The sequence below is a fragment of the Myodes glareolus genome, chromosome 1, assembly GCF_982192425.1.
Source record: "Myodes glareolus chromosome 1, mMyoGla1.1, whole genome shotgun sequence".
NCBI lineage: Eukaryota > Metazoa > Chordata > Mammalia > Rodentia > Cricetidae > Myodes > Myodes glareolus.
Window position 1 is genome coordinate 78,102,937 of NC_142026.1, and position 144,179 is coordinate 78,247,115.

General features: G+C 39.5%; 3 protein-coding genes, 1 long non-coding RNA gene and 1 pseudogene across 7 annotated transcripts; 4 read left to right on the forward strand and 1 right to left on the reverse strand.

Annotated features, from left to right (window-relative positions):
- The first annotated feature begins 5,766 nt into the window (after positions 1–5,766).
- On the forward strand, positions 5,767–32,844 carry LOC125396693 (uncharacterized). 2 transcript variants are annotated; one of them, XM_085691748.2, is made up of 4 exons: positions 5,767–5,818; positions 6,276–6,363; positions 29,542–29,668; positions 31,302–32,844. In XM_085691748.2, exons 3-4 carry the CDS (start codon positions 29,635–29,637, stop codon positions 32,726–32,728), a joined length of 1,461 nt encoding a protein of 486 aa, XP_085547874.2. In that variant the 5' UTR covers positions 5,767–5,818; positions 6,276–6,363; positions 29,542–29,634; the 3' UTR covers positions 32,729–32,844. The 2 variants fall into 2 exon arrangements, with proteins under 2 accessions (XP_085547874.2, XP_087766527.1); XM_087910401.1 differs by lacking the exons at positions 5,767–5,818; positions 6,276–6,363; positions 29,542–29,668 and adding an exon at positions 19,362–19,377.
- Positions 5,775–70,412, forward strand: LOC146895932 (uncharacterized). The gene is made up of 9 exons (XM_087910340.1): positions 5,775–5,818; positions 6,276–6,363; positions 19,286–19,377; positions 54,577–54,667; positions 60,143–60,234; positions 61,277–61,567; positions 62,384–62,491; positions 66,748–66,874; positions 68,544–70,412. The coding sequence occupies exons 2-9, from the start codon at positions 6,330–6,332 to the stop codon at positions 70,187–70,189; spliced, it is 2,481 nt and encodes an 826-aa protein (XP_087766466.1). The 5' UTR covers positions 5,775–5,818; positions 6,276–6,329; the 3' UTR covers positions 70,190–70,412.
- On the reverse strand, positions 57,568–73,014 carry LOC146895931 (uncharacterized). Its single transcript, XR_015738848.1, has 4 exons — positions 72,851–73,014; positions 71,157–71,347; positions 58,652–58,827; positions 57,568–58,268 (listed from the first exon to the last, which is right to left on the reverse strand). It is a non-coding gene; the product is annotated as an uncharacterized LOC146895931 (long non-coding RNA).
- Positions 73,015–73,033: 19 nt separating this feature from the next.
- Positions 73,034–91,303, forward strand: LOC125396694 (zinc finger protein 54-like). 3 transcript variants are annotated; one of them, XM_087910430.1, is made up of 6 exons: positions 73,034–73,125; positions 74,000–74,090; positions 82,484–82,575; positions 85,304–85,394; positions 86,669–86,796; positions 89,699–91,303. In XM_087910430.1, exons 5-6 carry the CDS (start codon positions 86,763–86,765, stop codon positions 90,733–90,735), a joined length of 1,071 nt encoding a protein of 356 aa, XP_087766556.1. In that variant the 5' UTR covers positions 73,034–73,125; positions 74,000–74,090; positions 82,484–82,575; positions 85,304–85,394; positions 86,669–86,762; the 3' UTR covers positions 90,736–91,303. The 3 variants fall into 3 exon arrangements, with proteins under 3 accessions (XP_087766556.1, XP_087766554.1, XP_087766562.1); XM_087910428.1 differs by lacking the exon at positions 85,304–85,394 and having other exon boundaries at positions 86,670–86,796; XM_087910436.1 differs by lacking the exons at positions 85,304–85,394; positions 86,669–86,796.
- Positions 91,304–133,072: 41,769 nt separating this feature from the next.
- On the forward strand, positions 133,073–133,288 carry LOC148123499 (Nuclear RNase P; annotated as a pseudogene).
- Positions 133,289–144,179: the final 10,891 nt, after the last annotated feature.

Sequence of the window (144,179 nt, forward strand, 5' to 3'; positions counted from 1 at the left end):
GACTTTCCCACCTAACTTTATCCTGTTTAGCTACTGGCCAGTCAGCTTGTTTGTTAAACCAATCATACTGACATATCTACAGGATTACTACATAGCATGCAGTTTTTTTGACTGGAAGTGTGTCTGTGTACCACAAGCATAGCTGTTGCCTGGTGCTAACATATTCTTAATTATAAAGCCATTGCTGTAGCCTCTCTAGACTGCATCTCACTTAGCAATTGTCACGCTTCATCTACATCACAAAACTATCCTTAATTCCCTTATGTTCTCTCTCTCTCTCTCTCTCTCTCTCTCTCTCTCTCTCTCTCTATCTTTCTCTCTCTCTCTCTTTCTTATTTTTCTTATTTTTTGAGACAGGGTTTCCCTGTAGCTTTGGAGCCTATCCTGGAATTAGCTCTTGTAGGCCAGGCTGGCCTCGAACTCACAGAGATACACCCACCTCTGCTGCCTAAGTGCTGGGATTAAAGGCGTGTGCCACCACCACCCGGTTTCCTTTATGTTTTCCTTATCCAGGAAAGGGCTCTGCCCCACAGAGCCCTTTCCTGGGAAAAAAACTATAGCTTTTTTTTCAGGATCTGTTTGACATTCAGGGCTGTGGAGTTGTTGAAGGGTGGGAATGCCTCTGTTCAGAGGGCTTTGTACACTAATGTGATGTTGGAGAACTACAGTAACCTGCTCTCCGTGGGTAAGAATACTTTGCTTGTAGGATCCCACCTGCTTTGTAGGTTGTAAACTCTGAGACACTGTCTTAGAGACTATTGGAGATTAGGGAAATTCTGGTAGTAGAAAATAACTTCTCATGGTATTTGTATTTCCTTTATCTTTTTCCATTTTGAGATATCATGAATCTTTCCTTTTTGGTTCCATGATACATTCAGAAACTCAGTGGCATATATTCCCACTCATATTTTGATGTTCCATTTCCATTGTTGCAGTTGATATGGTTTAAATTGGAAGTAGATGTCAAGGTGTACAAACTAAAAACGAACTCCAAATATTTTTCTAATTTAGTTACTTTTATTTTATGTGTGCTAGCAAACTTGTATGTATTTTATATTTCATGCATGTGAGATGCCTGTGCACAGCCAGAAGATATTTAATCCTATAAAACTGTAGCTACAGGTGGTTGTGAGCAATCATGAGCTCTGGGAACCAAGGCAGCCTACAGGTGTTGGCACTGGCAGGCATGGCTCCCGGTGACTGCAAAGTAAAGGGCACCTGGCTATCTTGAGATTTCGTGCCCCATGTTGAGCACTGTGTGAAGCATTTATCTATTTATTCTTTAACAATAAAAAAATTGGGAGTCAGGTATTAGGGTAAGAACATGAAAGATTAGGAGAGCAGCCACCAGTGACTTCTTTCCTCTTTCATTTCTTCCTCCACAAAGGGATGATATTCCCCCCTGCCCTACCTTACTACTTCATTTTTCATATCTGACCACAGCCCTGCATACCTCTATACTTAATTGTGGTCAGCTAGTGGTTAGCTCTGCCCTCTTACTCAAAACAAGCTTTATTTTCAGAATGAAATCAAAATATCATACAACAAAAAGGCAGAAAGAAAATATTCAAATTAATAAAACCAGAAAAGAAAAGGGGACATTACACCAGACACCAAGGAAATCTAGAGATAAATTAGATCATACTTCAAAACTTGTACTCAAGAAAAATTGAAAAACTAAAGGTAATGGACAATTTTCTTTATAGAAGCCACTTACCAAAGTTAAAACAAGATAAGTTAAACATTATTGTTATTATTATTATTTGATTTTTTTGAGACAGGGTTTCTCTGTAGTTTGGATCCTATCCTGGAACTACCTCTTGTAGATCAAGTTGACCTCGAACACCTGCCTCTGCCTCCGGAGTGGTGGGATTAAAGGTGTGCAGAAACACTGCCCAGTCAGCTATACAATTTATTTATTTATTTATTTATTTATTTATTTATTTATTTATTTATTTATTTTGGTTTTTTGAGACAGGGTTTCTCTGTAGCTTTAGGGTCTGTCCTGGAACTAGATCTTGTAGCCCAGGCTGGCCTCGAACTCACAGAGATCTGCCTGCCTCTGCCTCCCGAGTGCTGGGATTAAAGGCGTGTGCCACCACTGCCCGGCTTTTTTTTTCCGATTATTAATCGATAGGGATTCGGTATTGATCACTTATCAATCACTATTAGTGCCAGGCGGGACTCAAACCCGGGTCCTCTGGCACAATAGGAGCATTAGGCACTCTTAGCCGCTGAGCCAGCGCTCAAGCTGTTCAGCTATATAATTTAAATAGACTTAGAACCCCTAAGGAAACAGAAGCAGCCATGATAAGTCTCCCAGTTAAAAAAAAAAGCCCAGAATCATATGGTTTTAGCACAGGATTCTACTGTACTTTTAAAGATGAGCTAATACAAATATTCCTCAAATTATTCCACAAAATTGAAATAGAAAAAAGCATTACCCAAATTCTTTCTATGAGGCCACAGTAATCCTGATACCTAAACCACTCAAAGACTCAATGATGAAAGAGAATTATCATACCAATCTCAGTCATGAACACTGATGCAAAAATACCCAATAAAATACAAATGGAATTCAAGAACACATAAAAAAAAAAGTCATCCAGCACAATCAAGAGGTCTTTAACCCAGAGATGCTGGGATGGTTCAACATATGAAAATCAGTCAATGTAATACACCCTATAAACAAACTGAAAGAAAAAAATAAATGATCATCTTATTAGATGCTGAAAAAGTCTTTGACCAAATTCAACACTCCTTCATGATAAAGGTCTTGGAGAGATCAGGGATATCAAGATATACCTACACAATAAAAGCAAATTCAGCAAGCCATCAGCCAACATCAAATAAAATGGAGGGAAACTCAAAGCAATTCCACTAAAATCAGGCAGTGTTTAGTCAAGCAACTTACAGAGACACCTATTTCCTTTCGAAATCCAGTGTTTCTGAAATGTCTTCCCCACCTAAAGTTGATGTGGCTAACCATGGAATTCCAGATATTTGACTGTTAATAGTGGGGAACTGTGAGGGTGGGATAAAGGTGGTTCTTAGTGTCACTTCATTTGTAGTATGGATGAAATGTTTATCCAACTTCCCAGGAATACTCTCCAAGATGACAGTTCTGCAATACAATGTAGAAGACGCAGCTGGAATTTCACTTTTACATTTTACTAGTGCTACATGCATGGAGCGTATATTTTTTAAATTTATCATTTCGTTTGACAGAGTGATGCAGATTCTCTTACCTTGTCTACAAGCCCTGACTTTCTGTCTCCTAGTTGATCTATTCCCCTGGCGAGGTTTTTCGTTGATTTACTATTATGATTATTATGTATTGTTCAGTTCTTTTTTCATTTTCATTTGAATTTTCTTTGGTGTTTCTAACTCCTTATTGAATTGAATTTTCATAGCCTGAATTGTCTTTGTTATTCCAGGACAAGCCATTTGCTTGTGTTTGCTTTTTCTTAAGTCATTTTCTTTGTTCCTGTCCCCTTTGACATCAGAGGCTTTCTTCGTCTATGTACTTTGACCTCATTGAATATACTTCCGGTGTGTCTATTCTATTTCTCATATTTCATCTACTTTGGTCTCCTTAGAGGACAAAGCTATGGAAATGGTAATTTGGGGCAGCAATATTTCATCTTAGTTTGTGTTTGGACTATGGAAGTTCAGCATAAGGATTTGGGGTGATTGTTCTATGAGTTTATAGGCCAGGAATTAACTCCCAAAATGAGGTATTAGACTGAACAATTTTAATCCGAAATGGTCAAACTCGGGATAAAATGGTGAGGTAGGGGGATGTAGCGTCCTCCTGGGCACAGTTCTGGTCTAGGCTGACAGCAAGCATGTGGGGAGGCTGTGCAGAGATAGACCAGGGAATCCTGAGGGCTGGAGCTGTGTGAAAGGCAGCCTGAGATGCAGGAAGAGAGACCAGTCAGAGTGGGGCTGGGACACTCAACCGGAAAAGGCGCTTGGAGGAAGTCATTTGCCATTGGTCAGGGGTAGGGGAAGTGCACGCCGGGCGGGGTTAGCGGAGAGATCTGATTGAAGCTGGGAAGGATTGCTGAGATCGGGTAAGTTATACGGATGAGCAAAAGACAGAAGTGACGAGTACGTATTCCCAGTTGTTGCTCGGGGATCTGCACAGTGGGGGACCGCGTGGTGCAGACCTGGGTGCGGAGTACACGACGGGGTGCCGGAGTACACGACGGGGTGCCGGAGTACACGACGGGGTGCCGCGGGGACGCGAAAACTCCCCGGAGCGGCAGTCGCCGCAGGGCAGCCTGGGAAAAGTCAACCGTCAGCACTGGGGGAAACCGCAGCCCGGCGGCCCTGGAATCTCCCAGTTCAGAGAAGCCGCTGGGCTGCGACCCAGGAGGGAAGGACCAGAGCTGCGAGCTGTTTCTCTGATGCTCATAAGGAAGCCGGCTCTGAAATTCTGCTGTGGATGTCTTACCCGTGGTGTATTTTAGATCATGTGAAATAAGCCTGTTTTTTTTTTTTAAATTGATCTTCTGATTGCCAAAATATTCTTATAAAAATAATATAGTAGAATATTTGAATTTATCTGTTGCTAGTTGAAAATGCGGGGAATTTTTGTTTTGTGTGTGGGTTTGTTTTTGTTTTTTGTTTTTGCTATTGTGGATAAGACAAAGCTCTTGAAATTCACATTCATCATGCAAACTTCCTTGTTAAACTGCTTACCTAGTCAAGAGAGCGGTACATGTACTTGGGGAATTGACATCCCCGGAGAGGTTTTAGATATTATTCATGAAAGGGATAGTTGTAGATTTGGCTGGTTCCAAGATATATATAATATCTATATCTATCTGTCTATAGATAGTTGCAAGGCCCGCAGTTATGATTGTGAACATTAACATTTAAAAGTAAATGTAAAAGTACAAGTAAAATGTTTTACCTATTATTAATTTTTCATCAGAAACCTATGCACTATGTGATGCAAATAGAGCATTCTAAAAGTGTCTTTGCCAGACCTTTTGGCACAGGCCTTGAATACCAGAGCTCTAGAGGCACAGGCAGGTGGATCTCAGTAAGTTTGAGGCCAGCCCTAGCTCCAGAACTTCCATAGCTACATGGTGACAACCTGTCTCAAAAAAGAAAACAACAACAAAAATGGAATACGTCTTCTTGTCCTGAGTTCTGAATGTTGCTAGTAGAGTCCAGAAAGCAAAGTATGCTGTTTGAGGGTATCAGCTCACACTGTTTCCACAATTAGAAAAGCCATTGTAAAGCAGATGCTGGTGGCACGTGCCCTTAATCCCAGCACTAGGGAGGGAGAGGTGGGTGGAACTCTTGATTGCATTGCCAGCCTGGTATGCAAAGCAAGTTTAAGGACAGTAATAGCTATACAAAGAAACCCTGTCTTAACCGCCCCCCCCCCAAAAAAAAGGAAAGGAAGGAACAAGCATTATAGGACAATTGTTAAAAAATCATTTTGAATAATTAATATAGTCTTTTGTCTGCTCGGATCAAGAAAAGTACTTTTTCCATGGACACATGACTAAGCTTTTTTGTTGTTGTTGTTCTTATATTGCTCTGTCTGGCCAAGAACTCACCTTATAGACCAGGCTGAACTAGAACAGATTCAGAATTCCACCCACCTCTTTCTCCCACTAACAGGATAGTTCAAACTGTTGATTTGTTTTTGTTTTGTTTTAGTTTTTTTGTGGTCTGTTGACAGTCGGTGGTGTGACTGTGAACTTCTCCAAGGAGGAGGGTCAATGCCTGGAGCCTGCTCAGAGGGCTTTGTACTGGGATTGGATGTTGCAGAATTGCAGCAGTATGGTTTCTAAGGGTGAGAATTATCTGCTTGCATCTCCCTTGATCCTCCTCAGGGTGTCTTGACAGACCAGTCTGCAAGTGTGAATGAGACTCATGGAGTAAAGTGAAATCCTTAAGAGGAACAAAGACAAATTTCATGAAGTGTTCTCTTGTCTTGTGAGTCCCTTTGGGAGGTGTGAGGCTTCCATCAGTTTTGGTTCATGATTAATTCAGAACCTTATTAGTGTATATATTCACATTCCAGTTGTTTATTCCCATTTCTACCCCTCAGATTTGACTGAGATGTGACTAAAAGTGGGATTCAAGTGGCACTAACTGAAAATGCTTTCTAAATATTCTCAGTATTCTGACACTGCAGGACAATTGGGGAATCACTTGCATAGTCATGTTTCATTTTCTCTTTATCTACTGTGTCCAGTACTGTGTTAGACATCTACGGACAGCCTGAACGATCTCTTTGTCACTTGCAGGGCTCACTGATCACCCAGACCCGATCACCTGTGGAGAACACAGAACCCTGGAAGATGGAGCAGGAGGAGGCAGTGGTTAAGGATCCAGGTATGGTGGAGGGATTGGTGAAGGGATGGCAAGGTATTCAAGTGAATGTGGATGTGGGACATGAAATCAATTTTGTCACATTCTCTTTCACTGGAAATAATTCTGGAGGCTTCCGCTGAGAAAAATCTCCTTAGGATTATCCTGTTGTAGGTGTAGAAAGAGGTTCTGAGGAAGAATTGACACTAGGAGGCAAATAAAGTTGTATTTGACGATCACGTGAGTGATGCTGTCCTTACTCCATTCACATGACTGATCATGTCATCATACCAATATTAATTGGTTTTCATGTCTGTGATTGTAATGTATTACAAAATGATCAAAATTATGACTTCTAGATTTATTCCTTTTTTTCAGAATCTTGAAACTTTTGGTGTTCTAGCACATTCTTTATCTGTTAGTGTTAATGTCTGTTCCTGAAAATGATGCCAGCAGAATTTTGATAAGAATCAGGAAGTATATTTACAGACTGTTGAACTCCATCTGTGCTCTCTTCCCATGGATATCTGCCACTGTCTGTTGTCATGACAGCTCCAAGTGGTTTCCATTGCTGTAATTGTAATATACTGTGAGATCACCTCTAAGTTTGATCCTTTTAGTATTTTTACAGCTTTTCTCTTCCTTGGCACTTCCAGGATTACTTTCTGTAAAATATGCAATAGGATTGTTATAGGAATTGCTTGGAGACTGAGAGAAGGCAGACTTCCCTGTCTTTTTGTGTTGGAAAAGAACATGAGGCAGTGTGCCAGTTTTCACCTGTTTTATGTATTCTCCTATTTTTTGTCTGCTGTTGATGTCTGCATTCTGGGTTTTGTGTCATGCACCCATGTTGATCAAAGAACTTTCTATCTAATAGTCCATTTTAACACGATTTTGAGTTGTTTTAAACAGACATAATTCACTTTATTTTTCTTGTATTAAAAACATTACGTGGTGGACCTGGTTCCTCTGAATCTCTGAGACTGTGGTGTGGATTTTCACATGTTGGTCAGTGAATTTCTAATAAGGAGACTTGGGGAACATAGTCTTTTCCCAGAGGTCAGGGGTCAGGTAGATGCAGGTCTTAGAGATGGGATCAAAGATGGAGTTGGCAAAGTTGTTCGGGGTGGCAGTGTAACTCCTGGCCAGTGTATAGCAGTCATTAGTACCAGCCATCATCAGTAGCTTCTTGGGCTTAATAAGAGCAGAGATTGCCAGCCTCTGGGGGCAGTGGTAAGAGGCACCATCACAGAGCCACAGATACCTGTCACTTTTTTACAGAATGGTGTGGGACTTGCCAGTCTTGTTCCCCTAGTACCTCTCCATATAGGGGCAATGGAAAGCTTGGCCAAGATGGTGACCCCTGGAATACCAGTGACTGTCTTTATGGAGTACTTAACACCAGGACCAGCATGACTATTATAGTCCCCAATAGTGACAAAAACTTTGAACCTGTTCCACTAGCCAGCCCATCTGCTTCTGCACTGACATGATTTTTTGAACCTCATCCTTTATTGATGTGCCCAGGATAAAGTCAGTAATCTCAGATTCCTTAATGGGCAAGGAGAACAGGTAGATCTCTTCATGGACTTGATCTTTGTGTCCTTAGCCAGGCAGCCTGGGTTGGTGACTGGTATCCACTCCTTGTCTTCAGTTTTTGCCTTGATTTTTCTGTCACTATTTTACTTATGATCATCAGTCTTCCTTACTGCTGCCCTTATTTATGACATTAAAAAAATTCCTTTTTCCTCCATATCTTAGATCTTTAGATATGAAATAAATCTTTGGTTAGACATGTAATAAATCTTTGGTGGAAAGTATGTTTTAATTTCAGCTGTCATATCTCTTTTTTTGAATGCTATAGTCTTTTTACATCATTTGTTTGAATAATATACATTTACATTTCAGGAAATTAGTGAAATACATTATAGTTTAGGAACTCGAGAATGTGGACACTAAATAGAGAATTGGAACTTCTTCATATTTAATTTACATTATTTATGACCTACAATATAGATCTTTTTAATATGTACTTTAAGGAAATTGACCATTTCAACTGCTGTTGAGCATGGTGTGTTCAATCTATTTGTTTATTTACCAGTCATATTATCATTTGCTTTCTTTGTAATTTTTTTGATTCTGGGTTTTTATCCATTGTAGTATAAATATGTAGCTAATAAACATATCTGCTGTGTAGGCTGTCTCTTCAAACTTTAATTATTACAATTTCCCTGGATGCTTTTAATTTTACACAATTCTATTTGTCAGTTCCTGCTCTTGTTTAGAGTTTGCCCTTTTGTGTTGTTCTGCAGAATTCACTGTTTCAGATTATACATGAAGGCTCTGATTTCTTGCATGGTAGGAGAGATTTGAACTCAGGTCCTTGTTTCTATATGCAGATAGATAACTTTTCCCAATACTTCTGTTTAAAGAGGCCATCTAGTCTGCTACATGTGTTTGTGGTACTTTGGTGACATTGACAGGATCATTGCTTTTGGCCATTTTATAGAACTACTGCTCTAATACATTGAAATGTGTGTCTTCTCCACTCCCATAATGCTGTTGGTTATGTGGCTTTCTGTAATGTCGTCTGGAATCACAGGGGGCTAGTTCCAGCATTGTAAAATTATCTTGGGGATGCTCTGTACCTAGGGAATTTGTGCATCAATATGAATTTTAGGTTTCTCTTAGTATTTCTGTGTTTGACTAGGGTTGAGGACGTTTAAATGTCCTGAAGTTTGAGCTGATCATATAAACCACTTCCAGAAATATTGAGAATTTCACTATTTTGTCTAGTTAGTATCTTTAGTTTTTTCAGCAAAGTTTTCAAATTGGAAGCTTTCATCTGTTTTGTAAGTTAATTCTAGGAGTCCTCTCTCTCTCTCTCTCTCGCTCACTCACTAGTTATTATTTAGTACTCATTTTTATTTCGGTTCATATACTTTATGTATACAAGTGTTTGCTTGCGTGTGTGACTGTATCATGTGCATCCTAGAATTGTAGTTATGGAGAAATGAGAGCTATTGTGTGGGGTCTGGGATTTGAACCTGGTTCTCTGCAAGAACAACAGGCGCTTGTAACCATTGAGTGTAACACGAGGGCCGGCTTGTTGGGGTTTCTGTCCCGCCCAGTACCCCAACAAGCCAGCAAGTCCCAAGGAAAATCACACGGAGTCTACATTAGGTTATAAACTGATTGGCCCATTAGGTCAGGCTTCTTGTTAACTCTTATAACTTATATTAACCCATTATTCTCATCTATGTTAGCCATAATGGCTCCATACCTTTCTCAGCTGGGCAAGTTACATGCTGCCTCTTCAGTGATCTGCTCAGGAGTGGCTGAGGGAGCTCTGCTTCCAGAATACTCCCAGTCTCTTTGTTCCACCCCTACTTCCTGTCTGGCTTTCCTGCCTATACTGCCTGCCTGGCCAATCAGCGTTTTATTAAAGTACATGATTGACAGAATACAGATAATTCTCCCGCACCAATTGAGCCTTCTTTCTAGCCTTCTATTAAGTCTAATTATGTGAGTAGTGATAATAGAGAATATTTTAATCTAAATGATACAAAATCTTCCCTTTATATAGCCATTTGTTGTTGTTTTTTTTAAAGTAAATTTTATTAAATTATAAAAGTTTCCATTTCTGCCCCTCTTCCCAACACCCTCCCGCTCCCCCCACTCCCTCTCCTCCTCCCTCTTCGTCCCTTAGGGCAGTCAGGGTTTCCTGCCCTGTGGGAAGTTCAAGTTCCTCCCCCCTCCCTCCAGGTCCAGGAAGGTGAGTATCCAAACAGACTGGATCCCCAAAATCCAGTATATGCAGAGGAAACAAGTCCCAGTGTCATAGTCAATGGCTTTTCAGAAAGACTTCGGGCCAGCCACCTTCAGAGAATCCGGCCAAATTCCGAGAATCTGGTTAGATCACGTCCTCGTTCAGTCCCAGTCCAACTGGCCTTGGTAAACTCTCATTAGATCCGTTCCCTTGTATCAGTGGGTGATAGTATCGCTCGCAGTCCTGATTTCCTTTTTCATGTTCTTCCTCCTTCTGCTCCTCATTTGGACCTAGGGGGGCTCAGTCCGGTGCTCCAATGTGGGTCTCCGTCTGTATCGCCATCCTTCGCCAGATGAAGAATCTATGGTGATAAGCAAAATATACATCAGTATGGTTATGGGCCACGGCCGATTCAGGCACCCTCTCCTCTGTCCAGAGAACAATCTGGGGGATCTCTCCTTGGACCTGGGAACCCATATGTAATCAAGTCTCCTGTAAACCCTAAAATGACTTCCTTAGTTGAAATATATTCTTCCCTGATCCCATATTCATCCTTCCTCCCCCCCCCATCCCAGGCCACCGAGCTTTCCCCATTCCTCCCCTACTCCCTTCTCTCTAACCCTCTCCCCTTCCATCCACCCTCCCACCACCCCCCCCATGCACCCAAGGTTACCTGGGACTCTTGTCTATTTCCTACCTCCTGGCGGATAGCTAAATAATCTTCATCAGGTTCATCTTCTTATTTAGCTTCTCTAGGATCACGAATAATAGGCTCAAAGACCTTTAATTATGGTTAGAATCCACTTATGAGTGAATACATACCGTGTTCCTCTTTTTGGGTCTGGCTTACCCCACTCAGTAAAGCGTTTTCTATTTCCATCCATTTGCATGCAAAATTCAAGATGTCATTGTTTTTTACCGCTGAGTAAAACTCTAATGTGTATATGTTCCACACCTTTTTTAACCATTCTTCTATTGAGGGGCACCTGGGTTGTTTCCAGGTTCTGACTATTACAAATAGTGCTGCCATGAACATCGTAGAACAAATGCTTTTGTAGTATGTTAGGGAATCTCTAGGGTATATTCCCAAGAGTGGAATTGCTGGGTCCTGAGGGAGGTTGACTCCCAGTTTCCTGAAAAACCGCCACACTGATTTCCACAGTGGCTGCACGAGTTTGCATTCCCACCAACAATGGATGAGTGTTCCCCTCACCCCACATCCTCTCCAGCATAGGCTATCATTGGTGTTTTTGACTTTAGCTATTCTGACAGGTGTAAGATGGTATCTCAAAGTGGTTTTGATTTGCATTTCCCTGATCGCTAAGGAGGTTGAGCATGACCTTAAGTGTCTTCTGGCCATTAGAAGTTCATCTGTTGTGAATTCTCTGTTAAGTTCGGTACCCCATTTTTTAATTGGGTTAATTAGAGTTTTAGTGTCTAGTTTCTTGAGTTCTTTGTATATTTTGGAGATCAGACCTTTGTCTGATGAGGAATTGGTGAAGATCTTCTCCCAGTCAGAAGGCAGCCTTTTTGTCCTACTGACAGTGTCCTTTGCTTTACAGAAGCTTCTCAGTTTCAGTAGATCCCATTTTTTCATTGTTTCTCTTATTGTCTGTGCTACTGGGGTCCTACATAGGAAGAGGCCTCCTGTGCCTATATCTTGTAGACTACTTCCCACTTTCTCTTCTATCAGGTTCAAAGTGGACGGATTAATGTTGATGTCTTTAATCCATTTGGACTTAATTTTTGTGCATGGTGATAGATATGGATCTACTTTCATTTTTTTACAGGTTGACATCCAGTTATGCCAGCACCATTTGTTAAAGATGCTTTCCTTCTTCCATTGTATACCTTTAGCTCCCTTGTCGAAAATTAGGTGTTCATAAGTTTGTGGGTTAATATCTGGGTCTTCTATTTGATTCCATAGGTCGACTTCTCTGTTCTTATGCCAATACCAAGCTGTTTTCAATACTGTAGCTCTATAATAGAGTTTGAAGTCAGGGATGGTAATGCCTCCAGAAGTTCTTTTATTGTATAAGATTGTTTTGGCTATCCTGGGTTTTTTGTTTTGCCATATAAACTTGATTATTGTTCTCTCAAGGTCTATTTAGAAGTTTGATGGGATTTTGATAGGGATTGCATTGAATCTATAGATTGCTTTTGGTAGAATTGCCATTTTTACTATGTTGATTCTCCCAATCCAAGAGCAGGGGAGGTCTTTCCATTTTCTGGTATCCTCCTCAATTTCTTTCTTCAAAGACTTAAATTTCTTGTCAAATAGGTCTTTCACTTCCTTGGCTAGAGTAACCCCAAGATATTTTATGCTATTTGTGGCTATCATGAAAGGTGATGTTTCTCTGATTTCCCTCCCTGCTTCTTTATCCTTTGTGTATAGGAGGGCAACTGATTTTTTGGAGTTGATCTTGTATCCTGCCACGTTGCTAAAGGTGTTTATCAGCTGTAGGAGTTCTTTGGTAGAGTTTTTGGGGTCACTTATGTACACTATCATATCGTCTGCAAATAACGAAAGTTTAACTTCATCCTTTCCAATACGAATCCCCTTGATCTCCTTATGTTGTCTTATTGCTATTGCTAGAACTTCAAGCACTATTTTGAAGAGGTATGGGGGGGGGGACAGCCTTGTCATGTTCCTGATTTTAGTGGGAAGGCTTTGAGTTTCTCTCCATTCAATTTGATGTTAGCTGTCGGTTTGCTGTATATTGCTTTTATTATATTTAGGTATGATCCTTGTATCCCCAGTCTCTCCAACACCTTTATCATAAATGGGTGTTGAATTTTGTCAAATGCTTTTTCAGCATCTAGTGAGATGATCATATGGTTTTTTTCTTTCAGTTTATTTATATGATGGATTACATTGATAGATTTGCATATGTTGAACCAGCCCTGCATCTCTGGAATGAAGCCGACTTGATCATAATGGATAATTTTTCTAATGTGTTCTTGGATTCGGTTTGCCTGTATTTTATTGAGAATTTTCGCATCGATGTTCATGAGTGAGATTGGCCTGTAATTCTCTTTCTTGGTTGTGTCTTTGTGTGGTTTTGGTATTAGGGTAACTGTAGCTTCATAAAAGGAGTTAGGCAATGACTCTTCTGTTTCTATATTGTGGAATACGTTAAGGAGTATAGGTATTAGCTCTTCCTGGAAGTTCTGGTAGAATTCTGCATTGAAACCATCTGGTCCTGGGCTTTTTTTGGCAGGGAGATTTCTGATAACAGCTTCTAATTCTTCACAACTAACAGGTCTATTTAGATTGTTCACCTGTTCTTGGTTCAACTTTGGTATATGGTACTTATCTAAAAAAATGTCCATTTGTTTTACATTTTCCAACTTTGTGGCATATAAACTTTCGTAGTAAGATCTAATGATTCTCTGAATTTCCTCTGTGTCTGTGGTTATGTCCCCCTTTTCATTTCTGATCTTATTAATTTGCATGTTCTCTCTCTGCCGTTTGATTAATTTGGATAGGGGTTTGTCAATCCTGTTGATTTTCTCCAAGAACCAGCTTTTTGATTCATTGATTCTTTGGATTGTTTTCTCTGTTTCTATTTTGTTGATTTCAGCCCTCAGTTTGATTATTTCCAGTCTTCTAGATCTCCTGGGTGAATCAGCTTCTTTTTTTTCTAGATCTTTCAAGTGTGCTGTTAAGTCTCCAATGTGTGCTTTCTCTGCTTTCTTTAATTGGGCACTTAGTGCTATGAACTTTCCTCTTAGCACTGCTTTCATAGTGTCCCATAGGTTTGAGTATGTTGTGTCTTTGTTTTCATTAAATTCAAGGAAGAGTTTAATTTCTTTCTTTATTTCTTCCTTGACCCAGGGGTGATTTAGTAGTTGACTGTTCAGCTTCCATGAGTTTGTTGGCTTCCTGGGGGAAGCATTGTTGTTGAATTCTAATTTTAGTCCATGGTGATCTGACAAGACACAGGTAGTTACTAATATTTTTTTGTATCTGTGGAAGTTTGCTTTGTTACCGAGTATGTGGTCAATTTTCGAAAAGGTTCCATGAGCTGCAGAGAAAAAGGTATATTCTTTCCTATTTGGGTGAAGTGTTCTATAGATGTCTGTTAAGTCCATTTGATTCAATACCTCCAATAAATCTCTCAATTCTCTGTTTGGTTTCTGTCTGATTGACCTGTCCATTGGTGAGAGAGGAGTGTTGAAGTCTCCTACTATTAGTGTGTGTGGTTTGATGACTGCCTTGAGTTCTAGAAGAGTTTCTTTTACATATGTGGGTACCTTTATATTAGAGGCATAGATATTCAGGATTGAGACTTCTTCCTGATGAATTATTCCAGTTATGAGTATGAAATGTTCATCTCCATTTCTTCTGATTGATTTTAGTTTGAAGTCGATTTTGTTAGATATTAGAATGGCCACACCCGCTTGTTTCTTAGGTCCATTTGCTTGGAAAACCTTTTCCCAACCCTTTACTCTGAGTAGGTGTCTGTCTTTGTGGTTGAGGTGTGTTTCTTGTAAACAGCAGAATGTTGGATCCTGTTTTCGTATCCAATCTCTAAGTCTGTGCCTCTTTATAGGTGAATTGAGTCCATTGATATTAAGTGATATTAATGACCAGTGGTTGTTGACTCAGGTCATTTTTTTTTTGGTAGTAGAGTGTATGTGTTTTTCTTTTTTGATTTGTGCTTGTGAATGGTTGCTAGATGTTCGAGTTATTGTAGGCCGTGTTGGGAATGTTGGATTTCTTCGGTAGTGATTTTCCTTCTAATATTCTCTGTAAGGCTGGATTAGTAGCTACGTATTGTTTAAATTTGTTTTTATCCTGGAATATTTTGTTTTCTCCGTTGATAGTGAACAATAGCTTGGCTGGGTATAGTAGTCTGGGTTTGCATCCATGGTCTCTTAGTTTCTGCAGTACCTCTATCCAGGATCTTCTGGCTTTCATGGTTTCCATAGAGAAATCCGGTGTAAGCCTGATAGGTTTACCTTTATAAGTTACTTGACCTTTTTCCTTTGCAGCTCTTAAAATTTTTTCTTTAATATGTATGTTTTGTGTTTTGATTATTATATGGCGAGGGGATTTTTTTTTTGATCCAGTCTTTTCGGCGTTCTGTATGCTTCTTGAACCTTCATAGGAATATCGTTCTTTAGATTGGGAAAGTTTTCTTCTATAATTTTGTTAAATATATTTTCTGGGCCTTTGATCTGCAGTTCTTCTCCTTCTTCAATCCCTATTATTCTTAGATTTGGTTTTTTTATTGTGTCCTAGATTTCCTGAATGTTTTGTGTAGAGAATTTGTTGGATTTGCCATTTTCTTTGACCAGAGCATTTATTTTCTCTATGGTATCTTCAGAATCTGAGATTCGTTCTTCTATCTCTTGTATTCTATTGGTTATGCTTGATTCTGTAGTCTCCGTTCGTTTACCTAGGTTTTCCATATCCAACCGGTTCTCGGTTTGTGTTTTCTTCATTGCCTCCATTTCAGTTTTCAATTCTTGGACTGTTTCCTTTACCTGTTTGATTGTTTTTTCTTGGTTTCTCAGGGTCTCATTCACGGATTTACTTATTTCTTCAAACTTTTTGTTATATTTCTCATCTAATTCTCTACTCATTTCTTCAAACTTTTTGTTATATTTCTCATCCAATTCTTTAAGGGAGTTATTCATATCCTGTTTAAGGGACTCTATTGCTTTCATAATGGCACTTTTTTCCACTTCTTCTGGGTTAAGGTGTTCAAGTCCTTCTAATGTAGGGTCCTTGGGATCTGGTGTTTTCATGTTGTTTTTCAGATTGTTGGATGAGGTCCTGCCTTGGCGTCTGCCCATCTCTTACTTCAAATGTTCTCTATTGGAACTTCTGTTACAGGGTCAGGTTCCCTTCTTGGGCAGGGACTTCACTGACAGAATGCCCACCTTTCCTCAGGCAGGCTATTGAAGCACAGGCACTCCCTCTTTCCGGGATGTGCTTACAATGCAGGCCCAGCTCACAAGGCAGCTGAGCTGGGGAAATTTTATGGCCCCAGGGCGAAGGGAGAAATATAGGAATTCGTACCTGGATGGGAGCTGGGAAGGCAGGCGGGAGGGGGTAGCCAGCACTGCAGGGCGACCTGGGCGTCTATGGGGTCGGGGAACGCCCAAGCTCCTCCTCACCGGGACCCTGCCCCAGTCCGAAGGAAACTCACCCCTCAGATGGCCCTCTGCTAGAAGTCAGGGCCCCTGCTGGTCAGGAATGTGGCTGAGCTGGCCCCTGGTCCACCTGTCCTCAGGGAGGCCTTTAAGACCCAGCAACTGCCTCCAGCCGGGATGCGCCTGCAGCCCAGGCCCAGCTTGCAAGGCAGCTGAGCCGGGGAAATTTTATGGCCCCAGGGGGAAGGGAGAAATATAGGAATTCGTACCTGGATGGGAGCTGGGAAGGCAGGCGGGAGGGGGTAGCCAGCACTGCCGCCATTTGTTGTTTTTGAAATTTTTAAGAGACAATCATTTTATTTTACATACCAATTCCAGTTCCCTCTCCCTCTTCTTCTCCTGCTCCTCTGGAGCACTTTCCTCCCACCCCACCCCCATCTACTCCTCAGAGAGTTTGAGGCCTCCCATGCTGAGTCAACAAAGTCTGTCACATCATTTGAAGCAGGACCAGGACCCTTCCCCCTGTATCTAGGTTGAACCAGGTACCCTCCATAGGGAATGGGCTCCAAAAAACTAGGTCATACACTAGGGATGAATCCTGGCTCCACTGCCAGTGGCCCTGTATACTGCCCAAGCCTGTCACCCACATCCATAGGGCCGAGTTCAATCCTGTGCAGGTTCCCCAGCTGTCAGTCTGGAGTCAGTAAACTCCCATTAGCTTGGGTCAGCTGTTTCTGTGGGTTTCTCCATCATGGTCTTGACCCCTTTGCTCTTATTATCACTCCTCCCTCTCTACGATTGGACTCCAGGAGCTCGGCTCATAGCTTAGTTGTGGGTCTATGCATCTGCTTCCTTCAGTTACTGGATGAAGATTCGGTGATACACAGGCATTTATTATTTATTAGTAACTTTTCCTTTCATTGTTGCTGTATGTTTGTGTGTATTCCCAAACATAAAAATATAACCTACTCAGTCTGTATATTTTCAAGTATGAACATTTGGTATTGGATAACCATATGGTGCACTCTTCTCTGGGGGAGACTATTTCTCCAGCTCTCAGAATTCCTTCGTGTTTGACTAGGGTTTAGGCCTAGTGAGCTTTCTCTTTCCATGTTAGCATGTCTCTTGGTGTTGTCCTTGTTCTGCTCATGTTTAGGCAGCCATGTTTGTTCAAGTTCATGCATGTAGCTTCTCTGACATTTCTAGGAGACACAATCTCACAGCAAACATCCTTTTCGTCTGACTCTTAAAATGTTCCCACCCCACTTTCTCAGTGATCCCTGAGCCTGAGGTGCAGGAATTGTGTTGGTTACTTGTCAGTGGGGAGTGAACATCACAAGTGTACATTTTGCCTGACTATTTGTCCTTGTGTTGCATAACAAACTTTCACTGATGAAGAGTGAGGACTACATTTATCTGTGGGAATAAGGATAACCGGGTGGAGGTGGTGCACACCTTTAATCCCAACAAAGGCAGAGGCAGGCGGATACCGGAGTTCAAGGCCAGCCTGGTCTACAGAATGAGTTCCAGGACTAACTCTTTAGCTACTGAGAAACCCTGTCAGTAGTAGTAGTAGTAATAATAATAATAATAATAATAATAATAATAATAAAAGGTAAATATTTAGAAAGAAATTAGTGGTTATGCTGATTTAGTAAAATTGTGGTTGTAGGTTCTCCTCCAAAATCCTTGGCTTCCCTGGCATTAGTGAAACTAGCTAGGTTTCCAGTACTAGGCATGATTTCTCCCTTGTTGAGAGGGCCTTAAGTCTAATTAGAAGCTGTTGGTTACCACTAAGGTATGTGTATTACTTGTGCATCCTTGGGGTTATCGTGCAGTGTGGTTCATAGGTGTCACAGCTGAGTAGGACTGTTGGTTGGCTCTCTATTTTGAAAGCTTGCATGTTGCCATCTGGTACCATGAAAGCCCAGGAAGGAGGTTTACAGGCTTCTCATGCCTTGTGGGGGTGGTTTTGTTAGAAAATATCTTATGGGAGCATTATCAGCCTAGATGGGAAATTTTTGTCTACACTATGAATGTATATGCCTGAACAGACTAATATTTATTATAGTCATTTTTGGGAGATGGACTTTTTCCGAAATCTTACTGTTATTTTATCCTTCTTCTTCTTTGTTAATATCTGTCCCTTCACCATAATTAAATCTGTTTTTCCATTTCCCTCTTTAGATCACTTGTTTCCTACTATTCCCCACCCCCCCACAGTTTTTGTTTATTTTTTACTGTATTCTACAGGTTATACTCACATCTGAAGATGTGGACTTAGGAACTGCCTATGGGAAAGATCGTGCAATTTCTGCCTTTCTTTGTCTGGGTTACTCCATTCAATATGTTCTTATCTAGGCTCATCCATTTACCTGCAAAGCTCATGGTTTCAATTTTTGTTATCCCTGAACAATATTCCAAAGGTTATGTGTATCACATTTCCATTACCCATTTTTCAGTTGAAGGACATTTAGGTTGTCTCCCTTTTGTAGCTACTGTGAGTAGAGCAGCAATGAAAATGGGTGAGCAAATATCTGTAGAATAGCATGTCAAGTCCTTTGAGCATATGCCAAGGAGTGGTACACCTGGGTCATGTGCTAGATTTCTCTAACTTTTTCAGGATTCTCCATATTGGTTTCCAGAGTGGCTAGATTTTTTTGTTTGTTTTTAGGGTTCTTCTTCCCTATGGTTCTGTTTTTTATGTTGTTGCTGGTTGAATTCTATTGGAAGTGATTTTCTTTCTATTTGACTCTCCTGTATATGTTTTGCCTCTAATTTATTATCTACAGTGTTGCTTTGGTAAAATGAGCTGTGTTAATCAGTGACTGTCTTAAAATGCACTCATGTCTCCATCAGTTTTGAGGTAGAGTTTTTCTTTGTGCAGCACTCTTCTTGATGGTGATTTTCTGTTCAAGCTGCAAATGTTCCATGTTCTCCTGGCTTTGGGATTCTTGACAAGACACCTGGTAGAATTCTGTTGCTTGGGTCTTTTCATGTGGTTTGACATTCTTCTCTTACAGCTTTTATTACTAATTTTTGCTTTTTGTTTTTGATCCCTTAATATGAAAGGTCAGCAAGCCATCTATTCATTGTTCCTGAAAGAGAAACTCACAGAAAATAAAGTGAAAGAAATGGCTGATTCTCCAGTTAATCTGTTCCAGGTCAGTGGTCATGTCCCCTGTTCTTGGTAGAAGTGTTATAGCATGGGACATTGAAAGCTTTTAATTTTCTGCTGCTGATTTTTCTAACTTTATTATGAAAAACATTGTGAACAAACAAAATTACATGCTGAAATTTACCAGGCTCAAAGACTTTACACATCAATGTATTTTTATATAGTTGGAGTAATTATCAGGAACAGAAGCTCTGGAGCCTCACATGGGATTTTATAGTTTCAATATTCAGTATATCTTGATCTATTTATCTACCATCAAAACCCCAAAAAACCTTGTGACATTAGAGCTAGAAAAGCACTTAGCTTTGTATCTTCTTTCCTAACTGACTTTGATTATCTGCTTTCAGTCTTACATCAATACTGGTATTTAACCTTTCTTATTCTCTATTCTCCATATTCTACTCTGCCCACGTGCATGTTGTTTCCCAAATATACATATTAATGGCTAGATTCTACATATGAAGGAAAACATGGTTTCTTTTTTCTAATACTATATGATGTCACTCCAAACATTATGAATCCATGTTTTCCTGCAAATTTTTATTATACATTTCAGCTGACTAGTATTACCATTTTCACCATCCATTCATCTGTGGATAGACAATTAGGTTGATTACAATTCTTTGGTATTGTGCATACAGCATTGACCATGGGGTGTGAATATCTCTATAGTGGGGTGTGAAGCTGGGACTTAAGTTAGTTCTATCTTTAATTTGTTAATAACCTTCAAACTGATTTGAGTGTGCTAATTTGCACCACCCTCCCACCCACACCAACAATGGATAAAACTTCCTATTGATGTGAACTAGGAGAAAAATGTCTTCTCTAAAATAAAGAAAATCAACCCAAGGGATGAATTGTTCTTTACCTAGGTTTAGTGTGTTGTAAAGAAGGTGCTAACATCCAAAGTCCTTCAAACTGGCTCACACAGGAAAGGGATTACATATGAAATTGCTCAATCTGGGTCACAGCTGGAGTCATGTCTATTATTTTAAATTCCTAAACAGTTTTGTGATATAGCTCAAGCTAACTCCTTTTCCTGTGCCTCCTTGCTCTTGCTTGTTCATAAACAAAATTTACGTAAAAGACAGATGTTCTCTGCAGATGGAGTGCATTTACCTCCAGAGTAGAAGTGCCAGAGTCCACCAGATAATAAACTGTTGAGGCTGTACCATCTGGAGGTCATTCTCTCATTGGGTTTGGGCTTGGTACTCAGTTAATTACACTCTCTGCTCATCCTCTCCAACATTTGTTGTGAGATTAGTTGATGACAGCCATTCTGTCTGGATTGAAGCAGTATTTCAAAGTAGTTTTTGTTTACTTTTCTCTGGTGGCAGTTTAGCGACCCTAGGATCATTTGTGTTTCTGTCTTTGAAAAGTGTCTATTCAGTTCGTTTCCCCATTTGTTGACTGGAAGTTTTATGTCTGTGGTATTTAATTTTTGTAATTCTTAATAAATTCTATATAGGAGCCCCTATTCAGAGTGTTGCTGGTATAGATTCTCTCCCATCCTGTGGGGTGTCTGTTGTGCTTTGCTGATTGTTTTTATTGATAAACAGAAACTATTTTCATGTAGTTCCAGCTATTGATACTTGACTTAGTTCCTGTACTCTTGGTGTTCTTCCTAATTTATAAGTCCTTGTCCAACTCAATATCCTGATTTGTATTCTCTGTTTTCTAGGATTCTTTGTGTCTGGTTTTAAATTAGGTTTTTGGTCCATTTTGAATGAATTTTTGTACAATGTGAAAGACCGAGAATCTATATACTCTCCTGCTGAATCTAGTTTTGCAAGCACCATTTGTTGGAAAGACCGTATTTTTCTAATGTATCTTTTCCTTCTTTGCCAAATATTAAATGGGCATGGATTAATGGTTTTCTTTCTGGGTTCTCGATCCCATTCTGTTATCCTCCTGTCTATGTTTATTCCCATACCAGACTCTCTTTATGACTACAGCTATACAATATAATTCCATACTTCTACATCTTCTGTAGCATTTACCTCTATTCTCCTCTCCCAAGATTCGGGGAGGGGAGTGGTGGCAAATATCCCATATACACTTATGACATGTAATTTTGAAGACATTTCCATGTAACATATGGCCATAAATAATATTGATGCCCAACTGCTATAGAGGATGGACTGTATCCTTATAGATTGCTGATTCAGGATTTATGTGTCATGTAGGCTCTATTTCTTATTTCCTTGAGTCATGGTTATAAAAATGCATAACGAAACACATGGACAAGTTGGAACAACATTTTAGAAATATGTGGAGTTAAGAGGCTTATATCTTGGATCATAATACTAAGTAAGACTTGATTCCAAATACTAAACATTTAAACACACTATAGGGTGCTGAACATGTCAGGTGTATGTATGAAATTGTTGTTCTTGTGTGTATATTTAGATGCTAGTCTACTTGTATGTGATGATGTACAGTGATGATGTGTCCTTTTGTTTGTTGATAACTTCATAACTCTTTCAGAAGAGTTGCTGTTCACATCATTCACATGCTTAGGATGCTCAGTGGTAACTTCCTGAACAGGAGAAATAAGTTTTTATTTTTTGTTTGTTTCGTTTTGTTTTGTTTTGTTTTTCTCCACAAACAGGATCCCATTTTGCAGTCCTTTTTTTTCTGGCTGGGACTCATAATGTCTTGAGAACATTGACTAATTGATGTGCATCAGCTATCACATTTGATGCAGAAAGAAGAATCCTCATAATGGCTTTGCTCTAGTCAGTTCTAGTCAGTGGCAGCCATGGCTCTACTCCCCTACCCTAAAGCTGCAGTATTTTAAAGTGGAGATTTGGGAAATGGGCTCTGACCTGCAGGTTTATACTTCTATTCCTGATTCATGGCTCAAACAGAATATGCTACAACATCTTTGTATTCTCAGAGACATAGAAGAAGAATCATTGTACTGAATGATTTTTTTTTGTATCAACCTTACACAAGCTAGAGTCATAAGAGAGATAAGAGACTCAACTGAGGAAATGCCTCCTTGAGATCCAGCTGTAAGGCATTTTGTCATTTAGTGATCAACAGGGGAGGACCCAGCTCATGGTGGGTGGTGCCATCCCTTGGCTGATGGTCCTTGGATTCTATGAGATGGTGGGCTGAGCAGGCCAGGGGAAGCAAGCCAGTAAGCAGCTCCCCTCCATGGCCTCTGCATCAGCTCTTGCCTCCAGGATCCTGCCCTGTTTGAGTTCTTGTCCTGATTTCCTTCAGTGATAAACAGCAATGCTGAGTGTAAGTTAAATAAACTCTTTTTCCCCAACTTGCTTTTTGGTCAGGATGTTTTGCCACAACAACAGGAACCCTAATTAAGACAAATTGGTACTAGCATAGTGGGGTATTGTTGTGACAGGCCATGTTTTAGGAGGGATTGTAGAACTTTGAAACTTCAGACTAGAAGAACCATTGAGTTTTAGGAGCTCTGTGGGATATTCTTTAGAAGCTTAGATGTTAAGAATGTTAAGTGCCCTCCTCCCTTCTTCCTCCCTTCTTCGGGACCATAAGATCAGCTCAGCCCGCTTGGGCACTGGGATGGGGTGGTGAGCGCAACCGGGTGGAAATTCCTTTGTTTCAATAGCCTGCCTGAAGCAAGGTAGGCCTTTTGTCTGTGAGGTCCCAGGCCAGCAAGGGGACCTGATCCTGTACCAGAAGATCCATCGGGGAGCATTTGGAGGAAGAGATGGGCAGGCGCCAATGCAAGAATTCCTCCAACATTCTGAAAAACAACATGAAAACACCATAACCCAGCGAACTTACAACAGGAGGACTTGAACACCCTAATCAAGAAGAAGTAGAAAAAATTGACTTTATGAAAGTGATAGAGTCCCTTAAACAGGAGGTGAAAAACTCCCTTAAAGAAATGGATGAGAAGAATAACAAAAAGTTTGAAGAAATGAATAAATCCGTAAATGATATCATTGGAAACCAAGAAAAAACAATCAGATAATGGAAACAGTTCAAGATTTGAAAACTGAAATGGAGGCAATGAAGAAAACACAAACTGAGGACTGACTGGATATGGAAAATCTAGGGAAACGATCAGAGACTACAGAAACATGCATAATCAACAGAATACAAGAGATAGAAGAAAATCTCAGATTCTGAAAACACCATAGAAAAAATAAACACACTGATCAAAGAAAACAGCAAATCCAGCAAATTCTCATCACAAAATATCCAGGAAATCTGGGACGCAATAAAAAGACCAAACCTAATAATAGGGGTAGATGAAGGAGAATTACAGTTCAAAGGCCCAGAAAATATATTCAATAAAATTATAGTAGAAAATTTCCCCAACCTAAAGAAAGATATTCCTATGAAGCATACAGAACACCAAATAGACTGGATCGGAAAAAAAAAAATCCCCTCACCATATAATATTCAAAACACAAAACATACAGAATAAAGAAAGAATATTAAGAACTGCAAAGGAAAAAGGTCAAGTAACTTATAAAGGTAAACCTATCAGACTTATACCTGACTTCTCTATGGAAACCATGAAAACCAGGAAGTCCGATAGATGTACAGCAGAAACTAAGAGACTTCTTTGCTCTTGATCAAGATTCATCCCTACTGCTTGTACTGACTTTTTGGAACCCATTCTCTTTGGAGGGACACCTTGCTTAGCCTAGATATAGTGGGAAGGGCCTTGGTCCTGCCTCAAAGCAATGTGCTAGACTTTGACTTTCCATGGGAAGCCTTACTCTCTCTGAGGCTTGGATGTGCAGTGGGAAGGGAATGGCAACTGGGATTGGTATGTAAAATGAGAAAAGATAGGGTTTTTTAAAAAAAAATTAATTAAAAAATGTTAAGATCAGTACAGAGGATGGAGGCCAGGCTTTTGAAATTTCAGAGGGAAATTTAAAGGCTCTATTAGGGTCTTTTGTTATTTTGAGTTAAGATCTTGTGGTTCTGGTTAGCTGGGACTGGGAAATCAACTGTGATTAACAAGATAACAGAACTACTAAAGCAAAATTTTGCTTTGCTGGAATACTTGGTGCTGGTCAGCTGGAGCTGAGAAATTACTAGTGGTTAAGAAAAGACAAGAATCACTGAGGTAAAATCTTCTGTAAAGTGTTTCCTGGGAGTACAGAGAAACTGTTCCAGAGGCAGCCATGGTTGTACCTCCTTCATGCATCAAGACTTAGTAATGTCTAAGCATCACCCAGTGGGTTTTGAAGGCCTCAAGGGGTCATGGAGAGCAGCTGAGGATTGGCACTATGAGAGGCCAGGAAGGTGCACCCTCGGTGGCAGTTGAAAGTCCAGGACTGAAAAGAGTCATGCAAAAAAGTTAAAGCTTGGCACCATGAAGAAAGCCTATGAGAGGCTTTTGGTAAACATGCAGCCCAGTTGCAGCAAGGGACCACAGCATTTTGGAGATGCCAGTATCATGAGAAGACTACTGACAATAGCAACAGTGGAGAGGAGCCAGCCAGTACCTAGAAGATAAACTGTGTGTGCTTCAGAGGGTAGAGTCAGAGAAGTGAACAATTCTTTTGGAGGACTCCAGAAGATCATGACTGGATCCCAGATATTAGACAGTTGGAAGTTTGTTTTGCTTTGATTGCGACTGTGCCCTTATTTTTCCCTCTTGAAATAAGAAAATATTTTCCTGAAGCCTACAGTTGAGAGACTTGAATTTTAAAAGACTTTGGATTTTTAGAGATCGGATATTTTAAAAGAACTGATTTTTTATTTTAATTTTTATTTGTTCATTTATTTATTTATTTATTTTGATTTTTCAAGACAGGGTTTCTCTGTGTAACAGTCTTAACTGTCCTAGAACTAGCTCTTGTAGACCGGGCTGGCCTCAAACTCACAGAATTCCATCCACCTGCCTCTGCCTCCCAAGTGCTGGCATTAAAGGCATGTGCTACCACTGCCCAACAGGAACTGAGATTTTAATGTGTTTAAATTTGTAAAGACTGTGGGACTTTTAAAGTTATTGAATATCATGCAAATGAATAAGAAAGGAAGGGTTGTGGATTACCAGTGATATCTTTTTGTGTTTATTGATAAGGGGTCAGTTGTACTGTCTGATTTTGTGTCTCAACTTGACACAAGCTGGAGTCATCAGAGAGGAAGGAGACTCAACTGAGGAAGTCCCTCCTGGAGATCCAGCTGTAAGGCATTTTGTCATTTAGTGATCAATAGGGGAGGGCCTAGCCCATGGTGGGTGGTTCCATCCCTGGGCTTGTGATCCTAGATTCTATAAGAAGGTAGCCTGTGTGGGCCAGGGGAAGCAAACCAGTAAGCAGCTCCCTTCCATGGCCTCTGCATCAGTTCCTGCCTCCAGAATCCTGCCCTGTTTGAGTTCCCATCCTTACTTCCTTCAGTGATGAACAGCAATGCTGAAGTATAAGCCAGATAAACTCTTTCCTCTTCAACTTGCTTTTTGTCGCAGCAGCAGGAACCCTAACTAAGACAGTCATAAACACTACTAACCTAAAATGTTGTTAGACAGTACAGCATAGGTACTAAGAAAAATACGCTGGAAACTGCAAAATTCAGCCACAGCAGTGCAAATTTTTCTCTTTAGCTCTTGTTTGAGCTATATCGTATTTGCAAAGCACTGAAAAGTGACTATAGTCATAGAATTTAATGTATTCATTTGCTGACAGGAAGTCTGTGTTAGTTCTGAATGCCCTGACATGTATATTAAACATTACTTTATGTGTTTTTTGAACTTTTATCAATTTTTCGTAACTCATTGCAAGAGAAAATCTTCAAAACTTCTGAAACTGTTATTTGTCTAAGTCAACTTCAAATTAGAAAATTTTGGATTATAGCAAATGTGACTTGTAGCATGAATTCTAATTAATCTTAATAATAAGTACCCAGAGTCAGATATTATGGGTGAAAGCTGAGAGATCAAAGAAGCAGAGCAGCCGGCCACTAATTCTTACCTCTATGAAATCCTCAGACCGAATGGGGTGTCCTGTCTCTTCAAGTCCTCAGACTGAATTCTGTCTCTCTGAAACCTCAGATGGAATCCTGAGCTTCTGTCTCCTCCTACCTTATGTTCCTCTCTGCCCCATCATATCACTTCCCATCTCCACCGCCCTAGTGCTGGAATTAATGATGTGAGCCACTACTGCTTGGCTCTATTTCTCCATCAGACTGATTTAATCTCGTGTGGCCCAGAGTGGCCTTGAACTCTCAGAGATTCTTCTGCCTCTATCTCCTAAGTACAAGGATTAAAGATGTGTGCCACCACTGCCTGGCGTCTATGGCTAACTAGTGTAGCTAGCTCTGCACTCTGACTATATAGTTAATCATAAATTTTGCCTTTTCTATCTACCCCTTTGCTCTTTAATGGTATGACATGGGACTTAGAGTCTATTTATACAAATGAGCTGAGCATGTTGCAATGGAATCAATTAAGGCACAAGAACAGACAGGATGATTCAGTTTTAGTATTTCAGCATGAACTTCAGAAACATTTAAAAGCGCATTATCCTTCTGAGATATGTCCACTGTGATCCTGTGCAGCATAACACAGCATCCATAACAGATAGATAACTGTGTCCTATTGTGGGAACCCTGGGGATTGTTTGACCTTTTATTAATATCAAATCTGTGCACAGTGATTACAATACAGAAGGAGGAATTACAAGAACAGAATCCTGGTTGCCTCACCACTTGCTCCATCAGTTGTGCTGGGAAACCAGCTCTCCTCCTCTGTACCATTACCAAAAAGCAAAGGGGAAGTTCCAAGCTATAGCACTGCCAGCTGCCACATCATCCAAGAGAGAGTGAGGGCCTTCGCCTTCAGTTCTTATCCAATCACATACCCCCAAAGAAGACCACACCCATAGGGCCAAGCTTCTGCAATACAACTGTTTGTCAGGTCAAATTCCCACATTTCCCTCTTTTAGTCTAAAATAAAAATGAAGGTTCTGGTCCTAACATAATAAAACCTATATCCAATAAGCAATTATCAAGTAAGAAAAACATCTTAGGTGTCCAGATTGTAGGTAAAGGGCAGTCTTTATAGAAATCACTCTAGTAGTTGTTCTTTCCTAAAGAATCTTACGTTTGTACCTAATATATCCTTAGCTAAGATTCATGAGGGTTGGAACTGTAACTATCTAGCCTATAACCCTATCAAAGACCTGAGAAGGAAAATAGTATTACCTGAGTAAGCATGAAGTGCAAACAAGCGAATTCCAAAAATTGTGAGAAATGACGGAAATAACTGGCTGCTTGGATAGTTGCCCAATATTTTTCTGTAACATTGGGGCATCTAACTTTGGCTTATAGACCAAATATCTGACACCATTTTCAGAAGCAGGAAAATTTGAAGGGCTGTCCTACCCTGACTTGACAAAGTTTGGTAGTCACTTGTCCTTGTATCCTGCTTGTCTGGATTTGGGCAGTATACTTAATGTCAGGAGTCAAGGCAAGGACAGTTTTTTTGCCCAATAGACCAGATTTACCAAGAACAAACTCCATATGGAGTACCATCTCTGCCTATCATCCTCACAGAAGTAGGTCAATGCTTCCAGGAATAGTCATGTCTCATGTCAAAAGAATTCTAAGTTATTAAAATATGAAATGCCATATTCTGTAGGTCTTTGAAGTGTTTGAAGATTACCTATTTGGATACTATATCTATTTGGAATGTATCTCTGCACCTAGAAGACCTAACTAACATGACTATAAATTTGACAAACATGGGTGACTATTAACCTATAATTCTTTTTAACCTATTTATAATCTAAGTACTGGAGTTTTATAATATAAAAATAAACAAGCTGTAAAAGTAATACCTCATCAAAAATGGAGACATATGTACAATATAAGGACAATAATCTTAAAATTGTGACAGTATAAAAAAAGTCTTAACCAGAGTAGAAATGTAATGCAATATGACAAAAATAACCTTAAATTGCAACAATATGTAAAAATATCCTAAACAGAAGCAGAAACATATATACAGTATAACAAAAGTAATCTTACATTGTGTTAATATACAGAGGTATCTTAAACATAAGTAGGGATATATATGCAATAATAACAAAAGTAATTTTGAATTTGTATCAATATATACAAAATATAAACAGGAATAAAAACATGTACATTATAACAAAAATAACTTTGAATTTTTATCAATATATAAGAATCCATACCAATATAAATTATTTAAAACTAATGGTTGCTTTTTTAGTTTAAAGTAGATTTTATAATCTACCTTATTATCCTATCATATTTATCCTCCTTTTTTTATTCCAAATAAGATCACCAAGATAATCTCTGTTGTTCCACCCCTGGCCCTCTAGCAACTTATTACCAATCCCCTCCAGATGATAATTATCTGTAACCCAGAGAAAAAACAAAACCACCCACCCCACCTATTGGGAAGAGGGGTCATCATGTTTTTCAAATTACTTCCTGTTGTCTGGGGAAGATGATGGTATCGCGTGGGACCGTATAAAACTAAGTCTTATGAAGACTAACTGCAACATTTATAGTCAGTCTCTGAGTAGTAGGTAAAGCTTATCTGAAGTTGTAACTGGAGTGGTGTAAGAGGGTGGACACCTTTGAATTGTCCTGAGTAGTTAGTGGCCCAGAGTTGATCTCTGAGTGGTGTTTATTGGCTAAATGGCATTGTGGGAATACTTTTATTAGTATCAAATCCATGCACAATTATTGCAAGACAGGAAGAGGAATCCAGTTTGCATCACCAGCTGCTCCTCTGATCCAGCTGGGAAAACAGCTCTCTGTTGTTTGCCATAACCTCGTTATCAAAGGTTAAAGGGGAAGCTCCAGAGTGAAACTTTGCCAGCTCCCACACCATCCAACAGGGTGTATGACCCTCAACTTCAGTTCTTATCCTGTCACATACACCCAGAAAAGACTATGCCCATGGGGCCAAACCACCCAATACAGTTGGCTGTCAGATTCCCACAATAGTGTCCAGACCTTAATTGTGTTATATATTGCTTGTGAGACTATTGTGTCATTCTGTTTTCACAATGTTAGAAAACCCATTATAGAATGTGACTATATTAAAAAAACATCTTTTAATAATTGTCTTTACTCATCTATTTCCCAAATTTCCTTAAGTCTCCTTATGTCCAGGAAAGCACACTCTGTCCAGTAGAAACACAAACTGTATTTTGTGTTTTAGGGTCTGTTAACACTATGGGATGTAGCTCTGGACTTCTCCCAGGAGGAGTGGGAATGCCTGGACTCTGCTCAGAGGACTTTGTACATTGATGTGATGTTGGAGAATTACAGCAACCTGGTCTATGTGGGTGAGAACATTTTGCTTGTAGAATTCCTAACTCAGGCTTTGTATGTATTTACTTTATAGGTTGTGAACTCTCTGTTAGGCTGTCTTGAAAACAACAGGATACTAGGGAATATTTGGTAATAGAAAAGATCTTTATCTTGGTATTTTTTTTCTATTTCTTCTCCATTTTATAAGTGTCATACACCCTTCATTTCAGTTCCATGAGACATTCAGAAACCAATAGCATATAATATTTCCACTCACATCTTAAAGCTCGATGTCTGCATTACATTTGACATTGTTTTAGTTGCAAGAAAAATTGAAGATATACAAACTGAAAACTTTCCCTACATATGCTGAAGATTCTGACAGTAAATACCAATTGGGAAATGGTTCCTATATTTTGCTACTATGTGTTCTCTTCATGTACTGGCCACAGTACTGTGTTAAACACCTACATTCTTTCTAAAAGTTCTAGCATGTTTCATGGATTGTCTCACAGAACACGTGGTTTATTGTATGCCAGGTAGGCCTGGCCAGCCTTCTGGAAAAAAATCAGATTACTCTGGCATGTGGAGAGAAGAGAATAGCAGTGTCTAGGGTAAGCTACTGAGTGAGCAGAACAACAGCAATGACTTCAAGTGAAAGAATAAGAAAGAACTGAGAATGCTTTTGCAATATTCAATTCCACTGGAAAGTATTCCTGATAATTGAACTTAGTGTCCTGGCCCAGGGATTACCTGTTGTAATTGTTAGAAGATGTGTCTTATTACACCTGAATTATGGTGACCTAATACTAGTACAAAATACAATTTTATTTGTTGATAGTAGATTGGAATGATTTTATAAAATTCTACATCTAAAGTGAGTCCATGAATTAGGATTATTCTGTAATTGCCTTCCTTGCATGCATGTCAGTCGTGGATAGATATAAGCCCTGGCTTCCCAAATGATCTAGAACAGTGAGTGGCTCTCAACCTTGGTACCGTAACAACCCATTAATAGAGTTCCTTGTGTTTTGTTAACTCCCTACCATAAAATTGTTTTTGTTACTAATGTTTGACTATAACTTTGCTACTAAGCAATGTCTTAGTTTCTAAGACTATCGGAAATAATGTATTTTCAGACAGTCATGACCCACAGGTTGAGAACTGCTGATCTAGAGACTATATTATCTTGCAGAATACTTGCTTTGCATATATTACTTTTGGAGAATCTAATGTGCTTTTTAGGAAAAAATAAACCCTTTGATGCTTTTCAATAAGCCTTTAATCTTAAAAGGAATTGGGTATTCTGAACTATAATCTTTAGCTATACATTAATAGGTAAACACTGTGAATTTAGGATTGGAATAAACTCCACTTCATCAATTTCTGAGAAAAAATACTTAAAAATAGAAACGTATAATCAGTCAGTAAGCTCTAGCCTAAAACAAATTACTGATTCTGCAATTACCTGTTTCAGTTTCCTTGAAGGCTATCACTCTGTATTTGAGAGAATCCATAAATTACAGTGATGAAGAAAGTTGACTACTGGGAACTCTAAATAGTTGCTAGTTGACTTATTTTATTTTAAGAGAACATAGGGAGACAATCATTTATCAAGTGTTTAATCTTGGAATAAGCCCTATTAATCTGATCTGTACTTATTTTCAGAGAACTATTGCATATGTGATCCTGACCATCACCATGTGAAAAATGAAAAGCAGTCTTGTCAGTGTAATGAGCTTGGCAAAGTGCTTCATGACCCCTCCACATGTGCATTTTATAGAACAAGTGAAACTACAGAAAACTCTAATAACTACAGATGCAGTAATCATAGGGATGACTCTATTGACTCATCAAATTCAGATAGACATGAAAGCATGCACACTGGAGAAGAACCTTGCAAATCTAAAGACTGTGAGAGATCTTTATATATGTGTCCCAACATTACTCAAGATCAGAGAGTCTACAATGCAAAGAAAGAGCACAGGCTTGAAAAATATGATGACTCTTTTGCATCTGCATGTAGTCTTTTGCAACAACCAAACTGTATTGCGGAAAAACCACACCAGTGTGACAAATGTGGGAAGTACTTTAGTACTGCCTCAAGCCTCACTGAACATCAGAGAATTCATACTGGAGAGAAGCCTTACAAATGTCAGGAATGTGACAAATCCTTTACTGTAAAGTCAACTCTTACAAAGCATCAGAGAATTCATACTGGAGAGAAACCCTACAAGTGCAACGTTTGTGAAAAATCCTTTACTCAGTACTCAAGTCTTAAAACACATCAAAGACTCCATACTGGAGAGAAGCCGTACAGATGCAATGACTGTGACAGATCCTTTACCCACTATTCATCATTTAGAAGACATCAGAAAACACATTCTTTAGAGGAATTGTACAAATGTAAAGAGTGTGGTAAGTCCTTTCTTGAATCATCACATCTTAAAAGGCATTACAGAATACATACTGGTGAGAAGCCTTACAAATGTGAGGTATGTGACAAATCTTTTAATATGTCCTCAAATCTTAGAAATCATCAGAAAATTCATGCTGGAGAGAAACTTTACAAATGTAGGCAGTGTAGCAAATCCTTTAGCCTGGATTCGTATCTTAGAATACATCAGAGAATTCATACTGGAGAGAGACCTTACAGATGCAGAGAATGTGGAAAATCATTTCATCAGTTGTCAGCACTTAAACGCCATCAGAAAATACATACTGGAGAGAAACCTTACAAATGTACAGAATGTGGCAAATCCTTTACCCAGGACTCACATCTTAGGACACATCAGAGAGTCCATCCTGGAGAGAGACCATACAAATGTAAGGAATGTGACAAATCTTTTCCTGAATGCTCAACTCTTAGGCAACATCAGAAAATTTATACTGGAGAGACACCTTACAAATGTATGGAATGTGACAAATCTTTTACCCGTAATTCACATCTTAAAAAACATCAGAAACTTCATACTGGAGAAAGATCATACAAATGCAAAGAATGTGATATGTCCTTTATTCAGATTTTGAATCTTAGAAGACACCAAAAAATTCACTCTGTTGAGAAAAATACCATTGCAAATAATGTGATATAGCGTTATCTGGAATTCACAACAATAGAAATAAGGATAAGAAACTTGTGAATGCCTTAAATCTTAACAAATTTCACAGGATTTATATGAAAATAAAATTCTGCAAAGTAACTTGGAAAGGTTTTGTTGTTTTGTTTTGTTTTTTTCCCCTTTGGTGTGTGTGTGTGTGTGTGTGTGTGTGTGTGTGTGTGTGATTGCACTGTATGTGAATATTTCTGTGCACTACATATACCTGGTGCCTGGAGAGGTCAGAAATCGTCATCAAATTTCCCTAAAGGTGGATTTAAAAATAAAATGTGAGCTGTTATGCATGTTTGGAATTGAACAAGGGTCGTCTGGAAGAGTAGCCAGTGTACTTAACTGTTAATTCATATCTCCAGCCCCTTCCAAAAGCTGCACTAAAAACATTTATCGTGTTCAACATCTAATGATTTATAGTAATGGTGGATGTGGTGGCACAAATCTTTAATCTCAGCCCTCAGGAGGCAAAGCTAGGAGGATCTCCATGAGTTGAGGCTATCCTGGTCTACATAGTGAGTTCACAGACAGCCAGAACTACATAAACATTGTCTGAACAATAAAAATTCATGGTAACAAAAATGTTGTATAACATAGGTATGTGACAAACACACACATCACAAAGTTTATAGTTCTGGGAAACCATATAAAGGTATACCATATATAATCCCCATGTGTGCCTGTTCATTGGAAATTCCACCCCTGAAATGCATTCAGTTTGCTGAATTCTTTCCCCAGTGCTGAAATTGCCCACATAAAAGCAAATTCACCATGAAAGAAAACAAGAAAATGCTCTCCTAAAGTAAAAAAGAGAAGTTAAGTATTCACTCTATTCTAAAACAATATAGCTGCCTTTAACAGCTACTGGACCTTCATGGAGTAAAAGGAGACTCAGATGAGACCACCCCCCCTCACCACTTAGCCATGACGAAATGATAATTGTCCCAATCTTGCACAGTCCTAAATCTTAGTACTTTTGGGACAGTTTAAGTCTGCGTTACCCGCTACCAACTGCACAGTAGTAGTGAAAATTGATAATTATAGATATGAATATTTAATGGCAGATAACTGCATGATCATTAACAAAATATCTATTTATTCTCGAAGCCATGTTTGTTTTTACCATGTTTTTATACTACAACTCATGAATTCCCTTCTATGAAGCAAGCCTCAAATTCAATCAAGGGAGAAGTTGGTTATGCCTGTAGGCAGTGGTGCCAGTATTGCACCAGTGTACACACATCCTTGCTTGTAGGTTGATAATATAGGATGCAGGGTCCAGGGATAGGTGAGACCATTGATGTGTTTTCTCTGGTAGCAGCCATCACAGGACCTTGCAGTGTTATAAAAGCTTGCTAGCAAGGAGAGTTCCCTCATAAGTTCAAGATTGCATTTTCTCTATCTTGGAACCAAAATGTTTAGTGTCTTCAACAGTAAAATGGTCAGGCAAGAGCATGAGCAATGACATGCTTTGTTTGGCGTGTCTCTAGGGCCACCTAGGCAGAAAACTTAACTGGTAAAGAATTCCATTTAATAGCCCTGGTGTCTGTGCATAGCATTTACCCATGTAGGATACCTCTGTTCAAAATTTTTTACATTGCATTTCCTATTAACTTGTAAGACAATGACATTTCATAAGGCTTCTTCATACACTCTTTTGATTGACCCCCTACTCTTCCTTTTTTCTTCCTGTCCCATGCCAAGTTAAACATTTAGTATATGTTAGCCAATGCTCATTCCTTAATAACACACATGTTCTACAAAGTCATATAATGTTACTTGAATGAATGTTTTCAAGGCTGACTATTGATATTGGATAATCAATTAGCATGCTCTTCCATTGAGACTATTTCTCCTGCTCCCAGTATTCCTCAGTTATCTGTAGTTCTTTGTGCAGGGTTGAGGTTTGTGGGCTTTTCCCTATACATTTTGGTATGTCCGTTGTTTCTGTCCTTGCTCAGCTTCATTTTAGTGGTTCTGTAGGTGAGATTTTTATGGAAGTAGCATCTTGCATTATTAGGAGATACAATCTCACATCAAACTTCTGAACCTGTAGTTCTTACAATCTTTCTACCTCCTATTCAAAAAATTTCCTTGAGTCCTTAGGTACAGGAATGCTTCACAGAAGTATCCACTGCTCCTGGCCTCCACAAGTCCTCATTTTCATTAGTTAGGGATTTTTTTGTAGTGGTCTATATTACAAAGAGAAGCTTCCTGAATGAGAAGTGATAACCTGACTGTAGTGTAGTGTGAGGTCAGTGCAGGTAAGCACAGTTACTGTTGTTTACTGATTTCAACTCCTGTATGGAGTCTAGAGATTGCTGTGTCTTAACTCTCCTCTTTCCCTTCTCATTCCCTTTCCACCACCTCTTTTTCAGTGTTCCTAGAACCTTAGATGAGGTGGTGTAACTGACATTTTTAGGCCTATGACCACAACCTTACTTATTTTCTGCTACAGAATATTGCTTTAAGTGTTTTACCATCATTTGAGTTTCCTCTTTTGAGAATTCTCTGTTTAGATCTGTACCCAATTTTAAGGGATTTTGCTTTTGTTTGTTTGTTTTTTCTTTGGTATCTATTTTTTTTAGTTCTTTATATTTTGTGAATATTAGCCCTCTATTGGGTATAAAGTTGTGACACACAATTAATAAAACTCAGAATCAGAAATTGGGGTTCAACCTGAAAATCTGAAAAGCAAAACAGCCAGCCACTTGCTGTTACTTTGACCTCAGTCCAAAAATGGTAATCCTGCCTCCAGGAATCTGAGAAGGAGACTGTCCGTGAGAGATGTCTTCCCTTGTCTTATATTCCTCCTTAGGGCTGTGATTAAAGTCATGCACCTCTGGGTTAATGATCAATGCACCTCTTGATCTTCATGATCAAGATGCCTTCGCTAGGAACACAAGAATCAATTCACATACAAAAATTGACAGAGCATAGCATACACAACATCAAATGAACATAGTCAACCATTAAAAGGAATGAAGTGTCACTGCCAGAGACAAACATAGAACTAGAAAAAGTTTTATTGCGAGCAATCTAATTCTACAAATAAAATATATTCATTTTTGTCTACTTCAGGTCATAGTAGGACAAGGGGATGAGTTTTTATATAATGGGAGACATTGGTCACATGACATGGACAGGAAAGTGACACAGAATTAGTGAATATTATCACAGGAGGACTATGTAATTCTGATCAAATTCCTCATTGTGTACATAAAATAAACCAGAACACAGCTAATAATGACAAAGAAATGAGGTGAAAAAATGGAAAATCTCAGTCAATGAAGGATTAGAAATATAGTCAAATTTTAAAACATAAATGAATATTTTCAAAATATTAATAAATGCCAAACACCAAAAGCCCCCCAAAAAGGGAAACTCACTGTTTCAAGATCCATCTAGTTAGGAAAGTCCAAGTCTATGAGAAATGAATCCAACTGCTCATCCACCAACCAACTCCTTCTCTGTAGTATAAGGACAAAACCTTATGAACTGGTATCTAGTGTACCTCACAATGACTCCTTGTGATGTCACATGCAATGGGTCAATCACAGCTCAGCAAAAACCACTGTGGGTTTTTCCCCACTCTCACTTTCTATCCTGAACAACTATACTAATTCTTCTCATTGCTCTGATCAAATAGCTTTTAATGATTTTTTCTGAGAGGAAAATTTCTCTAACCTCAGATTTACAAGGGCATAAGGTAACATAATGGGGAAATTCATGGGATGGACATTAGGAGTGTAATGCAGTTGGTTACATGGCATTTTCATCCCCCGTTTCTCCAATCACCTAAACTTTTATTCTAGGTCCTATCTACAAGGATTGCACAGTGTCCCCAACCTGATGGGGACCAAGTATACAAACCTATATAATAGTGATGGCATTCCACATCAAATCCCTTTCATTGATCCTTGCCACTTCAATAATATTAATAAGCATAACAGGAAAACCTAGTTACAATGATAGACTGGAGACATTTTGAGCTTTATGGGGTAATAGCCACAGATATATTAACTGCTTCTAGCTGAAAGGATGTGAATTTTTCATGGAATTTCACTTCAGCTTTCAATTTTGGCAGCAGTTTTACCTTTTGCAGACTGAGCTCACCATAACTACTTTCAGGGACAAGGCTTTTATGTTGATGTTTAGAGTGGTGAGTTTACAGCAGAGCAGAGACAATGGCATTGTGATGCTCTAAATCTCACAGCACAAAAGCATCTCCCATCTCTGATGGTTATGAGACTTCAGTCATTGCCTGGGAGTTTGTCAGTTCGTGTGTCTCTGACATGCTCCTGTCTTCTCTAAGTAGCATCACTGCAAACTTTAGTATGTTTTTATAGTCAGCCAGTCTCCATACAACTTCTGAACTTCCTGTTCCTTAAACATTCTTATTCTATTTTTCTATTTCCAACTCCCATCCTTTAACTGTAAAAGATGGGGCTGCTTAAGTGACTCTGATCATGTTCCAGAGTATCTATGAGGGGATTCCTTTTCTTTGTCATTATTGATTGCAAGAACTTTCCAAAGCACTGTGAGATGCATGAACTCAGCACTGTTCATTTGTGGAAAAGGGTGGATAGAGAGCAGGCATGGAAGGACGCAGGATCCAGTTCATGCTGGGTGTTGAAGAGGATAGCATTCAGACAGGATGGCAGGCAGAGTCGGGGAAGATGGAGAAGGCGTGTTTCAAGAAAAGTTCAAGGACTATCCCAGCACTTGTATGACTTGTCTATGGCAGGACAGGGTCAGGACAGGGTTACTTTGTTTTCAGATCTTGACACATGGGATATATACTAGGGCAATGAGGACATGCAGGTCTAAGCCCCTGCTTTGTCTTCCACTGTTGTAAGGTCTAAACCCCAATGTCAGGCTCACCATACTGCCTAAAATCTTCTGAGCATTTAAGATCTGGAGAGTGTTGACCCTGGGGTAATGAAGACTGTAGAATATTTTCAAGCCTGTGTTCAGTGAACCCTGACATTCTGCAGTACAGTCACAATCTCAATTTGAAGGGGAGTGGTTAGATGAAAGGTGGGGGCCCAACAGCCTCATTGAGAACTGAAAATGAGTAGTGTTCTCCTTTTGTCTTCCCCACAGAAAAATTTGATAACTTTGATAGAAGTTATCAATTCAGTTTGAGTCAGAATCCTTAGTTGTGTCTTAAGTGTGAATCAGGGTCCTGGAAAGTTGTCCAAGGCTGGCTCAGTGATGGCTGCAGGAAGGAAAAGATACCTGAATGTGAAGACAAAGTCCCCAGTCTCTTCATTGCAGTTAGGGAACCCTTGCCTTGTATAAAGCATGAACTCCCAAGGTCTGAACTGATGGATTCCTAACCAGGTGAATGGAAAAATCAATATGTCTTCTCTTGGCAATATCTCATGACCTGTTAGAAATTAAGAGCAACATCCCACAGGTCACACAGCATCACAGCATCCTTCAGTGATTATCTCAGGAACACTGGAGCAAGATGAATGAATAAACTCCTCAGATCCTTGACCTTGAGCAACTTACAGAGGTGTTCCATGAGACTTCAAGATCTTTCCTGTTCCAACTAAGTCAAAGGTGTGTTAGTGTAGCAAATGAAGTCACAAGGCCTCTCACCTACCTATACTTTGGTATCGGTTACTCTGAAAACATTTTACCTTTCTTCAGTCTCCCTGCTCTGCTTATCTTTCACACCCATAGAGCCCTCATGTATGGATTCCATCTGTTTCTGGTGGAGTAGGTTTAGTAGATCCCATAGTCATTTGTGTCATGCCACTTGTCCTTTGGTCATAGAATGAGTGTGTGTGTGTCTGTGTGTGTGTGTGTGTGTGTGTGTATGTGCGCACACATGCACGCATGTGTGTGTGAGAGAGAGAAAGAGAGAGAGAGAGAGAGAGAGAGAGAGAGAGACCGTCAGACAGAGACAGAGAGACAGAGAGAGGGGGAGAGAGACATAGACAGAGAAACAGAGAGAGACAGAGACAGAGCTTTGATTGTAAGGCAGGAGACAGTAAGCATGACCCAACACCATTCTTGTGTGGATGTGTGGCATTGACTGTAGGGGATGGGGTTCCTAGTATTATGTGACACCTAGCCATGAATGTGTATTTTAAGTTTTACTCTAGGGAAGGTGATACAGAGGAAGACATGATACTCTGGATATATATTGGGTCCTCTGACTAAAAGGGGATTATACCTAGAAGATTCTATGTATATAGCTTTTGTTGTAAGGGAGGTTCGTTCCAGCAAGACCTGGCAGTAAGTCATATTTGTGTGTGAAGAGCTTTGGCTGTAGGTAGGGTTTCAAGACCTACTAGGCATCACTTCAACGTAACTAAAACATCGCCTTTCACATACACAATTAGGTGTCATATTCTGATAAACTTCTCATTCTTTTACAGCCCTAGCTTTCCACCCAGGCTAAGGTGTCAGGGGTAGCAATATAGTCCTACCCTTACAGTCAAGCCATATACATAAACATAGCTATTTGTCAGATCCTGCCAGGAATCCCCTCTTCTAAAACAATGACACACCCAGAAGTAGGTGCTAGTTTTTACTAGGTACACGTCCCCTAAGTCCAAAGTTCCATCCACAGAGCTAGGGAAAAACTACTAGGACCTCACTGTCTGGTGAGGGCTCCTACAGGCCTTCTTCCATGACTGCTTGCATATGTGTATTTGTGTATCTGTATGTTTGATTGTGTGAACTTGGTATTTTACTGTGGGATGAGGTATGTAGCAGATCATAAACCTAAATGTATTTGTGTATATGGAACTTTGGTTGAGAGGGTAGAGATAAATGCCAGAACCTACCACTTGCCTTATATGAATAATGGGGAGCTGTATTTGGGGTATTTGCCTGTAGGCAAGGGGTTTTCCTAGCAGGATGTGACACCCATCACACCACCTCCTATGGAGTATGTGTGATCTCTCATGTGGGCTGTGGCACAAGCTTCAAAGAAGAGTGTCCACAGAGATGGTGTGAGTGTGCTGTGCTTCCTGCATTGGAGCCCTTGCACTCTTGGCATCACCTGCTTATGTTCCAAGAAATACAGTCTGGTTTCTTCTGGAAGGGAAGATAGTATGTTTAAGTTTCCAGAGTCTACTGATGAGATATTGCCATATATAGGAGTATATGATGCTAATAGAGGAAGATGGGTTAACATTCAAGGCAAAAAGGTTTCCAGATTTAATCTGGTGGTTAATAAATAAAGAACAAAAGACAAACTTAATTAAGCAAATAAGACAGATTCAGCAAAGATAGGACAAGGATAGAAAAGAGAGAAAAATTCCTTTAATGTCTTGAGATTGGTTTGGGGGAAGGTTTGAAAGAGTTAGAAATATGGAGAAGGAAAGAAGTTCTTCTGCATAGATTGCAGAAATATAAAAAGACTGTAGACTGTGTGACTATTAACCCACAAGTGCTTGCCCTTAGCTCAAAATGCCATGAACTCAATGCCATGAACTCATAGCCTAGGTAAATGTTTATATTGAAACTAATGCCAAGCCATGTCTAGCATGACCAACTGCAGACTCACACTGGGGACATCTGTCTGATGAAATTCTATTCTCATGTATCTGATACAATGATTCTAAAAATAATCTGTATAACATGAAAAAATAATACATGCTCTTAAGCACTTGTTTTTTTGTATAAAGGATGAGTTTCATGCCTAGCAAAGACGCATTTGAGTCTTGTGTTTGTTTGTCATTCTCTGACTCTTTACCCACCTATTCCAGAGACCCTGTCCCATTGGTCCCAGTACCACCAGCTGAGCTAGTCCATTGCAGACACCTATATCTGGGCACAGGACTTTATCTTCATGGCAGTGGATCTCAAGGAGGACATGATACCTAGCTGTGTAGGAGGAATATTAGCTGTAGGGGAGGGTGGCCCTAGCAGAAGGTAACATCTAGTCCTGTTTAGAAGACTTTGACTCTAAGGCTGTTGGAATTCTAACAGGATCTGCCACCTAGGTGCACTAGTGTGTACGTGTGTGTGTGTGTGTGTGTGTGTGTGTGTGTGTGTACTTGTGGATGAGGGATTATATAACAGTACTGAATAGTTACATGTAGTGGAGACCTTTGTCTATAATGAAGGCAATATTTTAAAGGACCAGTTATATTGTATGTATTTGGGAGTCTCTGACTCTAGGGAAGTGTATACCCATCAGGACATGGGCTTATATGTTCATATGTACATAGATGTGTGTGTGTGTGTGTGTGTGTGTGTGTGTGTGTGTGTGTGTGTGTGCAGAAGACTAAACTAACCAGTTATGTGCAAGGTGAACTTTGTCTGTAGTAGAGGAAATTTCTTGAGGACCACTCAGTCACCCAGCATTTATCTGGGAGTCCTTGGTTCTAGGGGAGGGTATACCTCCCCTAGATATTTGCTTAGATGTATGCTCATAAATAATTGAGTGTGTGTGTGTGTGTGTGTGTGTGTGTGTGTGTGTGTGTGTGTGTGAGGGAGGGAGGGAAAGAAGAAGGAGAGGAGGAGAAAGGGGAGAGTGGGAGAGAGAGAGAAAGGAAAGAATTCCTAGCAGAAGAAGTACTTAGTTGGCTGTATGTAAACAGGCTTTGGCTATATGTGGGATACCTCACACGACCTAATACCTACAGGTGTATGTGGCATTTTGTTGTATTGGAGATATCTCTACCTTACAGGACTAGACACCCAGAAGTGGGTGTGAGGCTTTCCTTTTATGGGGACTAACTTCCAGGATGTGGCAACTAGCTGAGAGTACATTGAGTATGTGAATGGGTTTATGGGAGTATGCATACCTGAGTGTGTTTCTGAGTGTGTGACTGTGTACCTGGTATTCAATTATAGGGAAGGGGATGCATACTGGTAAACTAGATGTATAAGTGTATTGGACTTTTGAATCTAGGGGAAGAGGTACCTAACAGGACCTGACACCTAGCCCTGAGTAGTCTTGGCTGTAATGGACTGAGAACAGCAACACCTGACAAAGAACTGTCTCTGTCTCTCTGTCTCTCTGTCTCTGTCTCTGTCTCTGTCTCTGTCTCTCTCTCTGTGTGTGTGTGTGTGTGTGTGTGTGTGTGTGTGTGTGTGTCTGTGTGTGTGACTCAGGGAATGGATGTCTAAAAGGGCAGCAAATATATGGTTGTGTGAAATAGGGCTTGATGACCTGACAGCTAGCTGAGAGTTCATGAGTATGTGTGCATGGGTTCATACAAGCATGTGTGCCTGAGTGTCTTTGTAAATGCATGACTATATACCTGGCATTTGCCTATAGGGGAGGAGTACATACCAGTACTAGTAAACTAGCTTGTGTATGGGTATTGTACCTTTGGATGTAGGGGAAGAGGTACCTACCAGGACCTGATACCTACCTCTGGGTGTATGTGGCATTGCTGTAGCTGAGGGGATTTCTATCAGAACTTGTCACCTAACAATACATGTATAAGTATTTGTAGGGGAAGAGATAAATCAGAACCTGACATGTGTTATGTGAATAATAATAATAATAATAATAATAATAATAATAATGCCTTTGTGGCTGTAGGTAAAGGGATATTTAGAATTACCTAATACCTAGCTTTGTGCATGGGGCTTTAGTAGTAGGGCCGTTGATCTCTTGGAGGACAGGCTACCTCACTATGTGAGAGGAGTATTTTCTTTAAGGGAGGCTTGACCTAGCAGCACCTGACACCTAGCCCTGTGTGTTTGACATTATCTGTAAAAGGCAGGATTCATAACAGGACCTAATGCCTAGCGATGTGGGGGTGGATTTCAATTTGAGTGTGGGGATACTTTTCAGAATATGATACCTAGCCTTGTTGGCAAAGAGGAAACTTTGCTTCTGAATACATTAAAAATAGTCAAGGGCTAGAGAGATGACTCAGAGGTTAAGAGCACGAGCTGCTTTTCCATAGGTCCTGAGTTCAATTCCCAGCAATCACACAATGGGTCACATCCATCTGTAATGAGATCTGGTGCCCTCTTCTGGTCTTCAGGTATGCATGCAGGCAGAACACTGTATACATAATAAATAAATAAATCCTAATAAAAATAGTCAAATTCCTCCCCCAGGCCTGTATTATGCAAGTGTCACGTTTCTTGTTTTCTACCTGTATTCTCCAAAATCACACAAGTTCATCTTCTTGAAGATACTTTCTCAGAACTACATCATTAATAATATCTTGACCCTGAAATTCTATATGCATAAACATTGACTTATTTTCTAGATTACATCTACCTCATCGTAAAATTTCTATTTATTTATTTAGTGTCATAGGACATACCTTTATCCCCACACTAAGGAGGTGGAGGCAGGAAGAGTGTAAGATTGGGATATTGTCCTGGTATGTTTTCTGTTGCTGACAGACATCATGAAGAAAATCGATGTGAGGAAAAGTTTATGTGGTTTAAATGTTCCAATCAAAGTCTGTCATTTTGAGAAGTTGGGGCAGGAACTCAAGCAGGAGCTGAGATAGAAAACTGTCTATTAAATCTGGCTATTAGCTTGCTCTTTTTGATTTGCTCAGTTTACTATAGGATTCAGGAACAACTAGAAAGGGTGGAGTTACCCACATGGGCTGGGATCTCCCACATCAAGAAAATGGGTCCTGCCCTTCCCCCTGGGACCATAAGATCTCCCAAGCTCAACTCCCTTGCTTGCTGGGCCTGGGCTGTGGGCGCAACCTGGCAGGAGGCAGTTCCTGTGTTTTGATACCTGCCTGAGGACAGGTGGGCCCTGTGTCAGCTCAGCGACATTCCTGGCCAGCAAGGGGCACTGAGCTTCTAGCAGACATCCATCGGAGGAGGGATGAGTTTGATCCTGGCCCACGGCAGAAGCCCGGCAAGGAGGAATTCAGACTTTCCCCGACCCCCTTGACTCCCTGGTCACCACCTGTGGAGCCCTCCTGCCTCCCATCCCAGCTTTCATCCAGGTACACCTTCCTCTCTTCCTCCCTTCCCCCTGGGGCCATAAGATATCCCCAGCTCAGCTGCCTTGCTTGCTGGGCCTGGGCCATGTGCACAACCTGGCAGGAGGAAGTTCCTGTGTTTTGATAGCCTGCCTGAGGAGAGGTGGGCAATGTGTCAGCTCAGCGACATCCCTGGCCAGCAAGAGGCACTGAGCTTCTAGCAGACATCCATCGGAGGAGGAGTGACTGCTCCTGGCCTACTGCAAAAGCCCGGCAAGGAGGAATTCAGACTTTCCCAACCCCCTTGACTCCCTGCTCACCCTACAGTGGTGGCTCCACCCTGCGGAGCTCTCCTGCCTCCCATCCCAGCCTTCATCCAGGTACATCTTCTTCTATTCCTCCCTTCCCCCTGGGGCCATAGAATTTCCCCAGCTCAGCGGCTTTGCATGCTGGGCCTGGGCTGTGAGCACAACCCGGCAGGAGGGAGTGCCTGTGTTTCAATAGCCAGCCTGAGGAAAGGTAGGCCTTCTGTCAGTGAAGTCCCTGCCCAAAAAGGGAACCTGACCCAGTATGAGAAGATCCAATAGAGAGCATTTAAAGGAAGAGATCGGCAGATGCCAAGGCAAGAACTCCTCCAACAATCTGAAAAACAACATGAAAACACCACATCCCAACGAACCTACAATAGAAGGACTTGAACACCTTAATCCAGAAGAAGTGGAAAAAACGGCATTATGAAAGCAATAGAGTCCCTTAAACAAGATATGAATAACTCCCTTAAAGAATTGGATGAGAAGTACAACAAAAAGTTTGAAGAAATGAGTAAAGAAATGGATGAGAAGTATAACAAAAAGTTTGAAGAAATGAGAGAGCAGGCTGGATATGGAAAATCTAGGTAAACGAACAGAGACTACAAAATCAAGCATAACCCACAGAATACAAGAGATGGAAGAAAGAATATGGAAGATACCATAGAGAAAATAAATGGTCAGATCAAAGAAAACATCAAATCCAACAAATTCTCATCACAAAACATTCAAGAAATCTGGGACACAATAAAAAAACCAAATCTAAGAATAATAGGGATTGAAGAAGGAGAAGAACTGCAGATCAAAGGCCCAGAAAATATATTCAACAAAATTATAGAAGAAAACTTTCCCAACCTAAAGTACGATATTCCTATGAAGGTTCAAGAAGCATACAGAATACTGAATAGACTTGATCAAAAAAAAATTCCCTCGCCATATAATAATCAAAACACAAAACATACGGATTAAAGAAAGAATATTAAGAGCTGCAAAGGAAAAAGGTCAAGTAACTTATAAAGGTAAACCTATCAGACTTACACCAGACTTCTCTATGGAAACCATGAAAGCCAGAAGGTCCTGGATAGAGGTACTGCAGAAACTAAGAGACCACGGATGCAAACCCAGACTACTATACCCAGCAAAGCTATCATTCACTATCAATGGAGAAAACAAAATATTATAGGATAAAAACAAATTTAAACAATTCATAGCCACAAATCCAGCCTTACAGAAAGTAATAGAAGGAAAATCGCAACCCAAGGAATCCAACATAGCCAACACTGCCTACAATAACTCAGACATCTATTGACCCTTCACAAGCACAACTCAAAGAAAGGAAACATACAAACTCTACTAAATAAAATAAAATAAAAATAATAATAACCGGAGTCAACAACCACTGGTCATTAATATCACTTAATATTAATGGAATCAACTCACCTATAAAAAGGCACAGACTAAGAGATTGGATATGAAAACAGGATCCAACATTCTGCTGTTTATAAGAAACACACCTCAACCACAAAGACAGACATTGACTCAGAGTAATGGGCTGGGAAAAGGTTTTCCAAGCAAACATTCCTAAGAAACAAGCAGGTGTGGCCATTCTAATTTCCAACAAAATTGACTTCAAACTAAAATCAATCAGAAGATATGGAGACGGACATTTTATACTCATAACAGGAACAATTCATTAGGAGGAAGTCTCAATCCTGAATATTTATGCCCCTAATATAAAAACACCCACTTATGTAAAAGAAAAACTTTTAGAACTCAAGGCAGTCATCAAACCACACACACTAATAATAGGAGACTTCAACACACCTCTCTCACCAATGGACAGGTCAATCAGACAGAAACCTAACAGAGAAATAAGAGAATTAATGGAGGTAATGAATCAAATGTACTTAAAAGATATCTATAGAACATTCCACCCAAATAGGAAAGAATATACCTTCTTCTCTGCAGCTCATGGAACCTTTTCGAAAATTGACCACATACTCGGTAACAAAGCAAACTTCCACAGATACAAAAAAAAAAAAGTAACCACCTGTGTCTTGTCGGATCACCATGGAATAAAGTTAGGATTCAATAACAATTCTAACACCAGAAAGCCTACAAACTCATGGAAGCTGAACAGTCAACTACTGAATCACCCCTGGGTCAAGGAAGAAATAAAGAAAGAAATTAAAGTCTTCCTTGAATTTAATGAAAACAAAGACACAACATACTCAAACCTATGGGACACAATGAAAGCAGTGCTAAGAGGAAAGTTCATAGCACTAAGTGCCCAATTAAAGAAAACGGAGAAAGCACACATTGGAGACTTAACAGCACACTTGAAAGTTCTAGAAAAAAAAGAAACAGACTCACCCAGGAGGAGTAGAAGACTGGAAATAATCAAACTGAGGGCTGAAATCAACAAAATAGAAACACAGAAAACAATCCAAAGAATCAATGAAACAAAAAGTTGGTTCTTGGAGAAAATCAACAAGATTGACAAACCCCTAACCAAACTAATCAAACAGCAGAGAGAGAACACTCAAATTAATAAGATCAGAAATGAAAAGGAGGACATAACAACAAACACAGAGGAAATTCAGAGAATCATTAGATCTTACTATGAAAGCTTATATGCCACAAAGTTGGAAAATGTACAATAAATGGACTGGTTTTTAGATAAGTACCATATAATACAGTTAAATCAAGACCAGGTGAACAATCTAAATAGACCTGTTAGTCGCGAAGAATTAGAAGCTGTTATCAAAAACCTCCCGACCAAAAAAAAAGCCCAAGACCAGATGGTTTCAATGCAGAATTCTACCAGAACTTTCAAGAAGTGCTAATACCTATACTCCTTAATGTATTTCACAATATAGAAACAGAAGAGTCATTGCCATATTCTTTTTATGAAGCTACAGTTATCTTGATACCAAAACCACATAAAGACACAATCAAGAAAGAGAATTACAGGCCAATCTCACTCATGAACATCGACGCAAAAATTCTCAACAAAATCCAGGCAAACCAAATCCAAGAACACATTAGAAAAATTATCCATTATGATCAAGTGGGCTTCATCCCAGAGATGCTGGGTTGGTTCAACATACGCAAATCTATCAATGTAATCCATCATATAAATAAACTGAAAAAAAACATATGATCATTTCATTAGATGCTGAAAAAGCATTTGACAAAATTCAACATCCCTTTATTATAAAGGTGTTGAAGAGATTGGGGATACAAGGATCATACCTAAATATAATAAAAGCTATTTACACCAAGCCGACAGCTAACATCAAACTGAATGGAGAGAAACTCAAAGCCATTCCATTGAAATCAGGAACATGACAAGGCTGTCCACTCTCCTCATACCTCTTCAATATAGTGCTTAAAGTTGTAGCAATAGCAATATGACAACATAAGGGGATCAAGGGGACTCGAATTGAAAAGGAAGAAGTTAAAATCTCATTATTTGCAGATGATATGATAGTGTACATAAGCGACCCCAAAAACTCTACCAAAGAACTCCTACAGCTGATAAACACCTTTAGTAATGTGGCAGGGTACAAGATCAACTCCAAAAAATCGGTTGCCCTCCTATACACAAAGGATAAAGAAGCAGGGAGGGAAATCAAAGAATCTTCACCTTTCACGATAGCGACAAATAGCATAAAATATCTTGGAATAACTCTAACCAAGGAAGTGAAAGACCTGTTTGACAAGAACTTTAAATCTTTGAAGAAAGAAATTGAAGAGGATGCCAGAAAATGGAAAGATCTCCCCTGCTCTTGGAATGAGAGGATCAACATAGTTAAAATGGCAATTCTACCAAAAGCAATCTATAGATTCAATGCAATCCCCATCAAAATCCCATCAAAATTCTTCACAGACCTTGAGAGAACAATAATCAAGTTTATATGGAAAAACAAAAAACCCAGGATAGCCAAAACAATCTTATATAATAAAGGAACTTCTGGAGGTATAACCATCCCTGACTTCAAACTCGATTACAGAGCTACAGTATTGAAAACAGCTTGGTATTGGCATAAGAACAGAGAAGTCGACCTATGGAATTGAATAGAAGACCCAGATATTAACCCACAAACCTATGAACACTTGATTTTTGACAAGGGAGCTAAAGGTATACAATGGAAGAAGGAAAGCACCTTTAACAAATGGTGCTGGCATAACTGGATGTAAACCTGTAGAAGAATGAAAGTAGATCCATATCTATCACCATGCACAAAAATCAAGTCCAAATGGATTAAAGACATCAACATTAATCTGACCACTTTGAACCTGATAGAAGAGAAAGTGGGAAGTAGTCTACAAGACATAGGCACAGGAAACCACTTCCTAAGTAGAACCCCAATAGCACAGACAATAAGAGACTCAATGAATAAATGGGACCTCCTGAAACTGAGAAGCTTCTGTAAAGCAAAGGACACTGTCAGTGAGACAAAAGGCTACCTTCGAACTGGGAGAAGATCTTCACCAACCCCTCATCAGACAAAGGTCTGATCTCCAAAATATACAAAGAACTCAAGAAACTAGACACTAAAGCTCTAATTAACCCAATTAAAAAATGGGGTACTGATCTGAACAGAGAATTCACAACAGATGAACTTTGAATGGCCAAAAGACACTTAAGGTCATGCTCATCCTCCTTAGCAATCAGGGAAATGCAAATCAAAACAACTATGAGATACCATTTTACACCGGTCAGATTAGGCAAACTCAAAAACACCAATGATAGCCTATGCTGGAGAGGATGTGGAGAAAAGGGAACACTCATTCATTGTTGGTGGGCATGCAAACTTGTGCAGCCACTGTGGAAATCAGTGTGGCGGTTTCTCAGGAAACTGGGAGTCAACCTCCCTCAGGACCCAGCAATTCCACTCTTGGGAATATACCCAAGAGATGCCCTATCATACCACAAAAGCATTTGTTCAACTCTGTTCATAGCAGCACTATTTGTAATAGCCAGAACCTGGAAACAACCTAGGTGCCCCTCAACAGAAGAATAGTTAAAGAAGGTGTGGAACATATATACATTAGAGTTTTACTCAGCGGTAAAAAAACAATGACATCTTGAATTTTGCATGCAAATGGATGGAAATAGAAAACGCTTTACTGAGTGAGGTAACCCAGGCTTAAAAAGAGGAATATGGTATGTTCTCACTCATAAGTGGATTCTAGCCATAATTAAAGGTCTTTGCGCTTATTGTTCGTGATCCTAGAGAAGCTAAATAAGAAGGTGAACCTGAAGAAAATCATGTGTTTTCCTCCTGGATATTGGTAGTGGACAAGAGTGCCAGGCAACATTGGGTGCACGGGGGCGGGAGTGGATGGATGCAGAGAGGTTTAGAGAGACGGGAGTAGGGGAGGATTGGGGAAAGCTTGGGGGATTGTGATGGGGGGGAGGGAGGAAAGATGGATATGGGAGCAGGGAAGTATATATCTCAACTAAGGGAGCCATTTTAGGGTTTACAAGAGACTTGATTCTAGAGGGGTTCCCAGGTCCAAGGAGAGACCCTCAGATTGTTCCCTGGACAGCAGAGGAGAGGGTGCCTGAACTGGCTTGGCCCATAACCATACTGATGAATATTTTGCATATCACCATAGAACCTTCATCTGGCGATGGATGGAGATAGAGACAGAGACCCACATTGGAACACTGTAGTACTTAACTCTCTAGGTCCAAATGAGAAGCAGAAGTGGGGAGAACGTGTCCAAGGAAGGCAGGATCGGAGGGAATCTTCACATGATGATGAATGGAGATTGAGACAGAGACCCACATTGGAATACTGGACTGAGCCCCCAAGGTCCAAATGAGGAGCAGAAGGAGGGAGAACATGAACAAGAAAGGCAGGGCTGTGAGGAGTGCGTTCACCCACTGATATAAGGGGACTGATCGAATGAGAGTTCACCAAGGCCAGCTGGACTGGGACTGAACGAGCACGTGATCAAACCGGATTCTCTGAATGTGGCTATCATGGGGACTGTCTGAGAAGCCATTGATAATTGCGCTGGGACTTGCTTCCTCTGCATGTTCTGGATTTTTGGGATCCTAGTCAGTTTGGATGCTCACCTTCCTAGACCTGGAGGGAGGGGGGAGGAACTTGAACTTCCCACAGGGCAGGAAACTCTGACTGCTTTTAGGGCTGGAGAGGGAGGAGGAGAGGGAGTGGGGGGAATGGGAGGGTATTGGGAGGAGGGGTGGAAGTGGAAACTTTTATAAATAAAAAAAAAAGAAAAGAAAAGAAAGAAAATGGGTCCTGAGACTGGTCATGAACAACAAAGTCACAAGCCTAGGTTCAGATGTTCAGCACATTAACCCTCTTTGTTAGTTAACCATCTTCCTAAATGGATGGTAAATGGATGGATTAGGAAAAGATGATATTGGGTAAGTCAGCCCAGGTCTATAAAGGCAAATGCTGCAAGTTCTTTCCATCTTCTCTTCTTAACTCCCAGTCTTTGGGTATGAGTATAAGAAATGGAGAAACAGATATGGAAGGAGCTACCTAGCATGACTGAATACCTTGTAGAAGAAGAAGCAGGCTGCATTCTCACCCAGATCCCGGCTAGCTTACCCCTAAAATAATTACATGGAAACCATATTCTTTTAAACACTGCCTGGCCCGTTATCTCCAGCCCCTTATCGGCTAACTCTCACATATTGATTCAACCTATTTCTAATAATGTGTGTATCACCACGAGGTGGTGGCTTACCAGGAGAGATTCAACATGTCTGACCTGGCAGCTTCATGGCAGGCAGCTCTCTTGACCCTGCTTTCTTCCTCCCAGAATTTAGTTCTGTCTTCCCTGCCTACCTATGTTCTGACCTGTCAGGCCAGGCAGTTTTCTTTATTAATTAACCAATGAAAGCAACAGATAGATAGAAGACTCTCCTACATCAATATCTCGATCTGAATGTGTAAGTGGGACTCTCAGTGTAGGGATGGGGCACTTAGCAGGACCTGAAGCCTAACTCTGTATGTGTTTGTATGGCATTGGATAAGTGGGAGGAAATATGTGGTAGATCCAGACACAGTCATGCTTGTACATTAGGCTTTGGCTACAGGAGAGGGACACCTAGAAAGATATGTATATAGATTCATGTGTGGGGCTTTGCTTATAGAGAAAGATACCTAGTAGGAATTGACATCTAACTGCTGGGGATGGGGTAGGAGTTAGGGGTGAGTTCTTACCTAGCAATTCATACAACTAGCCCCATTTCAGGAGTTTTGCCTGTAGGGAAAAATTAACATGAAAAGCCATGCATGTACTTGTGATGGTTTAACTGTAGGGCCTAGATATGTGTGTGTGTGTGTGTGTGTGTGTGTGTATGTATACAGAGCTGATATTTTATATATATCACTGGGTGATTGTAACACGAGGGGGCCTACTTGTTGGGGTTTTTGTCCTGCCCAATTCCCCCAGCTGTTTAGTTCCAGAGAAAAATCACACTGAGATCTCTATAGGTTATAAAGCTGATTGGCACATTAGGTCAGGCTACTTATTAGCTAACTCTCACATCTTGATTAACCCATTTTTCTGATCTATTTTAGCCATAGGCTCAGTACCTTTTTCAGCAGGGCAGCTCACATCTTGCTGCTTCAGTGGTCTGGGCAAGAGTGGGAGGAATCAGCTTCCTCCTCCCCAGAATTCTCCTGCTCTTCTTCCATCATTTCCACTTCCTGTCTGGTTTTCCCGCCTACACCTCCTCCCTGACCAATCAGCGTTTACTTAAAACATGATTGACAGAATACAGACAATTCTCCGGCACCAGGTGATGTACCTAACAGTACTGATGAACTACCCATGTTTGTGTATTGAGTCTTTGGATTAGGGGAGAAGGTACCTATCAGGACCTGACACCTAGTCCTATGTGTTTGGTCTGTTTTTAAGGGAAGGGATGCCTAAACCTGACTCTGGGTTTTCAGCTATAAGGGAGTGCACACCTAATATAACCTGACACCTATAGATCTATGAATGTATTTTTGTTTGTGTGTGTATAGGTGTGTTTACCTAGTGTACTGCTATAGGGGAGGGGTATCTGATACCTAACTATGTATGCATGTGTACATGTGTATATGTATGCATGTCTGAGGGGGTGATTTGATTGTACTATAGGGAAATTTGTACCTAGCAGGACTTGAAACAAACCTTGCCATCTGTGTGTGTGTGTGTGTGTGTGTGTGTGTGTGAGAGAGAGAGAGAGAGAGAGAGAGAGAGAGAGAGAGAGAGAGAGAGAATGAGTGTATGTGGGGACTGTGCTGTAGGGAAGTTTGTACCTAGAAGGATTTGAAGCATACATGTGTGTGATAAGCTCTATTTGTAGACAAGGGGATGCACAGTAGGGCCTGACACCATACCTACCATGTGATAGTAGGTTTTGGCAGTAAGGGAGGGGGTACCCTGCAGGATCTAAAACCTAACCATGTATGTGCATGTGGAGCTTTGGCTATAAGAGAAGAGATAAATAGCAGAACTCGATGCTTGTATGAATATGGGGGTTATGGTTTTAGGTAATAGTATGTAACACCTAGTTGTGCGCTATATGAGGGTCTTAGTTGTAGGGGAAGGTTATGTCCTAGGAACTGATATGTAGAATTGTATGTATATGTTGGGCTTTCACTGTATTCGGAAAAGTGTACCAAGCAAAGAATTAAAGTGTGTATCACACTTTCTATGTAAGCCAGGCACGGAATACCCAGCTGGTCTTGACACCTAGTTATATGTGTGGGATTTGTCTGTAGGAGAGGGTGTGCCTTTCAGGGGATGATACCTAGGTGTGTGTGTTCTGTTTTTTTGTTCTTTTTAATTTCATCTACTTTGGTCTACTTAGGGGACACAGCTATGGAAATGGTGATTTGGGGCAGCAATATTTCATCTTAGTTTGTGTTTGGGCTATGGAAGGTAGCGTCAGGATTTGGGTGGTGGTTGTATTTTTCTGTATGAGTTTATAGGCCAGGACACTAGAATCGCAAAATGAGGCATTAGACTGAACAACTTTAATCCGAAGTGATCAAAACTCAGGATAAGACGGTCAGAAACGGGGATGCAGCGTCCTCCTTGATCCAGTTCTGCTCTAGGCTGGCAGCAAGCATGTGGGAAGGCTGTGCAGGGCGGGTCCAGGGCAGCCTGACAGATGGAGCTGTGTTGAAGGCAGTGTGGAAGGCAGCCTGAGACCGAGGGAAGGTTCAGAAGGGTCTGGACACTCAACCGGAAACAGCTGTTGGAGGAGGTTGTTGGCAATTGGTGACATGTATAGGAAGTGAGTGACTGGGCGGGATTAGGGAGTGACAAAACGGAAGCAGCGAGATCGCGAAACTGAGGCCCGGTTGTTTGTGCAGAGGAGTCAAAAACTGAAGTTCTAAGTACTAATTCCCTGTCGGGGTCCTGCACCTGCACGGTGTGGAATCGCGTGGTGCAGAGGTCGCGGTGGGGTGTCGCAGGTCCGGAAAAACCTCTCCTGAGCTGCAGTCGCCAAGCCGGGCGGCCTGGGAAAGTCAGCAGTCAGCAGTTCAGCTGTGGAAACCGCTGCCTGGCGGCCCTGGAACCTCTCAGGTCATAGGAGCTGCGGGGCTGGGACCCAGGAGGAAAGGGATCAGGTGTCAGAAAAGTTTCTCTGCTGTTCATAAGGAAGTCGGGATCTGTTCAGCGGTGATGTCTTCCCTTGTCGATAAATTTTAGATCATATAAACTGTACTAATCCTGATATTTTTTTTCAAAGATCTTCTGGCTGCCAAAATATTCTTATTAAAATAGTGTAGTAGAATATTTGAATTTATCTGTTGATATTTGCAAATACTGTTCCCTTCCTATGGTGTAAAGGACAAAGCTCTTGATATTTATATTCATGCATGCTAATTGCCCTGTTATATCTTGGAGACATGGGGACATGGCATTCCAAGAGATCTTTGAGATATTAGTCATGAAAGGAATGTCTGCAGATTTTTTGATTGATTCATATTAATCTGCAAGCGGTAACATTTAAAAAGTTAACTTTTTCCCATCATTAATTTTCCATCAGAGTCATAGGCACTATGTAATGCAAATACAGCATTCTGAAAAGTGTCTTTGCCAGGCCTGGACCCTGCCCTAAGGGCTTTGTGCTGTCACTGGATGCTGCAAAATTGCAAGTGTGCTTTCTGTGGGTGAGAACAGTTTGCCTGTAGTCTCCTTTGTTCCTCTTCAGCATTTCTTGGCAAATTACCGTGCAAGTGTATGAGCTTTGTGTAAGTGAGTCTCACAGAGTAAAGTGAACTCAGAGGAACAATGAAAATCTTCATGAAATGTTCTTTTTTTTCCTGTGTGTCCCTGGGGAAGTGGGAGGCTTCCATCATTGGGTCTATGAAAAATTCAGAGCCTTTCTAGTGTATAATATTCTCATTCCAATAATTCAGCTTTGTTTCTACCCCTGAAATTTGGTTTGAATTGAGCTGTGGTTGGAATTGAGATTCAAGTGATGCTAACTGAAAATGCTTTCTAAATATTCTTAGTGTTCTGACACTGCAGGACAATTCGGGAATCACTCTTAAAATCCTGTGTTCTGTTTTCTCTATCTGCTGTGCATAGTACTATGTTAGAAATCTAAGTGCTTCCTGAACAATCTCTTTGTCACTTGCAGGGCTCACTGATCACCCAGACCTGCTCACCTGTGGAGAAGAACAAAGAACCCTGGAAGATGGAGCAGGAGGAGGCAGTGGTTAAGGATCCAGGTATGGTGGAGGGATTGGTGAAGAGATGGCAAGGTATTCAAATGAATGTGGAAGTGGGACGTGAAATCAATTTTGCCACATTCTCTTTCACTAGAAATAATTCTGGAGGCTTCCACTGAGAAAAATCTCCTTAGGATTAAACTGTTGTAGGTGTAAAAAGAGGTTCTGAGGAAGAATTGACACTAGGAGGCAAATAAAGTTGTATTTGACGATCATGTGAGCGATGCTGTCCTTACTCCATTCACATGACTGATCATGTCATCATACCAATATTAATTGGTTTTCATGTCTGTGATTGTAATGTATTACAAAATGATCAAAATTATGACTTCTAGATTTATTCCTTTTTTTCAGAATCTTTTTGGTATTCTAGCACATTCTTTACCTGTTAGTGTTAATGTCTGTTCCTGAAAATGATGCCAGCAGAATTTTGATAAGAATCAGGAAGTATATTTACAGACTGTTGAACTCCATCTGTGCTCTCTTCCCATGGATATCTGCCACTGTCTGTTGTCATGACAACTCCGAGTGGTTTCCATTGCTGTAATTGTAATATACTGGAAGATCACCTCTAAGTTTGTTCCTCATAGTATTTTCCAGGTCTGTATCTTCAGAATTACTATCTGTAAAATATGCAAAAAAAATTATCATTTGCTAATACTGCTTATTTTATATTTGTATACATGTGTGTGTATTACAGACTTAATTCACTTTATTTTTCTCGTATAAAAAAATCTTTATGTGGTAGTCACAGCTAGAGCAAGCTTCTGAACAAGCTCTGCTATGGGTTATCACAAGATGGTCAGTGAATTCTTGATAAGGAAACTTGATAAACACAGTCTCTTTCCGAGGTCAGGGGTCAGATTGCTGTAGGTGTTAGAGATGGCATCAAAGGTGACCTTTGCAAAGGTGCCCAGGGTGGCAGTGCAACTCCTGGCTGGTGTGTGGCACTCATCAATACTGATCATCATCAGTACCTTCTTGGGCCTAGGAGCAGAGACTGCCAGTGCCTCTGGGGCAGGGATGAGAAGCAGGAACACAGAGCAACAGCACCCTGTCACTTTTTTACAGAACAGTGTGGGGCTTGCCAACTCTGTTCCTCCAGTAGCCTCTTCGTACAGGGACTTCCAGAAATACTACAAATTTCATGATTTTATGTCCACTTCCATCTGTGTCATCTTTTCATGTTCTAGTTTCCATCTTCTTCAGTTCTTTCAGTGAATCAAAGTTTTCATTGTAGAGGCCTTTTATCTGCTTGGTTAGTTCACTTAAGGAGTTTTTATTTTTATTAATTATTATTTAGCATTCATTTTAAAAATTTAGGTTCATATATTTTATGTCTGCAAGTGTTTTGCTTACATTTATGACTGTACATCGTGTTCATCCTAGAATTGTAGTTATGGATAGATGGGAGTCACTGTGTAGGGTTTGGGAATGGAACCTCAGACTCTGGAAAAGCAACAGGTACTCATAATCATTGAGTCATCTCTCTAACCCCCTACTAAGTGTAATTATGTTAATTATGTGAATAACAATATTAAAAAATATTAATTTTTACTATCTAGATAATCCAAAATTTTGACTTTACACAGGCATTTAAAAATTTTTAATAACATTTTCTTTTATTGTTATTATATGTTTGTGTGAATTCTTAAAGATAAAAATACAACCTACGCTATATGTTTTCAGGGATAAACATTTGGTGTTGGATAACCACTCTTCTCTGCAAAGCACTATTTCTCCAGCTCTCAGAATTCCTTCGTGTTTGACTAGGGTTGAGGCCTAGTGAGCTTTCTTCTTTCCATGTTAGCATCTCTTAGTGTTGTCCTTGTTCTGCTCATGTTTAGGCAGCCATATTTGTAAGATTTCATGCATGTAGCTTCTCTGACATTTCAAGTAGAACCAATCTCACAGCAAACATCCCATTCCTCTGGCTCTTACAATGTTCCTGCCCCTCCTTCTCAGTGATCCCTGAACCTGAGGAGCAGGTGTTGTGTTGCTTATGTGTCAGTAGGGACTGAGCATCACAACTCGGCATATTGACTGGTTGTGGTTTTCTGAAATAATCCCCATGTGTTCAAAAAAGATCTTTCTATGGTGAGAGTTGAGGACAACATTTGGTGTGGGAGAATTGTCTGTATTCTGTCAATCATGTTTTAAATAAACGCTGATTGGCCAGGCAGGAGGTGTAGGCGGGAAAACCAGACAGGAAGTGGAAATGATGGAAGGAGAGCAAGAGAATTCTAGGGAGGAGGAAGCTGATTCCCCCTCTCCTGCCCAGATCACCGAAGCAGCAGGATGTGAGCTGCCCCACTGAAAAAGGTACTGAGCCACATGGCTAACATAGATCAGAAAAATGGGTTAATCAAGATGTGAGAGTTAGCCAGTAAGAAGCCTGACCTAATGGGCCAATCAGCATTATAACTTATGGAGATCTCCTGTGTGATTGATTTTATTTGGGGCTTGCGGGCTGTGGGGAACTGGGCAGGACAGAAAACCCAACAAACAGGCCCCACTCATGTTACAAACATTTATCTGTGATGATAAGGAAAATTTTTAGAATGCAGTTATGGATTATGCTGATTTCGTAAAGTAGTGGTTGTATGTTGTAGGAGGCCATTTGTTTGTTCCCGGCTGCCTAGACTCAAAATAACCACACAGAAACTCTATGAATTAAATCACTGCTTGGCCTATTAGCTCTAGCGTCTTATTGGCTAGCTCTTACATCTTAATTTATCCCATTCCTATTAATCTATGTATTGCCACGTGGCTGTAGCTTACAGACAAGGTACCAGCTTGTCTGTTCCCAGCAGTGGCTACATGGGTTCTCCCTGACTCTGCCTTCTTTCTCCCAGCATTCAGGTTAGTTTTCCCCGCCTACCTCTATTCTGCTAAGGCACTTGTTAAAACAGCTTCTTTATTCATTAACCAATAAAAGCAACACATAGACAGAAGGACTTCCAACACCATTTCCTTTTAAATGAGAAAGGAGGTTTTAACTTTAACATAGTAAAATTACATATAACAAAATAGTTATCAACGAAGAATTACAGTTATTATTAATATCTACTTTATCTTTTATCATAACTAATGAAAACATAATTATAACTATTCTTCAGCTCCATCAAAGACTCCAGAAGGATAAAATATTACCTAAGTAAACAGGAAGTACATTTAAGCAACTTCCAAAACTCTAGAATTGACAGAGACATCTCATTGCCTGGACAGTCACCCAAAGTTCTTGTGTATCATTGGGGCATCCATCTTCAGCCTACAGGCACAGTATCCAGCAGACTCTTCCATGAAGCAGGAAATTTGAAGATCTGTTTTGCCTTGTAATGGCAAAGTCCATCAGTTGCTTCCTTCTGTGTCCTACAGAATGTCTTGCAGACTCTTTCATGAAACAGGAACCTTGAAGGACCATCTCACCTTCTTTAAACAACTTCAGCAGTCATTTTTCTGTGGGCCCTGCAAGTCAAGTCAAGAAGTCCAGGCAAGAGCAGTTTCTTGCCCAAATAGCTAACAAACTCTATGAGGAGCCTCTTTGATGTGCATCATCCTCTTGAAGTAGATTGGTGCTTCCAGGAACAGATGTGTCTCACTGTCATGAAAAGTGATAAGTTCTTAAAACATTTTAAATGCCATATTCTGAAGGTCTCTTAAAGATTTGAAGAATATCTATCTAACTTAAATATATCTCTATATATCTAGAAAACCTAATTAATATGACAATAAGCTTAACTAGTATAGATCATTATCTATTAATCTATATTTCTTAGTTATGCATCACATTTCTAAGTGAACTGTAAAAACACAATACCTTAATCAAGAGCAGAAGTATATACATATAACAAAATTGACCTAAAATTTATATCAATAATCCAAGATCCATACAATGCATATTTAATTGCATATCCCCCTTTAAATATAAAAAAAACATTTATAAACAATCATTTTAGAAATTTGGGCATAGTTCTCTCCTACCTTTTGTTGGGTGAAGTAATTTTTGGGGGTGTCCACAGCGACCTTTTGGGGGATCTGGGTCCATCAAACCACATTAGTCTGGAATTAATCCACAGGTTTCATCTTCTGTGTAAACAAAACCGGAACCTCTTTCCGAAAATAACATAGCCTTAGGCTCAAATTCTGAAGTCAAACACCTTTAAAATATATAGGCTGGTTTAGCTTAGCAGCCTATATAATGAAATGTCTCTCTGTACTTAGCTACCTCACAGTCAAAAAATTTAAAGAAAACACAATAGTATACATAATCCAAACTCTCTGTATATTTTAATTTTATGTGGCTTATTTTTCTTATTTTATTGCTTTTTCTACAAGTTTAATATTTATTTTATTATCTTTACTCCTGTGTTTATGTCTCTTCTCCATAATTAAATCCCTCACCCCTGTTTCTCCATTCCCCCCCTTTTGACTATTTGTTCCATGTTATTCCCTTTTTTATTACTCCCTCACAGCACACACTGGACTCTTTTTATTTTTCTTGTTTCTGCAGTTATTCCAGGTTGTGTACTCATATTTGAAGATTTGGAGCTAGGAACTGCCTAAGAGAGAGATCATGCAATGTCTGTCTTTGTCTGGGTTGCTCCTTTCAATATGGTCTTTTCTAGGTCTATCCATTTACCTGCAAAGCTCATGCTTCCAATTTTTGTTATCCCTGAACAATATTCCAAAAGTTATGTGTATCACATTTCCATTACCCATTTTTCAGTGGAAGGACATTTAGGTTGTCTCCCTTTTGTAGCTACTGTGAATAGAGCAGCAGTGAAAATGGGTGAGCAAATATCTGTGGAGTAGCATGTCAAGTCCTTTGAGCATATGCCAAGAAGTGGTACAGCCGGGTCATGTGCTAGATTTCTTTAACTTTTTCAAGAGTCTCCTTATTGATTTTCAGAGTTGCTAGATTTATTTTGTCTGCTTGTTTTTAGGGGTTTTTTTCCCTTATGGTTTTGTTTCTTAATGTTGTTGTTGGTTGGATTATATTGGGAAAAAATTTCTTTCTTTTGTCTGAGAATTAGTGATGAATTAGTGAGAATTAGTGATCTTGCCCATGGATGATTACTTTCCAGTTCTCCTGTATTTATCTATTCTTCACATGAAAGTTATTTCCAATGTTCTCATGGATAATTTATTGGACTCTCTGTGTGTATTTTGCCTCTAATTTATTATCTGCAGTGCTGCTTTAGTTAAATGAGCTACGTTAATTCGTGATTGTCTTCAAATACATACATGTTCCATTAATTTTAAGATAGATTTTTTTTTTGAGTAACAATATGATTGACAATGATTTTCTCTTCAAGCTTTAAATGTCATTCCATGCACTCCTGGATTTTGGATCATTGTCTGAACACTTGGTCTTATTCTTTTGCTTGCGTCTTTTCAAGTGATTTGACATGTTTCTTTAACAGCTTTCAGTATTAATTTTTGCACTTTCTTTTTGACCCCTTAATATGAAAGGTGAGCAAGCCATCTATTCATTATTCCCGAAAGAGAAACTCACAGAAGATAAACTGAAAGAAATGACTGATTCTGCAATTAATCTCTCCCAGGTCAGTGCTCATGCCCTGCCCCTTTTTTGTAGATATGTTATAGTTTTACACATTGGAAACCTTTAATTTTCTGCTTCTAATTATTTTTTAACATTATGAAACTGTTGCAAAGAAACAAAAATCACATGCTGAAATTAATCCGACTGTATAACTCAATGTATTTTTATATAGTTAGAGTAGTTATCTACTCTCTGGAGCCTCACATGGGATTTTATAGTTTCAATATTCAATACATTTTGATATACTTATCTGCCATCAAAAAACAGAGCAAAAATGTGAGACAGAATTAGAACTACAAAAGCACTTAGCCTTTGCCATAACTGGTGTTCATTACCTGCATTCAGTTCTACCTCTAACCCAATATTTAACCTTTCTTGTTCTCTTTTCTCCATATTCTCCTGTACCCATATGTATGTTTCCATAATAATGGTACCATAGTAATGGTAGATTCTCCGTATGAGGGAAAATACAGTATTCTCTTTCTGATACTGTATGATCTCTCTAACAATTATACATTTTGATTTCATCCATTTTCCTGCAAATTTCTTACACTTTTCTCTTCAGCTGAATAGTATTCCATTTTATATGTATATCATTTTCATTGTGCATTCATTGGGAATAGACAATTAGGTTGATTATAATTCTTTGCTAATGTAAATACAGCAGCATTAACCACAGAGTATAAATATCTCTATAGTGGGGTGGGGTATTTTCTAGGTATATGCCCAGGAGTAAAAGAGTTGGGTCTTACTTTAGTTCTGTCTTTAATTTTCTAGTAATCTTCAGGCTGGTTTTCATTTGAGTGTATTAATTTGCCTAAAAGAGTCATGCTCTGTGGAGTGAAATCACCTAGTTTTGGTATAAATTGACCTCCACATAGATCCTTTGATTTGAGTCTGGATTATGAACTCAGTAACTATTGCTTAAAGAGTCATCCTGATCAGATTTATTTTCTAACCTAGGTGGATCTGTTAAAAACTCCCCTTTTATTGCTGAGAATGTGCCAAATCTCATATTCTATTCTCCCCATAAATCCTTGCAGGCAGTCCTGCCCAACATCTTTGAGACTGTCAAAGAGGATCAGCTACCCTACCAGGAGAGACACCCACCAGATGAGCCAGAGATACAACCTGTTGACTGTGTTTGGGTCGAGAAATATATGGCCCAGCAGCTAGGAGGAAAGTGTACTGGACTGTTCAAGGTGATCTTGACCACACCGACTGCTGTTAAAGTAGCTGACAAGCCTCACTGGATTCAGCAGAATCATCTAAAGCTGTCAAAATCTGAACATGTGCCTAAGGAATGGGTGGTAAGGCCACTGGGACCTACCAAGGTACAATTAACAAGGCAGGGAAAAGACCCATAATAACGCTGGTCTTTTTCCTCCTGATGTCTTCCACTTAGGGGCTTATATGCCCACCTACTATGAGTGGAGACTCATCCAAATACCTGATGCAAAGCCATTGCCACCACACCATACCCGACTCCTTCTCTAACTATAAATCTCTGTGACCTAGTATAAGATTATGCACACACCAAGGGTTGCAACGCTTGGCTAATTGTGAAAAATTAAAAAGAGGTATGGTAGTTTGCCTTGCCCCTCAGATAGAACATCCCTTTGTGAGGTGGAGGGCTAATAGCACTGTGCGGGATGGGAATGTGAGATATTAGTCAGTGTGATAATTAATGCTTGTGAGACGTTTAACACTTGGTTAAGCCCAAAGATTAAGACTATTGGCTACAATTACACATCGTTAGTTTCAGGAAAAAGTATCTTTACTGTTATCATTGACCAAAGATGGGAGGGAAAACATGGGGTCTTTGGGTATATGTTTTAGAACTGGACTCTGACACTGAGAGTTTACTGTTCAATGGTCTCAGCCCAAGCAACCAAAATTGTCAGTAGGCACCAATAAAGTTATCATCCCAATAATCCATCTTGGGTGCCCTCACCCAAGAGAGGACTGGTCATCTCCCACTATGCCAACCTACCTGTTAAGACATCTCCTAAAGAAAACTATATTTTGAAATTCTTGACAGTACCTTCAAGTTCCTAAGTGGAACTAATTCTAATGCTACTGCTGACTGCTGGCTTTGCATTAAGCCTTGGTCCTCATGCTATGTAGGCATAACCACCCTTTCTTCTCAGGGAAATCAGCCTTCTGATATCAGAAAACTCATAGTGGATGAGCTGAAATCCCAACAATGTCCATGGGTCAAACAGTCTCCCTCTTTATGCAAGAACTCAAAGACAAAGGTACCTCTTTTCACTCAGAATATTATAGCCTCAACAACTCACCATATGAGAGATTTTGTAATTCGAGCATTCCAGTTTCTAGTTCAGATATAGGACATAGGCTTAACTTTGTGGTTCCTTCTCATGGGTGCTGGTTTGCATGTACGACAGGGTTGAAACCATGCATCACCATGGCTTCTACCACAGACCTGTAAATCCTTGTGAACTTACTGCCCCAGGTCTACTACTTCTCAGGAGGAGGTGGAAGTTGAGAACACATATCTTTCCCAGAGGGAGATACCCAAGAGCCTCTGAACAGTTCTCATCCCAGTCTTACTCAGGGACGGGATAGCTGGGTCAACAGACTTTAGAACTGCAGCTCTTATAAAGGAAAACCAAAATTATAAAGAACTAGGGAGACTGATAGATGGAGACATGTTCAAACTGGAAAAGGGCTAGCTCTCATCTGACTAACTCCCTAGTACAGGTGTTTCTCCAAAATAAGACAGGCCTGAATTTACTATGCCTCCAGCATGGAGGTTTATATATGACTTTAGGGAAACGTTATTTATATGCTAATCATTTGGGAGTAATCAGATACAAAGAAAAGACAGGGAAGAAATAAAACAGGTTTTATAACTGGTTTGAATCACATGTCTCATGATCCCCATGGCTAACAACCCTGACTATAGCAGTTGTGGGTCTGCTTTTACTGTTACTGCTGGCTCTAACCTTTGGCCCCTGCATTCTCAACTGTCTTGCCAGGTTCAAGAGACAGGGAATAAATATTATTAAAATTAGTGGTTCTTAAAGTCCAGTATGAAGCTTTAAGACAAGATTCAAAGGTTTGAATACTTGAAGGAGAGTGCAGAATGATGTGACCTAGGAGAAAAATATTTTCTCTAAAAGAAAGGAAATCAACCCAAGGGATGAATTGTTCTTTACCTAGGTTCAGTGTGTTGTAAAGACAGTGCTAACACAAGAAAGAGCTAGCATCCAAAGTCCTTCAAACTGGCTCACACAGGAAGCAGATTACATATGAAGTTGCTCAGTCTGGGTCACAGCTGGAGCCATGTCTGTTGTTTTAAATATTTAAACAGTTTTGTGATATAGTTCAAGCTAACTCCTTTTCCTTGGCCTTTATAGTCTGCTTCCTTGCTCTTGCTTGCTCATAAACAAAATTTACAGAAAAGACAGATGTTCTCTACAGATGAAGTGCATTTCTCTCCAGAGTAGAAGTGCCAGAGTCCATCAGATAATAAACTGTTGAGGCCGTACCATCTGGAGGTCATTCTCTCACTGGGTTTGGGCTTGGTACTCAGTTAATTACACTCTCTGCTCATCCTCTCTAACATTTGCTGTGAGATTAGTTGATGACAGCCATTCTGCCTGGAGTGAAGCAGTATTTCAAAGTAGTTTTTGTTTACTTTCTCTGGTGGCAGTTTAGCGACCCTGGGGTCATCTGTCTTTGAAAAGTGTCTATTCAGTTTCCTCACTTGTTGACTGGCAGTTTTCTGTCTGTGGTATTTAATTTTTGTAATTCTTAGTAAATTCTATATAGGAGCCCCTATTCAGAGTGTTGCTGGTACAGATTCTCTCCCATCCTGTGGGGTGGCTGTTGTGCTCTGCTGATTGTTTCCATTGATGAACAGAAACTCTTTATTTTCATGTAGTACCAGCGGTTGATACTTGGGGTTAGTTCCTGTGTTGTTGCTGTTCTTTCTGTTCAAGTTCTTGCCCATCCCACTGTACTATTTGTATTCACTGTGTTCTAGGCTTCTGTGTGTCTGGTTTTGTCTTTCTTTTTGTTGTTGTTCTTTTAAGATTTGTTTATTATGTATAGTGTTCTGCCTGCATGTGTCCCTGCAGGCCAGAAGAAGACACTAGATCTCATTACAGATGGTTATGAGCCACCATGTGGTTGCTTGTATCTTTTGTCTCCTTTGCCACATATTAAGTGGGCATGGATTAATGATTTTCTTTCTGGGTTATTGATCCCATTCTGTTATCCTCCTGTCTATGTTTATTTCCATATCAGATTCTCTTTATGACTACAGCTATATAATATAATTCCATATCTCTTGTAGCACTTATCTCTATTCTACTCTCCCCAGATTTTTTTGGCGGGGGGAAGTATTCCACATATACTAATGACCTGTAACTTTGAAAATATTTTCACTTTAACATATGACCAAAAAATATGTTAATGCCCAACTGCTACGGAGGATGGACTGTATCCTTATATATTGCTGAGTCAGGGCTTATGTGCCATGTAGGCTCTACTTGTGGGATCCGCCCCATTTCCTTGAGTCATGGTTATAAAAATGCATATTGAAACACATGGATGAGTTGGAACAACCATTTAGAAATGTTTGGAATTAAGAGAGACATATCTTGTTTTTTAATACTAAATAGTATCTGGTTTCTAATACTAAAGATTTAAGCACACTATAGAGTGCAAACCATTGCAGGTGTATGTGGTTTGATCATGCCATGAAATTGATGTTTTGTGTATAGATTCAGATTGTAGTCTACATTATTTCTCTTTCATGTTTAATATCAGAACAGTGATGATGTGTCCATGTGTTTGTTGGCACGTTGTATCCATTTCTCTCCGGAGAATTGATGCTCACATCATTCACCTGGTTAGGATACTTAGTGGTAACTTTCCAAAGTAGATCAGTATTTTTTTTTTTATTTGTCTTGTTTTCCTCCCAAAGAGGATCCAAATATGCAGCTCTTTCTTTTTGACTGGGATTCATTGTAGCATTATGTGGAGTGCATTAGGAATAATGTCTTGAGGACATTGATGGCATCAGCCATCACATTTGATGCAGAAAGAACATTCCTTATGTCTGCTTTGCTCTAGTCAGTTCCTGTGAGAATCGTGGCTGTACTCCAACTTGAAGCTGCAGTGTTTTAAAGTGGAGATTTTGGAAATGGCCTCTGTTTTTGTTTTGTGGGGTTTTATTCCTTCCTTTCTTCCTTCCTTCCTTCCTTCCTTCCTTCCTTCCTTCCTTCCTTCCTTCCTTCCTTCCTTTCTTTTTTTTTTTCCCCCAACACAGGATTTCTCTGTGTAGCAGCTCTGTCTGTTCTGGAACTTGCTTCATAGATCAGGCTGTCCTTGAACTCACAGTGATCCACCTGCCTCCCAAATGCTGGGATTAAAGGGAATGAGCTCTGAACTGCAGGTTTGCATTTCTATTGCTCACTCATAGCTCAACTATAATATGTCATCACATCTTTCAGCGAAATAGAGAAATCATAAACACTACTAACCTAAAATGCTGTTAGACAATACAGCGTAGCTACTAAAAAGAATACGTTGAAAACTGCAAAATTCAGCCACAGTATTGCAGATTTTCTCTTGAGCCATTTTTTGAGCTATATTGTATTTGCAAAGCTCTTAAAACATGACTATAATTCTCAGAGAATTTATTATATACATTTACTGACAGGAAATCTATGTCACTTCAGAATGCATCCAGTTACTACACTTATGTGTACATGCTGACGTGTAACTTAAATATTATTTAGTGTGTTTTGGACTTCCATCAATTTTTTGTAACTATTTGCATGTGAAATCTTAAAGACTTCTGAAACTGTTATTTGTCTAATTCAACTTCTATATATTCTTATAAAATTTTGGATTATATCAGATGTGGTTGATGCTGATTTTTCTATCTGCTTAGTAATGGCCCACTATTCTCATAAAATTAATTCTATATACTACTTGATTTTATATGTTCAAGTTAAACTTTACAGTATACAGTGTTGTTGTATTCATTTTTACTGTGGAAAAACAAACAAACTCTTTGACTATCAAGTTAATCATAAATTTTGCCTTCCATATGCACCAGTTTGCTCTTTAATGATGTGGCATTGGATCTAGAGTCTAAACATATGAACTGAGCATGTTACAGTGGAATCATGTTAGGCCCAAGAACAGACAGGATGATTCAATGTCAATATTTTAGCATAAAATTTAGGCACAACATTTGAAAGCACATTTCCTCCTCATAAATTTCCTCCTAAGACATGTCTGCTATGATCCTGTGCAACATAGAAGATAGATAACCATGTCCAGACCTTGAATGTGTGTTGTTTCGTGTATATTGCCTGTGAGACTATTGTGTCATCCTGTTGAGTATGACTATATTAGAAATCGTCTCTGAGTAATTGTCTTTACTCATCTAATCCCCTAATTTCCTTAAATCTCCTTATATCTAGGAGAGCACTCTGTCTGGTAGAAACACAAACTGTACTTTGTATTTCAGGGTCTGTTGACATTCAAGGATGTGACTGTGGATTTCTCCCAAGAGGAGTGGGAATGTTTGAACTCTGCTCAGAGAACTTTGTACATTGATGTGATGTTGGAGAATTACAGAAACCTGCTCTCTGTGGGTGAGAACATTTTGCTTGTAGACTTGCTAACTCAAGCTTTGTATGTACTGACTGTATAGGTTATGAACTCTCTGTTAGGCTATCGTGAAAACAATAGGAGATTAGGAAATGCTTGGGAGTAGAAAATAACTTTTTCTTTGTGTTTTTTTTCCTCTCTTCTCCATTTTATACGTGTGATGCACCCTTTATTTCATTTCCATAATATATTCAGAAACTCAGTAGCATATAATATTTCCAGTTATATCTTAAATCTCGATGCCTGTCATTGCTCCTAATATTGTTTTATTTGTGCGAAAAATTCAAGATATTCAAACTGAAAATTCTTCCTAAATATGCTGAAGATTCTGACAGGGAATAGCAATTGGGAAATCATTCCTAGATTCCTCTACTATGTGTTCTTTTTCTTTGCTGAGCATAGTAATGTACTAAACATGTGCATTCTTTCTAAAAATTATAGCATGGATCATGGATGGCGTCACAGAACACATAGATTATTATATGCTAAGTTTGCTGTCCACAGCAAATGAGATTGTCTTGACAGGTGGAGAGCAAAAAGTAGCCACAACTAGGGTGGGCTAGTGAATGAGCATGACAACAATGATAGCTTCCAATAAAAGAGTAAGAAAGAGGTGAGAATGCTTTTGCAATATTCAATTCCTCTTGAAAGGATTCCTGATAATTGAACCTCATATATATAGTGTCCTGGCCCAGGGATGCATTCTACATATTGTAATTGTTAGATGTGTCTTATTACACCTAGATTATGGTTATTACTTAATGCTCATACAAAATGCAGTTTTATTTGACTATGCTGATATCAGATTGGAATAATCTTACAATGTTCTAAATCTAATGTGAGTCCATGAATTAGGATTATTCTGTAATTGCCTTCCTTGCATGTATATCAATGGTGGCTAAAAATAAGCTCTGACTTCCCATGATAGCCCTGCTTCAAATGATCTAGAGCAGTGAGTGATTTTTAACCTTGGTAACTTTACAGCTTTTTAATAGAGTCCCTCATGTTTTGTTGACTCCCAACCATAAAAGTGTTTTTGTTGCTAATGTTTGACTGTAACTTTGCTACTAAGTGAGGCCTCAGTTCCTAAGATCATTGGGAACAAAATGTATTTTCAGACAATCATGACCCACAGGTTTAGAACCGCGAATTTAGAGCCTCTGATGTAATACTTGCTTTGCATCTATTACTTTTTAAAGAATCTAAATTCAGCATGAAAATATAGAATCTGTGATGCTTTTCAATAGTCCTTTAATTTTCAAAGGAATTGGGTATTCTGACTTACAGTTCTCATTGCTGTACATTAGTAAGTAAACACTGTGAATCTGGAATTGGATTAAACTCTGCTTCATCAATTTCTGAGAAAAAGTATTTTAAAATAGTGACATATATTCTAAATATACTTAGGCAGTTACCCCCGTCCCCAAGCTAATTACTGATTCCTCAGTTCTCAGCTTCAACTTTCTTGAAGACTATTACTCTGTGTTTGTAAACATCCATAAATAGCAGTGATGAAGAAAGTTGACTACTGGGAGCTCTATTCTAAATAGTTGTTGGTTGGCTTATCTTAAGAGAGAATTTGGGGAGATAGTTATTTATCAAATGTTTAATCTTGGAACAAGCACTATTAATCTGAATTGTATTCATTTTCAGAGAACTGTTGCATATGTGATCCTGCCCATCAACATGTGAATAAAGAAAAGGAGTCTTCTCAGTGTAATGACCTTGGCAAAGTGCTTCATGACCTCTCCACATGTACACTTTATAGAACAAGTGAAACTACAGAAAACTCTAATAACTACAGATGCAGTAATCATAGGGATGCCTCCGTTGACTCATCAAACCCAGATAGACATGACAGCATGCACACTGGAGAAGAACCTTGCAAACCTAAGGACTGTGAGAAATCTTTAAATTTGTGTTCCAACATTAATAAAGATCAGAGACTCTACATTGCAAAGAACGAGAACAGGCAGGAAGAATATGATGACCATTTAAGCTCTACATACAATGGTTTACAACAAAAATTCAGCATTGGAGAGAAACCACACCAGTGTGGGAAATGTGGGAAATCCTTCAGTACTGCCTTAAGCCTCAATGTACATCAGAGAATTCATACTGGAGAAAAGCCTTACAAATGTCAGGAATGTAAGAAATCCTTTACTGTGAAGTCAACTCTTACAAAGCATCAAAGAATTCATACTGGAAAGAAACCCTACAAGTGCAACATTTGTGACAAATCCTTTACCCAGTGCTCAAGTCTGAAAACTCATCAAAGACTACATACTGGAGAGAAACCTTACAAATGCAGAGAATGTGGGAAGTCCTTTCATCAGTCCTCAGCACTTAAAAGCCATCAGAACATGCATACAGGAGAGAAGCCTTACAAATGTAAGGAATGTGACAAATCCTTTGCCCACTATTCTAACTTTCGGAGACATCAGAAAATCCATACTGCTGAGAAACATTATAGGTGTCAAGAATGTGACAGAGTCTTTCATTGGCTTTCACACTTAAGGAGACATTACAGACTCCATACTGGAGAGAAGCCTTACAAATGCAATGATTGTGACAGTTCCTTTACCCACTATTCATCATTTAGAAGGCATCAGAAAACTCATTCTTTAGATGAATTGTACGAATGCAAAGAATGTGGTAAGTCCTTTCTTGACTTATCACATCTTAAAAGGCATCACAGAATCCATACTGGTGAGAAGCCTTACAAATGTGAGGTCTGTGACAAATCCTTTACCTTGAACTCAACTCTTAGAAGACATCATAAAATTCATACTGGGGAGAAACCTTACAAATGTGAGGTATGTGACAAATCCTTTAGTGTGATATCAAATCTCAGAAGTCATCAGAAAACTCATACTGGAGAGAAACTTTACAAATGTAGGCAATGTAGCAAATCCTTTAGCCAGGACTCATATCTTAGAATACATCAGAGAATTCATACTGGAGAGAGACCTTACAGATGCAGAGAATGTGGAAAATCATTTCATCAGTTGTCAGCACTTAAACGCCATCAGAAAATGCATACTGGAGAGAAACCTTACAAATGTACAGAATGTGGCAAATCCTTTACCCAGGACTCACATCTTAGAACACATCAGAGAGTCCATACTGGAGAGAGACCTTACAGGTGTACGGAATGTGACAAATCTTTTACTGAGTGCTCAACTCTTAGACAACATCAAAAAATTCATACTGGAGAGAAACCTTACAAATGTATAGAATGTCACAAATCCTTTTCCCGTAACTCACATCTTAGAATACACCAGAAAATTCATACTTGATAGGGACCTTACAAATGCAAAGAATGTGACATGTCCTTTATCCAGATTTTGAGATTTAGAAAACAATAGAAAATTCAAACTGGAGAGAAAAATACTGGAATTCTCTACTTAGAAATCACAATAATAGAAGCATAAAGATATGAAATTTGTGAATGTCTTTAATCAAGGTCTAATCTTAACAAATTTCACAGGGCTTATATGAAAATAAAATTCTACAGGAAAAGTTTTGTTGTTTTTTCTTTAATATGGTTGCACTGTATGTTAGTATTTCTGTGTACTACATGTATGTCTGGTGCATGGAGCGTCCAGAAGAGGTAATCAGATCCCTTAAGCCTGGATTACCAGAAAATTGTGACCTGTTATATGTGTCTAGAATTGAACCTCAGTCTTCTGGAAGTGTAGTCAATCCTCTTAACCAGTAAGCCGTATCTCTAGCCCCTCAGAAAAGCTGTGATAAAAATACTGTGTTCAACATCTAAAAAATCGTAATAGTGGTGATGTGGTGATGCAAACCTTTAATCCCAGCACTCAGAAGGCAAAGCCAGAAAGATCTCTGTGACTCAGAAGCTGTCCTAGTCTACATAGTGAGTTTGCAGACAGCCAGGACTACATAAACACTGTCTAAACAACAACAAAACATTGTAATGAGGACAAAATTTAAAAAATGTTTCAAAGTACTCTAATTTTGTTGAACATTGCAAAATTCATAATCCTGAGAAACTAAATAAAGGTATACCATATATAATCCCCACGTATGAAATTCTCTGCATTTGATTAATTACGAGTTTTTGTAGTGGTCTCTGCCTGTTGCAACTGAAGTTTCCTTAACAAGAAGTGATGACTACACTTATCTGTGGGTACAAGGAAAAAAGTTTAGATTTTTGTGAGGGTTTATGCAGGTTTATTAAGTGGGTGTTGTAGGTTCTCCTAAGATTCATAACTGAGTAGGTAACAAGATTGCTAGTACCAGTCAGTCATGGTTTCCCGTCTGTGAAGAGGGTCTTAAGTCTGATGACAGAGCTGTCGGTTACTACCAACATGTGCCGCCAACTGCTTCAACCTTAAGGGAATGTTGCCATGGTGATTTTTATGTCATTCATAGGCTTCATAGATGGACAGGACTGTCACTTCCCTCCTCAGGGAACGTACATGGTGCTTCTGGTAGCATAAACGATGTTGGTCAGTGAGGAGTTCATTTTTCTTGAGACATGGACTCTAATGTGTTCCCAGCTGTCCTATACTCATTGTGTAGACAGGGTAGCACAGAACTCAGAGATCCCCCTTGCTTCTGAGTGCTTGGTTTAAAGCTTGCATGACCTCGCCTAACTATACATAACTTTTCCTTTTCATGTCTTGTAAATTACCCAAGGTAACTGCACCACCTAAATGACAGCAATGAATAATCCAGTGGTTCTCATTTCTACTGACATTAAAGACTTATATTCCACTTAATTGGAAACTCTAATTGAAAGATATGTTTCCAGGTGCTTACAACATACCAAATTAAAACAACATAAAGTGAATAATGTAGACAGAACTACAAGTAGAAATGAGACTGAACAAGTGATAAAATGCCCCCTTCACTCCAGGACTAGGTCGACAGGGTTCTATCAAAACTTGAAATAAACACAGCAAAGCTACTTAAAATACTTTTTGGAATAATAAAGGAAGATTTCGTGAACCTTGATACAACCAAAAGGAAATTATGAACTGATGAGGTCAATAAAAAAATATTACCAGCTATTTCTCTCCCTCCCCCCTCTTCTTCATACACACACTGTCCACTCTCACCTCCAACCTCTATTATCCTGGTCCACAACTGTAAAAAAAAAAATCTCTATTGTGTTCATCTCTATTCATTTTGCTTGGGACCCACTGAGATTAACCAGGGTCATCTGTGAGACTATGAGTTTGGAGCTCTGTGTTGGAACCTGGTGGGCTCAGCAGAGTATTACAACGAAAGGCGGTGATTCTCCTACAATCCATTCATGGACAATATTGGAGACTTTGCTGTGAGCCTTTTCCTTTCCTAGACTGTGGTCTACTATGAGGTCAATGCAGCTGCTGTTAATTACTGATTACAACTGCTGTATGGAGTCTAGAACATGACATGCCTTAGCCCTTCCTCCTCTTTTCCTTCTATTCCCTTTCTTCCTCCTCTTCCTCAGTGTTTCCAGAGCCATAGCTAGTAAGGTGTAACTCACATTTTTAGGCTTGGGAACACACACAACCTTACTTATTTTCTGCATCCACCTGGGACCGGGTGGGGTAGTGTGCGGGGCGGGGGGAGTCTAAGTTTTATCTCAAAGCACCTTTAGCCTGATCCCAGAAGACTAACTTGTTCCCAAGTGGGTAAAATGACAAGACCACCATCTAGTCGTGAAAGCTGTACAACGCGGAATGAACTCAGCCCTGAGTTGTTAGCAATGGGCTGACAATTGACTTCTTGACACACCTATTTTCAAAATCCAACTTCGTGAAATGTCTCTCACCACGACCCAATTACAGTATTTTGTTTTGGTTTCTCATGTATGTGTTGGGGATGGGACGCCGACACCTGAATTAGCCGGCTATCATTTGTGTAAGTATGTAGCCCGGGAGGCTGGTCGTCAAGTCGAGGCTAGTCTGCCTGTCTTTTCATCTGAAAGGTTCAGAACTCACTGTGGGGTGATACCGGGATGCAGCGTCCTCCTAGATCACTTCTGCTCTAGGCTGGCAGCAAGCATGTGAGGAGGCTGTGCAGAGCTCGTCCAAGGCAGCCTGACAGCTGGAGCTGTGTGGAAGACAACCTGAGACGGAGTGGGCGGGGACACACAACCGGAAACAGCGGATGGAGGATGTTGTTGGCCATTGGTGAGGTGTAGAGGAAGTGCGTAAGTCGGAGGGGTTTGATTAGTAACGTAAAGGAAGCTGGGAAGTCCGTTTGCTAAGGCTCGGTAAATTGAGCTGATGAGCCAAAGCCAGAAGTTGTAAGTGTGGATTCCCTGTGATTCCTTCGGGACCTGCACCGTGGGCAGTCGCGTGTTGCTGACCTAGGTGTAGACGACGCGGCGGGGTGTTGAGGGGACGCGAAAACTCCCCGGAGCCGCAGTCGCCGAGCGGGGCTGCCTGGGAAAGTCAGCAGCACAGAGGGGGAACCGCAGCCCGGAGGCCTTGGAACCTCCCAGGTCTGAGGAGCTGCAGGGCTGAGACCCAGGAGGGAAGGGACCAAGTTGCGAGCAGTTTCTCTGCTGCTCACAAGGAAGCCGGCTGTGAAATATTGCTGTGGATGTCTTACCCCGTCGTTAAATTTTAGATCATCTGCACTGGACTAATCCTGATTTTTTTTTTAACCTTCTGATTTCCAAAATATTTTTGTGAATATTTTGTAATATTGTGAATATTTTGTACAAAGACTGGATATTGTAGAATTGCAGCAGTCTGGTTTCTGTGGGTGAGAACAGTTTGCTTGGAGTCTCCCTTGCTCTTCCTCGGGGCTTTTTTGGCAAATTACTCAGCATGTGTATGCCCATTGAGAGATCAAAGACTTCCATCATGTTTGGTCCTTGATAAATTCACTAATTCATTTGTGTATAATATTGTCACACAAATCATTTATTTACTTTAATTTCTGCCCCCGAGTTTTAACTGAGCTGTGCTTGAGTTTGGGATTCAAGTTATACTCGCTGAAAATGCTTTCTAAATATTTGCATTGTTCTGACCCTGCATCTCAATCAGGGAATCACTTGTAGAATCCTCTCTTTATCTACTGAGCACGGTACTCTGTTAGAAATCCAGATGATTTCTGAACAATCTTTTTCTCATGTGCAGGTCTCACTGATCACCCAGACCTGCTCCCCTGTGCAGCAAAACAAAAAGATCTGGAAGGTGGAGAGGGAGGAGACAGTAGCTAAGTATCCAGGTATGGTGGAGGGATTGGTGAAAGGGCAGCAAGGGGTTCAAGTCATTGTGGAAGTGGGACATGAAATCAGGTTTGCAACATTCAGTTTCACTAGAAATAATTCTGAAGACTTCCATGGAGACAGAACTCCTCATGATTAACCTATTGTTGGCACAAGAAGACTTTCCACAGAAGAATTGATAATGAAGACAAAGTTGTATTTGACCATGTATGTGAGTGATGCTATCCTTACTGCATTCACATCACTGATCATGTCATCATCATAATTGGTTTTCATTTCTATGATTTTAGTATATTATAAAATAATGAAAATTAATGCCTCTAGGATTATTTATTGTTTTCAGAATTTTGGAGCTTTGGTATTCTAGCATTTTCTCTACTTATTAGTGTTAATGTATCTGTTCCTGAAAGTAATGCCAGCAGAGTTTTTGATAAGAATCAGGAAATATATTTACAGACTTTAACTTTGTGGTGATATTTTGTTTGTGCTTTAACAAATAAAGCTTACATGAATATAGAGTGGGGAGCAAGCCACTAGTTAACCACTGAAGCCAGGCTGTGGTAGAACACACCTTCAACCCCAGCACTCAGGAGGCAAAGGCAGACGGACCTCTGTGAGTTCAAGGCTACTCTGGGCTACATGAGATTGATCCAGTATAAAATAGAAACAGAGCCAGACTGTGGTGGCTCACACCTTTAATCCCAGTATTTGGGACTCATACACCTTTAATCCCAACACTACGGAGGTGGAGATAGGAAGGGATATGGCTGGACTGAGAGAGGAATATAAAGCAGGATGAGACAGGAGCTCAAAACATTCAGTCTGTGGATTTGTAGAGACAGGATACCCCATTCATCCAATCTGGGGATTTCGTAGAGGTAAGAACTAGTGATTGGCTGCTCTGCTTTCTGTTCTTTCAGCTTTCACCCCCTAATATCTAACTCCAGGTTTTTATTATTATTAAGACCAGTTAGAAAACGTGCTACATAACTCCGTCTACACTGTCTTTCTATGGATATCTCCTATGGTCTTGTGGTCATAACCATTCCAAGTGGTTTCCATTGCTGTAATTGTAATATGCTGTAGATCACCTCTAAATTTGATCCTCTTAGTATTTTCTGGCTCTTTTCTTTTCCTTGGTACTTTCGGGATTACTTTCTGTAAGACATGCAAATAGCAGTGTTAGAGGAATTGCTTGGAGTCTTAGAGAAGTCAGACCTCCTTCTAGGTTGTCTTGTGTTTGAAAAGAAAATGAGGCATTGTGTCAGTTTTTACATGTTGTATGTATTCTCCTATTTTTTGTCACTGTGCGTATCTGTATTCTACGTTTTGTGACATGCACCTGTGTTGATTAAGGACTTTCTATCTAATGGACCATTTTATCATTTCCTAATACTATTTACTTTGTATTTTGATACTTTTTTCTTGATTTTTCTGTTACTATTGTAATGATAATCATCAGTTGTCTTTAACAGCTGTTCATTATCAAAAATGTGGCATTTTTTGAAAACTTCTTTCTCAGTTTTTTGCATCTTTAAAAATGAAATGAAATTTGGTAGAAAATACATGCTTTCTCAGCTGTCCTTTTTTTGAATGCTTAAATCTGTTTATATCATTTGCTTAGGAAATATTATCCATTTATATTTCAAGAAATTACTGAAAGAAATGCATTTGTTATTATTTAGGAATTTGAGTGTGATCACTGACTGGAGAGAATTGGAATCTCTGTATATTGAATTTACATTATCTTACGATCTACACTGTCACACTTTTTAATATATACATGTTGGCCATTTCGACTGCTGTTGACCACGGTCTGTTAATTCATTTGTTTGTTTATTGATTGTATTGTCATTGGCTTTCTTTGTAATTTTTGGTAGATTGTGGGGTTTTATCCATTGTAGTATAAGTAGATATCTAATAAATGTATCTGCTGTGCAGCCCGTCTCTTCATACTTTTAATTATTACCTTTTCCCTTGGTGTTTTTTATTGTGCACAGTATTGTTTGTCAGTTCCTGATGTTGTATCAAGTGTTGCCCTTTGTGTTACTCTGCAAGGTTCACAGTTTCAGGACATGAAGTCTGTGGTTCTTTGTGTGGAGGAGAAAATTGAAGCCAGATTCATGTTTTTCTATGCAGATAGATACTTTTCCGAATACCACTATATGAAGAGGCTGTCCAGTCTACAGCACAAGTTCATGGTATTTTGGTAACATTCACATGGTCATTGCTATTGGGCAGGTTCTGAATCTGATGCTCTATTGCATTGGGTTGTTTGTCTTCCTCAGCTCTCATGGTACTGTTGGTTGTGTGGATCTGCGGTGTCATCTGGAATCACACGAGGATGACTGGCGCTTTGACTGTATTTCATGGGCATGCTAGAATTGTTTTGTACAGTTGGGAGGCACAGTGTTCATTCAAGGAATGGAACCTGAGTCTATGCAAGAATAATAGGTGCTTTTAACCATTGAGCTATCTCTCTATCTCTCTAGCACTTAATTGTTAATAGAAAATGGTATAAAACCATACTAGTCTTTTTTTTTTTCTTTTTTTGGTCCAAAGTACATGACTTCTTCAACAATGGGTACTGATCTTTTACCTTTGGAAAGCAAACATGGGCAACAACAATAGCTTGTAATGTTTTGGAATTGTCTTGGACAGCTGTTGTTAACAATTTCAAAGTAGGCTTCTTTTACCTGGTGTGGTGGCTTTGTTAGAAAATCTATGTCCTTGTAAGGAGCATTATCAATCCAGATGAGAACTCTTTATTTACACACTAAATGGGTATGTATATACAGACCTATATGTATTATAGGCATTTTTAAGTAGATGATAATTGTCTGATTTCTCATGACTTCTTAGACATCCTTCGTGTTATTTTACCCCTCTCCTTTTGTGTTTATATTTGTCCCTTCTCCATAATTAAATCCTCCCTGTTTTTCTTTTTCCTCCTTCAGATCATTTGTTCCCTGTTATTCCCCTGCCTGTTATCTTCCCCACACCTAACGGTGGTCTCTTTTTGTTTTTCTGGTTACTGCAGTCACTCCAGGTTGTGGATTCACATCTGAAGATTAGGAGCTAGGAACTTCCTATTCGAGAGAACACATATTGTCTTTCTGGGTCTGAGTTACCTCACTAAGTAAGATCCAGCCATTCAACTTCAAAGCTCAAGAGTTCAATTTTGACAGGTGAATTATGTTTCATATTGTATATGTACCATATTTTCACTATCCATTCGGCAGCTGAAGGACATTTAGGTTGTTTCTCTTTTGTGACTGTTGTGAATAGAGTGGCAGTGAACATGGCTGAGCAAATATCTGTGGAGTAGGAGGGGGTTGAGTCCTTTGAGCATATGCCAAGGAATTGAACAGCTAGGACATGTGCTTGACTTGTTTAACATGAGGGTTTATTTGTTTAATTGAGGATTCTCTATATTGATTTCCACAGTGGCTAAATATATTGTTCATACAGTGTTGGTTCCCTGTGCTTTTTGTTTTTTATGTTGCTGCTGTTTGGATTATTGGTAGTATTCTTCCTTCCCTGAGATATTGCTGCTTGCTTCTTTTTTTTTCTTTTTTTATTGCTTTATAAATAATACCATTCAAAATTTACACCTCCTCCCATTTCCCTGCCACTGCCCCCACTCACCCTCTCCCCAGCCCCTCCATTCCTAAGAGAAGACAGGGTACCCTGCCCTGTGAGAAGTCCAAAACCCTCCCCGAATCCATCCAGGCCTAGGAAAGTGTGAATCCAAACAGACTAGGATCCCAAAAAGCCAGTACATACAGTAAAATCAAATCCCAGTGCCATTATCATTGGCTTCTCAGTCAACCTCCATTGTCAGCCACATTCAGAGGGTCCAGTTTGATCAAATGCTCGTTCAGTCCCAATCCAACTGGCGTTGGTGGGCCCCCATTAGATCAGTCACACCATCTCAGTGGGTGGACAAAACCCTCGCAACCCTGACTTCCTTGCTCATCTTCTCCCTCCTTCTGATCTTCATCTGGACCTTGGGAGCTCAGTCCAGTGCTCCAATGTGGGTCTCTGTCTATCTCCATCCATTGCCAGATGAAAGTTCTATGGTGATATTCAAGATATTCATCAGTGTGGCTATGGGAAAAGGCCATTTCAGGCATCCTCTCCTCTACTGCCCAAGGACCTAGCTGGGGACATCCCTTTGGACACCTGCCAACCCAAAAATGGCTCCATTAATTAAGATATCTTCTTTCCTGCTCCCATATCCACTCTTCCTCCATCTCAACCATCCTACTTCCCCAAACTTTCCCCAATCCTCCTGTTCTCCCTTCTTTCTCCTCTCCCCTTCCCTCCACCCCGTTCCCACCGCCATGCCCCCAACTTTTACCCGGCAATCTTGTCTGCTTCCAATTTCCAGAAGGATCTCTATATGTTTTTCTTTGGGTTCACCTTATTATTTAGCTTCTCTAGGATCATGAACTATAGGATCAATGTCCTTTGTTTATGGCTAGAATCCACTAATGAGTAAGTACATACCATATTCATCTTTTTCGGTCTGGGTTATCTCACTCAGTATACTGTTTTCTATTTCCATCCATTTGCATGCAAAATTCAAGATGTCATTGTTTTTTGTTTTTTACCACTGGGTAGATCTCTAATGTATATATGTGCCACACATTGTTTATCCATTCTTCCATTGAGGATCACCTAGGTTGTTTCCAGGTTCTGGCTATTACAAATAATGCTGCTATGAACATAGTTGAACAAATGCTTTTGCAGTATGATTGGGCATCTCTTGAGTATATTCCCAAGAGTTAAATTGCTAGATTCTGAGGTAGGTTGACTCCCAGTTTCCTGAGAAACCGCCACAGATTTCCAAAGTGGTTTGCATTCCCACCAGCAATGGATGAGTGTTCTCCTTACTCCACATCCTCTCCAGCATAGATTATCTTTGGAGTTTTTTATTTTAGCCATTCTGACAGGTGTAAGATGGTATCTCAAAGTTGTTTTGATTTGCATTTTCCGGTTTCCTAAGGAGGTTGAACATGACCTTAAGTGTCTTTTTGCCATTCGAAGTTCTTCTGTTGAGAATTCTCTGTTCAGTTCAGTACCCCATTTTTTAATTGGGATATTCAGAATTTTAATATCTAGTTTCTTGAGTTTTTTATATATTTTGGACATCAGGCCTTTGTCTGATGCGGGGTTGTTTTCTTCTCCCATTCAGTGGGCTGCCTTTTTGTCTTAATGGCAGTGTCCTTTGCTATAAGAAGATTCTCAGTTTCAGGAGGTCCCATTTATTCATTGTTGCTCTTATTGTTTGTGCTACTGGGATTATACGTAGGAAGTGATCTCCTGTGCCCATGTGTTGCAGACTACTTCCCACTTACTCTTCTATCAGGTTTAGTGAGTTCAGGTTAATATTAAGGTCTTTAATCCATTTGGACTTGAGTTTTGTGCATGGTGATAGATAATTGATCTATTTTCATTCTTCTACAGGTTGACATCCAGTTATGCTAGCACCATTTGTTAAAGATGCTTTCTTTCTTCCATTGTATATGACAAAATAGCTCCTTTGTCAATAATCAGGTGTTCATAGGTTTGTGGATTAATATCTGGGTCTTCGATTCGATTGCATTGGTCAGTGTCTCTGTTTATGCCAATACCAAACTGTTTTCATTACTGTAGCTCTGTAATAGAGTTTGAAGTCAGGGATGGTAATGCCTCCGGAAGTACTTTTATTGTATAGAATTGCTTTGGCTATCCTGGGTTTTTTGTTTTTTCATATAAAGTTGATTATTGTTATCTCAAGGTCTGTGAAAAATTTTGTTGGGATTTTGATGGGGATTGCATTGAGTCTATAGATTGGCTTTGGTAGAATTTTCATTTTTACTATGTTGATCCTACCATCCAAGAACATGGGAGATCCTTCCATTTTCTGGTATCATTTTCAATTTCTTTCTTCAAAGCCTTAAAGTTCTTGTCAAATAGATCTTTCACTTCCTTGGTTAGTGTTACCCCAGGATACTTTATACTATTTGTGACTATTGTGAAAGGTGATGTTTCTGAGTTTCCTCTATGCTTCTTTATTTTTTGTGTATCAGAGGGCTACTGACTTTTTTTTTGAGTTGATCTTGTATCCTGCCACATTACTGAAGGTGTTTATCAGCTGTTGGAGTTCTTTGGTAGAATTTTGGGGGTCACTTATGTACTCTATCATATCATCTGCAAATAGTGAAAGTTTGACTTCTCCCTTTCCAATTCAAATCCCCTTGATCTCATTATGTTGTCTTATTGCTATTGCTAGAACTTCAAGCACTATTTTGAAGAGGTATGGGGAGAGTGGACAGCCTTGTCGTGTTCCTGATTTTAGTGGGATGGCTTTGAGTTCCTCTCCATTTCATTTAATGTTAGCTGTCGGCTTGCTGTCTATTGCTTTTATTATATTTGGGAATGAACCTTATATCCCTAATCTCTCCAAGACCTTTATCATAAAAGGGTGTTGAATTTTGACAAATGCTTTTTCAGCATCTAATGAAATGATCATACGGCTTTTTCCTTTCACTTTATTTATATGATGGATTGCATTGATAGATTTGCGTATGTTGAATCAGCCCTGCATCTCTGGGATGAAGCCTGCTTGATCATAATGGATAATTTTTCTAATGTGTTCTTGGATTCGGTTTGCCAGTATTTTATTGAGAATTTTTTCGTTGATGTTCATGGGTGAGATTCGTCTGTAATTCTCTTTCTTGGTTGAGTCTGTGTGTGGTTTTGGTATCAGGTTTTATGTAGCTTCATAAAAAGAGTTTGGCAATGAGTCTTCTGTTTCTATTATGTGAAACACATTAAGAAGTAAAGGTATTATTAGCTCTTTTTGGAAGTTCAGTTTTCAAGTCTTGAACTGTATCCATTTCCTGTTTCATTGCTTTTTCTTTGTTTTCTTGGGTATCTTTGAGAGATTTATTCATTTATTCTAATTTTTGTTTGTCTTCTCATCCATTTCTTTAAGGGAGTTTTTCACATCCTGTTTAAGGGCCTCTATTCTTTCCATAATGTTACATTTAAAGTCGATTTCTTCTACTTCTTCTGGAATAGGGTGTTCAAGTTTTCTTGTTGCATGATCACTGGACTCTGGTGTTGTCATGTTTCTTTTCAGGTTTTTGGATGAATTCTTGCATTGTTGCCTGCCCATCTCTTCCTTCAAATGCTGCCAGGAGAATCTTGACGTCTTGGTCCAATCTTTGCTTGGTCCAATCTGTGACTGACTGTGGACTTGGGGATTTTTCTTTGTCTGCCCTCTCTTAGGATCCCTCGTCACTGGAACTGGCTGTGGTTGTGGTGGCTCTAAGCACCCCGCAGATGGAAAGGAGTGCCTTCTGGATTGATCTCCTTAGTGCAGGAGCAGGAATTCTTCCTGGGCCAAGGACCTCGCAGACATTAGGGCAGGCTTGGGGGAGGCAGGGTCATGTGGAACAAAAGAAAAAAACCTGCAGCAGGAGCTGGAGGGGCCCTGTACTCTGTTCCTGGACAGTCCATCGGGCGGGCACACACTTACCCCTCTGGATGGATCCCCTCAGTACAGGAGCAAGAACTCTTCCTGGGCCCTCGCAGACAATTGGATAGGCTTGGGGAAGGCAGGGTTGTATGGAACAAAGAAGCCCCTGCAGTAGGAGCTGGAGGGGCCCTGTACTCTGTTCCTGGATTGTCAGGCCAGGCGGGCACACACTTACCCCTCTGGATGGATCTCTTCAATGCAGGAGCAGGAACTCTTCCTCGGCCAAGGACCTTGCAGAAAATAGGGCAGGCTTAGGGGAGGCAGGGTTCTGTGGAACAAAGAAGCCCCTGCAGCAGGAGCTGTAGGGGCCCTGTACTCCGTTCGGGACTGGCCAACTGGGCAGGCACACACTTACCCCTCTGGATGGATCTCCTCAGTACAGGAGCGGGGACTCTTGGTGGGCCAAGGACCTTGCAGACAAAAGGGCGGACTTCTGCGGTTGGCTTCTTTCCCATGGATGATTACTTCCCAGTTCTCTTGTATTTATCTATTCTTCACATGAAATTTATTATTTCCCATGTTCTCATGGATAATTCGTCTGACTCTCCAGTGTATGTTTTGCCTCTAATTTATTATCTTCAGTGCTGCGTTAGTGAAATCAATTGTGCTAATTCCAGACTATCTTGAAATACACTTATGTCTACACCAATTTTAAGAGAGTATTTTTCTAGTTGCAACAATCTTGTTGATGGTGATTTTTTTTTTCTAAGCTAAGGGTTGTTCCACGTTCTGCTGGATTTGAGATCATTGTCTAGACACCTGGTTTTATTCTGTTGCTTGGATTTTTTTCATGTGGTTTGACATGTCTAACAGCTTTCAGTATTAATTTTTTTCTTTCTTTTTGACCCCTCAATGTGAAAGTCTAACAAGCTGTCTATTCATTGCTCCTGAAAGAGAAACTCGAAGAAGAGAAGCAGTAAGAAATGACTGATTCTTCAGTTAATCTGTCCCAGGTCAGTGGTTGTGTCCTCTCTTTTTCTACAAATAAAAAAAAAAGTTTTGAGATAATGCACATCCTAATTTTCTGATAATTTTTTTAACTTTGATATAAAAAGTGTTGCAAGCAAACAAACAACAAAAGTCACTTGCTATATCTGACCAGACCCAAAGACTATACAACTCAATATACTGTTTTGCAGTTAGAGTAGTCATTGGAAGCAGAAGCTCTGCAACCTCACATGGGAATTTTTTCACTCTTGTATATATTTTTATGAACTTATCCAACAGACACAAAATAGATAAAAAAAAAACAGTGACAGAATTAGAACTAGAAATGTAATTACATTTATATCCTTTTTCATAACTGATGTTCCTTACCTACATTCAGTCCTACCTCAACCCCTAATATGTAACCTTTCTTACTGTCTATTTTCCTATTCTACTTTGCCCACATGTACATGGTTTCCATAAATATCTATTATTGGCTAGATTCTGCATATGAGGGAAAACGTGACTTCTTCCTTTATGGCACTCTATGACTTCACTATTACACTTTCTGAGTCCAACCATTTTCCTGCATATTTTCATTCCATTTTTTCTCTTTGCCTGAATAGTATTCCATTTTATATGTATACCACTTTCATTACCCATTTATCTATTGATAGACAATTAGAATAATTCCAGAACTTTCCTAAGGTGAATAAAGCAGCAGCAAACATGGGATGTAAATAGATTTTTAGTAAGTTGTGGACTTCTGGGTATATGCCAAGAACTGAAATGGCTGAGCTATACATTAATTCCATCTCTAATTTTTTAAATACTCTCCAAACTGATTTCCACAATGACTGTATTAATGTGTATCACAACCCTCACACACATCCACACACCAACAGTCAATAAAGCTTTCTTTCTCTCCTTATCCTCTCTAACGTTTATTGTCAGATTGGTTTATGACAGCTATCCTGCCTCACTTAAGGCAATATTTCAATGTAGTTTTAGTTTGCATTTCCATAATGACATTTTAGTGGTTTCATACATTTTTTTTGTAATATTTATTGGCCAATTGTCCAGTCTTTGAAAAGTTTCCATTCAGTTAATTTTCCCATTTGTTGATTGGTATTTCTACTTCCTTAGATTTCTGTAATTCTTAGTAAATTCTAGGTATGAGCTACTATCCAAAGTGCCACTGATACAGATTTTTCCCCCTTTCTGTGGGGTGTCTGTGTGCTCTGCTGACTGTTTTCATACAGAAACTCCTTATATTCATGTAGCCCATCTGTTAATACTTGGGTCAGTTCCTGTGCTAATGATGTTCTTTCTAAGCAGTAAGTCCTTGCCCATCCCAGTGTCTTCATGAGTATTCCCTGTTCCTATGTTTCTATTTTTCTGCTTTAATTAAGGTTTTTGATCCATTTTGAGTGGATTTTTATATATGATGAAAGGTAAGAATCTAATTTCATTCTCCTATTGGATCCAGTTTTGCCAGCCCCATTTGTTTTAAAGGCCACATTTTTATAATCTCTTTTTGCTTCCTTTATTAAATATTAAGTAATCATGGCTTTCTGGGACCTCTATCTTATTCTGTTATTCTTCTATTTTTATGACCATGCTAGGCCATCTTTATGATTGGAGCTATACAATACAGTTCCATAATTCTACACATGTTCTACCACTTTTTGTAATTCTACCCTACCACCATTTTTTTTTTGAGGGAAAAATTTTCCACATTGACTTATGACCTGTAACTTTGAAAATATTTCCACTGTGACACATGGACTAAAAATACATGTTGGTGCCCCATTGCTATAGTGAATATACTGTGTAGGAGGAGGCCTAGCTAAGCAGGGAAAACTAAACTGAAGGCTGAGAGAAAGAAGGGCAGAGTAAAGGAGAAGCCATGTAGCCCTGCTGGAGACAAACGCTGGAACTTTAGCCAGTAAGCCACAGCCATGTGGCGATACACAGATTACTAGAAATGGGTTAAATTAAGGTGTAAGTGTTAGCCAGTAAGAAGCTAGAGCTAATGGACCAAGCATTGATTTAAATAATATGGGTTCTGTGTGATTATTTCAGGACTGAGCAGCTGGAAACTAACAAGCGGCTCTTCCTAACAACAATACTGTATTCACATATATTATTCTGTGATGGCTTATGTGCCATGTAGGCTCTGTTCCATTTCCTTGAATCATGGTTATAAAAATGCATATTGAAACATGGACTAGTTTCCACAACATCTTAAAATGATGGAATTAAAGAGATTTATGTCTTGATTCTTTTTTGTATTTTTGAAACAAGGTTTCTCTATAGCTTTGGATCCTGTCCTGGAACTAGCTCTTGTAGACCTGGCTTGCCTTGGACTTACAGACATCTGCCTGCCTCTGCCTCCCAAGTGCTGGGATTAAAGGCTTGCACCACCACTGCCCGGCTCATATCTTGATTCTTAATACAAAATAATGCTTTGTTCCTAATACTAATGATTTAAGTACACTAGGGAGTGCAGAACATGGCAGCAACATGTGGTTTGAGTTTGTCATGAAATTGATGTTCTTGAATATAAACTTAGATTGATTATAGTCTACTTGTGTTTCACTTTGGTATTTAATATCACAACAGTGATGATGTCCATGTGTTTGTTGAAACCTGCAATCTGTTTTTCCCAGGACATTGGCTGCTCATATCACTGACTTGGTTAGGATGTTCAAGGGTCTTTTTTATTTCTCTTTTTCTTTTTGCACTAAATAGGATTCCACTGTGCAGTCATTTTTCCCTGGGACTCATTATATAACACCATGTGGAATACATCAGTAAAGGTGTCTTGGAGTATTGACTAATTGATGTGCATAAGACATCACATTTGATGCAGAAAGAACATTCCTCATGATTGCTTTGTTCTAGTCAATTCCTGCGAGAATCATGGCTCTACTTCCCTAGCCTGAAGCTGCAGTGTTTTAAAGTGGAGATTGGAGAAATGGGCTCTGACCCTTGGGTTTGCATTGCTATCCTGACTTGTGACTCAGACAGAATATGTCACTAGTTTCCTTTTCCAGAAAAATAAAGGAGAAATCATGAACGCTACTAACCTAAAATCTGTTAGACAATGTAGCCTAAATACTAACAAGAACATATTGAGGATTACAAAATTCAGATACAATAGCTGAGATTTTTGTGCTCTATTATATTTGCAAAGCACAGAAAATGAGTATAATTCTCACATAATTTAATATATTCATTTATTCACTAGAAATCTGTGTCATTCCTGAATACATTCAAGTTACTTCATTTATGTGTACTTGCTTAGATGTAACTTAAATTTATTATTTAATGTGCTTTTGGACTTCCCTCAATTTTGATAGCTCTTCGGTGGTAAAATTTTCTTCTAAACCTCTGAAAGTGTTATTTGTCAAAGTTTCCTTATGCATACTGTTGGGACAATTTTAGATTATGTCAAACATGGCTGATACAGATTTTAAATCTGCTTGGTAGTGGGTTAAATATTCTTATAAATTAGTTCATAAACTACATGATTTTATTTGTTAATATAATAGCAAGTATGCAGGGTTGTTACACTCCTTACTGTGGAAAAAACAAAAACAAAGCTCTTTGACTCTAAAGTCAGTCATGAATTCCGCCTTCTATATCTACCCTTTCTCTCTGTAATGGTGTGGCGCTAAAACTAGACTTTAGACATCCCAGCTGCCTCTTTTAGAATAGCGTTGTGTAAGGCCCACGTACAGACAGGATTGATTCAGAGTCAGAATTTACCATCATCTACAGACACAGCATTTAAAATCACATTTCTTCATCATGAATTTTTTTTTCTGAGTTATATGTACACTGTTATCCTGTAGGATATAAACATAGCATCCATAACAGATAGATAACCTTGTCCAGACTTTAAATGGGTATTGTTTCATGCATATTGGTTGTGAGAATGTTGTGGCATTTTGTTTTCAGTTAGAAAGCCCATGTAGAATATGACTATATTAGAAATTAACTTTTTGAGGAGTTGTCTTTGCTCATCTACATTCCTGATTTGCGTAAGTCTCCTTATATCTAGGAAAGTGCTCTACCTGGTATCGCCTGATCACACTGTAAGTTTTTATTTCAGGGTCTGTTGACATTCCAGGATGTGACTGTAGACTTCTCCCAGGAGGAGTGGGAATGCCTGGACTCTGCTCAGAGGACTTTGTACATTGATGTGATGTTGGAAAATTACAACAACCTGGTCTCTGTGGGTGAGAACATTTTGCTGTAGAATTCCTAACTCAGGCTTTGTATGTACTTTCTAGGTTGTAAACTCTCTGTTAGGCTGTCTTGGAAACAAAAGGAAATTAGGAAAAGTTTGGTAGTAGAAAAGAACTTTTTCTTGGTATTTTGCTGCTTTCTTTCCATTTTCCATGTTAGAGGTGTCCAGCACCTTTCACTTTGGTTCCAAGATGCATTCAGAAATTCTGCAGCATATAATATTTCCAGCCACACATTCCTTTTCATTTTTTTCACTTTCATTGGAATAGATTTATTTTTTCTCATACAATATATCCTGGTTATATTTTTCCCTTCCTGTATTTCTCCAAGTTCCTCCCCATTTAGCCTTCCCTCAATATCTACTCCCTTTCTATCTCTCTCTCATTACAAAAATCAGGCTTGGAGCCAGACATAGTGAGGCACACCTTTAATCTCAGCTCTCTAGTGAATTTCTGTGAGTTTCAGGCCAGCCTGATCTACAAAGCTCGTTCTGGGTGATCCAGATCTATTACTCAGAGAAACCCTGTCTCAAAACCTGCCTCCCACCTCCCCCAAAAAAGAGCAGGCTTCTAAGAAATAACAACTAAGCATCACAAAATAAAATAAAGCAAAAACCATCATATTAAAGTTGGACAAGAAGAAAAAGAATCCTAAGAACAGGTACAAGTATCAGAGAAACATTTATTCTCACATTCAGAAGTCCTATGATAACACTAAGCTTAAAGCTATAATTCATATGCAGAAAGCCTGGTGCAGATCCGTGTAGGCCCTGTGCTTGCTGCTTCTGTCTTTGTGAATTCACTTGCACTTGGCTAGTTGGTTCAGAGGGCCTTGTTCTTTTGTTGTCCTCCATCCCCTTTGCTTCTTAGACTCATTTCACCTCCTCTTCTGCATGGATCCCTGAGCTCTCAGGGGAAGGATTTGATGGAGACATCTCATGTAGACTTTCTCTATATGTACTGTCTGGCTGTGGTTCTCTACATCTGTTCTATCTGCTGCCAGGGGAAGCTTCTCTGTTGATGACTGTATAAGGCACTGATCTATGAGTATAGAAGAATATCATCAGGAGGCGATTTGTTGATACTATTTTTTTTTTCTTTTCACATCAGTAGTTTTTGATTTATACTAGGTCTCAGGATTATCTATTCTCTGGTTCTTGGTTACCCACGCAGTATTGGTTATGGGTTCCATCTTGTGGATTGAACCTTAAGTAAAAGCAGACATTTGTTTGTTACTCCCACAGTTTCTGTTCCAACATTACCCTAGCATATCGTGCAGGCAGGACAGACTCTGGGTTACAGGTTTTATGGCTGGTCCCACCTATTATCTTAAAGCTCTGTGTCCATCATTGCATTTTACATTGTTTTACCTGTGAGAACTCAAGATATCCAAACCTAAAATTCTCCCTAACTATGCTGAAGGTCTGACAGGAAATAGCAATTGGGAAATCATTCCTAGACTCCTCTATTTTGTGGTCTCTTCATGTACTGAGCCCAATACTGTGTTCAATGTCGGTATTGTTTCTAAAACCTCTGCCATAATTCATAGGATACCTCACAAAACGCATAGATTATTATATGCAAGGTAAGCCTGGTTACCTGTATGAAGCAAATGAGATTGCCCTGGAATGTGGGGAGGAGAGAGTAGCCACAACCAGGGTGGGCTAGTGAATGAACAGAACACAGTAATGGCTTTCAGTGAAAGAGAAAGAGCTGAGAATGTTTTTGCTATATTCCCACTTGAAAGGATTCCTGATCATTTACCTTAGTATCGTGTCCTGGCCCCGTGATGCATCCTGCCTGTTGTAGCTGTTAGAAGACAAGTGCCCATTGCACCTGAATTATGGTGACTCAATACTAGTACAAAATGTAATTTTATTTCATTGTGCTGATATCAGATTAGAATAATCTTACAAATTCTAACATGAGTCCAAGAAGTAGGATTATTCTGTAATTGCTTTCCTTGCTGTGTGTCTTTATATTACATCATTTTCTTCCCAGTGGAGAATACACTGATACATTTCTGGGAAATAATTTCAGGAGTCAGTGTACAGAGGAGACTTGTAAATGACCGTATGATGAAAGTTAAGAAACACAGCAGTGTGTGGAGCTCAGACAGTGGAGGATAGAAATAAGCAATAGCTGCCCATAACTGCCCTGCCTCAAATAATACAGATTCGAGACTCTGTAATCTAGAGCCTTTGATATCTGACAAAATACTTGCTTTACTTCCCTTACTTTTGAAAAGCCTAATGTGTTTTTTTGAGAAAAAAAATAACCCTTTGATGCTTTTTAAATTTGTTTTGTTTTGTTTTGATTTGATTTGTTTCTTTAAGACAAGGTTTTACTCTGTCGCCTTGACTCTCCTGGAACTTCCTCTATAATCCAAACTTCTCAAACTCACAGAGATCCACTTGTCCAAATGGTGGGACTAAATACATGTGCTACCACTGCTTAGTTTTCCTTTGATTCTTTTAAGTAAGCCTTTAGTTTTCAAAGGAATTGGTCTTCTGAACAGTACTTTTCATTGCTTTGCATTAGTAAGTACAAACACTGAACCTAGAATTGTAGTAAACTTTTCTTTAACAATTTCATAGAAAAAAATATTTTAAAATAGACACATGTATTCTGAATATAATCCATCAGTAAGCTCCATCCTAAAGCTAATTGCCGATTCCTCAGTTATTTGTTTCTTCTTCTTGAAGGCTGTCACTCTGTTTGGGGGATAATTCTTATAATTATAGTGAAAGGAAAAAATGTTGAGTACCAGGAACTCTGTGCAAAATAGTTGCTGGTTGACATATCGTAATAGAGAACATAGTGAGTCACAATCACTTATCAGATGTTTATTATTGGAACAAGGCCTATTAATCTGACTATACTCATTTTCCAGAGAACGATTACATATGTGATCCTGTCCATCAGCATGTGAATAATGAAAAGGAGTCTTCTCCGTGTAATGAGCTTGACAAAATGCCTCATGACCCCTCCACATGTGCACCTTATAGAACAAGTGAAACTACAGAAAACTCCAATGACTACAGATGCAATAATCACAGGAAGGACTCAATTGACTCTTCAAACCCAGATAGACATGAAAGTGGAGAAAACCCTTGCAAATCTAAAGACTACGAGAAATCCAACATTACTCAAGATCAGAGAGTCTGCACAGCAAAGAAAGAGCACAGGCTGGGAGAATATGCTGACTCTTTTCTTAATGCATTCAGTGTTATGCAGCAAGCAATCTGTAATAGAGAGAAAACATACCATTGTGAGGAATGTGGGAAATACTTCAGTAATTCCACAAGCCTCTCTGTGCACCAGAGAATACATACGGGAAAGAAACCCTACAAGTGCAACGTTTGTGACAAATCTTTCACCCAGTGTACAAATCTTAAAACACATCAAAGAACTCATACTGGAGAGAGACCTTATGTATGCAGAGAATGTGGAAAGTCATTTCGTCACTTGTCAGCACTTAAAAGCCATCAGAAAATGCATACAGGAGAGAAGCCTTACAAATGTGAGGAATGTGACAAATCCTTTACCCAGTGCTCAAGTCTGAAAACGCATCAAAGACTTCATACTGGGGAGAAACCATACAAATGCAGAGAATGTGAAAAGTCTTTTCCTCAGTCCTCAGCACTCAAAAGCCATCAGAAATTGCATACAGGAGAGAAACCTTACAAATGTGAGAAATGTGACAGATCCTTTGCCCACTATTCTAGTTTCAGGAGACATCAGAAAATCCATACTGCTGAGGAACATTCTGATTATGAAGTATGTGGCAAGGTCTTTCGTCAGCTTTCACACTGTAGAAGCCAATACAGACTGTATACTGGAGAGGATCCTTATAAATGCAATGACCATGACACAGATTCTTTGCCCACTATTAATCATTTAGAAGGCATCATAAAAATCATTCTCTAGAGATATTGTATGAATGCAAAGATTGTGACATCGTAAAAGGCATTACAGAATCCATACTGGAGAGAAACATTAGAAATGTGAGGTATTGTGACAAATCCTTTACCTAGGACTCACGTCTTAGAACATATCAGAGAATTCGTACTGGAGAGAGACCTTACAGATGTAAGGAATGTGACAAGTCTTTTTTTAGGTGTGTATATCTTAGAGCAGATCAGAAAATTAGTATTGGAGAGAATTTTTATAAATGCAAAGACTGAGCCGGGTGGTGGTGGCACACACCTTTAAAACCAGCATTCAGAAGGCAGAGGCAAATGGGATCATGATGAGTGCAAGGCCAGCCTGGTCTACAGAGCAAGTTCCAGGAAAGGCTCCAAAGCTACACACAAAACCATGTCTCCAAAAACAAAACAACGAAACACTAAACAAACAAAAAAAGAAGATATCAGAAAATTCATACTGTAAGAGAAAAATACCATTGTAAATAATGGGACATAGTAGTTATCTGCTATTCTCTGCTTATAAATCCCAATAGTATATAATAAAAACATAAACTTGTGAATACCTTGAATGGAGGTCTAAATCTTAGAAAAATATTATAGGTTTATATTAAAATAAAATTCTATAAAAGTAATGGAAAGTTTTTTCTTTTTTATTATATTTTCTTTTAAAAAGTTTTTTCTTAATGTTTATGATTGCTTTGTCTGCAAGTATTTCTGTATTCTGCATGTTTGCCTGGTGCTTGGTGAGGCCATAAGAGGTCATTATATCCACTGAAGCTGAGATAACAGAAAATTGTGAGCCCTGTGTGTATTGGGAATTGAACCCTGGTTCTCTAGAATAGCATCCAATACTTTCAACCACTAAGCCATATATACAACTCCTAGAAAATCCTGTAATAAGAACATTTATCTTGTTCAGTATGCAAAATTTCATGCCTTTAATTCCAGCACTCAGGAAACAGACACGAAGATCTGTGTGTCAGAGGCCATCATTGTCTACATAGTTTCTGGACAGGCAGAACTACATAAACTCAACAACAAAGAATCATAATGAAATGATTCAAATATAGTAAATGAAAAAAATGTGACAGAGACCTCTAATTTTGCTGTTCATCACAAAATTCATAGTTTTGAGAAACCATCTGCAGGTGTACCATATATAACCCCCATGTGTTGTTCTTTATAAATTCCACCCTTGAAATGCTTTCAATTCGACAAATCCTTTACCTAGTTCTGAAATTATAGACATAAGAATTCATTATGAAAGAAACAAAAAAGTGCTTTAATAATGTCTTATATTTTTTTTGTTCACCTTTCAAGTTTTCATAGGAGTCAAACCTTAAAAAGAGTAAGAAGGTGAGAAATTATAAAGGGATAACAAGTGACTGAAAACATGAGCATGCTCACATACAGCTTACAAATCTTCAAAGACTAAGGGTATGGTCCTCCATGTCTTTAATACCAACTCTCTGGAGGCAAAGGTAGGCTGAACTCTATTGAGTTCAAGTCCAGCCTTGAGAAACCCTGCCTCAAGCAAAACAACAACAAAGAAATCCCCAAAAGCATACACTAATTTTGAAGTCTTGAGGACAAATGGGGTAAATCCCCAAGAGCATACACTAATTTTGAAGTCTTGAGGACAAATGGGGTAGTATTTACTCAATATTCTAAAATAATATAGCTGCTATTAATGGCCAGTAGAGCTTCATGGAGTGAAAGGAGTCTCGTTGGACTCTCCCTCAGCAGTGAGGGAGATGGTATTTATCCGAGACTTCTACAGTATATTTTCAAAATATGAATCTGCAATGCCCACCACCAACTGCAGCAGGCTTCTTTCACTAAGGTTAAGAGTACTGCAAATTGATAATTATAAACCTGGATATTTTGATGGAAATTAATATGATCATTAATGCAATACCAGTAGGTCCGCCCTTGGCCTATACTCCCCAAGTCATGGTATTTGATCATGTTTATAGTAGAAGGTGCGAATTCCCCTCAGTGGAGCAAGCCATAGATCCAATTGACAGGTGATTATGCCCATAAGCAGTTGGGCCGGTTTTGTGCTGTGCACACATCCTGGTTTGTAGATTGGTATTGTAGGATGCAGGGACCATTGACTTCAGTCATGTGAAAGCTAGCCAGTAGGGAGAATTTTCTGGTAGGTTCAAGATTGCATCCTTTCTCTCTTTGGTATCTTCAATAAATAACATCATGTATATATGGTGGCCAAGTAATCTGTTTTATTTGGGATGCCTCTGGGACCTCCCTGACCAGTAAGTCCTAGGCAGATAACCAGTACCTGGTAGAGAGAATTGGATTTAATAGCCCTTTGAATGGAAGCAGCATTATTTACCCAAATGGGACATCTCTGTTCAAAGTTTTGAAAATTATATTTTCTATTAACTTATAAGACAGTGGGATTTCATAAGGCTTTATTCTTTTGGTTAATCCACCCACTTATCCTCCTTCCTGCCTCATCTAAGTTAAACATCTAGTTCATATTATCCAGCACCTTTATTGTACATTATAACACATATAGAGTACATTATAGCACATGTGTTCTACTATCCCTCTTTTTGTATTTTTTACTTGGGTTGTAAAATGATAGGTTCCCATGTAGCTTTTTCATGGGTGTGTCATTTGGCCTTCCAGCAGCCTCCTCTTCTCAACCAGCAGAGTACATATTTGAACCATTCTGCCCTCGGTATCCTGCCTTCCTATTTCATGGAACCTATCCACCCTCTTTTCCTCCATCTCCCTCTTATTGTCTGTCTCTAGCTTCCTGACTTGTATACTCTAACTGAGCACAAGTGAAGACTGACATGGGAGAAAATGTGATGTTTAACATTTGAGGCCTAGTTGGCATCACTTACCATATTTTCCATTGCCTGCATTTACATCCAAATTTCACACTTTCATTTTTATTTGCAACTAACATATATACTTTTGTAGCTATGTATTACATTTCAGTTACCCATGTGTCAGTTGGTGGATAGCTGAGCTGATTCCACTAGTGTGAAAAGAAGCAGCAATGAGCAAGTGCTCGGTGATAAAATGCCAAGATCTGAGTTCATATCTGGAGTTCATAGCCAGGAGTGTTTACTGTGTATCAGTCTCTGAGGTGAAACCCCTCTGTCTTGGAGAAAGCTCTTTAAAATGCAGGGGTTAAAAGATAAACTAATGGGATGCTATAATGGGAGGTAATACATTCTGTCCTACAGAGAAGCTCCTGAAGTACAGAAATAAAGGACACTGACACTTCAGACAAGCTGAGCCACATAGAAAATACTGAGACCAACCATGAAGCAGACACCAGTCAAGCTGCCTGACCTGCAAGACAAGCTGCATGAAGGAAATAGTGAGTGTCTCAAAAGGCACTTCAACCTCCCTTAAGCTGTTTTCAAGCTGTGCAGTGATCCCCAGGTCTCCAACTTCCTTAGCCATTACCCCTCAGCTTAGCTATTAGCTGTCGTTGAGTCCTTTGTGCTTCTATCTGTAACCCCTTACCCCCACTCTTGTAAGTCACTTAGTAAAACTCAGTGGTCTCCTGGGTTTAGGGATGACTCAATGGTTAGGAGCACTGTGTGCTCTTTCAGAAGACTCACTTTGAATTTCCTGCACCCTCACCTAGGTACTCAATCTGTAATGTCACTCTAGGGTATCCAATGCCTTCTGGGTCTGTTAGCACTAGGAACACACATGGTGCATAGACATACATGCAGATAAAACACCCCTGAAAAAGAAAAACAATCCTCATTGTTTCACTCAGATATATTTTGTTGTTTTCCTACTTTGGTTTGTCATTGGCTCCTTAGCTGTTATTATTTTATTTTTGTTTTTCTTTTTTTTCTTTTTATATTTGGGGATTATAATATTAATACAAGATTTCTCCTCTCCCATTTCTTTCACCAAATTTTCCATAAAATCTCCTCCATTTCTTTTAAATACATGGCCTCTTTTTTAAATTAATTGTTACTGTGCATGCGCACGTGTGTGTGTGTGTGTGTGAGAGAGAGAGAGAGAGAGAGAAGAGAGAAGAGATTGTAATGTCTGTGTATATACATACATATTGCTAAATATAACTTACTCGCTATGTTCTATGTTACTTAGACATATTTTTCAAGGCTGACCCTTTGGTAGTGGGTAAACAATCCTCCCTAGGGAAGATTAATTCTCCACTTCACATTATTGTTCAGTTGCCTGTGTGTAGGGTTGCGGGCTTCTCCCCATTGAATTAGGCATGCCCATTGTTTGTGTCCATGCTCAGCTTCCTTTTAGGTGGTCACAGAGTTGAGACTATGGATTTAACTTCTTTCATTATTAGGAGACACAGTCTCACAAAAATTTTCCTGTTCTTCTGGCTGCTACAATATTTCTATCTCATCTTCAAAAATGTTCCTTGATTCTTAGGTATAGGAATCTTTTGTAGATGTATCCCTTGGGGCTGGCCTCCACAACTCTGCAATTTGGTTCATTGTGGGGATTTTGTAGTTATATCTGTCTGTTGCTAAGAGAATTTTCTTTGAGGGGGAGTGGAAATTCAGAGAATCATTAAGTCTTACTACAAAAACCTGTATTCCACAAAATTGGAAAATGTAAAAGAAATGGACAATTTTTTTAGATAGATACCATATACAAAAATTAAATCGAGACCAGGTGAGCAATTTAAATAGACCTATAAGCCTCAGGGAAATAGAAGCTGTAATTAAAAACTTCCCTACCAATAAAAGTCCAGGGTTGGATGTCAATGTCTAGTGCATCGGGGGTCCCTGGGTAAGGATGTCTAATAAAACAGGACACGGGATGCAGAGCGGAAACAACATTTTCAACTGCATGCTAGACATTTATTAAGCCATCCTTTTAAACACTTTGGAAACAATTGCTTCAGTCAACAGTTTTGTCAAAAAGAGGAACTATAGATCATGAGTTAACCAAGGACTTATTTAGATTATGCACAAAAAGCATACGAAAATCAATCAATATAATCCATCATATAAATAAACTGAAAGAAAAAACCATATGATCATTTCATTAGATGCTGAAAAAGCATTTGACAAAATTCAACACCCATTTATGATAAAGGTGTTGGAGAGATTGGGGATACAAGGATCATACCTAAATATAATAAAAGCAATATACAGCAAGCAGACAGCTAACATCAAATTGAATGGAGAGAAACTCAAAGCTATTCCACTAAAATCAGGAACACGACAAGGCTGTCCACTCTCTCCATACCTCTTCAATATACTGCTCAAAGTTTTAGCAATAGCAATAAGACAACATAAGGGGATCAAGGGGATTCGAATTGGAAATGGTGAAGTAAAACTTTTGTTATTTGCAGACAATATGATAGTGTACATAAGCAACCCCAAAAACTCTACCAAAGAACTCCTACAGGTGATAAACACCTTTAGTAATGTGGCAGGATACAAGATCAACTCCAAAAAATCGGTTGCCCTCCTATACACAAAGGATAAAGAAGCAGAAAGGGAAATCAGAGAAACATCACCTTTCAAGATAGCCACAAATAGCATAAAATATCTTGGGGTAACTCTAACCAAGGAAGTGAAAGACCTATTTGACAAGAACTTTAAGTCTTTGAAGAAAGAAATTGAGGAGGATACCAGAAAATGTAAAGACCTCCCCTGCTCTTGGATTGGGAGAATCAACATAGTAAAAATGACAATTCTACCAAAAGCAATCTATTGATTCAATGCAATCCCCCATCAAAATCCCATCAAACTTCTTCACAGATCTTGAGAGAACAATAATCAAGTTTATATGGAAAAACAAAAAACTCAAGATAGCCAAAACAATCTTATACAATAAAGGAACTTCTGGAGGCATTACCATCCCTGACTTCAAACTCTATTACAGAGCAACAGTATTGAAAACAGCTTGTTATTGGCATAAGAACAGAGAAGTCGACCCATGGAATCGAATAGAAGACCCGAATATTAACCCACAAACCTATGAACACCTAATTTTCGACAAGGGAGCTAAAGGTATACGATGGAAAAAGGAAAGCATCTTTAACAAATGGTGCTGGCATAACTGGATGTCAACCTGTAGAAGAATGAAAGTAGATCCATATCTATCACCATGCACAAAACTCAGGTCCAAATGGATTAAAGACATCAACATTAATCTGTCCACTTTGAACCTGATAGAAGAGAAATTGGGATGTAGTCTACAAGATATAGGCACAGGAGAGCACTTCCTAAGTAGAACCCCAGTAGCACAGACAATAAGAGAATCAATGAATAAATGGGACCTCCTGAAACTGAGAAGCTTCTGTAAAGCAAAGGACACTGTCAGTAAGACAAAAAGGCTACCTTCCCACTGGGAGAAGGTCTTCACAAACCCCTCATCAGACAAAGGTCTGATCTCCAAAATATACAAAGAACTCAAGAAACTAGACACTAAAACTCTAATTAACCCAATTAAAAAAATGGGGTACTGAACTGAACAGAGAATTCACAACAGATGAACTTCGAATGGACAAAAGGCACTTAAGGTCATGCTCAACCTCCTTAGCGATCAGGGAAATGCAAATCAAAACAACTTTGAGATAACATCTTACACCTGTCAGAATAGCTAAACTCAAAAACACCAATGATAGCCCATGCTGGAGAGGATGTGGAGTGAGGGGAACACTCATCCATTGTTGGTGGGAATGCAAACTTGTGCAGCCACTGTGGAAATCAGTGTGGCAGTTTCTCAGGAAACTGGGAGTCAACCTCCCTCAGGACCCAGCAATTCCACTCTTGGGAATATACCCAAGAGATGCCCTATCATACTACAAAAGTATTTGTTCAACTATATTCATAGCTGCACTATTTGTAATAGCCAGAACATGGAAACAACCTAGGTGCCCCTCAATAGAAGAATGGTTAAAGAAGGTGTGGAACATATACACATTAGAGTTTTACTCAGTGGTCAAAAATAATGACATCTTGAACTTTACATGCAAATGGATGGAAATAGAAAACGCTTTACTGAGTGAGGTAACCCAGATCTAAAAAGAGGAATATGGTATGTACTCACTCATAAGTGGATTCTAGCCATAGTTAAAGGTCTTTGAGCCTATAATTCATGATCCTAGAGAAGCTAAATAAGAAGGTGAACCTGAAGAAAATCATATAGTTATCCTCCTGGATATTGGAAGTAGACAAGATTGCCAGGCAAACTTGGGTCCACGGGAGGTAGGGGGGTGGAAGTAATGGGAGATGGTTAGGGAGAGGGGGAGGATTGGGGATGGCTTGGGGGAATGGGATGAGGGGAGGGAGGAAGGATGGTTATGGGAACAGGGAAGAATATATCTCAAACCATTTTAGGGTTTGCAAGAGACTTGATTCTGGAGGGGTTCCCAGGCCCAAGGAGAGGTCCCCAGATTATTCCCTGGGCAGCAGAGGAGAGGATGCTTGAACTGGCCTTGGCCCATAACCATACTGATGAATATTTTGCATGTCACCACAGAACCTTCATCTGGCGATGGATGGAGATAGAGACATAGATACACATTGGAACACTGGATTTAACTCCCTAGGTCCAAATGAGAAGCAGAGGGAGGGAGAACATGAAAAAAAGGAAGTCAGGACCGCGAGGTGTGCGTTCACCCACTGATACAAGTGGACTGATCGAAGGAGAGCTTACCAAGGCCAGCTGTACGGGGACTGAACGAGCATGTGATCAAACCAGATTCTTTGAATGTGGCTGACATGGGGGCTGACTGAGAAGCCATTGACAATGGCACTGGGTCTTGTTTCGTCTGCATGTACTGGCTTTTCGGGATCCTGGTCTGTTTGGATGCTCACCTTCCTGGACCTGAAGGGAGGGGGGAGGAACTTGGAATTCCCACAGGGCAGGAAACCCTGACTCTCTTGGACTGAAGAGGGAGGAGGAGAGGGAGTGGGGGGAGCGGGAGGGTATGGGAAGGAGGGGAGGAAGTGGAAATTTTTATAAATAAAATAATATATCAAAACAATATAAAATATATTACTTTTATGTTAATATAAATCATATTTATCACTCTTTTAATTCTGCAAAACATGCAATTTAGATTTTGTATTCAGTCTTTTTCTTAAGATGTCACACTTACATAAGGTACCCACAGTGTTTGAAAATGTTTAGTGGTGGATAATTAATGTTATACGAATAAATACATTTTTAATATGTATGTTATATGTGCTTATACATACATTCACATATTCACAATGCAAAAGCGTGTTTTAATAAAATATCTGTTTGTTTATTAAATGACTGCTATGCTCCTCTTCAATATTATGGTGCAATTATGAAAACAATAAAATTGTGAAAAAGCTTTCAGTTATATGTTTATCTTAAGATTACGTGTTTTTTCCATTCTTTGTGGAGAGAAAGTCCTGGAAAATGCTGGACTTGGGGCTCAAGAGCAGGAAGGGGCTAATAGTGGGGAAACATCCAGCAAGGAATGTAGACATATTCAGCAGGAACAATCAGTAAAGAGTTAAACAGATGATAAGGATGAAGGAGAGTATGTAAAAGAAGGCCTGTGCCTGTGCAGTGTAAGAAGCATGCAGGTGCTGGCCCAGACCATCAGGGCCACAAAAGGAAAATCAGGAACTGACAGAAATGTTGCATACAATATGTTATTAATTTTCTCAAAAGAAGCAGCAGCACAGTATCCTAGATCTTTTAGGTCTATTGTGTTGCTCTTGTTGTGTTTTGCTTTCACAAACACAAGATTAAGACTAACAAGCATGTGCAGGATCCAGCTCACGTAAACAGAAGAACCAATATGTTTTTGTCTTCTTCCTTTAAGTTCTACCCATCTGGAATCCATGGGACTGATGGTGATGACCTGGAAGATGCTCAGGAAGCTAGTGCTGCCTATGGACACACCCCTGCCCACTTTGTGGAGAGAAAAAAGTCCTTGGCATCTAAAATCATTGAGGAAGTCTTTCAACCCAAAAGATGTCATTGTCTGGGACACTCTTTTTCACAACAAAGTTAAGATGTTGGCTACAGCCAAATGCATCAGAAACCAGTCTGTGGACCTCAGTGTGTATGCACTGAAACTAAACAGTAGATAATGGTGGAAGAGAAAGGAATTGCCCAGAAACCCAACCACAGTCTGTGACAAGAAGATGATTCTTATTATAACCTCACTGGTTACCATGTTGTCAGGTCCAGCAGTCACCCTGACAGCTTATGAGAAGATGTCAGACTGACATGTACTGTGTCATTTGCAGTGAGTCCTACTAGAAATATTTAGCTGCTTCTCTTTTGCTTGGAAAAGTGGTAGGCTGTTTCCATGTACTTTGAAATCATACATCATATCCATAGTCCTGCTACAGGTGAGGAACTCAATATAGGTTTTCAATTTTAACAGCATGTGTGGCAGCCCCTAAAGTTATACAGTCATAAAAATGAATATACTTGAACCAGTGTCAAAGCAGTCCAGTATTTATAAATTCATGTTCTGATTAAGACTAAATTAGGCTTCTAAAATCGGCTGAGTGATGACAGAGCCAGTGAGGAGGTAGCGTATTGAGCAACCACTCTTCACACCTGCCAGTTTATAGATTTCTTTCAGCAATGTACACATCACCTGGTTTTATATAATTTTATTGCTAATCAGTGAGTGGATCTTTTGACCTCTTTGCTGCAATGAAATTTCATGTACTTGTGAATTCTTTTTTGTTAACTAATTAAAATATGAATTTTATTGAGTTATCTTGGTAAATGTTGGAAAATTTCAGACATTTTAATATAACATGAGTTTGAAGTTTAATTAATTATTAAAATTATTTAAAAACCACTCCATTAAAATATCATGTATTCAACTTTGAAGAAAAGAAAAGAGTAGCACATTAAAAATCATGTATGATATCAACAGAATATTTCTTTCAGATACATTTACGTTATTACTTACATTCATTTTCTGCTATGAACATTCCCACTGCGTCTCACAGATTTACCCATTTGTGAGTCAGCCTTGTCGTGTTCCTGATTTTAGTGGAATAGCTTTGACTTTCTCTCCGTTCAATTTGATGTTAGCTGTCGGCTTGCTGTATATTGCTTTTATTATATTTAGGTATGATCCTTGTATCCCCAATCTCTCCAACACCTTTATCATAAATGGGTGTTGAATTTTGTCAAATGCTTTTTCAGCATCCAAGAAAATGATCATATGGTTTTTTTTCTTTCAGTTTATTTATATGATGGATTACATTGATAGATTTGCATATGTTGAACCAGTCCTGCATCTCTGGGATGAAGCCCACTTGATCATAATGGATGATTTTTCTATTGTGTTCTTGGATTCGGTTTGCCAGTATTTTATTGAGAATTTTTGTGTCAATGTTCATGAGTGAGATTGGCCTGTAATTCTCTTTCTTGGTTGTGCCTTTGTGTGGTTTTGGTATCAGGGTAACTGTAGCATCATAAAAGGAGTTTGGCAATGACTCTTCTGTTTCTTTATTGTAGAATACATTAAGGAGTGTAGGTATTAGCTCTTTCTGGAAGTTCTGGTAGAATTCTGCTTTGAAACCATCTGGTCCTGGGCTTTTTTTGGTAGGGAGATTTTTGATAACAGCTTCTAATTCTTTGCGACTAACAGGTCTATTTAGATTGTTCACCTGTTCTTGGTTCAACTTTGGTATATGGTACTTATCTAAAAAAATGTCCATTTCTGTAGTCTCTGTTCGTTTACCTAGATTTTCCATATCCAGCCAGCCCTCGTTTTGTGTTTTCTTCATTGCCTCCATTTCAGTTTTCAATTCTTGAATTGTTTTCATTAACTGTTTGACTGTTTTTTCTTGGTTTCCCAGTGTAACATTCACGGATTTACTCATTTCTTTGAACTTTTTGTTATACTTCTCATCAATTTCTTTACTCATTTCTTCAAACTTTTTGTTGTACTTCTCATCCAGTTCTTTAAGGGAGTTTTTCATATCCTGTTTAAGGGACTCTATTGCTTTCATAATGGCACTTTTTTCCACTTCTTCTGAATTAAGAGGTTCAGGTCCTTCTATTGTAGGGTCCTTGGGATCTGATGTTTTCATGTTGTTTTTTAAATTGATGGAGGAGCTCTTGCCTTGGCGTCTGCCCATCTCTTCCTTCAAATGCTCTCTATTGGATCTTCTGGTACCAGGTCAGGCTCCCTTGTTGGGCAGGGACGTCACTGACAGAAGGCCTACCTTTCCTCAGACAGTCTATTGAAACACAGGCACTCCTTCCTGCCAGGTTGCATTCACAGCCCAGGCCCAGCACGCAAGGGAGCAGCTCTGGAGGACATCTTGTGGCCCCAGGGGGAAGGGGGGAAGAGAGGAAAGTGTACCTGGATGAATGCTGGGATGGGATTCGGGAGAACTCAGCAGGGTGTAGCCACCATTGCAGGGTGACCAGAAAGTCGAGGGGGCGCGGAAAGTCTGAATTCCTCCTAGCCGAAGCCCTCGAGCCAGGAGCAAACTCACCCCCCTCCTCCAATGGATGTCTGCTAGAAGTTCACTGCCTCTTGCTGGCCAGGAATGTGGCTGAGCTGACACAGGGCCTGCCTGTCCTCAGGCAGGCTATCAAAGCACAGGAACTGCCCCTGCTGGGCTGAGCCCACAGCCCAGGCCCAGCATGCAAGGAAGCAGCTCTGGGGAGATCTTGTGGCCCCAGGGGGAAGGGGGGAAGAGAGGAAGGTGTACCTGGATGAACGCTGGGATAGGATTCAGGAGAGCTCCGCAGGGTGGAGCCACCACTGCAGGGTGACCAGAAAGTCGAGGGGAGCGGGGGAAAGTCTGAATTCCTCCTAGCCGAAGTCCTCGGTCCAGGAGCAAACTCACCCCTCCTCCAATGGATGTCTGCTAGCAGTTCACTGCCTCTTGCTGGCCAGGAATGTGTCATATTAAAGAAAACTGAGAAAGCACACATTGGAGGCTTAACAGAACACTTGAAAGCTCAAGAAAAAAAAGAAGCTGATTCACTCAGGAGGTCTAGAAGACTGGAAATAATCAAACTGAGGGCTGAAATCAACAAAATAGAAACACAGAAAGCAATCCAACAAATCAATGAATCAAAAAGCGGGTTCTTGGAGAAAATCAACAAGATTGACAAACCTCTATCCAAATTAATCAAACGGCAGAGAGAGAACATGCAAATTAATAAGATCAGAAATGAAAAGGGAGACATAACCACAGACACAGAGGAAATTCAGAGAATCATTAGATCTTACTACAAAAATTTATACGCCACAAAGTTGGAATATGTTAAAGAAATGGACATTTTTTTAGATAAGTACCATATACCAAAGTTGAACCAAGACCAGGTGAACAATCTAAATAGACCTGTCAGTCGTGAAGAATTAGAAGCTGTTATCAAAAATCTCCCTACCAAAAAAAGTCCAGGACCAGAAAGTTTCAATGCAGAATTCTACCAGAACGTCCAGGAAGAGCTAATACCTACATTCCTTAAAGTATTTCACAATATAGAAACAGAAGAATCATTGCCAAACTCTTTTTATGAAGCTACAGTTACTCTGATACCAAAACCACACAAAGACACAACCAAGAAAGAGAATTACAGACCAATCTCACTCATGAACATTGACGCAAAAATACTCAATAAAATACTGGCAAACCAAATCCAAGAATACATTTAAAAAATCATCCATTATGATCAAGTGGGCTTCATCCCAGAGATGCTGGGTTGGTTCAACATACGCAAATCTATCAATGTAATCCATCATATAAATAAACTGAAAGAAAAAACCATATGATCATTTTCTTGGATGCTGAAAAAGCATTTGACAAAATTCAACACCCCTTTATGATAAGGGTGTTGGAGAGATTGGGTTTACGAGGATCATACCTGAATATAATAAAAGCAATATACAGCAAGCCGACAGCTAACATCACATTGAATGGAGAGAAACTCAAAGCCATTCCACTAAAATCAGGAACACATCAAGGATGTCCACTCTCTCCATACCTCTTCAATATAGTGCTTGAAATTCTAGCAATAGCAATAAGACAACATAAAGGGATCAAGGGGATTCGAATTAGAAAGGATGAAGTTAAACTTTCGTTATTTGCAGACAATATGATAGTGTACATAAGCAACCCCAAAAACTCCACCAAAGAACTCCTACAGGTGATAAACACCTTTAGTAATGTGGCAGGATACAAGATCAACTCCAAAAAATCGGTTGCCCTCCTATACACAAAGAATAAAGAAGCAGAGAGGGAAATCAGAGAAACATCACCTTTCAAGATAGCCACAAATAGCATAAAATATCTTGGGGCGACTCTAATCAAAAAAGTGAAAGATCTATTTGACAAGAACTTTAAGTCCTTGAAGAAAGAAATTGAGGAGGATACCAGAAAATGTAAAGACCTCCCCTGCTCTTGGATTGGGAGAATCAACATAGTAAAAATGGCAATTCTACCAAAAGCAATCTATAGATTCAATGCAATTGCCATCAAAATCCCAACAACTTCTTCACAGACCTTGAGAGAACAATAATAAAGTTTATATGGAAAAACAAAAAAACCCAGAATAGCCAAAACAATCTCATACAAGAAAGGAACTTCTGAGGCATTACCATCCCTGACTTCAAACTCTATTACAGAGCAACAGTATTGAAAACAGCTTGGTATTGGCATAAGAACAGAGAAGTCGACCTATGGAATTGAAAAGAAGACCCGGGAATTAACCCACAAACTTATGAACACCTGATTTTTGACAAGGGAGCTAAAGGTATACAATGGAAGAAGGATAGCATCTTTAACAAATGGTGCTGGCATAACTGGATGTCAACCTGTAGAAGAATGAAAATAGATCCATATCTATCACCATGCACAAAACTCAGGTCCAAATGGATTAAAGACATCAACATTAATCCAACCACTTTGAACCTGATAGAAAAGAAAGTGGGAAGTAGGCTACAAGATATAGGCACAGGAGAGCACTTCCTAAGCAGAACCCCAGGAGTGCAGACAATAAGAGAAACAATAAATAAATGGGACCTCCTGAAACTGAGAAGCTTCTGTAAAGCAAAGGACACTGTCAGTAAGACAAAAAGGCTACCTTCCGACTGGGAGAAGATCTTCACAAATCCCTCATCAGACAAAGGTCTGATCTCCAAAATATAAAAAGAACTCAAGAAACTAGACACTAAAACTCTAATTAACCCAATTAAAAAATGGGGTACTTATCTGAACAGAGAATTCACAACAGATGAACTTCGAATGGCCAAAAGGCACTTAAGGTCATGCTCAACCTACTTAGCAATCAGGGAAATGCAAATCAAAACAACTTTGAGATAACATCTTACACCTTTCAGAATAGCCAAACTCAAAAACACCAATGATAGCCTATGCTGGAGAGGATGTGGAATGAGGGGAACACTCATCCATTGTTGGTGGGAATGCAAACTTGTACAGCCACTGTGGAAATCAGTGTGGCGGTTTCTCAGGAAACTGGGAGTCAACCTCCCTCAGGATCCAGCAATTCCACTCTTGGGTATATACCCTAGAGATTCCCTAACATACTACAAAAGCATTTGTTCAACTATGTTCATAGCAGCACTATTTGTAATAGCCAGAACATGGAAACAACCTAGGTGCTCCTCAATAGAAGAATGGTTAAAAAAGGTGTGGAACATATACACATTAGAGTTTTACTCAGCGGTAAAATACAATGACATCTTGAATTTTGCATGCAAATGGATGGAAATAGAAAACGCTTTACTGAGTGAGGTAAGCCAGACCCAAAAAGAGGAACACGGTATGTATTCACTCATAAGTGGATTCTACCCATAATTAAAGGTCTTTGAGCCTATTATTCGTGATCCTAGAGAAGCTAAATAAGAAGATGAACCTGATGAAGATTATTTAGCTATCCACCAGGAAATAGGAAATAGACAAGAGTCCCAGAAACATAAAAAAAAAAAGAAATGAAAAGAAGGACATAACAACAGACACTAAGGAAATTTAGGGAATCATTAGCTCTTACTACAAAAGCCTGTATGCCACAAAGTTGGAAAATGTAAAAGAAATGGACCTTTTTAGGTAAATGCCATGTACCAAAATTAAATCAAGACCAGATGAACAATTGAAATCGACCTATAAATTGGTAGGAAATAGAAGCTGTCATAAAAAAACCTACCAACCAAAAAAAAAAAAACACCCAGGGCAAGATGATTTTAGTGCTGAATTATACCAGAACTTCAAAGAAGAGCTAATACCTGTGCTCCTTAAGTGTTCCACATAATAGAAACAGAAGGATCATTGCCAAACTCTTTTTTTTTGAAGCTACAGTTACCCTAATACCAGAACCACACAAAAATATAAACAAGGAAAAGAATTACAGACCAATCTCACTCATGAACATTGACGCAAAAATACTCAATAAATTATTGTCAAACAGAATCCAAGAACACATCAAAAAAATCATCCATTATGATCAAGTAGGCTTCATCCTAGAGATGCAGGGCTGGTTCAACGTACAAAAATCTATCAATGTAATTCCTCATATGAATAAACTGAATGAAAAAGAAAACATGATCATTTCATTAGATGCAAAAAGGCAATTGACAAAATTCAACACCCATTTATGATAAAGGTCTTGGACAGATTAGGGATACAAGATCATATCTATATATATTCTAAAATCAATATATAGCAAGCTGACAGTTAACATCAAATTAAGTAAAGAGAACTCAAAGCCATTCCACTAACATCAGGAAAAGGCAAGGCTGTCCACTCTCTCCATATCTCTTCAATATAGTGCTTGAAATTCCAACAATAGCAATAAGACCAAAGAAGGAGATCAAGAGTATTCAAATTGGAAAGGAAGAAGTCAAGCTTTTGTTATTTGCAGATGATATGCTAGTGTACATGTGACCCCCAAAACTCTAACAAAGAAATCCTACAGCTGGTAAAATACCATTAGTGATGTGGCACTGTACAAGATCAACTCAAGAAAAATCAGTAGCACTCCTACTCACATAGAATAAAGAAGCAGAGAGGGAAATCAGAGAAACATCACCTTTCACGATAGCCACAAATAGCATAAAGTATCTTGGGGCGACTCTAATCAAAAAAATGAAAGATCTATTTGAGAAAAACTTTAAATCTTTGAAGAAAGAAATTGAAGAGGATACCAGAAAATGGAAGGATCTCCCATGCTCTTGAACTGGGAGGAGCAACATAGAAAAATGGCAATTCTACCAAAGGCAATCTATAGATTCAATGCAATTCTCATCAAAATCCCAACAAAATTCTTCACAGACCTTGAGAGAACAAAAATCAACTTTATATGGAAAAACAAAACAAAACAAAAAACCAGGATAGCCAAAACAATCCTATACAATAAAGGGACTTCTGAAGGCTTTACCATCCCTGACTTCAAACTCTATTATAGAGCTACAGTAATGAAAATAGTTTAGTATTGGCATAAAATCAGAGACGTTGACCATTGGAATCAAATTGAAAACCCAGCTACTCATAGGTCCACAAACCTATGAACACCTGATTTTTGACAAAGAAGCTAAAATTATACAATGAAAAAGAGAAAGCATCATTAACAAATGGTTCTGGCATAACTGGATGTCAATCTGTAGAAGAATGAAAGTAGATCCATAGCTATCACCATGCACAAAACTCAAGTCCAAATGGATTAAAGACCTCAATATAAATCTGACCACACTGAACCTTATAGAAGAGAAATAGGGAAGTACCTGCAATACATGGACACCAGAGACCACTTCCTATGTATAACCCCAGTAGCACAGACAATAAGAGCAACAATAAATAAATGGAACCTCCTGAAACTGAGAAGCTTTTGTAAAACAAAGGACACAGTCATTGAAACAAAAAGGCAACCTACTGAATGAGAGATCTTCACCAACCTCACATCAGACAAAGGACTGACCTCCAAAATATGTAAAGAAATCAAAAGACTAGACATTAAAATTCTAAATAACCCAATTAAAATGGGGTACTGAACTGAACAGAGAATTCTCAACAGAAGAAGTTCAAATGGCCAAAACATACGTAAAAACATGCTCAACTTCCTTAGCTATCAGGGAAATGTAAATCAAAATAACTTACCATCTTACACCTGTCAGAATGGCTAAAATCAAAGACACCAATGATAGCCTATGATGGAGAGGATGTGGAGTAAGGGAAACACTCATCCACTGCTGGTGGGCATGCAAACTTGTACAACCACTTTGGAATTAAGTGTGATGGTTTCTCAGAAAATTGGGACTCAACCTACCTCAGGATCTGGCAATATCACTCTTGAAAATATACCCAAGAGATGCCTAATAGTACTATAAATGCATTTGTTCAACTATGTTCATAGCAACATTATTTGCAATAGCCAGAACCTGGAAACAACCTAGATGCCCCTCAACAGAATGGATAAAGAAAATGTGGCACATTTACACATTAGAGTACTACTCAGTGGTACTAAAAACAATGGCATCTTAAATCTTGTATGCAAATAGATGAAAATTGAAAACACTAATCTGAGTGAGATAAACCAGACCCAAAAATATGAATATAGTATGTACTCTATAGTGGATTCTAGTCATAAACAAATGACATTGAGCCTATAATTAGCCATCCTAGAGAAGCTAAGTAATAAGGTGAACCCAAAGAAAATCATATATAGATACTCCTGGAAATCAGAAGTAGACAAGATCACCAGACAAAAGTTCGGAGCATGCAAGTGAGGGTGAGGTGGGGGGAAGGAGAGATGGGGAGAGAGAAGGGAGAAAGGGAGGGTTTGGGAGAGCTTGGGGAAGTGGTATGGTTGAGATGGAGAAAGGACTGATATGGGAGCAGGGAAGAAGATATATTAATTAAGGGAGCCATTTTGGGGTTGGTAAGAGGCTTGACTCTAGAAGGATCATCATGTTTCCATGGGGATGCCTTCAGCTAGGACCCTGGCCAGTGGAGGAGAGGGTGCCCAAACTAGACTTGTCCCATAGTCAGACTGATGACTATCTTGAATATCACCTTAGAACGTTTGTCTGGTGATGGAGAGAGATAGAGACAGAGACCCACATATCAGAACACTGAACTGAGCTCCCAAGGTCCAGTTGAAGAGAAGAAGGAGAAAGAATATGAGCAAGGAAGTCAGGATCACAAGGGGTTGGTTCACTCACTAAGACAGTATGTCTGAACTAATAATGGGAGCTCACCAAATCTAGCAGGACTGGGAATGAAGGAGCATGGGATCAAACTGGACCCTCTAAATATGGTTGACAATTGGGGCACACTGGGAAGTTAATGATAATGGCACTGGAATTTGTCTCTACTGCGCATACTGGCTCTTTGGAATCTTATTCTATTTGGATGCATACCTTCCTAAGTCTAAATGGAAGGGGTGAGCCTTGCACTTCCCACAGAGAACCGTATCCTGCCCTCTTTTAGGACTGGATGGGGATGGGGGAGAGTGAATAGGGGATCAGGAGGGAATTAGGAGGAGGGGAGAAAGTGGAAATTTTGAATGGTATTATTTATAAGGCAATAAAAAATAAATAAAAATGAACAAAAAATAGATATCCTAATAGATGAAACACAAATGACTGAGAACCCCTTAAACAAATATTCAACTTCATTAGTCACCACTGTAATAAAAACTGAAACAACTTTGATATTTCATCATGTACTACTCTGTATGGAAAGGTTCAGTAAAACAATTCCTATTGGCAGTGCTGTAAGAAAAAGGAACACACACTCTTTGCTGGTGAAAGTTTAAACATGTATAACCACTATGGACATCATTGTCTCAGTTACAACATTCACATGATCCTGATGATCCTCTAAATTTTATATTGTTTCCACACTCACTTGGCATTGTTCACTGAGCCTGGCTGAAGAAATATGATACAGTTGTTCCCTCTACAGATGAGCATTGAGAGTTTCATACTCTACCGGTTTCCATAACAGTGCTTCTGTATATCCATCACTACCTTTTGCAATAAGAAGCTTCTTTTCTCAGCATTTGGGAGAAGCAAACATCTACAGATAGACAGATAGATACTTATGTGCACACATAAATACATGTACATACACATGGATAGATAGAAAAAAGTATAAATAAAGTTTATGTTTTCTTTATATATATATATAAAGAGTGAAAGAGAAATGCACTCACACACACACACACACACACAGAGAGAGAGAGAGAGAGAGAGAGAGAGAGAGAGAGAGAGAGAAGTTTAGAAAGCAGATAATAAAAGCAGCATACAATTCACAAATTCCAGAGAACCTAGAACAAAAAAAAATGGACCCTAAGAAAGACATACATGGATCTTATCTACATGGGAGGTAGAAAAAAATAAGATATCCTGAGTAAATAGGGAGCATGGAGATCATGGGAGAGGGGAGAAGGGGATAGGAGAGAAGAGGAGAGAGCAGAGAAAAAGTTATTTCTTTATTATTAATAATAATATTATTATTTTATTACTTAAAAAATACTAATACAAATTCCCACTTCCTCCCCTCCTCCCACTCCCTCCATACACCCTTACCTCCTTCCCCCTCCAATCCTAAGAGAGGGCAAGTCACCCTGCCCTGTGGCAAGTCCCAGACCCTCCCTACTACTTCAGATTGAGCAAGGTATGCATCCAAAGAGAATAGAATCCCCAAAAGCCAGTACATGCAGTAGAGACAAATCCCAGTGCCACTCTCAATGGCTTCTCAGTCTGCCCCAAATGTCAACCACACTCAGAGGGACGAATTTGTTTCCATGATCGTTCACTCCCAGTCCAATTGGATTGGTGAACTCACATTATCTCATGCAAACTGTCACAGTGAGTAAAACCCTCTTGGTCTTGACCTCCTTGCTCATACTCTCCCTCCTTCCACTCTTCAACTGGACCTTTGGAATTCAGTCCAGTACTCCGATGTGGTTCTCTGTCTCTGTTTCCATCTGTCATTGGACTAAGGCTTTATGGTAATATTTAAGATAATCATCAGTCTGACTATACGGCAAAGCTACTTCAGGCACCCTCTCCTCACTTGCTTAGGGTCTTAGCTAGGGTCATCCTTTTGGATTCCTGGGAATTTTTCTAGAGCCAGGTTTCCTGCTAACCCCAAAATGGCTCCCTCAATCAAGATATCTCTTTTTTTGCTCCGATATCTGTCCTTCCTCCATCTCAGGGACAACCCAAGGCTTTCTACTCTCTCCATATCTCTTCAACATAGTTCTTGAAGTTATAGCAATAGTAATAAGGCAACACAAGGACCTCTATGGGATTCAAATTGGAAAGAAAGAGGTCAAACTTTCATAATTTGCAGATGATATGACAATGTACATAAGTGATCCCCAACACTCTACCAGAGAACTCCTACAGCTGATAAATATCTTCAGTGATTTGGCAGGATACAAGATCAAACTCAAAAGAATCAGTAGCCATCCTATACACAAATGATAAAGATGCTGAGAGGGAAATAAGAGAAGCATAACCTTTCACAGAGGCCACAAAACACCTAAAATATCTTGGGGTAATACTAACGAAGGGAGTGAAAGATCTATTTGACAAGAACTTTAAGACTTTGAAGAAAGAAATTGAAGGGGATACCAGAAAATGGAAGGATTTCCCATGCTCTTGGATTGGGAGGAGCAACATAGAAAAATGGCAATTCTACCAAAAGCAATCTATAAATTCAATGCAATCTCCATCAAAATCCCAACAAAATTCTTCATGGACCTTCAGAAAACAATAATCAACTTTATATGGAAAAACAAAAAAAGCCAGGATAGCCAAAACAATCCTATACACTAAAGAAACTTCTGGAGGCATTACTGTCCATGACATTAAGCTCTATTACAGAGCTACAATAATCAAAAGAGCATGTTTTTGGCATAAAAACAGAGATGTTGATCAATGGAATCAAATTGAAGACCCAGATATTAATCCACACACATATAAACACCTTATTTTTGACAAAGAAGCAAAAGTTTACAATGGAAAAAAGAAAGCATCTTCAATACATTTTGCTAGCATAACTTGATGTCGACCTGTAGAAGAATGAAAATAGATCCATATCTATCGCCATGCAGAAAACTCAAGTCCAAATGGATTAAAGACCTCAATATAAATCGGTGCACCCAGAACCTGATATAAGAGAAATTGGGAAGTAACCTGCAATGCATGGACACAGAAGACCACTTCCTAAATATAACCCCAGTAGCACAGACAATAAATAAATGGGACCTCCTGAAACTGAGAAGCTTCTGTAAAGCAAGGACACAGTTAATAAGACAACAAGGCAACCTACTGAATGGAAGAAGATCTTCACTAACCCCACATAAGGGCTGACCTCCAAAATATATAAAGCATCAAGAAATTTGACATTAAAATTCTAAATAACCCAATTAAAAAATGGTGTACTGAACTAAACAGAGAATTCTCACCAGAAGAAGTTCAAACGGCCAAAACATGTGTAAGGACATGTTCAACTTCCTTAGCTATCAGGGAAATGCAAATCAAAACAACTCTGAGATACTGTCTTATACCTGTCAGAATGGCTAAAATCAAAAACACCAATGATAGTTTATGCTGGAGAGGATGTGGAGTAAGGGAAACACTCATCCATTGCTGGTGGGAATGCAAACTTGTGCAACCACTTGGAAACCAGTTTGGTGGTTTCTCAGAAAATTGGGAGTCAACCTTCCTCAGGATCTAGCAATACCACTCTTGGGAATATACCCAAAAGGGGCTCAATCATACTACAAAAGCATTTGTTCAGCTATGTTTATAGCAGAATTATTTTTGATAGCCAGAACCTGAAAACAACCTAGGTGCCCCTCAACAGAAGAATGGATAAAGTGTGGCACATTTACAAATAATGACATCTTGAATTTTGCATGCAAAGGAATGGTACTAGAAATCCCTATCCTGAGTGAGGTAATACAGACCCAAAATAATGAATATGGTATGTACTCACTCATAAGTGAATTATAACCATAAACTAAGGACATTGAACCTATTGTCCATGATCCTAGAGAAGCTAAGGAGTATAGTGAACTCAAAGAAAAACTTATATAGATCCACCTGGGAATTGGGAACAGGCAAGATCATCTGACAAAATTCGGACCATGGGGGTGTAGGGGTAGAATGAATGTGAAAGGGGAGGGTTGAGGTTATCTTGAAGGAATGGGATATAAAAAGAATTATAAAAAGAAACACAAACACTTAGAAAACAATTACCAATAGCTTTTTATTGTAGCATAGATTTCACTAAACGAAGAATTTGTTTAAAATCCCAGGCATAAAATTTATTCTTTTGAGCAGTACTCTAGTCCAACCTAGAGAGACCAGTTCATTAACAAAAACAATATTTCTACTATATTTCTAGTGAGAATATTTGACTCAAGGTCAATTTTGTAGATGCGGGGACCATCACTCAATAAGATAATTGGTATCTTTTCTTCCAAAGCACTATATTGACAGCACTTTGTGTCTCTGTGAAACCTAACCAGCGAAGGGTGTGTGTGTGTATTCTCTTTGCCAGTTCCAGTTTGATTTCTCTATGCTCTAGAGTCAAAACATGTTCTTTCTACACCAATAAGGCGTTATCATCTAGTCATGGAAGGAGCCAGATCAATGGCAAATATTTGTATTGGTTTGTTCTACTGGGACCTATCTCGACCATAACAAGTATGGAGGGAAATACACCAGTTCAGATGTTTCTGGAAAAAAAATGTATAAAGAAGATGACTTCCTTTGAAGAGCATCAAAATGAATGATTCAAGTGTTTTAAAAGGTGAATGACATGGAGTTGTGGGAAACCCCCATGCACTCAAGCTATTTTGTATCATTTTTTAATTTTTTTAGTAACTAAAATTATGACACATCTTACAGAGAAGCAGTGCAGAGGAAACTGGATTCTAGGTAAACTCTCATTGATGAAAACTAAGAAGTTGATGTGTTACACAACTCCCTGTCAATCCTTCCCATATCAGACCCCAGGGTTTTCAGATACTTCCGTGTAAGATACTGTCTGCCTTCAGAAGTAAAGGATAAATAAGTGTCTCCAGTCTCTTCAATGTTCACTTAAATCACAGTGGGAAGAGACTTATAATTGCTTTAGTTAACTATCACCTTTGGGGGGAAGTGTTAAGAAAATGTATACACATCATGGTACATAGCTTTTATGCTTTTATAGGTGAAATGATAATTGCAGATCTGAAGGGAGGTGAGGTCACAGAATCATAGATTCATATCTTAAGCACAGGCTGCCTGACTCCTGCTTTTCCAGATATCTAGGGCCATGGCACTGAGATTAGCATCCTAGTAAGAAGAAGAAGAGAGCAGAAAGTGTAACTGATTGCCGGTGGCAGAGTCCTGTGACTCACAAATGGGGAAGCCTGTAAGACTCAATAGAAATGTTCTTAGCAGGGAAATAATGTAAGTTTTAATATATAGATGTGATCTTAAATTAATAATATTCTGTTAATATGATACATAATTTTAATGCATTATTTTTCTCTTTTTTATAAAGTTGAATAAATGGTATACTATGTCAGTTGTTTGGATTGGGGTCATTGCCTCTATTTCTAACTTCAGTTGTGTGAAGCTTTTGTGCCTTTTCTGTTATATTGTGGCCTCCTCGCAAATAACCCATAAAGCTGCAGATTCATCTTGCATCATAATGTCTGAAATGTGCCTACATTTATCAAGATAGTAAAATAAAAAATCATATTTTAATTAGCTAACAAAAATAATTCAGAAGTTTCGTTGCAGCAAAAGTACAAAAGATGAACTCACTGAGTAGCAAAAGGATAATACAAAACTAGGCGAAGTGCTAAGTTGCATTGCTAGAAGAACTCTAAAATCTTTCAGGAGTTCATTTTACTCTCTCACTTTAACTGTAACCACTCAGCCAGTTTTAAGAACCTAATTTAGTCTTAATCAGAGAGAGAATTTATAAAAAAATAAACTTCGCTACTTAGACACTAGTTCATGTCTATTAATTTTTATAACATTAAAATAATGAAATAACATTAGTGGCTGCCACACATGGTGTTAAAATTGAAAAGCTGTTTCCCACCCAAAAGAAGGCCTAAGAATGTGAGGTATGCTTTTAAAACTCATGGAAACAACTACCACCTTTTCAAAGAAAGAAAAAGCTAAATCTTTCTAGTAAGACTCACTGTGAATGACAAACTATTTATCAGCCAGGTATCATCTTTGATACACTATCAGGCTGACAGCTGGACTGGACACCATGGCAGACAGTCAGGTAGCTATAGGAGTGATCTTTTTGTCACAGACTGTGGTTGGAGCTCTGGGCAATTTTTATCTCCTCCACCATTGTCTGTTGTCTCACTTCAAGGAATACACATTAAGATCCACAGACTGGATTCTGATGCACTTGACTATAGCAAATGTCTTAACTTTATTGTGTAGAGGAATGCCCCAGACAATGGCAGCTTTTGGGTTGAAAGACTTTTTCAATGATTTAGAATGCAAAGTGATTTTCTATCTCAACATAGTGGGCAGAGGTGTGTCCATAGGCAGCACTAGCTTCCTGAGTATCTTCCAGGCCATCACAATCAGCCCCATGGAATCCATATGGGCAGAACTTAAAGGTAGAAGACAGAAATATATTGTTTCTTCTGTGTACCTGAGCTGGATCCTGTATATGCTTGTCAGTAGTCTAAATCTTGTGTACTTAAGAGCAAAATACAACAAGAACTACACAGCAAGCCTAAAAGATCTAGGATACTGTGCTGCTACTTCTACTGAAAGAAACAAAGAGGTATTGTATGCAACATTGCTGTCAGTTCCTGATTTTGTTTTTGTGGGGCTCATGGTCTGGGCCAGCACCTCCATGTTTCTCATCCTACACAGACACAAGCAGAGGATGCAATACATGCACAGGGCCAAGGTCTGTTCCAGATCTTCCCCTGAGTCCAGAGCTACTCAAACCATCATTTTCCTGGTAAGCACCTTTGCCTTCTTTTACACACTCTCCTGTATCATTATGATATGTATAATTCTTTCTAGTCATCACAGATGGTTCCTGCTGCAGGTATATACATTACTTTCTGGGTGCTTTCCCACTGTCAGCCCCTTTCTGCTTATGAACCATGAGTTCAGTGTGTCCAGGTGTTTCTGTTTTATCATCATAAAGAATGCTTAGAAAAATCTTTCTTCAATTGAACATACACATTTAAAATTTTTGAACAATTTTATCTTTTTCATAATTGTATTACAACAGGTAATGAAAATATTAAGATTAAAGCAATTAATAATTCAGATGTCACCATACTCTGATGGAGATAATCCTGTCTACCAAAGCGAACAGGATCACTGACCCTGAAAAACATTTTTCTGTATCTGTAATTTCTCTCATATGCCACTTTCTTTCCCTAGAAGAGCTTTGGGTGTTTTCCCCCTGCTTGTGTGTTTATCCTATAAAAATATTCCAACTGTTGGGCACATATGACTGTGGATGGTCAAGAGAATGACTTTTCATTTAGCTATACAATTTCAGTATATAAAATATATACAGGGACATGCTTCATAACTAGATCTATTTGTCCGACAACGACAATGGACACTTAACAGTCTGCATTGTTCTTTTGTTCAACTAACTGCACATAATTAGCTCACTATCACCTCAGAGCAAGTTTAAAGTAGACGAAAGGTTTTTTGTCAATAGATACTAAGTTTGAAACCTTACAACTATGTACAAGTTCAGAGCTGTAGATGTTCAACTAAGCTTACTAAGAAAAGCATGCCAATTCTTCCCTTGCTAGTCTACTAACATTTAATCTGTGTGTCAACATTGTCCTTGGGCTCTGTACCTGCCCATCTGATCACACTTTTGCTCCTATGTCCATGGACTCTTGTGTTGCCATGGCAAATGGCTCAGGTCCTGATCACTTGCTCTGCGAATAGGCTTCTGATGAATGAGAGAATGTTTTTATCACTTTATGGTTCCTGAAGGAGATGAGTTTTTATAATAGAGGAAGAACAAATAAAGAGAAGAAATTCAGAGGAATTAGAAATAGAAAAGGAGAATTAGAATAAAGGCAGATTGCCAATGTGATATTTAATCTTTTTGTTGAAATAAAGAACCAAAAAGCTGAGACTTCAGTTTTCTACTCTGGGGAAAAAGACTCCTTACAAAGAGTGACTGATATCCCTTTTCAGAGATAAAAAGGGAGACTAAGTGTTGGAGGAGGCCACTTGTTTGTCCAGGCTGCCCAGAACCAAAATAATCACACAGAAACTATATTAATTAAAACACTGCTTTGCACATTAGCTGTAGCTTCTTATTGACTAACTCTTATATCTTAATTTAACCCATTTCTATTAATCTGTATATAGCCATGTGGCAGTGGTTCACCAGCAAAGATTCAGCATGCCTGACTCTGGAAGTGGCTCTATTGCATCTCTATCTATCTATCTATCTATCTATCTATCTATCTATCTATCTATCTATCTCTGCCTTCCTTCTCCTAGCATTCAGTCCAGTTTTCTCCATCTTTCTAAGTCCTACCCTATCAGACAAAGGCAGTTTCTTTATTCATTAACCAATAAAAGCAACATATAGACACATAGACAGAAGGACCTCCCACACTACCTAAGGGTTTTTATGGCTGCTCAGAGACTGGGACACATACTTAAGAATAGCATTTTAATCGGACTCTCACCCATCATGGAAACCTTTTCTTGTCTTTTGATTAAAATATATTTAAAAGAATTGTGATTTAACAAATTTTGTTTATTCTTAATTTCCACACTATAATTATGGTATTGACCATTAATGCTTGTAACTTCTTTAATTCACTATAAGATGTTAATGATTAGAAAACGTTTAGAGCTTGTCTATGAGAAGTTTGATATTATCAGTGAGGTTTTGTACTTGACATGCTTAATAAGACAAATTTAGATTTTGTTACAGCTGAAAACTGTTAAGAAACACCCAAGAACAATTCAAAAAGGGCATCGCTGCCTCTGGTGATCCTCTACTCTTTTAATTAGGAGTTACTGTAACCATAGGAGCATATATATTGCAGAGCATTATCTACTTGCACATGATTAACTGGTTATTGGTAAACTCTCTTGGCAAAAGTTGTCACAAAGGATCAGGGAATCGAAAGATGCTTTCTCCTTTGACCCTTTGCTTACAGAGGCTGCCAGTCAGAAATGGGTATGAATCTCCCCCATTTTACCCCCAGATGCTGCGGGAGAATTGTCTGTATTCTGACAATCATGTTTTAAATAAATGCTGATTGGCCAGGCAAGAAGTATAGGTGGGTCAACCAGACAGGAGGTAGAGGTGGGGCGATGAGAACAGGAGTATTCTGGGAAGCAGGAAGCCCATTCCTTCCAGTCCAGCCCAGATCACTGAAGAAGCAACATGTGACCTGTCCTGCTGTGAAAGGTACTGAGCCATGTAGCTAGCATAGATAAGAACAATGGGTTAATATAAGCTACAAGAGCTAATCAGAAGACTGAGCTAATGGGCCAATCAGTTTATAACCTAATGTAGACTCTGTGATATTTTTTGGGGTTTGCCAGCTTTGGGGAACTGGGCAGGACATAAACCCCAACAAGCAGACCCCTTCATGTTACACCCAGGTGCCTAAGACAAGGGCATGCATGATTGGAATGTATTTTCCAAAAATGGGTAAATCTGGAAAATGGGAAAATATTCACCTAAGGCAGATGTGATCATCTGTCCTGTATCAGAAGCTCAAAATTTATTAATAAATTTAATAAAAAAGGGAGAAATTGTGGAGGCTCAAAAATATGAGCTTATTTCTACCTTGTCTGAAGGTCAGAGAGTTTTAGTTTGTTCAAAGTTGTTGACAATAAGTGTGGCTACACATCGTGACCTAGGGTGTGGCTACTTGGTCTTTTTGACATTAAGATGGCCCATTCAGATATATCTACTCTACCCTGACCAATGTTCGTGATATTCAGGCATACTTCTCCTCCTTCTTTTGAAATAGGAGGTTTGACCTTGGAGTGGCTGCCTTCAGGATAATTGGTCTACCGTGGGTTCACTGCCTAAATAACAGAATGCTTTATGTTATTGTATTTTATGTCTCAAAGTATTGAAGCAAATAACTGTTCAAGTTGTCCTTTGTATCATGTTAAAGCAGTCTTTTGTCTTATTCTACATGTCGTATTGAGATACAAAAGTGTATGAAAAATTATTGCGTGAGATTTCAGCATTCACTGGAACTCCATACCAGTAATATCCCAAAATTTCTGTTTTATTATTTTCACACGTGTCTTCCTTCTCTTTAATACTTTTCTAATCCCCACGCCCCTACCCTGGTAAGTGGTATTTTTGTCAAAGCTGGTCTCTTACACTGAAGGAGAAGAGTTTTGTAGTAAAGAAAGAAGGAGCATGGAGAGAAAGCTAGGAGGAGTTAGAAATAGGAAAGGAGAATTAGGATAAAGGCAGAAAAATAAAGAAGCTGGGATGAAAATATATAGATGGAGAGATGAACTTTTCACCCTAAGATCCCAAGGCCTTTGCATGCTGTAGTGCAATCTCTGGACCCTGAGAGGGAACTGAGGTTGGTACTCAATTGCCATCAATAATTACACCATAGTATTGTAAGTAGAGCAGTCATTTAATAGAGAAACAGATATTTTACTAAAACAAGTCTGGTGTAGGAGGTTCTTCTGTTCATGTCTTGCTTTCCTTGGTTAATGAATAAAGAAACTGCTTCGGGCCTGATAAGGCAGAATTTAGGAAGATGGAGAAGACAGAACTGAATGCTGGGAAGAAGGGCTGAGCGAGAGACACCATGGATCTTCTGCCTGAGACAAATACTGGTTAGAATCTTGCTGGTAAGCCACAGTCATGTGGCAATACACAGATTAATAGAAATGGGTTAAATTAAGATGTAAGAGTTAGCCAATGAGAAGTTAGAGCTAATGGCCAAGCAGTGTTTTAATGAATACAGTTTCTGTGTAGTTATTTCAGGTGTAAGCTAGCTGGGTGGTAGGGACAAACAAAGGACCTTCTCCTTGTAACACTTGGTGGCCCAATGTGGCCAACTAACTCCATGTAAAACTCTAGAGGGCTTGAAAAAGGATTCTAGAAGAAAAAATGTATATAGAGAGTTTGACACAGCTTTTTGCTGTTTGCTAGTGGCATACCGCAGAGAGATTTTCCTCTCTTAGCAGCTGAAGCAGGAAAAAAGTGGCAGTTTTAAAATGCCAGCTTTCTGGACTATGTTGCTAGCATGACCTCTGGCTCTTTTGGGAGACCAAGCACTTGGATAGGGGTATGAGCATCGTGTTGCAAGCGGCTTGCTTGATGGCAACTTGGACCAGCTGTGTTCCTGGAAATTGGTCAGTGTGCATGACTCAGAGATGCAAACAACTCCACCATGATGGAATGTGTAGAACACAGGCAGAAACTACCATATTTACTATAATAACAGTGCAGCTTAAGTTTTAGACTGAGCATGCAAACAAGAGTTACCATATTACCCTTACTAAAGGTGCAACTTAAGTTTTTTAAGAAGTTTAGCATTTTAAGAAGTGCTCCTGGACAGTAAAGAATTACTGATTCACAATAGGACAGATTCAGACATAAAAGACCTCTAAATGTGTCACAGTGTTGGAAAAATGTATGTAGGCTTGGAAGAGAGAAAAGAAAGAGTATAGAGAGTCATAAAATAAAGTTAATGCTTTAAAAAAAAGGGTAAAGTCTTTAAAGAGTCAGAGTAAAGTAATAGAGTCAAAATTAGCCACATAAAAATGATTCTATATACTATTGTGCTTTCTTTGAATTTTTTTTTGACTGTGAAGGAGTTAAGTACAGAGAGACACATCATTGTATGAACTACTAAGCTAAACCAGCATGTATATTATAAAGGTATCCCGACTTCAGAATTGGGGTCTAAGGATATGGTGCTTTGGGAAAGAGGTTTTTTTTTCGTAGAAAATAAGAACCTGTGGATTGCCTCCAGGCAAATATGGTTTCATGGACCAAGACCTCCTGAAAGGTTGCCATGGACATCCTCAAAAGCTTACTTCACTCAACTGCTGACTGAGATGAACCTAGCACACAGGGTACACCATGAAAGACCTAATTAACTGTGCCCCAAATCAGTTTGAAACAATATGGACAAATCTATGCCCATATTCCAAATATTGTTTATAAATGTTCTTTTACATTTAAAGGAGGATATGCTATAGATATGAATAATTTGCACTGGTATAAATCTTGATTTATTGATACAAATTTAAGGTCAATTTTGGTATATGTATATGTATTTCTGATCTTGATTAATTTATCATGATTGTGTAGCTCATTTAAAAATGTAATATATAATTAAGGAATATAGGTTAATAGAAAATCATCTATAATAGTCAAGTTTGTAGTCATGTTAGATTTTTTTAGATGTGCATAGATATATTTCAGATGGATAGGCATTCTTCATATCTTTCAAAGACTACAGAATATGGCATTTTAAATGTTTTAATAACGTAGGACTTTTTATGACAATGAGACATGTCTGCTCCTGGCAGCACCAGTCTACTTCAAGAGGAAGATGGGCATCAAAGAGGCTCCTTATGGAGTTGGTTAGCCATTTGGACAAGAAACTGCTCATGCCTGGACTGTTGCATAAACTGGACATGAAGAACCCATACAGCGATGACTGCTGAACTTGTCTAAAAGTGAGATGATCCTTCAGGGTTCCTGATTCATGAAAAAGTCTATAAGACATTCTGCAGAACACATAAGAAAATGACTGAACTGTTTTTGAAATTTCCTGCTTCATGGAAAAGTCTCCTGGATACTATGGGCCTGTAGTCTGAAGATGGATGTCCCAATGCTACAGAAAAACTTTGGGTGACTCTCCAAACAGCAAGATGTCTCTGTCAATTCTAGAGTTTTGGAAGTTGTGTACAATGCACTTTCTGTTTACTTAGGTAATATTATATATTTCTGGAGTCTTTGATAGAGTTGAAGAATTTATAGTTATAGTTCTCAGTTATGATAAAAGATTAAGTAAATATAAGTATATTACTATAATTCTTGCTTGATACCTATTTTGTTATATGTAGTTTTACTATGTTAAAGTTAAAGCCTTCCTTTTTTAAAGAGAAAAGGGAAAATGGTGTATGAGGTCCTTCTCTATTTGCATTGCTTTCATTGGTTAATAAAGAAACTGCTTTGGACCTGGTGATAAGTCAGAACTTAGGTAGATGGGGAGACAGAAATTAATTCTGGGAGGAAGAAAGCAGAGTCAGAGAACAGTCATGGAGCCACCAGAATCAGACGTGCTGAATCTTTCCCAGTAAGCCACTGCCTCACGGCGAAATATAAATTAATAGAAATGGATTAAATCAAGATTCGAGTGTTAGTCAATAAGAGGCTAGAGATAATGGGCCAGGTGGTGATTTAACTAATACAATTTCTGTGTGGTTATTTCAGGTGTAAGTTAGCCAGGCAGCCGGGACAAACAAAGGGCTCTTCTCCTTTTGACACAAGTCTTTGCATTATGTGTATGAGTGTGTAAGTATATGTTATGTGCATAGTTGGGAATGTATTTATTCATATGACATTAATTATTGTACCCTAAATATTTCTAAGTACTGTGTGTACCTTATATATGTGAATAAAAGACTTAATAAAATCTAAATTATATATTTTTCAGAATTACAAGAATGAGAAAAATGATTTAACATAAAAGCAATATGTTTTATATTGTACTGCTATATTTTGTGAGAGTCTTGCTAAATAAACTCATTTTCACTTAATTTTAGGTTTATTTTTAAGGTGTATTTCTTGAAAAAAAAAACAATGTATTCAATGAAGCAATATGCACCCTGAACAGCTTCCATGGGTTTTATATCATACTATTATAAACATGAATCATCTTAAATCTCCTTGGTTTCCCATTCTGCTTTCTTTCATCTGCTTATTTCTCTGCTAAAATTTATTTTCATAATGCTCTATTCCTACTTTTAAAATTATAATCCTACTTTATGTAGTTTTAACAGTTTTATTTTACAACAAGATACTCTATGGCCTTAAATCACACTGCTTTCATTCCCACTCTAGAACTCTTAAAATACTAATAATATGTTGAACATTTGCATATGCATCATGCATAAACTGCTCAAGACTTTCCTAAAATTGGACAAACGCCTTCATGTTGCTCACACATGGAGACACACTGCTGTTAGTCTCCATGATGCCTCCTAATGTCCTTCTATAACTAAACCCAGTGTAGCTTCTATTTTGACAGGCACAGCACATATTACCTTCACGTTTTCATTTTATTTCTGGGACAATTCAAAATAGAATGTTTTATGTTGCGAACATTTCCACATGATTTTCATGATTTGTTTATTTTCTCATGTTGATGTTGAAATTCATCCCTGCTTATATCGGATACTCAGTTTAAAGTTACATTTCTCAATGCATGTGTACAGTGGTTTGGAGACTATTTTTTGGATTGACCAGATATTTGCTTTATTGGAAGCTTTGTCTGCAGTGTGAAAATGCAAAAATGGTAAAAAAAAAAAAAGTTATAATGTAGTTCAACAGAAGGTTTCAAGATCTTAAGGCAATCACTCCTTTAAATAATGCTTACCTTAGGTTAAGAGAGTAAAACACTGGCCAACCTTACAGAACAGGCCGCAATAACATACACATTTAATTCTAGTAACCACACTAGTTGCAACAGGGCAGGGCATGCCCCCTTTATTCCCGGTGGTTCATGCTTTTAATGCCAGGACTAAAGAGGATTATAAAATTGGAGGAGACTGCTCTCACATACAGTCTCATTCTGAGATTCCTGGAGACAGGATCGCCATTTTGAACTGAGGTGTAAGCAAGAGCCAGTACCTGTTTTGTTTTTTGGATCTTCACATTGAACCCCAACTTTTCTCTGAGTTTTATTAATTGTGCTTTAGAACTGAGTTCATTTCATGCAGTGCGTTATTTCATACATGCAGATGTCTATAAGATATATTTTCTAGCATTCTAAAGATGCTTACAATATGCAAGAGGTGCCAGTTTGGAGCATATTGATAAGTACTGCTTAATGCATCACATCATATTTGAACTCTTAATTGAATTTTTCTTGGGTATATATATCTTGGGATCCATTTCTTATCGAAGTTTATACATACTCAGCTTTTAGAAATACTTGCAACAGCTTCAATCATGGTTATTGAACAACAAATATCTTTGACATCATTTCCTTAAAGATTTCTTCTTAGAGGTCCTGTTTTTGATGGATCTCTCACAGGGTATCCTAGTTAGATTTCTAGTGTTGCAATAAAACATTATGACCAAAAGACACTTAGAGAGAACAGTTTTATTAAATCTTAAGACTCTCTGTTACTAAGGGAAATCAGGACAGGAACTCAAACAAGGTTGGAATCTGAAGTCAGTGTCTAATGCAAAGGCCACTGAGGGATTTGTCTCATGTGTATTTTCCTCAGTCATTTTGGAAATTATTTCTTATACATACAAGATTCCCCCTGCTTAGCAGTGACTTATCCACAATGTCTTAGACCCTCCCACCTAAATTATCAACTAAGAAAATGTGCCAAAGGCTTGTCCATAAGTTCATGTGTTGTGATCCATTTTCAGGTGATATTGCTACTTCCCAAATGATTTTAGCATTTGTGAAGTTGACATATAACTAGTCATATTAGTTGAATCCTCATCATTGTGATACATAGACTCATCACTATTAACTAAACATTTACATTCTCCTCCATCTCCAAAATTTCACATTAAAATTGACATTGACAAAACAATGTCAAGCAGTACAAGTTTTAAAACTCCCACAGAATTTAAAAATTCATACACTTTAAAAATTCAATCACTTTAAAACATCCAAAATCTCTCTCAAAATGCATACCTCTTTAAAATACCAAGTCTGTACAATATCCCAAATCTTTCTTTCATAGCTATAATTTTCCTAAAACTTCCAAGTTTTTCTAAATCTTCAAGTTAATTTAAATGTCCAGTGTTCTTATTCTGTGAATTCTGTAATGTCAAACATAACGTGCATACTCTCTTACTCCAAGAAGGAAAAATTCATGGCATAATCACAGTCTGAACAGAGCAATATCAAATGACAAAATGTATAAGAAACTCAGCTCAATGTTCCAATAAATGGCTTGGTTCTCTAGCACTCACCTCTACAACACACACAGCTTATCTCTTGGACGCTGGTAGGTCCCATCTGCAGTTTCTAGTGTTCTTGGTGATAGATTCTGACATCTCCAAAATTCTGCAATTTCCTGCTGCATCTCCACTTCATTTCAATCAGTACCTTCTCTTGGGCATTCTTCAGGATCTCTGACTCAGTTGCAAAGTTCCAGCTCGCAAATTATCCCCATTGCCCAGGAAATCTTTCTTCTTCTACTACAGCTGCTCTTCACTTAAACCAACAGCAGCCATGGCCCTCTCTTTAGATATTCCAACTTTGCCGAATAGTGCCAAGCCTTAGTTGTTCTCTATAAACCCTTGCATCAACTCTAACCCAGTAACACCAAAGTGACTCTCAAACAATACCAACTTTGATTGCCAGAATGAGATGGAACCTTGTCCCGTTCTAAACGTCTTCAATTTCTCTATCCTGACATGGAGGAAATAATTCTAAATGATTTCACCTCAAAGATGCTGCTGGTCTCTTCTTAGTTATATTTGTTTCTAGAACCCCAGTTGACCAGCATATTTTGTCTTAGCAAATCAAAGGTTTTACTTTAGTGGTTCCAGCTGATCAACATCTTTTGTACAAAAAGATTTTACTTCAGTGTTTCTGGACTCTTGGTATAAAAATCACTTCTTTGATCACCCACTAGCCATCGACCCGGCTAGCTCAGTTGGTAGAGCATGAGACTCTTAATCTCAGAGTCGTGGGTTTGAGCCCCACGTTGGGCGCCATATGTAACACGAGGGGGCCGGCTTGTTGGGGTTTCCGTCCCACCCGGTACCCCACAGCTGGCAAATCCCAAAGAGAAATCACAAACAGAACTCCATAAGATTATAAACTGATTGGTCCATTAGGTCAGGCTACTTATTAGCTCTTACATCTTTTGTTACCCCATTATCCTTATCTACGTTAGCCACAGGGCTCAGTACCTTTCTCAGCTGGGCAGGTTACATCCTGCCTCTTCAGTGGTCTGCTCAGGAGTGGTGGAGGGAGCTTCCTGCTTCTCAGAATACGCCCAGTCTCTTTGCTCCACCTCTACTTCCTGTCTGGCTTTCCCGCCTATACTGCCTGCCTGGCCAATCAGTGTTTTATTAAACTATGATTGACTGAATACAGACAATTCTCCCACACCAGTGGAGGAAAAACCCCAGACTCAAACAATATGCAACACTAAAACCATTTATTACAGAATGCAGGGTAAGCCATTTATGCAAAACAGCAACCTAGGACAAAAGTTCACAGGTCCTTTTAAATATATGTAGGAGAATTTTAGGAACAGTTAGGACATCTCAAACATGATTAAGCAGGCAGCAGTTATATTAGTACATTTTTGATAGGATGAGGTTTTACTATCTTAATTTAGGACATATATGGGCAACTCTGGGGTTGTTTCCAAATGTTACAGAAACTCTACTTTTTAGGTCATTGTATTGTAATTTTGAGGAGCTGATTCAACCTTGTAAGCTCTCTCTCTCTCTCTCTCTCTCTCTCTCTCTCTCTCTCATTCTTGCTATCAAGGGTGTTGTTTGATTAATAGCCCTTTGTTTAAGAAACTGAAACTTTAATGTTCTTAAAAAACTGAAATAAGGCGAATGACATGCTACAGTGGAAAGTTCCCACCCACCTAGGCACTTTGTCACATTCTTTCATCTTTTAGTAACTAAAATGAAACAGCAATGGACAAGGATGAGGTATAGAAATACAATTCTAGAGTACGGAGAAATTACCACTGAGAAAAATCAGGAACTTGATGAGAAACTAAAGTCACTGGCAGATCTGACCATGTCAGCTCTCAGGGTTTCCATTTCCTTCCCTGTGAGATAGTCCCTTTATCCAGAGTCAAATTAGAAGAGAGGAGGAGACTTTTCAGTCTCTCCAGCATTCGTTTATGTCATACTGAGAAGAGATCTTATTGTCCTAGCTAATTATCAGCTGAGGGTGGGGGTTCTCAGAAAAGTCCACAGCTTGTCATTTCCAATACAGAAGGTGAAGTAATTGGAGATCTGGGGCTGGGTGACAAAATCACTGACCCATGTTTCAGACACTTGCTTCCTGATTCCAGTTGACCTCCAGAATTTTGTGACCATGAGTCTCAAAACAAATCCCAGAAGATGAAGAGTACGGTAAGTGTAGCTGATGCCAACTGAGAGGCAGAGTTCAAAAGAAGAAACTGTGAGAAACACTGTGAGTGGTCAAGGCCAAAAAAATAGACATAATGAATAAAATGTAATCTGAAATTAATAATCTTTGTTGCCATCATAGACAATTTCACATGCATTTGTTTCTTTTCTGTAGGGCCTAGGAGGCCAGCTCCGGCCCCTAAACCGAGTTCCAAAGGTGAATTACTTCTCAAGAGCAAAGCGGGTGGAAAGGATTTCTACAATAGTTTCTCACACAGACAGGCTAATGCCCTTTATTTCAGGTACCTTTTATTGTTCTCCTTCTACTCTAATAATTCTTTCTGACTTCTAATTTCTCCAGCTTCTTCTAGCTTCTGCTTCTCTTCTAAAAACACTTTCCCTACAGGAGACTTGAAGCTATAAGAGCCCGAGCCACTCACCAAGCAACATAAAGGTTCAAGACTATAGGAGCAAAACCTCCACCAGAAGGAAGGTGGTGCACAGTGCCCAGTGACAACTTTGAGAGGCAGATCCATTGTTAGTAGACTGGCTAGTGAAAAACTGGCATGCTTTTTCTTAGTAACTATGGTTGGACATCTGTGACTCTGACCTTTTATGAACTGCAAAAATTTGTTTTATAAAAAAGCTTTTAGCCTATTTGAACTTGTTTCGAGGTGAAAAAGAAACTAATTATGTGTAGTTAGCAAGGAAGACTTTAGGTGTCTGTAGTCCTCATAGGACAATGGATCTAGTTATGAAGTATGTCCCAGTATATATTCTATATATCAAAACTTCAAAGCTAAAGGAACAGTCATCTATTTCCACCCCCAAAGATATGTGTGCCAATATGATTGACAGGCAATCATAAGGTTATATGTAGACATTGTGTGAAAATGCATGGCTATAGGGAGATTTATAGCTGTTATTACACCAGTGAAATTAGAGAAGAAAGCAGCAGTTCTCAGAATAAGCGATAATTGCATCATGGCCTACAATAGTTCATGATAAATGCTCTTGATACTTTCCTTAGAAGGCTGAATACATGACATATGACTAAGAAAATTTGGAAAAAAATTATTGCAGCTTTTCCTAACATCAGTCATGTGAAGCCTCATGCCTAACTTGTTATTGAGAGAATGTTGGCTTGTTGCAAATAGTTCATCATGATACTACATTCTGTTGCTTTATAATGATCGAAATGCTCCAACATTAACTGAGATAGCTCAATATTTGCTTATATTTTAATTAACTACCAAAATAAATCTTTACAACTGCATGGAATTTCATTACTACAAAAAATTGAAACCACCAACAGACAGTTATGATTCCATAAAACCTGATAATGCATTGAAGTAAATTGCTGTAAGAACTCCATTACCTAGTAGAGAAGTGGGTCACTGCACTCTCAGTTTCTGTTATCACTTAGCCTATTTTAGTCTTAATTAGGAGTGTTAATTTGTAAAAGCTGGATCTCTCTAAGTCTAAATCAGTTCTGTTTATTTTTAAAGCTGAAGTCACAGTAGTGGCTGCTCCACATGCCGTGAAAAGTACACATTCATATTGTGTAGTGATTTGTACATGATGTCTGAGTTTAGATGCCCAGAACTAGTCAAGCAGTCTCACAGAAAAAGAAAAAAAATCAGGTGAAAACTTATAACGACACTCATTCTAACTAACACAATCCATGAATCCTTGGCTTTATCTTCCTTTGTAGGATCTTCAGGTTGACAGCAGGACCTAATACCATGGCAGTCAGTAAGCTGGTTGTAGGGAAACCTCCTTGTCACAGACAGATGTTGAAGTTTGGACAATTCCTGTCACTTCCACCATTATCTGTTGTTTAAATTCAGGGGTGCTGTTAAGGTCCACAGACTGGATTCAGACACACTTGTTTGTGGCCAACATCTTAATTCTACTGTGTAAATAAATGCCCCAGACAATGGCATCTTTTGGTTGGAAAGACTTCCTCAGTAATTTTGACCATGAAGTTCTTTTCCATTTTCACAGAATGACTAAAAGTATGTTCATAGGCAGCCACAGGGACTCCAGGTGAGCAGAAAAGAAAGATCACAAAAATAAATTGGGTCTTCTGTGTGTCTGAACTGGATGCTGAACATTGTTTGCCAATATTCTTACTCTTGTGCATGTGAGAGAAAAATACATCAAGAACAGCACAGTAAACCCCAAAGATCTTGGATACTGGGTTGCTGATCCCATCGTCAAAATCACTATTATGATGTTTGCAGTGTTGCTGTCATCTCCTGATTTTCTATTTGTGGAGATCATAATCAGGGCCAGCACATCCATGGTTCTCATCCTGCACAGATACAAGCTCAGAATTCAGCACATGCCTTGGACCAATGTCCCCTCCACATCTTCCACTGAGTGCAGAGTCAACAAAACTATCCTTCTCTTGGTGAGCACCTTGATCTGCTTTTCACACTCTCCTGCATATTGATTATCTCTTTAACTTGTTTTATTAATCTCAGTTGGTTCCTGGTGAGTGAGTCTGTGTAAGTCGCCCTATGTTTCCCAGCTGTCAGGCCCTCCCTGTTTCTAGCTGTGACTCTAGCATATCAGGTATTTCTGCTTTCTCTGCATAGGAAATGATCATTTAAAAATACTTACTTTACTGAGTGAGATAACACAGACCCAAAAAGAGTAATATGGTATGTACTCACTCATAAGCAGATTCTAGCCATAAATAAAGGACATTGAGCCTATATAGTTCCCAAAGAAAAACATATATTTATCATCCGGGATATTGGAAGTTGACAAGATCGCTGGGCAAAAGTTGGGAATAGGGGAGTGAGGGTGGGTTGGGGGGAAGGGGCGAAGGGGAGAAAGAAGAGAGAAGGAGAGGATTGGGGAGAGCTTGAGAGAATGGGATAATTGAGATGGAAGAAGGATGGGTATGGGAGCAGGTAAGAAGTTATCCTAACCAAGGGAATCATTTTAGGGTTGGCTAGAGTCTTGGCTCTAGAGGGGTTCCCAGGTGTCCAAGGGGATTTCCTCAACTAGTCCCATGGGCAGCAGAGGAGAGGGTGCCGGAACTGGCCTTATCCTACAGACACACTGATGAATATCTTGCATATCACCATAGAACCTTCATCTGGCGATGGATGGAGATAGAGACAGAGACCCACACTGGAGCACTGGACTGAGCTCCCAAGGTCCAAATGAGGAACAGAAAGAGGGAGAACATGAGCAAGGAAGGCAGGACCGCGAGGGGGTGTGTTCACCTGCTGAGACAATGGGACTGATCTAATGAGAGCTCACCAAGGCCAGCTGGACTGGAATTGATGGAGCATGTGATCAAACTGGATTCTCTGAATGTGACTGACAATGAGGGCTGACTGAGAAGTCAAGGACAATAGCACTGAGTTTTGAATGTACTGCATTGACTGGCCTTGTGGGAGTCTAGTCTGTTTGGATACTCACCTTCCTAGACCTGGAGGGAGCGGGGAGGACCTTGAACTTTCCACAGGGCAGGAAACACTGACTGCTCTTAGGACTGGAGAGGGAGGTGGAAAGGGAGTGGGGGGAGTGGGAGGGTATTGGGAGGAGGGGAGGACGTGGAAATTTTTATAAATAAATAAATAATACTTTAAGACAAATATGTATATTGAGAGGTTTTGCATAATTTTAGTGTGTATAGTCATACTCACACTATAATGAGTATAATATCTATTTAATAAGGATATGAATATTTTATTCAAACTATACTGTTAGTTGTGAGGAATACATGTACATATAAATTTATGTGTTTGTAGTATACATCTGAGCATGCATTTACTCAGATAATGTTCATTTTCCAGCAAACAATATTTCCAATTATTTTGTATGAATTGTATAAATTTGAAAGGATAATTTTAAACTGGATGAATATATATTTTATGACTTAAAAATTTTCTAATTATTACAATGATAGAATATTTTGACACAAGAAGGATTATTTAATATTTTATTGATATATTCAATTTCCAAATTGTTAAATAAATTATTTCGTGTATTGTTGGGTTTATTTTCAAGATATGTTTCTTAAACAGCCAGTGAAGTCAATTAAGCAATATTTGTCTTAAATAGTTGTTGAATTCATGCATGTGTGAAACAGGTCCCCAGTGTCAGTGTTCTTCTCTCAACACCAGTGTGGTGTGGTTTGAAGAGTTTTTGATCCATTAACCAGATATTTCCCATACTGAGAGCTGGGTTGGCAGTGTGATAATCCAGGAATGGTGGAACTTCCATGATGTTTAGTTCAAGACAATGTTTATAGGTTTGGGGCAAATTACCCTTTCGGGAAACCTGAGCTCATCTCATGCAGTGTGCTAGTTCTCTCGGAATTAGATTTTCCTAAAGCAGGTCATGTGATTACACTCCCTTGATTCCTCTCTAGTCACATGAGGTCTTCTGAATATATTCCAAGCAACAATAAAACTATCTCACCTCAGACTTTCTCCATAGTATAAGATTTGATGATGCTCTTGACATGTAAACCTGGAAGATATATTTCCTTTCTTCTTTAATGTTCAGCATGACGTAACTCATAGCATTCTGAGCTGATGCTTAAAACATGGAAGAAATGTCAGTTTGGAGAGAGAAATAAGCACTTCACTAACTGATCACAATGTATTTGGCTCTTGTATGAATGTGTCATGGACATATTTGTATTGGTGCCTGGTTTGACCACTATTCTGGATTATTCACTCTTGGGAAATATTTCCAAACAGCTTCCAGGGTGGTTACTGAGCCAATAGATACCTTTATTCAGCTAAAAATCGCCAGTGATTCCACAACTAGGGTTATGAGTATGGGTTTAATTATCTTTTCCATGATGAATTTTGGTTTGGCTTGGTTTGAAAGGTTTTCTACATGTTGGCACCACCAATGTGAGTTCATATGTGCACCTGACCTAATGAATAGGAGGTAATATTTCCTTGTAGTCATCCACCTTAAACATTCTTATGTATCAAGGAAATACAAAGGAAAAGTTCTTGTGTTGGGAACCACCTGGAGGCACAGGTGGTCCTGCAGTTTGGAGGTATACCTGGCTTAGCCACGTGGGGCTGAGCACCCTTGCCTGCACCCTTGCCTGCACATGCTCAGAACAGCAGAATGGCATTAACCAATCAGGACAGCGTTCAAGCCTCTCCACCATTTAAAAGCAGCTGCCTCTGGGCCCAACTTGCTCTCTCTAAGCTTTCTCTTGTCTCTGCTCTATCTTCCCTTCCCCAATTTTCCTCAATCAAAGGGCTCTGAATAAAGACGTGACCAAGGAAGGAATTCTCGTTTTTAGTGGCGTTCATTCCTGCTGGTCAGGATGCGCGCCGCAACTGGTGCTCGAAACCCCGTGACGCCGGGGGACCCTGAGAAGGAAGCGCCCAGCAACGTGCTGAAAGCCCGGGAGAAAAAGCTGAAATCAGACACCGGGACACAGAGAGCCGTGAATTTCAGAACTCTGAACACGTGGAGCGGTGAGTGACGTCAGTTAAATCCTCCAGAAAGGGGAGGAAAAAGAATGGAAAAAGTATAGGCCTAAAAAGAAAATCAAAGTTAAGGTATCTGAAAGAAGGTACAGAAAGCAACGGGGAAGAAAAATCCCTTAAGTTCAGTGCAGGAGGAGTGTGAACAGCAGCAAAAAAAAGGTGAGGTAACTAAGGTGGGACTATGAGGACGATGGGGTATGGGAGAGCGCGGCTTCCGCTCCCTTTCCGTCCACCTCCATACTCGCTGTTAGAGACTCGGGGCAACAGTCTCGTAGGGAGGCGAGTTTGATCATGCTTGAAGACTGCCTTTCCTGTTCTTAAAGAGCCACACAGCTTTTGGAGGTGATTTTCGCCTAATTTTGATAAGAGAGCTCAGTCTCTGGCTTTCACGTACAGAAAACTTTAATTTTGATTGAGGAAGAGGCCGGGCGGTGGTGGCGCACGCCTTTAATCCCAGCACTCGGGAGGCAGAGGCGGAAGCTGCGTGGTGAGCAGCAGCGCCGCTAAAGACCTAAAGACGGAGAGGGGCCAAACTCTGAACCGTGTTTCCATAGCAACATGGGCGGGCGGAGGAAGCTCATCGGCGGGGCCACGTGCTGAGTGCTCGTCACTCCCCGGTCCCTGGGAAGGTCTGAGACTGGGGCCCCCGCGGCCCTAACCGGGCCCTCCATGGGTGGGCGGATGCCCCCCCTCGCCAGAGCTTGGAAAAGACTCACAGCCAGCGGTGCGAGTTCATTGCCTGAGGTGCGCACGGCCCGGGGCGGAGCCATGCCTTTGGGCCATGTGGAGCGCGCCATGGTGGGCCGTGCCTCAGAGGCGGAGCTGCTGCTGCTCACAGCCAAGGTCGCCAAAAATTTAGTCAGATAAAAACATTTGTTGCCAAAAATTCAGTCAGGAAGACTGCAGGCAGGGGCACCTCTGACCAGCGAGGGGCTCTGTTCCTGTGGAGGGGTAAGTGTATTGTTCCTGACCGCCACACAAGGCCGGTTAGGGAACACACAATACTCCCGCCACCCTTATCTCCCTGACTACTCCAAAGGGGCAGCTTCCCCAGCTAATCCCTCTCTCCGGCAACGCCATCCCAGCTTTCTGCCTGGAACCCATACCCTCCCCTCTCCTTTTTTCGGGGCTTAAATTCCTCCATCTCAGCCGGGGTGGGCACCGCGGGCCAGGTTAGGCGGTGAGTGCAAAGGGGCTGGAGTCCCTTTGTTCCAAAAGCCGGCCTGCAGCAAGCCAAGACTGCAGGCAGGGGCACCTCTGACCAGCGAGGGGCTCTGTTCCTGTGGAGGGGTAAGTGTATTGTTCCTGACCGCCACACAAGGCCGGTTAGGGAACACACAATACTCCCGCCACCCTTATCTCCCTGACTACTCCAAAGGGGCAGCTTCCCCAGCTAATCCCTCTCTCCGGCAACGCCATCCCAGCTTTCTGCCTGGAACCCATACCCTCCCCTCTCCTTTTTTCGGGGCTTAAATTCCTCCATCTCAGCCGGGGTGGGCACCGCGGGCCAGGTTAGGCGGTGAGTGCAAAGGGGCTGGAGTCCCTTTGTTCCAAAAGCCGGCCTGCAGCAAGCCAAGACTGCAGGCAGGGGCACCTCTGACCAGCGAAGGGCTCTGTTCCTGTGGAGGGGTAAGTGTATTGTTCCTGACCGCCACACAAGGCCGGTTAGGGAACACACAATACTCCCGCCACCCTTATCTCCCTGACTACTCCAAAGGGGCAGCTTCCCCAGCTAATCCCTCTCTCCTGCAACGCCATCCCAGCTTTCTGCCTGGAACCCATACCCTCCCCTCTCCTTTATTCGGGGCTTAAATTCCTCCATCTCAGCCGGGGTGGGCACCGCGGGCCAGGTTTGGCAGTGAGTGCAAAGGGGCTGGAGTCCCTTTGTTCCAAAAGCCGGCCTGCAGCAAGCCAAGACTGCAGGCAGGGGCACCTCTGACCAGCGAGGGGCTCTGTTCCTGTGGAGGGGTAAGTGTATTGTTCCTGACCGCCACACAAGGCCGGTTAGGGAACACACAATACTCCCGCCACCCTTATCTCCCTGACTACTCCAAAGGGGCAGCTTCCCCAGCTAATCCCTCTCTTCTGCAACGCCATCCCAGCTTTCTGCCTGGAACCCATACCCTCCCCTCTCCTTTTTTCGGGGCTTAAATTCCTCCATCTCAGCCGGGGTGGGCACCGCGGGACGTACAGGCGGTGAGTGCAAAGGGACGGAAATCCCTTTGTTCTAAAGCCTGCCTGCAGCAACCTAAGGCTGCAGGCAAAGTGATTCCTGGATAGCAAGGGGCATTAATCCAGTAGCAAAAGACCCAGCGGAGGGAAGAGCCATTGGAGAGCATCTGAAGGAAGAGATGGGCAGGCGCCAAGGCAAGAATTCCTCCAACAATCTGAAAAACAACACGAAAACACCAGATCCCAGCGATCTTATGACAGAAGGACTTGAACACCCTATACCGGAAGAAGTGGAAAACAGTGTCATTATAAAAGCAATAGAGTCTCTTAAACAGGGTATGAATAACTCACTTAAAGAAATAGAAGAGAAATATAACAAAAAGATGGAAGAAATGAGTAAAGAAATGGAAGACAAATATAACAAAAAGTTTGAAGAAATAAGTAAATTCGTAAATGATACCCTGGGAAACCAAGAAAAAATAATCAAACAGGTAATGGAATCAGTTCAAGAATTGAAAACTGAAATGGAGGCAGTGAAGAAAACACAAACCGAGGACCGGCTGGATATGGAAAATCTAGGTAAACAAACAGAGACTTCAGGAACAAGCATAACCAATAGAATACAAGAGATAGAAGAACGAATCTCAGATTATGAAGACACCATAGAGAAAATAAATGCCCTGACCAAAGAAAACAGCAAATCCAACAAATTCTCATCACAAAACATTCAGGAAATATGGGACATAATAAAAAAACCAAATCTAAGAATAATAGGAGTAGAAGAAGGAGAAGAATTGCAGTCCAAAGGTCCAGAAAATATATTCAACAAAATTATAGAAGAAAACTTTCCCATCCTAAAGAGTGATATTCCTATGAAGGTGTAAGAAGCATACAGAACACCGAATAGACTGGATCAGAAAAAAACATCCCCTCGCCATATAATAATCAAAACACAAAGCATTCAGATTAAAGAAAGGATATTAAGAGCTGCAAAGGAAAAAGGTCAAGTAACCTATAAAGGTAAACCTATCAGACTTACACCAGACTTCTCTATAGAAACCATGAAAGCCAGAAGGTCCTGGATAGAGGTACTGCAGAAACTAAGGGACCATGGATGCAAGCCCAGATTAATATACCCAGCCAAGCTTTCATTCACTATCAACGGAGAAAACAAAATATTCCAGGATAAAAACAAATTTAAACAATACGTAACTACTAATCCAGCCTTACAGAGAATATTAGAAGGAAAATTACATCCCAAGGAATCCAACATTGCCAACACTGATTACAATAACTCAGACATCTAGCGACCCTTCACTAGCACAACCCAAAGAAGGAAAACACATACACTCTACTACCTAAAAAAAAAAAAAAAAATGACTCGAGTCAACAACCACTGGTCATTAATATCTCTTAATATCAATGGACTCAATTCACCTATAAAGAGGCACAGACTTAGAGATTGGATACGAAAACAGGATCCAACATTCTGCTGTTTACAAGAAACACACCTCAACCACAAAGACAGACACCTACTCAGAGTAAAGGGTTGGGAAAAGGTTTTCCAAGCAAATGGACCTAAGAAACAAGCGGGTGTGGCCATTCTAATATCTAACAAAATCGACTTCAAACTAAAATCAATCAGAAGAGATGGAGATGGACATTTCATACTCATAACAGGAACAACTCATCAGGAAGAAGTCTCAATCCTGAATATCTATGCCCCTAATATAAAGGCACCCACTTATATAAAACAAACTCTTCTAGAACTCAAGGCAGTCATCAAACCACACACACTAATAGTAGGAGACTTCAACACTCCTCTCTCACCAATGGACAGGTCAATCACACAGAAACCAAACAGAGAATTAAGAGATTTATTGGAGGTATTGAATCAAATGGACTTAACAGACATCTATAGAACACTCCACCCAAATAGGAAAGAATATACCTTCTTCTCTGCAGTTCATGGAACCTTCTCGAAGATTGACCACATACTCGGTAACAAAGCAAACTTCCACAGATACAAAAAAATATTAGTAACCACATGTGTCTTGTCAGATCACCATGGATTAAAATTAGAATTCAACAACAATGCTAACCCCAGGAAGTCAACAAACTCATGGAAGTTGAACAGTCAACTACTAAATCACCCCTGGGTCAAGGACGAAATTAAGAAAGAAATTAAAGACTTCCTTGAATTTAATGAAAACAAAGACACAACATACTCAAACCTATGGGACACTATGAAAGCAGTGCTAAGAGGAAAGTTCATAGCAATAGGTGCCCAAATAAAGAAAACGGAGAAAGCACACATTGGAGACCTAACAGCACACTTGGAAGCTCTAGAAAAAAGAGAAGCTGATTCACCCAGGAGGAGTAGAAGACTGGAAATAATCAAACTGAGGGCTGAAATCAACAAAATAGAAACAGAGAAAACAATCCAAAGAATCAATGAAACAAAAAGCTGGTTCTTGGAGAAAATCAACAAGATTGACAAACCCCTATCCAAACTAATCAAACGGCAGAGAGAGAACGTGCAAATTAATAGGATCAGAAATGAAAAGGGGGACATAACCACAGACACAGAGGAAATTCAGAGAATCATTAGATCTTACTACGAAAGTTTATATGCCACAAAGTTGGAAAATGTAAAAGAAATGGACATTTTTTTAGATAAGTACCATATACCAAAGTTGAACCAAGAACAGGTGAACAATCTAAATAGACCTGTTAGTCGCGAAGAATTAGAAGCTGTTATCAAAAATCTCCCTACCAAAAAAAGCCCAGGACCAGATGGTTTCAATGCAGAATTCTACCAGAACTTCCAGGAAGAGCTAATACCTATACTCCTTGACGTATTCCACAATATAGAAACAGAAGAGTCATTGCCTAACTCCTTTTATGAAGCTACAGTTACTCTAATACCAAAACCACACAAAGACACAACCAAGAAAGAGAATTACAGGCCAATCTCACTCATGAACATTGACGCGAAAATTCTCAATAAAATACTGGCAAACCGTATCCAAGAGCACATTAGAAAAATTATCCATTATGATCAAGTCGGCTTCATTCCAGAGATGCAGGGCTGGTTCAACATTCGCAAATCTATCAATGTAATCCATCATATAAATAAACTGAAAGAAAAAAACCATATGATCATCTCACTAATTGCTGAAAAAGCATTTGACAAAATTCAACACCCATTTATGATAAAGGTGTTGGAGAGACTGGGGATACAAGGATCATACCTAAATATAATAAAAGCAATATACAGCAAGCCGACAGCTAACATCAAACTGAATGGAGAGAAACTCAAAGCCTTTCCACTAAAATCAGGAACGCGACAAGGCTGTCCACTCTCTCCATACCTCTTCAATATAGTGCTTGAAGTTCTAGCAATAGCAATAAGACAACATAAGGAGATCAAGGGGATTCAAATTGGAAAGGATGAAGTCAAACTTTCGTTATTTGCTGACGATATGATAGTTTACATAAGTGACCCCAAAAACTCTATCAAAGAACTCCTACAGCTGATAAACACCTTTAGTAACGTGGCAGGATACAAGATCAACTCCAAAAAATCAGTGGCCTTCCTATACACAAAGGATAAAGAAGCAGAGAGGGAAATCAGAGAAACATCACCTTTCATGATAGCCACAAATAGCATAAAATATCTTGGGGTAACTCTAACCAAGGAAGTGAAAGACCTATTTGACAAAAACTTTAAGTCTTTGAAGAAAGAAATTGAGGAGGATACCAGAAAATGGAAAGACCTCCCCTGCTCTTGGATTGGGAGAATCAACATAGTAAAAATGGCAATTCTACCAAAAGCAATCTATAGATTCAATGCAATCCCCATCAAAATCCCATCAAACTTCTTCACAGACCTTGAGAGAACAATAATCAAGTTTATATGCCAAAACAAAAAACCCAGGATAGCCAAAACAATCTTATACAATAAAGGAACTTCAGGAGGCATTACCATCCCTGACTTCAAACTCTATTATAGAGCTACAGTATTGAAAACAGCTTGGTATTGGCATAAGAACAGAGAAATCGACCTTTGGAATCGAATAGAAGACCCGGATATTAACCCACAAACCTATGAGCACCTAATTTTTGACAAGGGAGCTAAAGGTATACAATGGAAGAAGGAAAGCATCTTTAACAAATGGTGCTGGCATAACTGGATGTCAACCTGTAAAAAAATGAAAGTAGATCCATATCTATCACCATGCACAAAAATCAAGTCCAAATGGATTGAAGACATCAACATTAATCCGTCCACTCTGAACCTGATAGAAGAGAAAGTGGGAAGTAGTCTACAAGATATAGGCACAGGAGTCCTCTTCCTAAGTAGGACCCCAGCAGCACAGACAATAAGAGAAACAATGAATAAATGGGATCTACTGAAACTGAGAAGCTTCTGTAAAGCAAAGGACACTGTCAGTAAGACAAAAAGGCTGCCTTCTGACTGGGAGAAGATCTTCACCAACCCCTCATCAGACAAAGGTCTGATCTCCAGAATATACAAAGAACTCAAGAAACTAGGCACTAAAACTCTAATTAACCCAATTAAAAAATGGGGTACTGATCTGAACAGAGAATTCACAACAGATGAACTTCGAATGGCCAGAAGACACTTAAGGTCATGCTCAACCTCCTTAGCGATCAGGGAAATGCAAATCAAAACCACTTTGAGATACCATCTTACACCTGTCAGAATAGCTAAAGTTAAAAACACCAATGATAGCCTATGCTGGAGGGGATGTGGAATGAGGGGTACACTCATCCATTGTTGGTGGGAATGCAAACTTGTGCAGCCACTTTGGAAATCAGTGTGGCGGTTTCTCAGGAAACTGGGAGTCAACCTCCCTCAGGACCCAGCAATTCCTCTCTTGGGAATATACCCTAGATATGCCCAAACATACTACAAAAGCGTTTGTTCAACTATGTTCATAGCAGCACTATTTGTAATAGCCAGAACCTGGAAACAGCCTAGGTGCCCCTCAATAGAAGAATGGTTAAAAAAGGTGTGGAACATATACACATTAGAGTTTTACTCAGCGGTAAAAAATAATGACATCTTGAATTTTGCATGCAAATGGATGGACATAGAAAACGCTTTACTGAGTGAGGTAAGCCAGACCCAAAAAGAGGAACACGGTATGTATTCACTCATAAGTGGATTCTAACCATAATTAAAGGTCTTTGAGCCTATTATTCGTGATCCTAGAGAAGCTAAATAAGAAGACGAACCTGATGAAGATTATTTACCTATCCGCCAGGAGGTAGGAAATAGTCAAGAGTCCCAGGTAACCTTGGGTGCATGGGGGGGTGGTGGGAGGGTTGTTGGAAGGGGAGAGGGTTAGAGAGAAGGGAGTAGGGGAGGAATGGAGAAAGCTCGGTTGACCGGGATGGGGGGAAGGGAGGAAGGATGAATGTGGGATCAGGGAAGAATATATTTCAACTAAGGGAGTCATATTAGAGTTTACAGGAAACTTGATTATATATGGGATCCCAGGTCCAAGGAGAGATCCCCAGATTGTTCTCTGGACAGAGGAGGGGGTGCCTGAACCAGCCTTGGCCCGTGACCATACTGATGAATATTTTGCTTATCACCATAGATCCCTCACCTGGCGTTGGATGACGATACAGATGGAGGCCCGCGTTGGAGCACCGAACTGAGCCCCCCAAGTTCCAAACGAGGAGCAAAAGGAGGAAGAAAATGACGAAGGACTGCGAGGGATACTATCACCCACTGATACAAGGGGTCGGATCTAATGAGAGTTTACCAAGGCCAGATGGACCGTGACTGAAAGAGCATGTGATCCAACCAGATTCTCTGAATGTGGTTGGATTTTCTGAATGTGGCTGGCCTGCAGTCTTTCCGAGAAGCCATTGACAATGACACTGGGACTGGTTTCCTCTGCATATACTGGATTTTTGGGATCCAGTCTGTTTGGATGCTCACCTTCCTGGACCTGGAGTGAGGGGGGAGGAACTTGGACTTCCCACAGGGCAGGAGACCCTGACTTCCCTTGGGGACAAAGAGGGAGGAGGAGAGGGAGGGGGGGAGTGGGAGGGCGTTGGGAGGAGGGGCGTAAATGGAAACTTTTTATAATTTAATAAAATTACTAAAAGAAAAAAAAACAAAAATTCAGTCAGATAAAAACATTTATCCCCCAAAAATTCACATCGTCCCTTTGTCAGCAGGAAGTAGTCAGATTGATGGTCTACGCCCATTTTCCCTCAAAGAACTGGTCCTAATTATCATAATAAAGGCGCGTCAACCTGGTTACCATTACCTATTGCCTCTGGCAACGGGTGGAATAAAACAATGCTACCTAGAGGTTTTTTCATTTGAATGGGGCCTGGAGAGTTGGCTCAGTGGTTAAGAGCTCTGCCTGCTCTTCCAAAGCTCATGAGTTCAATTCCCAGTGACAACTGTTTTGGTTTTAGACAATAGAGGGGGACTACCAGTGACAGCTTCCCCCAGAGAAAGGATTTCTCTTGCATTCTTTACACTTAATTTTTAATTCAAAATTTTGCTGGTACAGGCAAACAAGATTTGCTTTTTGAAACAGAGACCTGCAGATCTCTAAGTTCAAAACCAGCCTACTTCCAGTACTGATTGTGCTGAATTTTTACACTGAGATTTTTAATACTCTTAAATGTTAATTTGGGAGGAGAGTTTTGTTTATGTTTTTCTAGGAATGCTGACATACATCTGGGTACCAGCAAGACCGACCAGAGAAATGAAGGATACTGCTGTGGAAGATTCGTGCGGAGGCAGCAGAGATGACCTTCTGGGCGGTGTCAAGAGCAACTGTTTCACACCATCAACTTGAGCAACACCCTGTGCAACCTCTTATCTCTTAACAATTTTCTGACTGACTCTATTTTGCCTTTTCCTTCCTTAGGAATGGGTGGGAGCAGAGATATTCTTGGCATGCTGTGTCTAGGTGGAAGTGCTGCATGTCTTTGATTGGTGTGCTACCTGCTAGCCCAAGTGAGGAGGGACAAGGTCTTTGTGGCACTGGCCTTGGCAGCCTTGGAATGTGTATCCTCACCCCAAGTTTGACTCTCAGCTTCAAAAGAGTTCATAGACAATTAGCCATGCATAGCCTTTGCACCCTCTAGGGACCAGATAGTCCCACAAAGCACGGAGGAAGGTATGCATTGGCGGAGGGTGTGTCTTGTTTTTCTTTTCTTTAATCGGTCCACACATCATGAGGTGGGGACCAGATTGGAAAATAGTTTTGCCTTATTGCTCTTAAAGACAATAATAGGGGGAGCTGTTGGGAGCCACCTGGAGGCACAGGTGGTCCTGCAGTTTGGAGGTATACCTGGCTTAGCCACGTGGGGCTGAGCACCCTTGCCTGCACCCTTGCCTGCACATGCTCAGAACAGCAGAATGGCATTAACCAATCAGGACAGCGTTCAAGCCTCTCCACCGTTTAAAAGCAGCTGCCTCTGGGCCCAACTTGCTCTCTCTAAGCTTTCTCTTGTCCCTGCTCTATCTTCCCTTCCCCCAATTTTCCTCAATCAAAGGGCTCCGAATAAAGACGTGACCAAGGAAGGAATTCTCGTTTTTAGTGGCGTTCATTCCTGCTGGTCAGGATGCGCGCCGCAACCTTGTGGTTCCATTATCTCACCACAGTCTAAATGGGTAAGATCAAACAAATAGATGGGAACAGAAGCTGGCATTTGTGTGAAGAATTGAAACACTGTTTAACTGCTGGTCAGAATGGAAAGGATTCTATGTCCTAATCTAGAGATACCTACTCATCCATATTCATTGATATTTTTCATATTCTCTTGATATTAATCCTGCCTTAGATGTGCAGCTATTGAAGGCTTTCTCCATTCATAGGCTGCCTCCTTGGTAGATGAATTGTTCAACTTGCTTTGCAGAAACATTCATTTATTATTAAGTTGTTTATTTTACAATTCCATGTATGTATTACATTGTGGTTATTCACCCCTTTTCTTCCTCTATAACCACCTATCATCCCTACTTTTGCTTTTCCCAGATATGTGACTTTTGATTTTATTGTGTGACCCATTCAGTTTATCTAGGGACACCTGTGTGCCATTTAGATTGGGAGTGTCCACTGGAGGTTAGTGAAGTCACTAGTGTGCACACAAATGAAGACACTTTCTCTGAGTCACTCAGTGGAAACTACTTCTTCAGTAAGGGATAATCCCTCTCCGGCCCTCTTCATTTTCTGCCTGGGTGTTGACCATTCTAGTACAGACCCAGGTAGTATAAAGAGTTCATGATTATAATGCTGGGTATTGCCCTGAAGATGGCATATTGCTGCTCTTCTAGTCTTTTGAATCTAACTTTTTTTTTCCATTGATTCTTCTGAAATTTTCATTGAGGATTGCTGAGAAAAGCATGAATGACTTATTTAGGTCTGAGCACTCAATTCTCATTTATTTTCAGTTATTTATTCAGCCTGTCTGCCATGTCTTCAGTGTAGTTCCCTGATATATACTGATAGTAGTATAGTATTGATTATCAACGTGTATATACACAAATATTAGAAAGTGACTTTCTAAGATGCAGGGCTGGTTCAACATACACAAATCTATCATGTAATCCATCATATAAATAAACTGAAGGAGAAAACCATATGATCATTTCATTAGATGCTGAAAAATCATTTGACAAAATTCAACACCCCTTCATAATAAAAGTCTTGGAGAGACTGGGAATACAAGGATCATACCTAAATATAATAAAAGCAATATAAAGCAAGTCAACAGCTAACATCAAATTGAATGGAGAGAAACTTATAGCCGTTCCACTAAAATCAGGAACAAGACAAGGCTGTCCACTCTCTCGATACCTCTTCAATATAGTGATTAAAGTTCTAGCAATAGCAATAAGACAACATGAGGGGATCAAGGGGATTTGAATTGGAAGAAAAAAGTCAAACTTTCATTATTTGCAGATGATATGATAGTGTACATAAGCGACCACAAAAATTCTACAAAAGAACTCCTACGGTTGAAAAACATTTTTAGTAATGTGGCAGAATACAAGATCACTCTAAAAAAATCAGTTGCCCTCCTATATACAAAGAACAAGGAGCAAAGAGGGAAATCAGAGAAACATCACCTTTAACAATAGCCACAAATAGCATAAAGTATCTTGGGGTAACCCTAACCAAGGAAGTGAAAGATCTATTTGACAAGAACTTTAAGTCTTTGAAGACAGAAATTGAAGATGATACCAGAAAGTGAAAGGATCTCCCATGCTCTTGTATAGGGAAGGTCAACAGAGTAAAAATGGCAATTCTACCAAAAGCAATCTATAGATTCAGTGTAATCCCCATCAAAACATCAACAAAATTCTTCACAGATCTTGACAGAACAATAATCAACTTTATATGGGAAAACAAAAAATCCAGGATAGTAAAAAGAATCCTATACAATAAAAGTACTTCCGGAGGCATTACCATCCCTGACTTCAAACTCTATTA

Excerpts from the sequence above, each read along its gene's own strand:
- LOC146895932 (XM_087910340.1), top strand. The coding sequence starts at position 6,330 with ATGGAGCAGGAGGAGGCAGTGGTTAAGGATCCAG. Across the intron at positions 19,378-54,576 it reads CTCCAGTTAATCTGTTCCAG|GGCTCACTGATCACCCAGAC; the intron begins GTCAGTGGTCAT and ends TGTCACTTGCAG. Across the intron at positions 61,568-62,383 it reads GGCCACTGGGACCTACCAAG|GGAAATCAGCCTTCTGATAT; the intron begins GTACAATTAACA and ends CTTTCTTCTCAG.
- LOC125396694 (XM_087910428.1), top strand. The coding sequence starts at position 82,546 with ATGACTGATTCTTCAGTTAATCTGTCCCAG. Across the intron at positions 82,576-86,669 it reads CTTCAGTTAATCTGTCCCAG|GGTCTGTTGACATTCCAGGA; the intron begins GTCAGTGGTTGT and ends TTTTTATTTCAG. Across the intron at positions 86,797-89,698 it reads CAACAACCTGGTCTCTGTGG|AGAACGATTACATATGTGAT; the intron begins GTGAGAACATTT and ends CTCATTTTCCAG.
- LOC125396693 (XM_085691748.2), top strand. The coding sequence starts at position 29,635 with ATGTTGGAGAATTACAGCAACCTGGTCTATGTGG. Across the intron at positions 29,669-31,301 it reads CAGCAACCTGGTCTATGTGG|AGAACTATTGCATATGTGAT; the intron begins GTGAGAACATTT and ends ACTTATTTTCAG.